At 35.8% G+C, this 121896-nt stretch overlaps 2 protein-coding genes across 2 annotated transcripts; both read right to left on the bottom strand.

The window, feature by feature from the left end:
* Positions 1-3578: 3578 nt before the first annotated feature.
* LOC102804305 (ubiquitin carboxyl-terminal hydrolase 48-like) lies at positions 3579-67508 on the bottom strand. The gene is made up of 27 exons (XM_085490742.1): positions 67166-67508; positions 51860-51980; positions 47881-47940; positions 47634-47700; positions 46911-47129; positions 42499-42637; positions 42286-42343; positions 36361-36488; positions 34185-34430; positions 33918-34000; positions 33153-33335; positions 31485-31586; positions 25879-25997; positions 24819-24894; positions 22357-22514; positions 19649-19809; positions 18262-18434; positions 11722-11832; positions 10608-10732; positions 9933-10049; positions 8951-9123; positions 7347-7471; positions 6940-7142; positions 6537-6671; positions 4798-4975; positions 4626-4652; positions 3579-4119 (listed from the first exon to the last, which is right to left on the bottom strand). Exons 1-27 carry the CDS (start codon positions 67309-67311, stop codon positions 4097-4099), a joined length of 3456 nt encoding a protein of 1151 aa, XP_085346868.1. The 5' UTR covers positions 67312-67508; the 3' UTR covers positions 3579-4096.
* Positions 67509-86419: 18911 nt separating this feature from the next.
* On the bottom strand, positions 86420-104352 carry LOC100369162 (putative methyltransferase DDB_G0268948). The gene is made up of 6 exons (XM_002731024.4): positions 104159-104352; positions 99532-99692; positions 98795-99011; positions 96572-96678; positions 88522-88656; positions 86420-87922 (listed from the first exon to the last, which is right to left on the bottom strand). Exons 1-6 carry the CDS (start codon positions 104291-104293, stop codon positions 87811-87813), a joined length of 867 nt encoding a protein of 288 aa, XP_002731070.2. The 5' UTR covers positions 104294-104352; the 3' UTR covers positions 86420-87810.
* Between the last annotated feature and the right edge of the window lie 17544 nt (positions 104353-121896).

Here is a 121896-nt window from a genome sequence, read left to right as displayed (position 1 = left end):
GTGAGCCCTTCCTTCACATGTTCATAACGAGACTGTTCAGATAGTGATACTTTTGGTGGAGCTTTTTGCCATTTACCTGATCTAATTGCAGACATAACAGCTGGTAGTGCCGGGTCATTGGAAGTCGTGTGAATACCTTCAGCAAAGCATTTTCTTTCACATACGAGATATACCCTTGTGATGTATCCGTACAATCAGAATCAACTGGATGTCTAGAAGCATAGTCTGCTGGGTTTGACGTGCCTGGTTGATATTCAACTATAAAGTTGTACTGTTGCAAGTCCATTAGCCATCGTTCTATTCACGCAGTAGGTTTGGAAGTTGGGTTTATGATCTGTGACGATTTTTAACTCTTTTCCATAGAGGCATAAATGGAATTGTTTAATAGATCAATATATCGATAAGGCTTCTCGATCAATTTGCGCATATCTGCTTGTTCCAGATACTTGTCATGATCTGCTTGATCTATGCCACCAATGTAGATGTCATCACTTATATTTCTAGTGCAAGGTATACCACAGATTACATCACCGGATATCTTTTGAAATATTTCTGCAGCACACGATAGCCCAAGGTTGAGGTGATTATATCACCATCACTGAGGTTTGTAGATCGAATCTCATTGATGGTGCTGAACGTTGTGTTTGTATTCAAAGCCCACATATAAGCAACACTACCACATACATATACAAGCTAAGACCACAGTGATTTTAATTTGATGATTTGATGAATGACATCCTCTGGAGACCCCAAAACTAATGCGAGAGGGCAAAAAAAAAAAAACAAGTCATTGTCAATGACACGTCCCCGTTCCGTTCATATTTGAGTGACATATACATTCAAAGCAGATCATGACCGAAATGCACCTGCATATGTACAACACATTGTGCTAAATCTGAACAAAATCCATCCATGCATGACTGAGATCCGGTTCTGGAATTGTGAAAATACGTGATTTTGATGCATTTTCGGCCTTAAAATGGCCATCATTTCGCTATTGTTAAGCAGATAATGAAACAAAGGCACATATCTATTTGTGACATGATGTACCATGTGTGTGTGAAGTTTGAACTTGATCAATCCAGACATGTCTTGGATACGGATCCAGAACTGAATTCTTTAACAAAATGGCCGCCAGTCGGCCATTTCAAACTTGATCCGAAAAAAAAAAGACGTGCATCAAGGTCCTATTATGTTTAATGTATGTACCAAATTTGAACAAAATCCATCCATGCATAATCAGATACGGGTCCGGAATGGTGAAAATGTGCGATTTCAATGCATTTTCGGCCTTAAAGCGGCCTCCATTTGGCTATCGTTAATGAGATCATGAAACAAATGCACATACATATTTGTGACATGATGTACCTTGTGTGTGTGAAGTTTGAACTCGATCAATCCAAGCATGTCTCGGATACGGATCCAGAACTGAATTCTTTAAAACAAAATGGCCGCCAGTCGGCTATTTCGAACTTGATCCGGAAAAAAAAATGACGTGCATCAAGGTCCTATTATGTTTAATGTATGTACCAAATTTGAATGAAATCCATCCATGCATAACTGAGATCCGTGTCCGGAATGGTGAAAATGTGCGATTTCAATGCATTTTCGGCCTTAAAGTGGCCGCCATTTGGCTATCGTTAATGAGATCATGAAACAAATGCACATACATATTTGTGACATGATGTACCATGTGTGTGTGAAGTTTGAACTTGATCAATCCAGACATGTCTCGGATACGGATCCAGAACTGAATTCTTTAAAACAAAATGGCCGCCAGTCGGCCATTTCGAACTTGATCCGAAAAAAAAAAATGACGTGCATCAAGGTCCTATTATGTTTAATGTATGTACCAAATTTGAATGAAATCCGTCCATGCATAACTGAGATCCGGGTCCGGAATGGTGAAAATGTGCGATTTCAATGCATTTTCGACCTTAAAGCGGCCGCCATTTGGCTATCGTTAATGAGATCATGAAACAAATGCACATACATATTTGTGACATGATGTACCTTGTGTGTGTGAAGTTTGAACTCGATCAATCCAAGCATGTCTCAGATACAGATCCAGAACTGAATTCTTTAAAACAAAATGGCCGCCAGTCGGCTATTTCGAACCCGATCCAAAAAAAAAAAAGACGTGCATCAAGGTCCTATTATGTTTAATGTATGTACCAAATTTAAACAAAATCTGTCCATGCATAACTGAGATCCGGGTCCGGAATGGTGAAAATGTGCGATTTTGATGCATTTTCGGCCTTAAAATGGCCGCTATTCGGCTATCGTTAATCGGATCATGAAAAAAATGCATGTGCATATGTCCCATATAATGTGTGATGTATGAGTGAAGTTTGAACTTAATCGGTCCATGCATGTTCGAGATACAGGTGATCACGGACGCACGGACGCACGGACGCACGGACGGACGGACGCACACAGGGCAAACCATAAGTCCCCGTTTTCGGACTACGTCCGAACGGGGACTAAAAAATCCTGCCAAATCCACAGGACTCTCCCTGGCCGACGTCAATTGCGTACCAGTCTACAACAATTCCGTCGTTATTCCTCTGAACTTTTATGCTCACATATTTTGGTGGCGTGGTCGCCATGTTGGAATTCCCGGCAACGCAATACGCATGTACAAAAGATCATTTACGACAAAATTGGCGCGTTTGGAGGTAGTCCAAAACGAGTTTTACGACAAGCCGGCGGTTTGCGACAATATGAAAACAGGCGAAAACTAATGCATGCGCGGATGTCATCCATAAAATTGAGCCGGTGTGACTTAACTAGCCACACCCACCCAGTGACTCCTCAGATAGCAAAAGATTTGTACACACTCCTATCATGTCATACTCTGTAATGCGCAATTACAATTTCGGTTCCCCAATATCTCTTGGTCATAGTACACCAGTGAGTATGTATATGAGAACATCCCGTCTTTTTAAATTCATTACATGAATCAAGCTCACAAAGTCAAACATATGAATGTGTGGCAGTTCAATTTCTCGGCTGGTCCAGATTTCATACTAATGCATAAAATATACCTGTTTGTAGTAATCACATGCATACACTTCCCCATATAGTTGAACTCACAAGGAACCAGCAATTGGTAACAGACATTTTTCCAACTACGCCTTGCCCTGAACTTTTGTTTAAGGACAAGGCAATAATGTCAAGTTGGAAACTGATTTCCTCCTTGATTAGTGGTGTAATGACAATAGAATCTGAATATCTGTGGTATTTTGCTAGTTTGTAGTGATTTTGATATGGATGTCATCAATCTTCTTGGTGAAGAACGATTTGACGGTTTATGATGCACGGTTTGGCAGTTGAAATTGTTCAATTGTCCACACTAGTAAGTGTTGATCAGTAGTTGATCTCTATGTTCAGTACTTGTCACATAAGCTCCATGCATCCTCTATGTCAAAATTGAAAATCAATGTTTATCTAGACAAATGTCGCACATGCACGGTGTGACGACCACTGTCCTGTAAAATTATGTACACCTCAAATATAAAAGCAATCAGACTGGTAGTGTTCAAGAAAAAGTTGTTGATGAATGATGACAGCAGAGCTAAAGTATGGCAACAAGAACCCCAAACTTGACATGCATTTGAGCAGGGGCACATTTTATTTGTATTGAATTCTAACCTACAGCAATTGACGGCATAGACAATATTGTGTTACTGCTCAATAATAATTATAATATATACTTTTCTAGTACACAATGCTAAAAATCAGATATGCAAATTAGCTATATAATATGCAAAGATGGCTAAATGCTGCTTCTATATAACTGTATAACTAAATTTACAATTCTGTAAACAATATTTGTAAACAAACAGATACAAACACCATAAAAAGTATTGAGTAGGATTTGGACAATAATAGTTATAATACAAATAAACATACCCTGTATGGATTTATAAATTTTATCAATTTGTCGTTTATACAAGTTAAATTGATTGAACTCAAGTAAATTGGCAGTGTATTCATAGGATTGAATGCTTTTCTTGAACTATGCAACAATTTTGAAAATTGATCATAATGTAGAGATCCTGTAATTGTTTCTTCGGAAACAAAGATGAAGTCATCAGTTTCTTAATAATGATGTACCTGTGAAACAAAATAAATATGTACATTCAGTATTGTTTATCAACATTAATTAGGAAAGCATGAACAGATCAGAGATCCTTGCTGTGTGGCACTATAATACTATTAAGATGTGCCATAAGTGAAGGTCATTTAAAAACCCTATCCCTGGGGAAGGGGTGCCAGGTGGCCAAATTGAATAGTGCTAAATCAAATAGCCAGATAATTGTGTTGTATGCGAGTCATCATGCAATGTACCTGTGGAATATATTTACGTAATTTACTTATAAAATGTATTTGCGGAATGTTCTTACAGCAATTTAATTATGGAATGTACTTATTGTGGGGTGGACATACCATGAAATGTGGAGTCATGGAAGATTGCACCACTACATATATGGAATAACACATGTTGTAATTGTAATCAAGACAGTAGCAGTTTTCCAAATCATGCACTGCACTATAAAATGTTGTCAATTTCAAGGCTTGTATGTTGGTATGATTAAATGTGATCATGTATAACTTAGTACCTTTAAAACCTTCCTCTGGAGCACATGCTGAAAACAAAACAAAAGAGAAGTTAAACACAGATAGACACCTTTATTCTAAAGATTAAATGCACTGTGAACTGTCAAACGTGTGACAGTGTTAATACTGGGAGTATTATACAATTTATAAAAAAGATGAGCAAGTTGCCCTCACCTTTCATGATATCATCCATGAGAAGGGGGTCATCACACGGCAGATCTACTTTCAAATAAAGTACATCGCCAGGCTGGATACCAAGGTCACCAAGAGTTGATACATCTCCCGTTATATTCTTACCGCTCTCAAACATTAAATGCTGATCAAACGGCGCAACTGAAAACAATCCCATTACCTGTAAATATAAGATTTAGATGTTGACTCCTATGGCTTATATTTGTTCACATAGAAAATCTGATAATTTAGTATAGTTAAGGTTTCGTATGTGCTAAGATTTAAGCTAATCTCATATGTTTGCATATTGGCAAGACTGCAATGACACATGAGAGAAAAGAGCAGTTAGCATGGGCTAAGAAATGCCCAAACTTGTTAAAATAAACAAGAAATAAACAAATCTTCAGTCTTTTAACTATGATTACTCAGTAACATGTAATATGTACATGCTATACATTTATAAAAACGTTATTCTTTTTCTTTCAGAATGTCTTTGGATGTGATCACATTGATTGTAATGTTGGAAATTGCATACTTAAATAAATAGTTATGAATTTAGAAGTAAATCTTCCAAATGAACATTGAATACAATGATGTTTTGGGTGCTTAGCCTTAGCTAAGCATTTGCGCACACTTTGTTAAGCCCATGCTATGGGTCGAGACGGGGTCTAAAAAATGGGCCACATTTATACTCATATTTAAGCATAAGCATTCACACACCTTTTCTTATCACAGGCTAAGCATTCAAACATGTTTTTTATCACAGGCTAAGCATTCACACACTATTGCATATCACGGGCTAAGCATTCACACACCTTTTCTCATCACAGGCTGAGCATTCACACTTATCACAGGCTAAGCATCCACTAACCCTTTCCTATCATGGGCTAAGCATTCACACACTTTTTCTTATCACGGGCTAAGCATTCACACACCTTTTCTTATCACGGGCTAAGCATTCACACCCCTTTTTTATCACAGCTAAGCATTCACTAACCTTTTCTTATCACAGGCTAAGCATTCACACTTTTCTTATCACAGGCTAAGCATTTACTAACCCTTTCCTATCATGGGCTAAGCATTCACACACTTTTTTTATCACGGGCTAAGCATTCACACACCTTTTCTTATCACCGGCTAAGCATTCACACCCCTTTTTTATCACAGCTAAGCATTCACTAACCTTTTCTTATCACAGGCTAAGCATTCACACTTTTCTTATCACAGGCTAAGCATTTACTAACCCTTTCCTATCATGGGTTAAGCATTCACACACTTTTTCTTATCACGGGCTAAGCATTCACTAACCCTTTCCTATCACGGGCTAAGCATTCACACACCTTTTCTTATCACAGGCTAAGCATTCACTAACCCTTTCCTATCACAGGCTAAGCATTCACACACCTTTTCTTATCACAGGCTAAGCATTCACACACCTTTCCTGGTGGATGTGGATGAAGGAAACTTTCGAAACTAAAATGTCTTATTTTGTTTACAAAAATGAATTTCATTTTTCCATTTTCCAAAACTATAATAAGATGTTATTTCAAAATCAATATATCAATTTATGATTTTCCGTTGCATCATTTACACATCAGAGAATTAGTGTCAAGCAGCTAAGAGGGCACACTGTGCCTCATCAACAGAATCATGTTTATACTCAGTACAAAGCTTGCCACTCATTTCACACCCAACATGAAATCATGCTTTATGCAAGGTCCAATCAGTTATGTGAACATTACCTGAACTTTCAACTCTTTCAGTGTGTTTGAAGCAGATACAGTAATCTGTTTTTCTCCTCTCGTTCTTCGATGTCGAGAACTACGTCTTTTTACCTGCTTATCACTACTACTGATCTTCTCTTTCTTTTTATGGCTCTAAACGCAAATATAATAGATGGAATACATTTCTATATGTTTCTGTGCAATGACAAATACTGGTTTACTGTACTTTTAGACTATTAAAAGTAAATGCTTTACATAAATAGGTGATACATGCTTATATTGTTCCTTGTCTGTTACTTGACGAGTTCCTACATACCGGTAACCAAAAGGAGGGACTGATGAGTTTGTACATAGAGGGCAGAGCCTTACAAATAGAATGTATCTGAAAATATTTACCATCATATTATGTATTTGAACTAACCTGGTTCTGAGTGAAATCTGGATCACTATCCTCTTTCAAATTACTATCACTGACATCAGCTGGGTCCTCCATGCTTTCCAGCATTGACAAATTGGGTTTTTTAGAGTCTGTCAACTTTCTGACATAGATCACTTCATCTGTATAGTCTTTGCTTTCCATCTCCTCTTTACTAATTCTCATTGCAATGCACTCTTCACAGATTTCTGTAAATTGAATAATTCTCACTCAAATGATAGTACCCAACAGATGATGTGGGAAAACAATAAATCTGCTATTATTTAGGCAGCACAATTATGATGTTAGCGGATGATAATATTTAAAGTATGGATATGACTAAAACATCCAAAGGACTCTGAACTACAGATAGCAAGCTATGTTGTCTGTAGAATAAAACTGTATAATGTTACCTGGTTGTGATGTAAATGTTTTTGTTTTACCATCTTCTCCGTAATGCTGGGTTATTTTTATGATGTGATCTATTTTAAATGAGTCTACAATAAGTTCCCATTCATGCGGCCAAACATAGACAACCCTGTAAAACATAAAACATTATTTACACAATTGATTTATCTCGCTCATTAATCCAGGTTTCAACAAATTTTGGCAGAATAATTTGGCGTGATCCTGTAGTCAACTCTAGTATGATACATCTCACTGCCAAGAATATCAGCATTCTCAGATAGCATCAGTATGAGGTAACAGGGTACAGTGCTCTCCCAGAACATTGTAACGGATTACAGTGCTTTCCCAGAACATTGTAACGAGGTACAGTGCTCTCCCAGAACATTGTAACGCGGTACAGTGCTTTTCCAGAACATTGTAACGGGGTACAGTACTCTCCCAGAACATTGTAACGGGGTACAGTACTCTCCCAGAACATTATAACGGGATACAGTACTCTCCCAGAACATGGTAACTGGGTACAGTGCTTTCACAGAACATTGTAATGGGGTACATTGCTTTTCCAGAACATTGTAACGGGGTACAGTACTCTCCCAGAACATGGTAACTGGGTACAGTGCTTTCACAGAACATTGTAATGGGGTACATTGCTTTCCAAGAACATTGTAACGGGGTACAGTGCTTTCCCAGAACATTGTAACGGGGTACCCATGCTTTCTCAGAACATTGTAACGGGGTACAGTACTGTAAAATGACTAATTTTCACTGGGTTTAAATTTCACTGATTTACCAATTCAGGCATATTCAGTGGGTTTTAAATTCACGGTTTCGTCATTTAGATAATGTGTTCTATGCTAAATTTTACATATTCACTGTGTTTTAATTTAGCGCATTTTTCCAGTCAGCGAAATAAGCTAAATTAAAACCCAGTGAATAATTACCCCCTTTACAGTACTTTCCTAGAACATTGTAACGGGGTACACATGCTTTCCCAGAACATTGTAACAGGGTACCCATGCTTTCCCAGAACATTGTAACGGGATACAGTGGTTTCCCAGAACATTGTAACGGGGTACCCATGCTTTCCCAGAACATTGTAACGGGGTACAGTACTTTCCCAGAACATTGTAACGGGGTACCCATGCTTTCCCAGAACATTGTAACAGGGTACCCATGTTTTCCCAGAACATTATAATGGGGTACAGGTACAGGGCTTTCCCAGAACATTGTAATGGTTTACAGGTACAGTGCTTTCCCAGAACATAGTAACGGGTTACAGTGGTTTCCAAGAACATGGTAACTGGGTAGTGCTTCCCCAGAACATAGTAACTGGGTACAGTGCTTTCCAAGAACATGGTAACAAAGTACAGTTTTTGAGTACCAAATCATTAAAATGATTTTTTCTCACTTTTGAATAAACTAACTTTTGTAATTAATTAATAATGCTGCAGAAACTGAGAAGGAAGTGAAATTAGGAATACATAGCACAATTGTTCTTAATGAACGCCTGTATAGGGTTGATGCATTTGTTCTGTAAAACAAGTATCTTTATTTCACTCTTGTTAACTGTGAGAAGGAAACTGAATAGCATATTTGTGTTTATACTTACATATGTGAATTCCCATCATCAGGTACATGGGGCAGAAATGACAATCCACCATGAGAACATAAAAACTGTGAGTTATCCACTTTACTGACAGGGAAATATCGTAGCGGCTGTTTGATAAACTTTCTCCACTCTTCTACAAAATGCTGACTAACAACATACAGTGAACTGACATCCTAAAATAACACAAATATTATTAAGCCTCAAGTGCAAATAAAGTACTGGTATATGCTAAAAATAATTTAGTGACCATTTAAGCACACTTATTACCACCGCATGTCGCGAGCAAATTTGCTAGTCAGTGTCCAGTACTTTGACTGCAATGCTGGCGATATTGTGTATAAACACAATAAATTTAGTGCGTTGATAACTATGTACAAGACTTTGTGATGAACTATATAAGATAGCTATTTCATACATGTAGAATAAACAGCTCCTAAGGACAGTCTAAAACTGGTAAATTATTGTGTGTCTGTCCTCTTGATGAATGCATTACCCCAGTGTTACCCAGCTTACCTATGAAACTTATCAAGTATGGAAATGAGTTTACAATATTTCATTGGACAAATGTGCACTCTGTGTATGAGATTTAAATTGAAACAGGGAACATGCTTCAGACATGTCAAATGTTTTTTTATGGTTACATATAACTAAAATATATACTAATATGACATACTGTTTTTTATGTTTCCAACTCTGCTGATGGGATAAACTTTTCCATTGCTACTATATAGGGATGCCACGAGTGACCCAATATATGAATTCATGTCTTTAATTGGATACCTGCTTGACTGTTTCAGATGCATAATTTTTAATTTCTGATGTGTGTAAATTAGTCTAACAAATGTGCATTATATATTTTATGGGGAACACAATAGTACCCATTGGAAAGCCATATAACTGGATACATACTTGGCTGTGATATAGAGATGCATAGATGCAAAACAAGACATTATCTGAACAGTAGATCTTATGTTTAACTTACTCTTTTATTCCATGCTGGTCTATTTCTGTCATGATACAACTGTGGTAAGGCATTCTTTTGTTCTGTAGCTGTTATTTTACGAAACTCACTATTTTGTTCATCTTCTTGATCAGTCCTCTAGAAACAAAGTCACAGAAAAGAAACAGAAAAGTCAATAAAAAATGAAACATGTTAACTGAAACAAGCTGATGCGAAATGTAAACCATCAGCAGTGTAAAATATTAAAATGTCTGACAGATAATGCAGATTAACTAACCCTTTTGAAAAGTCAAATTTTGGAGCAATATTTTGCCAATTTTCATGTATTCTATAGTTTCTATAGTATATTTGTATGTGGGTGAAAACAAGATTTTATATGGGTAATTGCAACTTCCCTTGGCAACTCCCTTTTAATGTTGCAGTATCCCTATAATTTCCCCCAGATGGTTGAGGTGACCAGATAAATTTTGTATGGATAATATACAACTCCCTTTGTATGGTCACAGCAATGTTGCAATACAAAAGCAGAAAACAGCTTGGCCATAGTACAAGTATGTACCTAGGCAATATTAAATAGTCCTAGAAGAAAGCGAAATTGTCACAAATTGTTCTCATTACATAAAATCATTTGATACTGCCAATTAGAAAGTCTCTCATTATATTACAATACTAAATATCAATGAGTGCTACAGGTACCTGACAAACCAAACACGATGGAGTACTTGCAGAGAATTGTGGTGCATCAGGAAAATAATGTCTCAGCCTCTTCCAAACTTCATTAGACACGAGACGTCTACAGCTCTCATCAGTACTCAGGTTGTCTACAAAAAAAGAAATATAGTGATAGTAGAAACAATGTATTACAGTAAAGTCTGGATGTTAAATTCCATGCTGGCTATGAGCTGGCTTGGACTTTTCATAAACAAAATTTTATGAGTATCATTGTCATTAATAATTTCAACTTATTCTTTGCAGTATTTATCTATGTTGGTAATACAGAACATACTTAGGCAGATTATGCTGTACATTTTAGATAGTGGCTGGTTTGAAAGTAAGCTAAGCTAGGTTGAAGCCATCTATAAGTTGAGTTAAGCTCAGGCCGTACTGTAGTATCACTTAATTGAATTTAGTGTGTACATACATTGTCGCATACGACTTATTTACCACTTCCGTGTCACTGAGAATGTTCTAGAACCGTACTGTGTCTGGGTGGAATATTCTAGATTTTTTTTTAGAAACTGGTTGAATAGGTAATAGAACACTGTAGGAGGCAATAGAAGGTAATGGAACATTCTAGAAATTTGTAGTAATTTCCAGACTCATTATGTATGCTGATGTAATGGTCTATTTATAGACAGTGGTAGTATATATAGGGGAGTTGTTCAGCACTGAGGTCAGATCGGAGATCTCGTTGAATTGTATTGGAGTTTAAGTATCTAGTCATTGGAGTAGTGGAGTTTTACCACGTTATTGTACTTGATGTTTGCAGAGTATAATAATACCAGTACCAGTTGAAACCTCATCTGTTGGCTCCGTGTCCGTATTTTATCATCGCCGCCAGGGAAGTCTTTCTGTTACTGTTGCCATTTTGGTATTTGAACCATCACACCTGTACTATACCAATTACGGTAATATTACGTTGCGTGTGACATACATACAGTATTGCAAAACACAAAGCCCTGTTTAGACAGGGCAATGTTATATGCAGTTATAAACAGGCAACAGATGTTACAAATAAGATGGGGATATAGTGGTTAGACGGATGTGTGTGTTTGTGTGGAGAGGAGGGAGAGTGGTATTGGATACTTACCATGTTCACAAATAATATCTTCATTAAAATCAAAATCTTCATCATCACAATCATCTTCTGGAATATTCACAGCACTCTCTTGGGACATTTTACTTTCCTGTGTGGATTGATCTTCAAATAAAATAATAATTAAAAAAATAATTTTTTTAAGACATATACCATTCAAGTTTTATGGCTAATTGACCCTGCAGCAACTGGTACCTAGCATTCAGCATGGCTAATTGACCCTGCAGCAACTGGTACCTAGCCTTCAGCATGGCTAATTGACCCTGCAGCAACTGGTACCTAGCATTCAGCATGGCTAATTGACCCTGCAGCAACTGGTACCTAGCATTCAGCATGGCTAATTGACCCTGCAGCAACTGGTACCTAGCATTCAGCATGGCTAATTGACCCTGCAGCAACTGGTACCTAGCATTCAGCATGGCTAATTGACCCTGCAGCAACTGGTACCTAGCATTCAGCATGGCTAATTGACCCTGCAGCAACTGGTACCTAGCATTCAGCATGGCTAATTGACCCTGCAGCAACTGGTACCTAGCATTCAGCATGGCTAATTGACCCTGCAGCAACTGGTACCTAGCATTCAGCATGGCTAATTGACCCTGCAGCAACTGGTACCTAGCATTCAGCATGGCTAATTGACCCTGCAGCAACTGGTACCTAGCCTTCAGCATGGCTAATTGACCCTGCAGCAACTGGTACCTAGCATTCAGCATGGCTAATTGACCCTGCAGCAACTGGTACCTAGCATTCAGCATGGTTAATTGACCCTGCAGCAACTGGTACCTAGCCTTCAGCATGGCTAATTGACCCTGCAGCAAATGGTACCTAGCATTCAGCATGGCTAATTGACCCTGCAGCAACTGGTACCTAGCCTTTAGCATGGCTAATTGATCCTGCAGCAACTGGTACCTAGCATTCAGCATGGCTAATTGACCCTGCAGCAACTGGTACCTAGCATTCAGCATGGCTAATTGACCCTGCAGCAACTGGTACCTAGCATTCAGCATGGCTAATTGACCCTGCAGCAACTGGTACCTAGCATTCAGCATGGCTAATTGACCCTGCAGCAACTGGTACCTAGCATTCAGCATGGCTAATTGACCCTGCAGCAACTGGTACCTAGCATTCAGCATGGCTAATTGACCCTGCAGCAACGGGTACCTAGCATTCAGCATGGCTAATTGATCCTGCAGCAACTGGTACCTAGCATTCAGCATGGCTAATTGACCCTGCAGCAACTGGTAGCTAGCATTCAGCATGGCTAATTGACCCTGCAGCAACTGGTACCTAGCATTCAGCATGGCTAATTGACCCTGCAGCAACTGGTACCTAGCATTCAGCATGGCTAATTGACCCTGCAGCAACTGGTACCTAGCATTCAGCATGGCTAATTGACCCTGCAGCAACTGGTACCTAGCATTCAGCATGGCTAATTGACCCTGCAGCAACTGGTACCTAGCATTCAGCATGGCTAATTGACCCTGCAGCAACTGGTACCTAGCATTCAGCATGGCTAATTGACCCTGCAGCAACTGGTACCTAGCATTCAGCATGGCTAATTGACCCTGCAGCAACTGGTACCTAGTATTCAGCATGGCTAATTGACCCTGCAGCAACTGGTACCTAGTATTCAGCATGGCTAATTGACCCTGCAGCAACTGGTACCTAGCATTCAGCATGGCTAATTGACCCTGCAGCAACTGGTACCTAGTATTCAGCATGACTAATTGACCCTGCAGCAACTGGTACCTAGCATTCAGCATGGCTAATTGACCCTGCAGCAACTGGTATCCAGTATTTAGCATGGCTAATTGACCCTGCAGCAACTGGTACCTAGCATTCAGCATGGCTAATTGACCCTGCAGCAACTGGTGCCTAGCATTCAGCATGGCTAATTGACCCTGCAGCAACTGGTACCTAGCATTCAGCATGGCTAATTGACCCTGCAGCAACTGGTACCTAGCATTCAGCATGGCTAATTGACCCTGCAGCAACTGGTACCTAGCATTCAGCATGGCTAATTGACCCTGCAGCAACTGGTACCTAGCATTCAGCATGGCTAATTGACCCTGCAGCAACTGGTACCTAGCCTTTAGCATGGCTAATTGATCCTGCAGCAACTGGTACCTAGCATTCAGCATGGCTAATTGACCCTGCAGCAACTGGTACCTAGCATTCAGCATGGCTAATTGACCCTGCAGCAACTGGTACCTAGCATTCAGCATGGCTAATTGACCCTGCAGCAACTGGTACCTAGCATTCAGCATGGCTAATTGACCCTGCAGCAACTGGTACCTAGCATTCAGCAGGGCTAATTGACCCTGCAGCAACTGGTACCTAGCATTCAGCAGGGCTAATTGACCCTGCAGCAACTGGTACCTAGCATTCAGCATGGCTAATTGACCCTGCAGCAACTGGTACCTAGCATTCAGCATGGCTAATTGACCCTGCAGCAACTGGTACCTAGCATTCAGCATGGCTAATTGACCCTGCAGCAACTGGTACCTAGCCTTTAGCATGGCTAATTGATCCTGCAGCAACTGGTACCAAGCATTCAGCATGGCTAATTGACCCTGCAGCAACTGGTACCTAGCATTCAGCATGGCTAATTGACCCTGCAGCAACTGGTACCTAGCATTCAGCATGGCTAATTGACCCTGCAGCAACTGGTACCTAGCCTTTAGCATGGCTAATTGATCCTGCAGCAACTGGTACCTAGCATTCAGCTTGGCTAATTGACCCTGCAGCAACTGGTACGTAGCCTTTAGCATGGCTAATTGATCCTGCAGCAACTGGTACCTAGCATTCAGCTTGGCTAATTGACCCTGCAGCAACTGGTACGTAGCCTTCAGCATAGCTAATTGACCCTGCAGCAACTGGTACCTAGCATTCAGCATGGCTAATTGACCCTACAGCAACTGGTACCTAGCATTCAGCAGGGCCAATTGACCCTGCAGCAACTGGTACCTAGCATTCAGCAGGGCTAATTGACCCTGCAGCAACTGGTACCTAGCATTCAGCAGGGCTAATTGACCCTGCAGCAACTGGTACCTAGCATTCAGCATGGCTAATTGACCCTGCAGCAACTGGTACCTAGCATTCAGCATGGCTAATTGACCCTGCAGCAACTGGTACCTAGCATTCAGCATGGCTAATTGACCCTGCAGCAACTGGTACCTAGCCTTTAGCATGGCTAATTGATCCTGCAGCAACTGGTACCAAGCATTCAGCATGGCTAATTGACCCTGCAGCAACTGGTACCTAGTATTCAGCATGGCTAATTGACCCTGCAGGAACTGGTACCTAGCATTCAGCATGGCTAATTGACCCTGCAGCAACTGGTACCTAGCCTTTAGCATGGCTAATTGATCCTGCAGCAACTGGTACCTAGCATTCAGCTTGGCTAATTGACCCTGCAGCAACTGGTACGTAGCCTTTAGCATGGCTAATTGATCCTGCAGCAACTGGTACCTAGCATTCAGCTTGGCTAATTGACCCTGCAGCAACTGGTACGTAGCCTTCAGCATAGCTAATTGACCCTGCAGCAACTGGTACCTAGCATTCAGCATGGCTAATTGACCCTGCAGCAACTGGTACCTAGCCTTTAGCATGGCTAATTGATCCTGCAGCAACTGGTACCTAGCATTCAGCATGGCTAATTGACCCTGCAGCAACTGGTACCTAGCCTTTAGCATGGCTAATTGATCCTGCAGCAACTGGTACCTAGCATTCAGCTTGGCTAATTGACCCTGCAGCAACTGGTACGTAGCCTTCAGCATAGCTAATTGACCCTGCAGCAACTGGTACCTAACATTCAGCATGGCTAATTGACCCTGCAGCAACTGGTACCTAGCATTCAGCATGGCTAATTGACCCTGCAGCAACTGGTACCTAGCCTTCAGCATGGCTAATTGACCCTGCAGCAACTGGTACCTAACATTCAGCATGGCTAATTGACCCTGCAGCAACTGGTACCTAGCATTCAGCATGGCTAATTGACCCTGCAGCAACTGGTATCTAGCATTCAGCATGGCTAATTGACCCTGCAGCAACTGGTACCTAGCATTCAGCATGGCTAATTGACCCTGCAGCAACTGGTATCTAGCCTTCAGCATGGCTAATTGACCCTGCAGCAACTGGTACCTAGCATTCAGCATGGCTAATTGACCCTGCAGCAACTGGTATCTAGCCTTCAGCATGGCTAATTGACTCTGCGGCAACTGGTACCTAGTATTCAGCATGGCTAATTGACCCTGCAGCAACTGGTACCTAGTATTCAGCATGGCTAATTGACCCTGCAGCAACTGGTACCTAGCATTCAGCATGGCTAATTGACCCTGCAGCAACTGGTACCTAGTATTCAGCATGGCTAATTGACCCTGCAGCAACTGGTACCTAGCATTCAGCATGGCTAATTGACCCTGCAGCAACTAGTATCTAGTATTTAGCATGGCTAATTGACCCTGCAGCAACTGGTACCTAGCATTCAGCATGGCTAATTGACCCTGCAGCAACTGGTAACTAGTATTCAGCATGGCTAATTGACCCTGCAGCAACTGGTACCTAGCCTTCAGCATAGCTAATTGACCCTGCAGCAACTGGAACCTAGCATTCAGCATGGCTAATTGACCCTGCAGCAACTGGTACCTAGCATTCAGCATGGCTAATTGACCCTGCAGCAACTGGTACCTAGCCTTCAGCATAGCTAATTGACCCTGCAGCAACTGGTACCTAGCCTTCAACATGGCTAATTGACCCTGCAGCAACTGGTACCTAGCATTCAGCATGGCTAATTGACCCTGCAGCAACTGGTATCTAGCCTTCAGCATGGCTAATTGACCCTGCAGCAACTGGTACCTAGCATTCAGCATGGCTAATTGACCCTGCAGCAACTGGTACCTAGTATTCAGCATGGCTAATTGACCCTGCAGCAACTGGTACCTAGCCTTCAGCATGGCTAATTGACCCTGCAGCAACTGGTACCTAGCCTTCAGCATGGCTAATTGACCCTGCAGCAACTGGTACCTAGCCTTCAGCATGGCTAATTGACCCTGCAGCAACTGGTATCTAGCCTTCAGCATGGCTAATTGACCCTGCAGCAACTGGTACCTAGCATTCAGCATGGCTAATTGACCCTGCAGCAACTGGTACCTAGCCTTCAGCATGGCTAATTGACCCTGCAGCAACTGGTAACTAGTATTCAGCATGGCTAATTGACCCTGCAGCAACTGGTATCTAGCCTTCAGCATGGCTAATTGACCCTGCAGCAACTGGTACCTAGCCTTCAGCATGGCTAATTGACCCTGCAGCAACTGGTAACTAGTATTCAGCATGGCTAATTGACCCTGCAGCAACTGGTACCTAGCATTCAGCATGGCTAATTGACCCTGCAGCAACTGGTAACTAGTATTCAGCATGGCTAATTGACCCTGCAGCAACTGGTAACTAGTATTCAGCATGGCTAATTGACCCTGCAGCAACTGGTATCTAGCCTTCAGCATGGCTAATTGACCCTGCAGCAACTGGTACATAGCCTTCAGCATGGCTAATTGACCTTGCAGCAACTGGTACCTAGCATTCAGCATGGCTAATTGACCCTGCAGCAACTGGTACCTAGCATTCAGCATGGCTAATTGACCCTGCAGCAACTGGTACCTAGCATTCAGCTTGGCTAATTGACCCTGCAGCAACTGGTATCTAGCCTTCAGCATGGCTAATTGACCCTGCAGCAACTGGTACCTAGCATTCAGCTTGGCTGATTGACCCTGCAGCAAATGGTACCTAGCATTCAGCTTGGCTAATTGACCCTGCAGCAACTGGTACCTAGCATTCAGCATGGCTAATTGACCCTGCAGCAACTGGTACCTAGCATTCAGCATGGCTAATTGACCCTGCAGCAACTGGTACCTAGCATTCAGCATGGCTAATTGACCCTGCAGCAACTGGTATCTAGCCTTCAGCATGGCTAATTGACCCTGCAGCAACTGGTACCTAGCCTTCAGCATGGCTAATTGACCCTGCAGCAACTGGTACCTAGCCTTCAGCATGGCTAATTGACCCTGCAGCAACTGGTACCTAGCATTCAGCATGGCTAATTGACCCTGCAGCAACTGGTACCTAGCATTCAGCATGGTTAATTGACCCTGCAGCAACTGGTACCTAGCCTTCAGCATGGCTAATTGACCCTGCAGCAACTGGTACCTAGCATTCAGCATGGCTAATTGACCCTGCAGCAACTGGTATCTAGCCTTCAGCATGGCTAATTGACCCTGCAGCAACTGGTACCTAGCATTCAGCATGGTTAATTGACCCTGCAGCAACTGGTACCTAGTATTCAGCATGGCTAATTGACCCTGCAGCAACTGGTACCTAGCCTTCAGCATGGCTAATTGACCCTGCAGCAACTGGTACCTAGCATTCAGCATGGCTAATTGACCCTGCAGCAACTGGTACTTAGTATTCAGCATGGCTAATTGACCCTGCAGCAACTGGTACATTACAAATAACTAATAAATGGAAGGTGATAAGTCTAACCTGTGGTCTTACTCTGCTGAGAGCTGGACAATTCTTTTGACGTATCATTGGTTGATTGTGTACACTGACTATCATCTTCATCTTCTTTCCTTCTGTTGGTAGTATTACCTTCCAGTTTGTTTAAGACCATGCCTCTCCATCCACGAAGAGAAGCTTTACCAATCCAGAAACCACTGAAAGTAATTACACAATTCACTATCTTTAAAATATTTACAGTGAAATGCATGTACCAGGGTCAAGCCACATTTAACTTCCTCTCAGTTTTCATACTAATTTCCTTTTTTGTACCCAGGAAGCCACACCCCTACTGCTCACTAATAGGGCATTGTTGACGCAAGGGCAGTAGTATATATTCTCACACAATACATACATTCATTCTGTTGTTTAGTAAGACTGAATTAAATCACACATTGACACACATTATCTGGGTTCATCAGTTTTGAGAATGTAACCATACAAGTTAATAAGATTTCCTTTCTCAATTGATAGGTCCTTGAATTTCTCAACCCTCAAAGTTCACTCCACCATTTGGTAAATTTTAATTAAAATGCAATACAGATATAAAGTAAAAGACAAACAAATAAAATCAGAACAAAAAGACATTAAATAAATGGAAATATAAAAAAAAAATTATATTCTTTGTGTTGGTCAAATATTTGGTTTACTAATACAGTCAAAACCTGTCTATAAAGGACAGTCAGTGGACTGAGCCAAACTGTCCTTTATAGACAGGTGGTCTTTATATGGAGGTGGCCTAATTTATTCATTCTTTCCAGTCTCCAGACGTTACATTCAGATGATATTCAACTTTTTTTTTTACTTTTTCGCAACTTCACAAACCAAGTTGCAATGGTCACCCTGTCTATTAGCCCTAAAGATTGCGTACTCGGTAATCTGAACGTAACATATGGCCACTTTCCTGTTAGCGATTCGCAAGTAGCTATTGTCTTTTTGCTGAGACTGTCTGATGGAAATGTTGGTGGTCGTTATACAAAGGTTAAAGTGTAAATAGGTCTACAATAGGGTGGTCGCTATATCCAGTGTCTTTAACGTGTAAACTGCGAAGGGACTGTACTAAGGTGATCGCTATGAGCAGGTGGCCGCTCTGCACAGGTGGTCGTTAACACAGGTTTGACTGTACATGTACATAACCTTTTTTGAGATAGCTGACTTTATTGTTTTCAAACAGTTTTGAAACAGTTATGTATGTATTTTGCTATTTGTATAATTGTTTTCACATCTTTATTATTTAAAATGATATTTTAGTTTTTCTTTATTTTTGGCTAAATGTAGAGATGATAACTGCTGTTATAACTGTTGTTCTTCTATGTAAGTTAACATATAGCGTTCTTATATGTGTGAGTTACAACCTTTGGATGCAAATTACCTTTCAACCTTGTGTTTAGTAAGATTACTGAGTATTTTATGATCTTCTGTGATTCGTAATCTAATCCTCAATAATTTACATCTATCTACAATACACTGTTTACAAAACTGCCTTTGGAGTATTCTTGGGGCACCATGGTACTTTGTGAAAATAAGATCAGCCTGCAATGAATAAATGAGAACATTAACAGTTATCCATCAAACAATGTTGTGTCATCTTTCAAAAAGTAAATCCACACCATGATTTTATTAGATCGATGGATAGACATGAATCAAACTAGTATCCCCTTGTTTTTGTGATTACTTCTATACATAAAACAAGGTATAAAACTTGGTTGCCATGAAATCAATATATGGTCTAGATAAACTACCAAAACTGACATGAAATCAATATATGGTCTAGATAAACTACCAAAACTGACATGAAATAAATATATGGTCTAGATAAACTACCAAAACTGACATGAAATCAATATATGGTCTAGATAAACTACTAAAACTGACATGAAATCAATATATGGTCTAGATAAACTACCAAAACTGACATGAAATCAATATATGGTCTAGATAAACTACCAAAACTGACATGAAATCAATATATGGTCTAGATAAACTACCAAAACTGACATTAAATCAATATATGGTATAGATAAACTACTAAAACTGACATGAAATCAATATAAGGTCTAGATAAACTACCAAAACTGACATGAAATCAATATATGGTCTAGATAAACTACCAAAACTGACATGAAATCAATATAAAGTCTAGATAAACTACCAAAACTGACATGAAATCAATATATGGTCTAGATAAACTACCAAAACTGACATGAAATCAATATATGGTCTAGATAAACTACCAAAACTGACATGAAATCAATATATGGTCTAGATAAACTACCAAAACTGACATGAAATCAATATATGGTCTAGATAAACTACCAAAACTGACATGAAATCAATATATGGTCTAGATAAACTACCAAAACTGACATGAAATCAATATATGGTCTAGATAAACTACCAAAACTGACATGAAATCAATATATGGTCTAGATAAACTACTAAAACTGACATGAAATCAATATATGGTCTAGATAAACTACTAAAACTGACATGAAATCAATATATGGTCTAGATAAACTACCAAAACTGACATGAAATCAATATATGGGGTAGATAAACTACCAAAACTGACATGAAACCTTTTTGCTTTTGTGTTTACTTCTATACATAAAACAAGGTATGAAACTTGGTTGCCATGAAATCAATATATGGTCTAGATAAACTACTAAAACTGACATGAAATCAATATATGGTCTAGATAAACTACCAAAACTGACATGAAATCAATATAAGGTCTAGATAAACTACCAAAACTGACATGAAATCAATATATGGTCTAGATAAACTACCAAAACTGACATGAAATCAATATATGGTCTAGATAAACTACCAAAACTGACATGAAATCAATATATGGTCTAGATAAACTACTAAAACTGACATGAAATCAATATATGGTCTAGATAAACTACCAAAACTGACATGAAATCAATATATGGTCTAGATAAACTACCAAAACTGACATGAAATCAATATATGGTCTAGATAAACTACCAAAACTGACATGAAATCAATATATGGTCTAGATAAACTACCAAAACTGACATGAAATCAATATATGGTCTAGATAAACTACTAAAACTGACATGAAATCAATATAAGGTCTAGATAAACTACCAAAACTGACATGAAATCAATATATGGTCTAGATAAACTACCAAAACTGACATGAAATCAATATAAAGTCTAGATAAACTACCAAAACTGACATGAAATCAATATATGGTCTAGATAAACTACCAAAACTGAAATGAAATCAATATATGGTCTAGATAAACTACCAAAACTGACATGAAATCAATATATGGTCTAGATAAACTACCAAAACTGACATGAAATCAATATAAAGTCTAGATAAACTACTAAAACTGACATGAAATCAATAAATGGTCTAGATAAACTACCAAAACTGACATGAAATCAATATAAGGTCTAGATAAACTACCAAAACTGACATGAAATCAATAAATGGTCTAGATAAACTACCAAAACTGACATGAAATCAATATAAGGTCTAGATAAACTACCAAAACTGACATGAAATCAATATATGGTCTAGATAAACTACCAAAACTGACATGAAATCAATATAAGGTCTAGATAAACTACCAAAACTGACATGAAATCAATATATGGTCTAGATAAACTACCAAAACTGACATGAAATCAATATAAGGTCTAGATAAACTACCAAAACTGACATGAAATCAATATATGGTCTAGATAAACTACCAAAACTGACATGAAATCAATATAAGGTCTAGATAAACTACCAAAACTGACATGAAATCAATATATGGTCTAGATAAACTACCAAAACTGACATGAAATCAATATAAGGTCTAGATAAACTACCAAAACTGACATGAAACCTTTTTGTTTTTGTGATTAAAAAAACTAAGCAATTGGGAAGAATAGTTATTAATGTTTTTCCACACACAGCACACATTTTGAGGGCGAAAACAGTTTTATAACTTGTGTTGTTTGGCAAAGATAATTAGAGAACAAAATTTTAAATAAATAGTAAAGATTGAATTTGGATTTTCAATTTTCAATTGACTGAGGTTTGGTCATACTTACTGCTTGTTTACTGATATGTTTAGCATCATTGACTTTGTCAGGGTCCATATTACCATGTTTACATAGAAGTTTCTGGTTGTCAACAGGAGGGCAGGATGTATTTTCATCTGATAGCCATTTCCTTAACCAATCAACAGTGATCCATTCCCAAGGCTCACCTGTATGCAATATAACAGGATAGTCAGCATCTTGGTGATATCAAAGTCGTTATTTTAGATATTTTTCTATCAGGATTCTCTCCCATGCCTTTCAAGTTATGACAATACTAAATATTTTACTCTACTATTACCGGATTCGGCTGATACCCCGCCCATCCTAAACCCTGCCAAGCCTTCCTGATTCGAGCCTCTCAGTTGATTTAACAACGGTAAGTATCATTAATGTTTAATCTTTGTCTGTATCGCATTCCAGACAAAAAGTTCAAGATCGGTAAACAAGAAATGGGCGAACTAAAATGTCTCCTGCGTTTCACATGCGACATGATTATTAAAAAACACAAAGCGGTCATGTACGTTCTATAAATCTGAACTTGCACACATAATCTTGTATTGACATGTTTTTTGTCCAAAAAAAAACGTTCCTTTTCAGTTAACCCCCAGTTAACTCTTCGCGTTCATGATATTTGTGAGAGTTGAAAGATTTTTTGAACAAATGACAAGTAACTACTAGTATATTGATTTGTATCAAACTGGGAGGCCCGAATTTAAACAGCAGTGCGTGAACTCTGGAGGTCATAGCCCAATGCCGCACAAACTTGTGGTTATTAGAGTTCAGTCGAAATGTATGTGAATAATGCGATCGAATTGCACTGCCAGAGTTTATTATATTATAGTAAAATTTAACTTGACGCATGGTATGGTTTATATTACATGTTCACTTCATTTCGAATAAAATAATTCACCATTGGAACATCGATGAATCACAAGTATTTAAAATATTTTCTTGACTTTCCGTAGATACCTGACTACTATCCTTTTTAATGATTTAAATGCGCCCATGTTTATGTTTGCGGAATTATTACGAATGCAACGCATTATCAAGTCGGTAATATTGAAATGTTCACAGACCCAATACCTTGGGTCAGCATCCTAACAATAGTAAAAAAATAACTTGAGTTTGCGTAATTATCATGAAAGCAATACGTTACAAAGTTGAAATATTCAGAGCCGGTACAATATTGTAAACAAATTTGTGTAATTAGAAAAGCAGTACACTAAGAAAACAACGTTGATATATTCAAAGCCAGTACAGAGTTGCATACAAGTTGCGTAATTACAGTACCGTCGGATATAATAAATATTTTACTAGATCGACACATGGAGCACAAAAGAAAAAGGTAACGCGCCAGTTTAGTGCGTGACTTGGGGTCAAACTTCGGTCTCTCAGCATCGCCGCGCAGCTAGTTTCGCACAGAAGTACTTGAAGTTCAATTGCGTCCCAAAAGGATGTCGCTGATCACTCATCGCAGCGTGTGTTGTGTCATGTCCATGATGCACCCTGTTTCAACTTCTGCCTGCTTTTCCTTTTCAGTGCATGTTCTTGTTCACGTAAAATGCGACCTATCACCAATGTATTAAGGCACTTTGAATTTATACTTTGCATGAATATATTTGGTCAACGCAAAACATTATTTTCACTAAACATTTTCTGAGCCCATTTTTATCAACGCAGGGTTATTTTTCCTGACAAGATGGGCTTCGTAATATCTGCCATAACATCGCTCGGGCGATCTTTTGGTCCACATTTTTCTAAAAAAAATTCGAATCCTCCATAAGATCGCCCAGGGCGGGGGGTATCAGCCGAATCCCGTAGAAGCACTTCTCAATAGAAGAGCACTAAAAATCAAATACTGTACTAGGTGTATGCTGGTTTATTACAATACATTTATTTTGACCATAGACTGTCATTTATGAAAGCATATTCACTACTAATTAAGCAAATAATAATACAGTACTGCATTTAGCCACAGAAATTATATTCCATGTTCAAGACTACATGACCAGTGACAGCTATGTGATGATAGCACACTTATCCACAGCACTGTAGTTGTGGTCTCCCAATTGACCCTGCGGTATCACTTATCTGGAGTATAGTGGCTTTGGTCTCCCTACTGTGGCACACTCACCCAGGGTACAGTGGCTTTGGCCTCCCCCATTGAGTCTGTGGCACACTCACCCAGGGTATAGTGGCTTTGGTCTCCCTACTGTGGCACACTCACCCAGAGTATAGTGGCTTTGGTCTCCCTACTGTGGCATACTCACCCAGGATACAGTAGCTTTGGACTTCTCATTGAGTCTGTAGCACACCACTCATCCAGAGTACAGTGACATTGGCCTCTCAATCAAGTCTGTGGTGCAGCGATTTTGGTGTTAAACCCCAGGTAAGATTTGAGTCACAATCACTACACAGTATATAAGGTATGTTGGAGTGAGACATGTGACAATGGATTACTTAAAACTCACCTTCTTTTGGTGTCAGCATTGTATACAGATGTCTGATTTCATCATGTTTAGCTTTACCCCACAAAACATTCTGTTCCTGCAATTATAAATAAACAATTATAAACAAACATTTTTTCTTTTATTGCTCATTATTTTAAGATCTGGGAATTCACTGACTATACACATTTCTATGCATTACGTACTGCCATTAATTATTCAAGAAGTTGCTTTATTTGGTAAAAGAAGAAGACATAGTTTAACAATTGATAGCTTTCCCTTTTTGACTGATAAAAAAAAATTTCAAGGGTGAAGGTGTTAATCCAGATTATTTGAAAAGGAAACAATGTGTAATCCAGCATCAATTGTGCCTTTTATTACATCCAACCAATCAGTATCGACTAGACTTCCTCTAGCACTGTGCGTACAGATATGGTGGATGTTGACACTCGGCGTACTGATATGAACAATGTGCTGCCCGTGTGTGTACTGATATGAACGAAGTGCTGCCCCTGTGTACTGATATGAACGATGTGCTTCCCCTGTGTGTACTGATATGAAGGATGTGCTGCCCCTGTGTGTACTGATATGAACAATGTGCTGCCCCTGTGTGTACTGATATGAAGGATGTGCTGCCTGTGTGTGTACTGATATGAACAATGTGCTGCCCCTGTGTGTACTGATATAAACAATGTGCTGCCCCTGTGTGTACTGATATGAATGATGTGCTGCCCCTGTGTGTACTGATATGAATGATGTGCTGCCCCTCTGTGTACTGATATGAACGATGTGCTGCCCCTGTGTGTACTGATATGAACACTGTGCTGCCCCTGTGTGTACTGATATGAACAATGTGCTGCCCCTGTGTGTACTGATATGAGCAATGTGCTGCCCCTGTGTGTACTGATATGAACAATGTTCTGCTCTTGTGTGTACTGATATGAACAATGTGCTGCCCCTGTGTGTACTGATATGAACAATGTGCTGCCCCTGTGTGTACTGATATGACTGATGTGCTCCCCCTGTGCATACTTTGTGATACTCTCATGATAAGCTCATATCATTTAATTTATTTGATCTTTACCCTCATTGATAACATCTCTTCAATCCAATCTTCAAATCTCTCATTATCCTTGATAACCAACTCTTGTAAATTTTCCGGTATTGGCAGTGCTTCTGGTGTAACAGGTCCCCCATTTGGCACTGTGAGTAGACAAATATAATGTATTTATTATTCATCAAAATAGAAGTATTTGATGTCAGCACTTTAACTTTATGGAGAACATTGCCTGAACATCCCACCTCTTTGAATTGAAATTCAAAACAAGCCATGCATGGCACAGTTCCGTTAGTTATCAAATTTAAGATACATGTATATAGTTTTGTTTATAGTAATATAGCTGGAATATAACCATGTCAGGAATATGATTATATGAAACAAGTACTTGTCCATATTGAGAGATATTGCTCTGGAACAGCATTCAAAATCAGCCATTTTGAATACATGTATATATATAACATGATGTATAACGAATATATAAAATTTGAACATAATCAGGTAAAGCATGTCAGAGATGGCTCAAGAAGCCCAATCATAAAAACAAAATGGCCGCCAGTCAGCCATTTTAAATCCAATCTGAAAAATAAAATGACGTGCATCAGGAACCCGTAATGTCTAATGTATGTACCAAGTTTAACTGAAATCCATCCATAAATGCCAGAAATGCTTGATATTTGATGATTTTTTAGCACAAAAATGACCACCATTCAGCCATTTTGAATAGGATCGTCAAACCAATATATCTGTCTATCTATGACATGATATATAATGAATATTTAAAATTTGAACATAATCAGTGAAATCAAGTCAGAGAAATATTTCTTTGGTGTTTGTGAGCTCTTATGTGATTGGTCAATGCATGGACAGCTCTTCCACTTCCGTGTTTTCCTCCCTATCAATTTGGGCCCTGTTTAACCATAGACAGTATAGTAGTATAGTAACACCAAAGTCAAACGCCGTATGCCCAATGCAAGCTGGGCTGGAATATTATAATGAGCAAGTAAACAATGGCGTCATATTTACTTCGATGCGATGTCACTACTATCGTATGGAACTACAAGTATCTTTCCCCAAACGATTCGTTTTCTTTATGCAATACGCATCTTTCGAACACACAAAAGTTATCAGATGTTCTCGTGAATGTGGTTCACTAGTAAATATTACTTTTAATATATGTTCCTGTTTAGTTGAATAAAATTAAAAGTTAGTTTCAGACGGCAGTAATGCTTCGACAAAATATTTGAATATTTTTTTTTCATGATGCATGAATCTTATTATGTTATTGTTCACCGACTATGCTTGTTTTTTATTGTTCTCTGCCACGCATTTTTTTTTCAAACAGATTTTGAATTCGTATGTTTTCCCGTCTGTCACCATCTTGACTATAGCTCACACACTTTCAAGCGGAATTCATGTCTAAGGTTGTACCCTGTTTTCGACAAAATACACGAATATTATTGTTTTCATGATGCATGAATCTTCAAATTTTGTTATTTTCACCGACTACACTTGTTTATTGTTGTTCTCTGTCTTGCATTTTTTTTAATAGACTTTCATTCCGCCTTTCGTTTTCACGTCTGTGGCCATCTTGACTACACGTCCAGTCTTTTAGCCTGAATGCACGTCTACCTACGTTATACCCTGTTTTAATGTATAAATGAGGCATGATTTTCTTTATTATTTATTTTCACTATTTTCGTGTTTTTTTTGTTAGCGTTTCAAAGGGTTTCTTTTACGTGACGATCAAGAAAACGCAAATCTTCGCTATTTTCATTGTTGATGCCCGGGCTCTGAATCACACACAATCCGAAAAAAAAAATATCGAGAAAATCATCTACACACGGGAACTCGTGATCAGCAACGGTCATTTAGAATACCGTAGCCAACTCTCGTCAACAAAATTACGCATTTTGCGAGAGTGCACGACTCTCGCCGCCTAAACACACGCATTTAACGAGAAATCGAAATAAACATTTAGTTTATGTAAACGGTTAGTTTAAATCAGCTTAACTTTTTTCCAGCCTACCCTGCTACAATAGAATTGCTGGAGTTGCTTGTCCTTCCTACTATATTGTCTTGACTGGAGATATGTGTTGAAAAATAAACCTATGTTGTTGCGCTTTACGCAAGACGATGAACTACTTATGTTTTTAACATCACTTCACCTATTAACAATTCACCCCTAGACGTGATAATTTCATTTCAATAGTAAAAAAACATTCTCATTTTCTATTCTTACCCACAGCCACATCAAAACGAGTGGTCTGGGGTATACTAGTACTCTGATCCATGCTGAGGACTTCCTGTTTGTAATGCTATATGATAAATCAGATCAACTATCACGTGAAACCAAATGAAAATAATTCTAAAATAACGTACTTATACCTAATTGATTCTGGATTCATTGACCAGTGAGAAAGAAATGACATTTGCAATAATAATTGACGAGCAGGTCCGGGTAGTAATGTTCGGTTGACGAAATAGACGATACAACAGTACTGATTGGACCTACATGAATGCTAATCCATTTCACATAACCAAATGTTGTTGTTTTTTTGCTGTCGTACAATATCTTTGGTAATAACTCCGAAAGTGAAGTCTTATATCTTCAGCAGAACGTAGCCGATCATCGCTTAAGCTTAAAAAATATGAACGGTGTCAATATTTTAAACTGCATTTTGTCTGTTTCTGGCGTGCTTCAGAATGATATAGATCTTGGCTGATTGTATTTTTACAAAGGACCTGATTGTACAGCACTCGCTTTTGCATGTTGAATAATTTCCTCTTAATTTTTGAGTGTGCAAACCCAGAAATATCACCCGTCTGCACGATCGCATTTTAAATACATGGCCGTGGCATCAATATGTTCCTGGAGTCTCTGCTCTCTGCCCTAAGGAGTTAGCATTGCCTGTATCACGTAAATGTCTCTATAATCATATTGTTGAAACGAGGTAGCATTCAAACGGAACACAGTCTCGCTCTATCAGCTTGTTGTCGAACGTTCATAGTTCAAGTTGCGTTCACGAATGATACAAAGTATGATGGTTTGGAAGTGTCGTTCAAAATTAAATAATGGTTAATACTCATTGAATCCTCAAACTTTAGCACTAAAACAACCATTTCGACAACTCATGTGCCAATGTTTGAACAAGCGGTCAGTGTTTTTAATAAGCGAGTGAGAAAAAAAAAAGGATAAAAACATGGTAATTTTTCCGGTCGGAAATTAAGCGATATGCTGTTGATTAAAATGTTATAAAAGAGAAATATTGGGCGAAATGAGTTTTGATGCCCATTTATAGCTTGACATGCGTCACCAAATGGGGACATGGTTAGAGTTGGTAGTACCATGAAAGGTACTACCGTTAGTACCTTCCATGGTAGTACCAGTACTAGTATACGCGGAGAGGAAACAGCCAGCATCCCTTTCACAGGAAAACGTGAAATCTCGACGAATTTGTTTCGTTCTCACATGTAATATTAGGTTTTGCAGGCTTCTGAGTTCAAAAAAGATGACTATATCAACCAAAAAGCATGCGTTTAGAGACATACCTATGCAGAAGATGGTTTGCCAGTACTTAATCCATTTTTAACACCTAGGCTACTCTCTTGACATTGGTTGTTTATTTCATGGATTTGGCACTTGAGGTGGCTGATAAGCCGTGTCTCAGACTAGTAATACAACAGACTCGCAACGCCTATTGTTTAAGGTGTTAATCGGCTTAATTGTATATGCTATGTGTGCCACGCTGTGTAGCATTGACATAGACACCGTCGAAGTTTACCGAACACTGGATATTCTGCACCCTTCGCGCTTCTTCGATAATTGCGTATTTCTTCGTAAATCGGATCCGGACATTTTTAATAAAACGAGAAATGCGTTCTGGACATTTTGACCTTTGCAGCTGTGTAAGAATTTTAAGAATCGACCAACAATCAGGGGAGTTACAAGTAACTGAATGTCTTAGTGTTTACCTGAAATAGTTTTTGAATATATAATGAGCAACTTTGAAACGATATTTCTCGCTGTTGCGGATTTTGCGGAAGGTTTCCAATATTTTTTCGGAGAGAGCATATCGCTGCGTTTTGAACGATCATACCTCTTTGTGTGTTACCCGTTTTGTTTTCGTGTTCTCGGATGCCGAAACATGGAATAACTAGTGTCATGTACATGATATCTCTCAGCGTATCAGCGTGATCTGGTAACGGTAAAAACTGGAGGTGTGTTATTTTTGTCGCGTTCGACTTCATAGTACGCGACCTACGCGTTGTTCAGTGACTGTTTCAATTTTCTATTGTATGTCAGTATTGTTGCTATTTCAAGTTTGACTGATTTTGTTTGACTTCCGTCATAGTTTTGTATAAAAATAGCCCAGTATATTTCTGTTTATTCTTAATTTCAGGAAATAAAAAACATGAGATCGCTCAGGGGTTACCAAGTTCTTCAGAGAAATTGTCATTATCTTCGTCAAAATGTTCTCCTAAAATAGCTTCCCACTCGTAATTATCGTCTTCAGATTTGCCAAATTTTGCTAAGTTCACTGACAACTCCTGTCGTCTATGTCACTTCCTGTCTTTATGTCTCGCGATGCATCGCGATAGTTGATTGTAATATGAATAGATCTCGCGTTATTTTGTGAGATCTAATGAAAATCTTGTTGCTCAGCAACGTTTACTGGGTACGATAAGAACTGATAACTTACTTCAAAAGAAAACGCCGTGTTGCGAGTCTGTTGTATTACTAGTCTGAGGCCGTGTCGAAAACGTGCACAAAACAACCATTCTGTGCACGTTTTCGACACTGATTAAAAACCAGTTGTAAGCACAAATTTTCATATGTATGCATCAAGGTCCCATCTGTGAACAGCCAAGAAATGCTTGATTTTTAGGATTTTTTAGCACAACAATGGCCGCCATTCAGCCATCTTGAATCAGATCGTAAAACAAAATGATGTGCATCAAGGTCCTATAATGTCCAACGTGTATACCAAGTTTGAACAAAATCCATCTGTAAACTGCTGGGAAATGTATGTGTGAATTTTGATTGTGATTGGTCCAGGCATTTCTAAGATACAGATGCACGCACGGACACACAGAGGTCAAAACATAAGTCCCCGTTTTCGGACTGCGTAATAATGAAAATTATAATTATCATTCTGTTTATAAAACAATTTTTAATTTATACTCAAATAAATGTGTTTTTATTGTAATAGTATCATCTCATTATTTTCTGGACAATATGTCAAATGTACGCTTAGCAATTTATAAAAAAAAATCTAATCTCCATATGAAGACCAATTTAATAAAGTCCCTAGGATTTGACTATATACTCAAATAAAAATAATACAAGTTTCATTATTATATATCTGGCACCGTAATTATTATAATTCACTCGTCTGTAAAATGTAGTAGTAAAATTTATGGATGTCGCATGAATTTGAAAGTCAGGCTTATTTGGAAAATGTGCATCATGTTGTTAAGGTTATCACAGAAACATCACAGTACAGGAAGACATTGACCTCCAATACGCGTTGGTGGATATGATTGTCGTACTATCTTTGTGCACTCTTTGCGGTATTCTCACAATGACCTCATACATGTATGCTTTATATCTAAATGAAGTATTTACTCACTATTCTCTGATTCACGTATTTTGTACACTAACATGTAGGCATTCCTTGATGCATGGAAACCTTTCATGAACTTGGGTTTCTTTGGAGGTTTGGGTCCACCATCTGAAATCAATGTAAAGAAAGATAACTAACTGATGAATTCTGACAAGCTTAGCTGAAAGGGTAAGTAAATAGTGATGTACATTGTACAGATAAAACCTCAACTACTTGGTGTAAAAGAAGATGGCTAATTTAAACTGTTTTTATTTCTATTTCTTTGTAAGACACATTTTTTTGCCATATATGATAATATACTAGATATATACAAGTCATATCATTACATGACTAAGGCTCAATAATTTCAATAAGAAACAAAACAGAATTGAGTCAGCCATCTTGAATCAGAACATGAAACAAATTACTTGGTGCATGATCTAATGTAGTTGTAAGGTCTGTTTGCAATCAGTCAATGTATGTCAGAGAACAGCATTTACATTTGGCTCTTTTGAAAAAACAATTCAATTAGGACATATGCTTTCCACTTATAACCAAGTTCTGGATCGGAAATGACAGAAATACCTGATATTTGATGCATACCAACCATTGCCCATCTTGAATTTGATCATTCACCAAATTAATGTGGACATACATGTATGTGACATGATGCATCTATAAGTTTCTACATGAATAGTCAAGGCATGTCAGGGATATAGCTCTGAAACAGCGTTCATTCAAACAAAATGGCTGCCAGTTGGCCATTTATATCTGATATGAAAAACAATATTACATGCATCAGGGTCCCATATTTTCTAATGTTTGTACCAAGTTTAAACAAAATCCATCCATACATGATCATATTAAACTCACAAATACTGCAGAGTGCTGTGGAAAAGCGACAATAAAATTCCCAATTGGTGGGATAAAAAGCACCCAAAAATATTAGCTCAAAACAAATGGGTGACCACAGTAATATCACAGAGAAACCATGTAGTTATATGGAAACAAAGAGAACATGATGCAAATAAGTAGGTGGTTGAGAGCAGGCAATCACTCAGTAAGATACATTGTATAGAGGAAAAGATTTCTAGTTGTTTTCTTGATTGATTTGTTCCATTATTGAATGTAATAGGCAAAACCAAAATCTGGTTTCGGAATAACAGAAATTAATCAAATCATCAAACAAATACACATACTTACAAATGTATGTCTGATATGATGTATGTGTAGGTGTAAAGTATGAATTTGATCAGTCAAGTCAGAGATATTGCCATGGAACTGCATTTGTTAAAAGTGAATTTTGAATCAATCTTTTAGAGATGAATTTATTGTATGCTATGTCATTAAAATGAGACTTACAATGTAGTGTGACCATAGACATGCAGGGATTTTTTTAAACAAGGGAACAGGAAATTCTGATTGACCAGAGATCACATGTGGCCACAGTCTTCAACTGTGACCTGTCTGTCCCAAGGAAGCCAAGAATTATCAAAAACTCCACACCCTGGTAGGGAGAACCCTATCTCCCCCACTTGGTGGCGCTATTCAATTGCAGTGCATTTTTCTAGAAAAACCCTGACATGTGTTACTAATGAAGCACCTTCTAAACACAAATAGTCAGTCTTTATTACTAAGCATATATTTACAAACAGTAAGAATAATAAACATTTTCTAGGAAGAAGCAAACTATACCTTGTATATCATCTTCACTTCCCAATTTCAAATTCTTTCCCTCCATTTTTTTAATTTCTTCATCATTAAATTTATACCAGCTGCCTGTGTTCTTGTCCTTAATGTGTGCTATGTAGTGCCCAGAGTAGGCACTTGGTCCTCTGTGTATCAGGACAGCTGATAAATCATAGATGACTTGTCTCTCTGAAAAATGAACAAACTGGTTAGAAATCAGAATATTATGGCTATAGTCTGTACAATTATTTGACTGTGACTCAAATGATGGTGTTTGTTTCACTTTGTGGCCATATAGGTCAACACTATACCCATGTGTACGGTTGGGGCATATTGGGTTGATATACATATTATTTGCAAAGATATCCATAATACATTCAAACATGTCCACTTTTACGTATGGCTAAATTTTTGTTTTCAACATGTCTATACAGAGTTCTTATGTATATGTGTGGCTTAATCTACTGAGCAGATCATCAGGACATGGTAAAACTAGAGTTAACATTTGTGCAGAATTATATTCGGTATATTGTTTGTGACGTCAGATATTGAAATTGCACATTTATTGCTCTCTATCACTTTTCTTTGAGACAAAGATTTGTAAAATAATAGGGAAAGCATCTGCTTACAGTGGTGAGGCACATTTGCAGAGTTTGAATCTTTCATGTTTGTATATATGTGCCTTCAGTTTCAATTTCAAAATACACATATTTATGTAAAATTAAATCTAATGTTTTTCACTGCCAGATGAATAATAAGCATGCCACTTACCTTGAGTAACTAAATACGGTGTCATATCTAAAACTTCTGGAAACTGGATATAGGAATTAAGTTTCTTTTTATGTCCAGTATTTCTGAAAAAATGAAATAAAAAGTCAAGCTAGATGAACCAGACAATGCAAGACAACTAATGCATGCATAGATAGCTAGATACAACTAAACTAGAATAAAATTTACGATTGACTCAACTATCATGCAAGTTTTAATTACATGCAATAACAAAATATTTGTTATCAAAATTTGAGACACTGAACTTACCTATCAAAAATAAACCTTAAAAGCTGAAGATTTAAGACGGGTGGCAGTGTATGAAGTTGTATTCGTCTAGAAGCATTCTGTTTTGTAAAATGACATCTCTCACATAGATACTGATTGGATCCCTCTAATTTCTCAACTTGTAAAAATTCTTGCAAACATTCACTGAGTTCTTTATGTCCTTGTATATTTAAGTCTAACTCATAGAACCTGGATGGCCGCTGAGATATCCCACCACATGTATTGCACCTGTTAGATATTACAATAGTATTCAAATATTATTCACTGAGTTTTTATGTCCTTGGATATTCAAGTCTAACTCGTAGAACCTGGATGGCCGCTGAGATATCCCACCACATGTATTGCACCTGTCAAATATTACAATAGTATTCAAATATTATTCACTGAGTTTTTATGTCCTTTCAGATTCAGGTCTGGATGTCTGCTGAGAACTGTCCCATGTATTGATATGCAGTGCTGTAATTACAACACTCAGGTTGGATTCCCACTTTGTATTACATGCAGAACACCTGCCACCATGACAACACTTCTAAGCCTTGCCTGTATAGTAAATACAGATATGTAAGGAGAGTTTTGTTTTAAAACTGGAAATTAACAACAAATGTTTGTCAAGTTTGGCCAACAAAACAAAAATAAAATGATGTGCATCAATGTTTCAAAATGCTCAATGTATGCCAGGTTGAATGGTTAACATCAATACACAACTGAGATCAAGTTCCAGTAAAAGGCAGAAATTCTTGATTACTATAAACTTTGAACACAAAAAAAATGGCCACCATTTTGCCATCTTGAATCATATTGTTAAACAAATGCATGTGCATATGCCTAAGATGTATTATATATAAATTTGAATATGATTGACCTAGGCAAGGACACACAGACACATACATGAAGGTCTAACACATGCATGAACAGGAACTAACAATAAAATTGCCATGGTTGGGCCAGTTCAGTGAGCCCATCATCACATGGCATAGGAAAGAAGCAGTGAAGTTCAAACACCTTTAACAGCGTCCGGATTACTTTCGGAAATTCCGTCGCGTTTCGGAAAGTTTTAACTTTCAAAACTTTTGAATATTTATTTGTGCTTTTAGGTTAGTGAGGAGGTTATAATAATTTTTCATTTCACTTTAACTCTGTTTTTACACCCTTCAGACCCCTTTAAAAAGTCACTTCTGGCCATTATAATGGCCACTATTATCTTAATGGCCAGAATATTGACCAGAATTTTTTAAGTGGCCAAAATATTTACCAGTGTTTTTAAAATGGTGGTTTTAATTACCCATGTTTTTTATACTGGTCAGAATAATTACAATTGCTTTTTAAATGATGGAGTTTATGACATTTTTTTGATGGGCAGTATAATGGTTATTTTATTTTTCATTACATACATAACATGACCAGTATTTTTGTTCATGTCACTAATATAATGGCCCAGAAAAAAACCTTCTACCTCGTGTGAGTTTGTATTGCTCAATATTCTTCTGGGATCACTCTTTCAATTATGATGACCAAGTTTATACATAGAGGTCCTTGGGGGTATATATGGTTGAGTGGAGTTCAATGAACAGCCAGGAAATAATTTGTTTTCAGTGTTGTAAACAGTCAGTGCAATATTAAGATGAAGTCTGATTTACTTTACCTTGTAACATATGCATATTAAGATGAAGTCTGATTTACTATACCTTGTAACATATGCATATTAAGATGAAGTCTGATTTACTATACCTTGTAACATATGCATATTAAGATGAAGTCTGATTTACTATACCTTGTAACATATGCATATTAAGATGAAGTCTGATTTACTATACCTTGTAACATATGCATATTAAGATGAAGTCTGATTTACTATACCTTGTAACATATGCATATTAAGATGAAGTCTGATTTACTATACCTTGTAACATATGCATATTAAGATGAAGTCTGATTTACTATACCTTGTAACATATGCATATTAAGATGAAGTCTGATTTACTATACCTTGTAACATATGCATATTAAGATGAAGTCTGATTTACTATACCTTGTAACATATGCATATTAAGATGAAGTCTGATTTACTATACCTTGTAACATATGCATATTAAGATGAAGTCTGATTTACTATACCTTGTAACATATGCATATTAAGATGAAGTCTGATTTACTATACCTTGTAACATATGCATATTCACCACAGAATTGTTGTTGTATGACATTTCTAACACTTTCAATCTGCTGCTGTTGTTGTAACATATCTTCTAATAATGACATCAGCAATTTACTAAACTCCTGGGCATCCTGAAATAAATTGTGCACACACCTCAATAAATGATATTTCTGTTAACCAATCCAAAGCAATCTTTATTAACAGTAGAGAAATGGTTACAAATAAAAACAAATGACCTGACGGTCAAAATAGCTTCGCTGTCCTACACATACCCACAAAAAAGTAGTCTGGTTTTGCTAGTTTTTTTTGTGATGTCATGGCCAGTATTTATTTATTTCTATAAAATGCATTTATTTTGTCTATTGTGACATATTGATGCTCATGCGTAAAAAATTCACATATATATTGGATTATAACTACTATGGAACCAAGCACATATTTAAACTACGGTTTTAAGTGCTTCATAAAATCATTCATTTTGATAGTAAGAATGTAATAAGTATTTTACTTTTTTTTTTCTATACAATGATGTATGTGTATGGAATACAATTGTGTGATTGTGTTAGGTTTAGATTTAAGCATAATTCTCATTTGATGGGAGGGAATGTTTTACACAGCCAAAAGAGCCTTCAAAATAATTGTGAATTTATTCAGATCATTGTTAATCCAAGCTGTTTGTTTCAATGTAAACAATAGATTTCAATGTAATGGTTTTGCTTGTTGAGAAGATGTCAACATAACTTAATCAAACAAATTGTTGACAAAAATAATTGGCAGTGTACAAGAAGAAATCAAAAATTTTACCAAAAATTACAAAAATATTTGCCAAGAATAAAGAATAAATGATATGTACCCAAAATGAACTAACCCGATAGAGATCAACCCAAGGTACTTAAATATAACATATCAAAGTAATCGGGCTGGTAGTTCTCAAGAAGAAGTTGAAAATAGCATTTTTTACTCAAAACTACAAAAATACTTGCCAAAAATAGAGAATAAATGATATAGTTGTGAAATGAACAAATCTGACAGAGCTCCCCATACCTACATTAAATATACCAAAGCAATTATGCTGGTAATTTTCGGGAAGAAGTCGAAAACATTTTTTTATACTAAAAATGACAAAAAGTATTCGCTGAAAATACAAATCTGACAAATGGACCCAGGAATGAACTGAATATTTATATGTGTGTACATGGTTTTATTTCTGATTGTTTTAAGTACAGTACTTATTCCGCCCAACCTCTCGCTTTTATCGCTTTTTTTCTCGACCGATTCAAAATACAACGCGTATTGCTTGGAAAGGAGGACAAAGACACCTTAAAATCACTTGACACATTGTAATGTTTGCTACGCAAGTCAAACTGTGACCTGAAATAAATAAAACGTGTTGAGACACAGTCTTTCACTCACGCAATATAATTATGCTATATGATTATCCCAAAGCACTTATATTTAATACATTGACGAAAAACATCACATAAAAATATAAATCAGGCTTGTAATTACTAGTAACTCAACTCGAACGCAATGTTGATCACTATAAAAGTGGATAAATTTGAACCGTCATCAAATTCAAAATGATCTCATTGAATGTCAATCAAAAATAAACTCGATGTTTAGAAAGACAAAAACAACAACATATTAGAGTGCAAAAAAAATTAGCAGCAAAGAACGAGAAATGCATGTGGGAAAGCGATGAGTGAACTTGAGGAAAATTAATAATGTGCGAAATTTGAATCCTTTATTTTATAACGAGACATTGGGCGCAAAAATAAAAACCATAATTGTAATTCAACAAGTTTATGTAACGTGTTAGTCCGCTTGCCAGCCGCCTAGTTAAAAAGTGCGATCTCCATTGATGTTGGCTTCGATAACTTCGGACAAGTAAGATGGGTGCTGGCTGACATTACATTTGCAAGTATTGTACAGTACGGTCATTCTATAACAATCAATTGTTCGTTTTTTTCACAGTTTTAATATTCCAGCAGATATTCTTCAATTGTTATAGGTGCCACGAATTTACATAACTACAACTTGACCCGTGTTAAACCCAAACCATGCGTGCATGACAACCGTCACCCTACACACGGTTACTCAACGAATACCGTACTCTACAGTAGACATTTTTCGCTCTCCATCAAAAATAGATGGTTTTATTTCATATCAGTTGTGTCTGTGTCAGTGCCGTATTTGATTTCACATGTTTGGTTTGATCTTGTTTATGGGGACATTATTACTACGCGTATGTATTATTACCAATTTTATATGGCAGTGTGATCCACCGTATTTTTTCAACAGTCGTTCTATAAATTTCTGATTGTATTTATTCTTCTTTTAACATCATAAAAACAAAAATGATACACTTGTACATGAAACAGTAGGTAATGAACTGTAAATACGGGCGGTTGCGCTGTCAGGCGAGCGAGCGGATACTTGCGGAAATTGTCTGGTCGAATTAAACAAAGCGAGCAAAAACAAGCAGCCTGTCGGCTGAGATAGCTCCGCTGTTAGCAATGCACATTTCAATTAAAGAACTGAAGATATCATTAGAAAATGAACAATATGTATAGTATCAAAGCAAAGGACCTTGCTGTTGTCAACAAGAATTCAAAAATATCACTTTTCACCAAAAATGACAAAAATAATCATCAAAATTAAGTAATTGAAGATATCACCACGAAATTAACACGGTCCACATGTAATACCTATATATGTAATATAAAAGCAATCAGACTTGCGGTTTTTAACAAGAAGTCGAAAATCTCACTTTTTACCAAAAATGACAAAAATATTCACCAAAATTAAAGATATCATTACAAAATTAACAAATCAGAGAGCGGTCCACATGTAGTACCTATGTATGTAATATAAAAGCAATCGAACTTGCGGTTTTCAACAAGAAGTTGAAAATATCACTTTTTACCAAAAATGACAAAAATATTCACGAAAATTAGAGAATTAAAGATATCATTACAAAATGAACAAATCTGAGACAGGTTCACTTGTGGTACCTATGTATGTAATATCAAAGCAATTGGACTTGCGGTTTTTAACAAGAAGTTGAAAATATCACTTTTTACCAAAAAATGACAAAAATATTTACCAAAATTAGAGAATTGAAGATATCATTACAAAATGAACAAATCTGAGAGAGGTCCACATGTAGTACCTATATATGTAATATCAAAGCAATTGAACTTGCGGTTTTTAACAAGAAGTCGAAAATATCACTTTTTACTAAAAATGACAAAAATATACACCAAAATTAGAGAATTAAAGATATCATTACAAAATGAACAAATCTGAGAGAGGTCCACATGTAGTACACCTATATATGTAATATCAAAGCAATTGGACTTGCGGTTTTTAACAAGAAGTCGAAAATATCACTTTTTACTAAAAATGACAAAAATATTCACAAAAATTAGAGAATTAAAGATATCATTACAAAATGAACAAATCTGAGAGAGGTCTACCCAAGGTACATATACACCAAGTATCAAAGCTTTCAGGCTTGTAGTTTTCAAGAAGTAAAACAAACAAGCAGCCTATCGGCTGAGATAGCTCCGCTGTTAGCAAGGCACATTTCAATTAAAGAACTGAAGACATCATTAGAAAATGAACAATATGAATAGTATCAAAGCAATCGGACTGACAGTTTTTAACAAGAAGTCGAAAATATCACTTTTTACCAAAAATTACAAAAATATTCACCAAAATAAATTAATTAGAGAATTGAAGATATCATCACAAAACGAACAAATCTGAGAGAGGTCCACATGTAGTACCTATATATGTAATATCAAAGCAATCGGACTTACAGTTTTCAACAAGAAGTCGAAAATATCACTTTTACCAAAAATGACAAAAATATTCACCAAAATTAGAGAATTGAAGATATCATCACGAAATGAACAAATCAGAGAGAGGTCCACATGTAGTACCTATATATGTAATATCAAAGCAATCGGACTTACAGTTTTCAACAAGAAGTCGAAAATATCACTTTTACCAAAAATGACAAAAATATTCACCAAAATTAGAGAATTGAAGATATCATCACAAAATGAACAAATCAGAGAGAGGTCCACATGTAGTACCTATATACATGTATGTAATATCAAAGCAATCGGACTTGCGGTTTTTAACAAGAAGTCGAAAATATCAGTTTTTACCAAAAATGACAAAAATATTCACCAAAATTAGAGAATTGAAGATATCATCACGAAATAAACAAATCTGAGAGAGGTCCACATGTAGTACCTATATATGTAGTATCAAAGCAATTGGACTTGCGGTTTTTAACAAGAAGTCGAAAATAGCACTTTTCACCAAAAAATGACAAAAATATTCACCAAAATTAGAGAATTAAAGATATCATTACAAAATGAACAAATCTGAGAGAGGTCCACATGTAGTACCTATATATGTAATATCAAAGCATTTGCACTTGCGGTTTTTAACAAGAAGTCGAAAATATCAGTTTTTACCGAAAATGACAAAAATATTCACCAAAATTAGAGAATTAAAGATATCATTACAAAATGAACAAATCTGAGAGAGGTCCACATGTAGTACCTATATATGTAATATCAAAGCATTTGCACTTGCGGTTTTTTAACAAGAAGTCGAAAATATCAGTTTTTACCAAAAATGACAAAAATATTCACCAAAATTAGAGAATTGAAGATATCATTACAAAATGAACAAATCTGAGAGAGGTCCACATGTAGTACCTATATATGTAGTATCAAAGCAATTGGACTTGCGGTTTTTAACAAGAAGTCGAAAATATCAGTTTTTACCAAAAATGACAAAAATATTCACCAAAATTAGAGAATTAAAGATATCATTACAAAATGAACAAATCTGAGAGAGGTCCACATGTAGTACCTATATATGTAATATCAAAGCATTTGCACTTGCGGTTTTTAACAAGAAGTCGAAAATATCAGTTTTTACCGAAAATGACAAAAATATTCACCAAAATTAGAGAATTAAAGATATCATTACAAAATGAACAAATCTGAGAGAGGTCCACATGTAGTACCTATATATGTAATATCAAAGCATTTGCACTTGCGGTTTTTAACAAGAAGTCGAAAATATCAGTTTTTACCAAAAATGACAAAAATATTCACCAAAATTAGAGAATTGAAGATATCATCACGAAATGAACAAATCTAAGAGAGGTCCACATGTAGTACCTATATATGTAGTATCAAAGCAATTGGACTTGCGGTTTTTAACAGGAAGTCGAAAATATCAGTTTTTACCAAAAATGACAAAAATATTCACCAAAATTAAAGAATTAAAGATATCATTACAAAATTAACAAATCTGAGAGAGGTCCACATGTAGTACCTATAGATGTAATATCAAAGCAATTGCACTTGCGGTTTTTAACAAGAAGTCGAAAATATCAGTTTTTACCAAAAATGACAAAAATATTCACCAAAATTAGAGAATTAAAGATATCAGCATGAAATGAACAAACCTAAGAGAGGTCTACCCAAGGTACATATACACCAAGTATCAAAGCATTTAGGCTTGTAGTTTTCAAGAAGAAGTCGAAAAAGTAAAACATTGACACGGACGACGGACAATCACTCATATGCTAAGCTCCACTCGACAAAGTCGACAGCGGAGCTAAAAAAGCGGTCGAAATCCGGAAGCGGACGGGAGGTTGGGCAAAATGAGTACTGTATACAGTATAAGTCGACAGCGGAGCTAAAAAGTAAAACATTGACACGGACAACGCCGGACAATCACTCATATGATAAGCTCCGCTCGACAAAGTCGACAGCGGAGCTAAAAAAGCGGTCGAAATCCGGAAGCGGACGGGAGGTTGGGCAAAATGAGTACTGTATACAGTATAGAGGCTGTGGCGCCTTCGAATGGCAGAAGTGATATAAATATATGTACCTGTTGTAAAGCAGCATCCAGTCCCAGACAATCAATGAAAGCTGATGGATCAATGTACCTACAAATACAGGGAAAGTATGAACCAACTATCAAATACAATTCCAAATTACACTCAACATGTCTATTGCTATGACAAATGGAGATTAAATGATCCATAGTAAGGTAGGGAATTATTGTCTATGATGTCTCATCAGACTGACCCCATCTCCTTACCTTCTTTTACTGTGTTCTAATAAAGCAAAAATCAGCTGTAGATGGCCACACACTGTTGTCGGTGGTTCATCAGCTGTTGTTAGCTGTGGCAATTCTTTCTTTGGAGATGGTCGGGGTTTCATGTTTGATGTACTGCTGTCTATTGTACAAGAAGAGTTTTATGATATAGTTAATCTTACAAAGTTTCTTAATGACGAGGTCTACATACATTGACATTTATTTTCGAAACTTTATTTCTAATATATACAGATATAAATATATTTTTATAATTATATTGAAGATTGGAACTCGACATAATTTTGTACTACCGGTATAATGTTTGAAGTACCGGGATAACTTAAAATTATATTTGGTTTTCGAATAAAACCAAGTTGTGCATTTACAGACTTTATCACTTAAAATGCTGAAGTTTCACTTTGAAGAATATAAAAATGGAAATCCACTTTTGAGTAATAAATTTAGGAAATTATAATATGACTAGTGTGAATCTAGCCACCTGATTGGCTGAAGCCAGGGTTTATATCTGGCAATATACGACTTGGGCCCTGTTTGATGAATAATTAATACAACAAAACTTGGAATAAACTGGATTGAAATATGATAAATATTGTTGTCTGCAAGTCACATAGTAATTATGTCAGACGACGAGCCTCAGATCAATTTTGATCTCAATTTCACAAATGGGACCAGCTGGATGAAATTGACGCTACTGATGAAGAACTTCTTCAAGCTACAATTAAATGAGAGCAACAGCCAGATCAACAGATGCCGGTGTCTGCCGAAAGGCAAAGATTCCCAGAATTTTCTGAAGAAATGGTCGACAACTTGGCAGCAAAGAAAAATGAGTGAATACTAATGTCTCCACAAAATGGGGTGTGAAATCACTCAAATGTGAGTGAGATAAAAGTCAAAATAAAAAAAAAATTACATATCGTAACTATAGTTTGTACCGCCGAACGCCGACATTTTCATTGTTTGTAAACAATGCGTTGAACGTTTGACCCCATGATGACCCAATTTCCGTACTGAAAGAAAAATCAACCCAGCATTCGAAATGGTGGAAGTGCAAAGGCTGGCAAAAATATTGAAGCATTTTTATGCCGAGGTCAGGGCTAGAGACGAGAAAGAATACAGCATGAGAAGCTACGCTGGAATTCAAGCAGCAATCCATCGCCACATAACCAATGTTCCTGCATTCAATCGCCCCATTAACATTATCACAGATCGGGAATTCCAAACTGCCAATAATGTATTTTTAGGGAAAGTAAAAAGTTTGAAGCAGGAGGTGAAAGATAAAATCCAACACAAAACGGTTATCAGTGCGGGAGACATGAGTAAGATGACACTGTCCGACCGTGACCCGGTGTCCCTTTTACACTTGGTGTGGTTTTATGTAGAGTTTTTCTTTTGCCGAAGGGGAAGGGAGGGTCTTTGGGATTTACACAAAGAGAGTTTTGTTTTAATGAAAGATGACAGGGGACGGGATCACTTTGGCCTATTTGGAAGCAACCAAAAACCACCCCGGGGATTTGAAGGATGACTTTGAATCAGAGAAACGGATGTATAAAACAGACTTCCCACTTTGTCCTGTTACGGCCATTCTAAATTATACAAGCAGCCTATCGGCTGAGATAGCTCCGCTGTTAGCAATGCACATATCAATTAAAGAACTGAAGACATCATTAGAAAATGAACAATATGAATAGTATCAAAGCAATCGGACTTACAGTTTTTAACAAGAAGTCGAAAATATCACTTTTTACCAAAAATTACAAAAATATTCACCAAAATAAATTAATTAGAGAATTGAAGATATCATCACAAAACGAACAAATCTGAGAGAGGTCCACATGTAGTACCTATATATGTAATATCAAAGCAATCGGACTTACAGTTTTCAACAAGAAGTCGAAAATATCACTTTTTACCAAAAATGACAAAAATATTCACCAAAATTAGAGAATTGAAGATATCATCACAAAATGAACAAATCTGAGAGAGGTCCACATGTAGTACCTATATATGTAATATCAAAGCAATCGGACTTGCGGTTTTTAACAAGAAGTCAAAAATATCACTTTTTACCAAAAATGACAAAAATATTCACCAAAATTAGAGAATTGAAGATATCATCACGAAATAAACAAATCTGAGAGAGGTCCACATGTAGTACCTATATATGTAGTATCAAAGCAATTGGACTTGCGGTTTTTAACAAGAAGTCGAAAATATCACTTTTCACCAAAAAATGACAAAAATATTCACCAAAATTAGAGAATTAAAGATATCATTACAAAATGAACAAATCTGAGAGAGGTCCACATGTAGTACCTATATATGTAATATCAAAGCAATTGCACTTGCGGTTTTTAACAAGAAGTCGAAAATATCAGTTTTTACCAAAAATGACAAAAATATTCACCAAAATTAGAGAATTAAAGATATCAACATGAAATGAACAAACCTAAGAGAGGTCTACCCAAAGTACATACTACATATACACCAAGTATCAAAGCATTTAGGCTTGTAGTTTTCAAGAAGAAGTCGAAAAAGTAAAACATTGACACGGACGACGACGACGGACGACGACGACGGACAATCACTCATATGATAAGCTCCGCTCGACAAAGTCGACAGCGGAGCTAACAAGTAAGCTTCACCCAAGCAATAATGCTTTTTTTCCAGCAGCATATTAGTAACTTTACAGGAAGGGAAACAACTTGGTATACAAACGCTCCTTTGGGTCACAATACTTTGGGGGAAATGATGAAAAAAATATCAGCGGCCGCAGAGTTGAGCATGCTGTGCACTAACCACTGTGTGAGAGCAACCACTATAAAATCATTGAACGACGCTGGAATACCAACACGGATAATCATGAATTTAAGTGGCCATCGGAATGAAGGGAGTATCAGGAATTACTGTCGCGACAGTTCTAGTGAACAAAAACGTCAGTGTAGTGACATTTTAATGTAAAAAGTCGGTGTTCCTACCGTCGATGAGCGTGGTAACAATTACCTTCCGATGGCCCCCAGTTCCAGCGTTGTTCGGCCGTCAACATCGGGCATGGCTCAAGTACAGAGTAAGAGAAATATCTCCACAAGTGAAACGGTATGCTCAAGCTCAGTCGCCACAGAAAACCTGTCAAAAACTGCAATTTCGGAGGCTCTGTATATGTGTATACTAACAATTATATTTCTCCAAAACCAAACTAAAATCCCCGAAAACGACAACTTGAAAAATTTCAAACCGCCATGTTAAAATTTACCACTCAAATTAATGTATTAATCCACGATGTTTATAATGTTGATTCATGTGTATATATTGCCTGTTTTATATTTGTATAAACCTTTTCTATTTATTGACGATGTATTTTAAGTAATAAACTTGAAGATTTGCAATTTTATAATAATCTGTTTTATCGTTTTCTCTTGGAATTACATGCCTGTGCGAACGTGTCTTGGAGAGATTTCTATTGAAAGAGTGTATGACGAGGCCCCAGAACGTGGTTATTCATCCCTCCCCACACTTTGTTTCAGAAAGATGCCGTATGGCCATTAAATATTCAACGTTGTCGTATTATAATGAGGTTATAAACAGTACGCTCGGGTATTCACCGCGCTCGGTGATATTTCCCGCCAAATATGGTAATTTCCCCTGAGAGGTCTTATATGCGCTACCAAATACCCCGGCGTGCTGTTTATAACCTCTAAATAAAAGTGTCTCAGAATGTTTGTCTTCTTTTTTTACAGAAATAACCTTTAAAAGTATCTATTTCAGAATTTTTGAATAAATAGAATATGATTTTTGTCACTAAAATCATGATTTCTTTCATTCTAGAAATCCAATATATTACATACTATACTAGCTAATATTTAAAGAACAAGTCATTGTCAATGACATAGTTCTCCTCCAGTTTTTAGTTACTGTGTCAATTAAAAACAAGCCATGCATGACACAGTCCCTGTTAGTTATCAAATTTATAATATATAGTTTTGTTTATAGTAATATAGTTGGAACATAAACAGCTTGATTTTCCTGACTTTACATGGTTAGGTCCTGGGTTTGTGATCGGAAAAATATGATATAATTAAATGTTGCAGGAGTATTCAACATGTTGAAGAACAAGTCATTGAGAACAGAACTTTCTTGAACAAATTTAAGTATGAAAATAAAACAGCATTTTGAATTAAATTACAATACAGACTTGCATGAAAACCATTGTCTGTAATATTCAAACCAAGTTTGAATAAAAGCCACAATACCAGAGAAGCTGAAGCGATGCTGTAGTGAAATTAAGACCAAAGCCTATGTGACAGCTATACTGTAATCGTTTCATTTTAACTGGTATTGGTATGTTACTTCCATTTTTGTCAACTACTGTAATAACAAAATTATAATATACAACTGACCTGTTACATCTCCTGAACCAATCTCTATCGTCTCAATTTCATCTTTTTTAATCTGAGAGTTCACTTTGCAAGATACATCTGTATAATTACTTGAAGATTTGACTTTCTTGGTTTCTGTTGGTTTTACAACAGAGTTGTTATTTTGGCTAGAAGTACTGGCTATGTTATCTGTCTCAGTAGTAGTATTAGATAGCAATCCAACTGTGGAACTCTTTTTAGCTGGAATGTTAAAGTGAAATAGTAAATAAGTAAAAATAGTCTACATACTCAAACCACTTCCTAATCTTAATTTCTTAATACAAAACACAAAAAAATCATACATAAATACATTGTCAACAAAGCAAGACAAAAATAAATTAGGTAAGCATTATGGATTTCAAATATCAATATTTGACACTACTCAACATTGGCTAGTTCTGAATCATTATTCCCAATCATCCCCACATAAAATACATGTTTAATAAAATACATGTGTAATCCATGTCAGTGTATTCCATGAGTGTATTCCACAATAATAATGTGTGCACATTCTGAGGTATGCGCACTGTGCTCTCTGCTGCAGATCTTGGCACTCTATCTGTCATGCATGTCAATTTTGTCATGATCATTTTCATTTTTTTTTCTGATTGATTTGCACTCATAATGATGAGGTCATTTGCTGCTGATACCAGATATTTTTTTGTGGTATTGCAAAAAGCAGTAATATTATTTTCTATAATTTACCTGTCTTTGTTTTATCTGGAATCCACTGGTATAAAGCTCTACGCAATGTACTGTTATGAAACCATACCTATAAGAACAAAAAGACAAATCAGTAAAAACACACATTCCAATAACACATAACTTGATCATGTGTGTTTCATACTCACAATCTACACTGCTACACAAGATTCACATCATATATCCATAATACCAAGAAATACACAAATAAAAAAAGGTCAAGACTATTTTATTCTATATGAACACTTACCTGAAGTAAGGTGTTCACATAACATGTGGCACCTAAGTTTTTCAGTCCCACAAAAGAACCCTGAAATAAAGTAAACAGGTTGATAAAGAACAAACTATATAAACAATGTACATTCAATATTTACAGTTCTTTATTGTTTTTTGATTATTATTTTTTAATGTTTTGTGCCAGGCGACAGTTTTGAACAATGAATATCAATGTTGTCTTTCCTGACTTTTTTCATGTACAAATTGCAGGTGATAGTGCTGAAATATGTATTTTTGCCTCAGAAGCCATATTCATGTTGCGGACTACATGACAGGGCTATGAGGCCATCTCTCTATCAAACGCTATCCTGGCGTCAACCAGGCCCGGCCGAATACCTGCAAACCTTAACCGAGGTTCCCCGAAAGTCGCATTCATTTGCGAATGAATCTCGGCCAGTGCAAATGGCCTTCCCATTGAGTCTGTGGCACACTCACTCAGGGTAGGGGGTGACCCTTTTTGGTGTTCTGCCTTGGGTCTACCAACCATGAGTCTGATGCAACAACCACTATGATACCAGTGACCGGTTCTCACAAGTCTCCAGTAAAAACTGTTTTTTGAAGTGGTTCATATTTACATGCAAGCTAGTAACCAAGCAAGCTGTGTCATTCATGCCAATTATATGATATGTGTGAAAAAACAGTCAGCATTATGCTGTAAATTTGCATTTTTGATGACAGTATTTATTTAAAGTACCTATGAAATGCCTCCTGTTTCCTGTCTTATATTACACTTGATATATTAATATAAGTTCTAATCATTCTATAGTTGGAAAAAAAAAACAAAAAAAAAACCATAACCCAAATAAAACTGCTGCAGAATAAGACAGTGATTTTTTTTTTTAAATGCTGCAGACAATCTATTGTTCTCCCTGACCAAATGTGTGTGGATGTTGATTTTATTTCTTTTCATATGTAATTTTATCTATGTAAAAATTATGCTGAAATCTACCAGCTAGGTGCACTTGTAATAACTGTGTTGCTATGTCTTCAGCGATAGAGTGCGTTTGTTTGCTTATCACAAGTTACATTCAAGATAGAGAAGTCTCAGCATGTAGAGCATCCAGAATTTGTATCTGTGTATCTGGAAGTGTGGGTGTTACAAACTACCTGCTATCATTATATGCAACAATATAAGGATGAGATTAAGATATATGAGTAAGCAAACACAAGAGGATACTATAAACCAATTTATTTTTCACTGCCAGAAATTACAGTACAAGCTTACTGTCCATCTATGTTGTCAGATTCGTGAAAATTTTTAAAATTACAGTGGTTTACAATATATATATATATATATATATATATATATATATATATATATACCTGAATATTTGGTGTTCAAAAAACAAATTTGTCAAGGCATTTATGAATTGTTTGACTTAAAATTGTTGTCTGTGAGAACAGACAATGTAACTCAGTGTCATGCCAATATTGATAATAACATGATCAAAATCTTGTGTCATTGACATTGTATTTTTGAATAACCATAAGAAAAAAAAAGTTCCCATTCTTGGATATCTCATTACTATGTATTCTTCATGAGAAAATACAGGTATATTGCATCCAGGCAAGTGGTGAGATGGTGTTGTGACTATTTTTAAAAAGATATAAGAGATATCACCAGCCTACTCTGTTCAAATTATAATAAGAATACATTTTTTTCCATCAGAAATTGACAGAAGATTAAATTTGTCACAACTCTGTTCATAGAGATGTATTATGAAAGAAACTCGGCTTATATGAAAACAAATTTATTTTCTAAATACTATCAACACAAAACAGACATTTCATTCATTTTTATACATATTTATCAATCTCAAAGACAAGCGAATCCAACCAGCAAGCGATGTGTGCAATGACATCATTTGAAAGTGTTTCAATATTATTCCATCTGCAATTCAAAACCACTCATTTTAGTTTGAATTGTGCAAATGTATAAATATTTATAAATCTTGTATATTAAGAGTTTAAACCAAACTAAATTTTCCATAAACATTCAACTGTGAACAGTAATCTTGATCAACAGATGGTTACCTGACTCAAAGTAACCATGTATGATTGGTTTATGTTCAATTTGTCTAAAGTCTTACTAATCAAACACCATGATGAACCATAAGATACACATGAGTCTTGTGTGTCTCCCCTTTTTCAATTTATTAATATTTACATTATGGAGTAGACAGGATGCATCATGCTGACAATTCACCAGTCACTATTATTATTATTATTATACCAGTATGAAAATGAGAAAGCATGAGGTGTCATATGGTAGGTATGCTTATAATCAAAACAATTACCGTACTTATCTGGGTAAGAGCCCATGCCTGGGCAAACGCCCACCCCCCACTTTTGACACAATAAAGGAGTTGAGGTCATATCCGAGCACATGCCCAGGGAGTCTTTTTCTACAAAAAAAAAAACTATTTTCTATTCGTTGACTGTGGTTGTATTAACAGTTGACTTTCTTGAAGACTGTTGTGATACTTATAAAAAACGTTAATTGCGTAAAACAAGGGGTGAACGCAAAATAGCTGTGACAGCTTTCTGCCTTCAGGGCAGCGCGTTCTGAATCATAACAGTCAGCAAGTCTATAAAAATATATATTAAAGCAGAATCGGTAGTTCTCTTTTTAAAATATGTCGTGGCCCTAAAAATGGCCGGCCGGCAAATCGTAAAAGGAGAGCCGCAAGTGTCGTACTCGATCGGCTTTAGCGCCGTCGACAATGAAACCAATGTTGCAATATTGTAGCAACCCGTACCTGGAGAGTGGTTGAAATCATGTTATTTTGGCTTTATACAAATATTTTGTAGCACCTTGTGAATCCATGACTGGGGTCAGCAATTTTGCAATGTCACGCCGAAGACTGCCAATTTTTTTACCATCTTTCATCACCGTCATGAAAACATTCTTCTGTCGTTGGATAAAAAAAAACTTCCTATTTCAAGTCCACCACGATACCCATATAGTGAGACATTCCAACCGCCGGAACTTGCTGAATGATAACTTTCACCGTGATTAATAAGCGTTGAGTCTGATAAAAAAGCAATGTCACGATTTGACCTTTATGAAGAAATACTAGTAGTGATGTCATTCTTAGCCAATCAGTAAAGCATATGCATAAAGGTCAAAGATGATTGCCAGACTGTAAACAAAAGCATTGTGTGCCATCGCAGCAGAGCGACTCCAATTTTCTTGTCTCTTTATTATGATTAGACATGAATGAAAAGTGCCAAGCTGACAGACTGCGAAATCCGTGGATTAAAAGTGCTAAGTCCAAATTGTGTGGGACGATATCGACGAATTTCAGGAATAAGTTGTAGGGATTTTGTTCGACGGCTACAGTGACGCCGACTTGGACATTTGAGGGTTTTAAGTTTGACGAAGATGACAATGAACGTACAAATAAAAATCTGAGAAGTTTTTTTCAAACAGCAATGAATTTTTATAATTTTTACTGTGTAAATTTGTAAATTATTATTGATCTTGTATGACGGTTGATGCGTAATTTGTCGAGACCGGAAATCATTTTACGCAGTTTAACCCCTGACATTTTAATTCATTTTGAGTTCATGCGTGTTTGTCGGCGAGAAAATCCTAATTCAAATGATTCCTCACTGTCGATTTTTATTATTTCTGGTTTTTTGTCACATTATAAGCAATACATTATTTTTGTTCTACTTCTAGTGTTGCATATTGTTCATTTATTTCTGTTGCATGTTTTCATTTGTCGTTCTATTCCCTGCCGCAGTTCGATCGAACTGCGTGTTGCCGATTTTCGTGAATTTTCGTTTTTTTTGCCGGGGATCTCCTGGCAAACGCCCACCCATTCTCTTTTTGGCAATTTTCCATGTTCAAGACCCTGGGCTTATACCCGGATAAATACGGTATATGTTGTAAAATGTCATAAATTTAGAGGGGAGATTTATAAGTACATCTATAAAGGACGACTTACTTCTTGTCTTCTTTCATTGTTGGGGTCTTCTATTTCATGCCAGCTATCATCATCTATCTCTCCTAACCACAGGTTTTCACCAAGCCCATTCAAACAATTTGGATTTCCTTTACAATTACGTCTGAAAATATATACAGTTAAAACAACCTATTGGTTAGTGTAGGTCTAAAGCTGGAGAAAACACTTTTGAAAATGATTACATCCACACATACAACATTTGTTTTATTTATTTTATTGAACCATTTACATTGTAACATACATTGAAATTGATACTGGGTACAAGGTACAAAAACACAGACAAGAAAAACAAAGGGATGTTAAAACTGGAAAACAAAACACAAAGAAAATCAAAGAAAGCTTAGAAAGAACTCCCATGTGCTGAGAGTATTGGAGACACATTAAATATAATTCGAAATTACTTAGCTGAAAACTACCGTTAAAGTCCTAATATAAACCGCATACGTAATAGTAACCGCACCCCCAATTCCCGGCTTCGGGGTTAAAGAGTTCTTAACAAAAATTGAAAACTTGAAAAGTACCTATTACTAACCGCACCCCCAATTCATCAAGACCGTGACTGTCTTTATTGTTTAAACCAGCTGTTCCAAAACGGCATTGTTCCTAATCCTATTCTTTGTTTGGACAACAGGCCTAAAAATATTCACACCTATTTATTGTTCAGCGGTGATAAGATGTCAGACAGGCAATGAAACTGCTTTTGTTCTGGCGGCGACCTCTGTCAATACTCTTTCTGAATACGTCTGTGTTTCGTAAGTTTTAGACAATGAGCTTTTATCACCGTAAAAGTGTTAAACTGAGCATTGAAGAATAATTTATCTTTCGAAAACATATAATTTCTTGATTTAAAAAAAAAATCATGCCGTTTTCCCATGGAAATCAAAGGCAAAAGATCGCACTACATTATCGGTAAATCTCTTCCGTGTTGCGTTCACCATCAGGTCGCTGAACTGTCATTAACATATTTAAATGAGCTATGTAATTTAGACACGTGGGCACCATCCAGCATTTTGATTGGTTAATTAGCGACTTGACCTATCCGGTCAATAATACGTCACGTGAGCATTCAAAAGCATGGCGGATATCGTATCGGCTGTTTACATGTGACTGAAATCATTCGCTTACGGGGAAACTAAGTTGAATTTTACTTGCATTTTATAACAATTCAACGAATTTATTTTTCGTGCGTTATTGTAATCACCAATATCAACACTTCGAAAACAAGTAAGTTATTCACTTGAGACCAGCAGCATGGCCGGATCGAGCTACCGTTATGTGATCATTTGCTACTAAGCAGTGCATTCGTGTTTTTATTTGAAACTTCTGTTAGAATATACTTTTCGTTACCAAGAAAATTAAAAAAAAAAAAATGCATATTACATTAAAAATACTGAGTATTTTTTGTATCATGTAGAATTTTTTTTTGATCGTAATTTTTCAACATTTCGTAACGCCTATTTTAGAACCAAAATAAGGCCTTTCACTCTTCCCCTACGCCTATTCAAGAGATTGTACGGTGTATTGTTTGTTTTGTGCATGTGTTGTGGACAAAAAATGACCACGCCCATTTAGTGATTGCAATATGTACGTAATAGAAACCGCACCCCGAACTTGAGCTTTTGATCCCAATTTTTAAATTGATACATTGTAATATAAACCGCGGTTTATAATAGGACTTTAACGGTAATTATGCAAATCAGAAAATTAATATGACCAGATTTGAGTGTAAAACTAATGAGGTCTGCGCAATGTAACAGAAAATCTATGTCTCCAAGTTTAATTGAAATGTGATTAGAACCAAAAAATTATGAATTATTATGCTTATTAGGGAATTAATATGAACAGATTTTTACCCCAAACTAATTAGGTTTGTACATTGTCCTAGAGCATCTTTGTACTAAGTTTCATTGAAATGGAATAATTAGTACCGTGAAAACTCCAAAATTTCGACCCCTCTAAAAATTCGTCCGCCTATTTATTTGCCGGGGTTCGGTGTTTTATTTACCTCCAAATTTTCGACTCCACTAAGAATTGCCGACTCATTCTTATTCGAAAATTGCGACCAGTTTTAGTTTTCCCCCAAACGAAAAAAAACAACGATGTGAGCGTTCAAACGGGACCTTCCTCGAAGGCATGAATCCGGGTTTCTGATTGACTGAGAGATTTTTATTTTATTGGTAACGAAAATATATTCTAAATAAACGAAGTTTCAAATAAAAACGAACACAAAAATCTCAGCATGCTGTGTTTCTGAATTGTTGATTATTACTGTACTCAGTAGTGATTATAATAATGTACACAAAATAAATTTGTTGAATGGTTATGAAATACAAATAAAAGTCAACTTAGTTTCATCGTAAGCGAATGATTCCGGTCTCGTATAAACGTTTGATGCTGTAGGATATCCGCCATGTTCTCTTAGGTCAAATAGGTCAAATCGCTAATTAACCAATCAAAAAGCTGGATGATGCCAACGTGTTCAAATTACCATAGCTTATTTAAATATGTTAATGTTATTGAACGCAATGCGGAAGAGATTGGTGTTGTAGTACGATATTTTGGCTTGGATTTTGATGCGAAAACGGCATGATTTTTTTTAAATAAAAAAATTAGTTGTTTTTAAAAAATAAACTGGTCATCTGAAGAATAATTTAACATTGTTCACAGTGATAACAGCTCATTCTCGAAAGGAAGCTTACCCGCTCACGCTAGTCACGATAAAAATCATACACTTGTACTCTTGAATAGACAGACGTCAATGACTACGGTAAAACTTACTCTATTTTAGCCGGCAGGATTGATTGAAATGTCCAAAAAATGACGCCAAAATACACCTTAAAAGTCCCATTTTATTTTCTTAAATCCCATTTTATTTTTTAATCCAAGGGCGAATTTACGGCAGAATTTGGTCCCTCAAATAAGGGACACGTGAGCTTTGATTCTAACCGGATACATTGCACTGGGTCGGGGAGATAGTTTGCTAAACTTCCATGTATCTTTTGTCCAATGGGTACCTGTACTTCGAACATTCGCAAGTTTTCCTAGGTAGTGCGAGACAGCTTTGTCTTTTGACCTATTAGTTTTGTGCTGACCTCTTCTCCGCGTCTTGATGTTTTGTTTTGCTTGTCATAATACTCACTGATTGATGACTTTGTTTAGATTTTGAGTTACAACTCGGCCACGACCTTTGCTTTTACCGTGAAACATGAGGAAGTTTACGTCAATTGACGGACATTGCATTTTTTAAAAACTAATGAAGCACACTGTCTATCATCCCCATTTTTTCATTTGCTGATTTCTATTCTGAAAAATTCGACCGTCCGAAAATGCACCTTAATTTTGACTCTAAAAACACGTCACATTTCTAACACCAATTATTTAAAACCGGTCGAAATTTTGGAGTTTTTACGGTGCTTTAGATATCAGTGTGAAAGCTTAAAATTGGTTAATTATGCAAATTAGGTAATTAATATGTACAGATTTTAACCCACAATTATTCAGGTTTGTCTATTGTCCTACAGCATCCATGTACATTCATTGATATGTGATGTATAGTACCTGAGATATCAGTGTGAAAGTTGGTTAATTATGCAAATTAGGTGATTAATATGCACAAATATTTACCGGAAACTAATTGGGTCTGCATAATTCTAGATTCATTGAAATGTGATGATTAGTACTTTAGATATCAGTAGAAAAGCTGAAAATTAATTATGCAAATTAGGTAATTAATATGCACAATTATTTACCCTAAAACTAATCAGGTCTCTGCATAGTCCTAAAGGATCTATGTACCAAGTTTCATTGAAATGCGATGATTAGTACTTGAGATACCCGTGGAAAAGCTGAAAATTAACTAATTATGCAAATTAGGTGATTAATATGCACAAATATTTATCAAAAACAATCAATCTCTGCATAGTCCTTGAGTATGTAAGTACCAAGTTTCATTGAAATGTAATGCTAACTACTTATATCAAATGCTGAAAATTAATTAATTATGCAAATTAGGTAATTAATATGTACTGATATTACCATAAAAACTATCAGGTCTGTGCAGTGTCGTATGACATCTATGTACCAAGTTTCATTGAAATGTGATGATTAGTACTTGAGATATCAGTGGAAAAACCGAAAATTGACTAATCATTATGCAAATTAGGTAATTAGTATCCACGGATTATTACCAAAAACTAATCAAAACCTAGCATTAGTTCAGAGCATCTATGTACATCAAAATCCAATGAGTGGTTGTTTAGATATCAGTGGAACAGTCATGGAACCACTAAAAAATAGCTAATTATCATGCAAATTAGGTAATTAATATGCACGGATTTTTACCAAAAATTAATCAAATCTGCGCATATGTTCAGAGCATCTATGTACCAAGTTTCATCAAAATCCAATGAGTGGTTCTTTAGATATCAGTGGAACAGTCATAGAACAGCTAAAAAATAGCCAATTATCATGCAAATTAGGTAACTAACGAGCATGGATTTTTACCAAAACCTAATCAAATCTGCGCATTGGCCCAGAGCATCTATGCACCAAGTTTCATCAAAAACCGATGTATGGTTCTTGAGATAGCAGTGGAACAGTCGGACACACATACACACACACATACACACATACACACATACAGACACACTAACTGCAAAGACTCCCATTTTGTGCTTCGCACATGGGAGTCAATTACAACAAAAATGAATCAAATGTGATGCGAGAATTGAGTCTTATTGAGAATAAATATTAAAATTAATTCAAAATTCAAGAAGCTTGGATACAAATATTAGTGTGCTATATTGAGATGCACAATGTGAAAACAATGCGATCCAAAGAATTGAAGTTTATACTACCCACAGACAATTCTTATTAAAACAAAATGTATACTTTGATTGTATATCCCTGGTTTACATCTGCTTTATTCCAGAAAACCTAGCTACATGTATGCAACAAGTTAATTCAAATCTGATTTTTTGAGATATCAGGAATTTTTCATCAACTAATCACTCCTAATAAATTACAACAGGGCATCTATATTTCTTTGAAATATGACTAATGATACTTTTGTTGAACAAAATTGGCTGATTTATTTAAATTTAATAGGTAATTGATATTCACGGTTCATCTAAAACTAATCAGTTCTATGGATTAATCCAAGAGCACATACATATCAAGACTTTTTGTTGATATATTGATGGAAAAGCTAAAAATAGGCTAATTTATGCAAATTAGACAATTATCATATACAGAATTCAATCAAAAACAGGCCTGTGAAGTATAATTAGTACTCAAGATATTGGTGGAAAGGCCAAAAATTTACTAATCATTATGCAAACAACATAATTAATAATTTGCATAGATTTCAACCTAAAACTAATCAGGAATTTGCATTGTCCCATAACATCTATGTACCAAGTCTCAATAAAATGTTATGATTAGCACTTGACATATCAATGAAAAGACCAAAGATTTACTAATTATATATACCGCAGATAATTAACAAACACTAATCAGGTCTGAGCATTGTCCCAGAGCATGTACCAAGTTTCACACAGACACAAAACAGGGTAACTGTAAAAAATTGCTTGCTTCGCGCAAGGGAGTGATTAAAATGGTTTAACACTAATTTAGGTTCCAATTAAGGAAAACAAAAACTGTTGATAAAATGACAGTAAGTGGTGATGAACACTGGAAAAATCACATACACAAATATAACTACTTTTCTGAGGTTCTAACAGCATTACTTATTATTCAGTCATGGTTTGATACAAAAAATGGAATTCTTTGGTTTGCTATGAAATGAACATAAAACAGAAGGTTGTGTAGTATTCAGGACCTAGTATACAACTACAGTCAAACCTGTGTTAACGACCACCTGTGCAGAGCGGCCACCTGCTCATAGCGACCACCTTAGTACAGTCCCTTCGCAGTTTACACGTTAAAGACACTGGATATAGCGACCACCTGTCCAACGCGACCAGCGACCACCCTATTGTAGACCTATTCACAATTTAACCTTTGTATAACGACCACCAACATTTCCATCAAACGGTCTCAGCAAAAAGACAATAGCTACTTGCGAATCGCTAACAGGAAAGTGGCCACATGTTACGTTCAGATTACCGAGTACGCAATCTTTAGGGCTAATAGACAGGGGTGACCATCGCAACTTGGTTTGTGAAGTTGCGAAAAAGTAAAAAAAAAAGTTGAATATCATGAATAACGTCTGGAGACTGGAAAGATTTTAACAACAAATTAAACAGTTTCATTCAAAGTTTGAAATGAAAAACTAGCTTGTTTCCGATCGGTACTATACTATCGATCCCCAGCCGGCCAGCGGCACTTCTGTGGACTGTCTCGCACATGAAGAGCAAATTCCCCCCGTCTCGAAACAAAGAAAAATGAACCAGTTTTATTAAATGAGAGATGTTTTATTTACCTTGTCGATATGAAATATCCAAACAAAATAATAAAACATTCGTTTATTTCGTTTTCATCGCGGGATTGCAAAATCCGACCTATTTTGGGCGCCATGTTGTCTGTTGTTGATTGTTATAAATTATGCTAATGAAGCTAGCGCATGGGCAAAATGTATTGTTACTTATGAGGGGTCATCTCAGGGTTATTCTCAACAGAAGATGTTTTCTATTTTGATCCTTTTTTTTTATAAAAGGTAATATCAATAATTCGCAATCGAGAAAATTCGTTTCGTTTGGGCAGTTTTGACACGTCGATGCTTGCAACAAACACAGTCCCGTGATAGAGGGACTGTGCAACAAATAACTGTAAAATTGCGTGTACAATCATCGTGTTTCATTTCCGGTTCGTTTGACTTTCTAATTCAACACCGAGAGTTGGAGCAATCGTTACGAGTTTGGTAAATTTTGTTTATTACCAATGCTTCTTCATTTTTAATGCTTGTTTGTTTGTTTTTTTCAAACACGGCAACTTTGCCTGTGCATTTTGTCACAGTGTACAACCGACAGTACTAACGATTGGACTGATTACCGACTGTGATGGAATATGTGTAAGAGACTGGGGGATAAGAGTGTGAAAGACCGAGCTGAAACGCCAATGCGGCCGATCGTTGACAATCGTTCTTATGCATTGAATACACCAATGAATCCATGGGCATAATCACTTGGTTTCAGTGAATTTACATGATATAATTTGTAGTAAAAAAGTAAAGCTGTGTAATTATCCAGATGAAAATGAGTGACTTTTATTAAAAAAGACCTATTCATTGTACAATGTGTAGGTTTGTTTTTATGTTTTCCCGCCCTAATTAATATTCATGATTGAATGAATAAATTAGGCCACCTCCGTATAAAGACCACCTGTCTATAAAGGACAGTTTGGCTCAGTCCACTGACTGTCCTTTATAGACAGGTTTGACTGTATCAAGTTTATTGTCTTTTTGAACTATACTAATTTGATGAGATGCTGAATTGTCTGTTTAAATGTTAATTAAAGTTGAGTTACTAAATGTGGATGTTCAACAACAAAAAATGAAATGTAAATTGCCCAGATTGTTAATTGAACATCAAATTACAATTTAAGCGTGGTTTTGCAAAAGTGGGCATGGTCATTCAGGGCTCGAAATTAACTTTTTTTTCTGGTAGTCCATCTGGGCTACTACTTTTTAAATCTGGTAGCCCAAGATCAATCCCTGGTAGCCCAATATTTTTAAAGCAGTATTTATGCCGTAAAAATAAAAAAGAATATTTTTTTTACAGTCAAACCTGTCTATAGCGGCCACCCAAGGGACTTTGAAATTTTGGCCTTTATAGACAGGTGGCCTTTCTGTACAGGTTCACTAATTTATTCATGAATATTAATTAGGCACTGAATCAATGTATTAAAACAGATCTTGCAACCCCATTTGACACGCACTATTACACTACTGTACACAGTATCCAAACACTTTATTACAAATAAAAAATGTTGGTTTTAAATTGTATTATGTAAACTAAAATCATTTCACAAAAATCGATCATTGCACAATAATGAGTAGTAAGAAAATTAAATGTTTGAAGATTTGTACAGTAAAGTTCATGTTCAGCAGCAGTTTGAGACTCATTTCCTACTAAAGAAATCACTTAGCTTGCTTTGCTTAGCTATTCTGAATTTCTTTGTTTCTTTTAATATCTATTGTGTCTGGTAACTGTTCTAATAAATCGGAGTGTTTCTGGGCTATAGCAAGTTCTTTCAAGGAGAAGGTTGAGGGACAGTTAGCAGTGCTTTATTGATCCCTACAACGTTACATATAGGAAAAGAACACTTATCTATTGTAGTGATGGATCTGAGATGATCTCCTTCCAGTTACGTGACAACTTGAAAGTTTCCTCCCCAATCACAATTCCCTTAACATTTTGTTCATTTTTTTTTTCAAAAATCTTCTCGACCTACCTCACTTACGAAATGGTTGATCCCTAATCAAAACATTACTTTGCGCAATCAAAATCTGTGCGACTTCCATGTTATTGTACTAATGCAACAATAGAAACATGTGAAATATGTCTGGCGACTTTGGCCAGTGAACTGAGGTCAATTTAACACCATTGTTAAAAGCATCTATTGTTAAATCACAGTCCCTCTCTCCCTGGTCTAGAAACGGTCATTGTATTAGGTGTGAATTGGTCTCCTTCCCTGGCAAAGGTGCATTGCGGGTGTGGGCAAAGCATTGTCACGTGATCAGTACATGATTTGACATCGTCAATGTTATGTATTTTTTTACAACTTTGTTGTTTATTCCAGAATTCGTACTTTTTCACATAGTTTTTTAATCAGGATATCTGTATAAGGTCATATTTTAGCCGGCGAGTAGTTTTTTAATTTATCTATTTCACCAGCAGCAACACATTTTAGCAACAAATTTTCATACCTTTACCAAGATATTTGTCGTTTTTGATTTTGGGGTGATTGAAATGAACTCTATTTTATTTACCATACTTCTCGGTGCGAAACCAATATTTGTCTTCGATTTTGACATTTTATGATCGAAACATATCATTAAAAATTGGTGGGCTGATTTGTTATTTGTCACACCGCATTTTATTAATGTTAAATCGAGCGACTTTTATGGATGCTTTTTAGATCGTAAATGCAAATGGCGACGTTTTGAAATGACAATGTACTCAATTCTGTGCTAAAAAAATCATTTATATACAAACATTGAAGCATTGTTATATACTTTTGCATAGAATAAAGTCATTAGTTGTATGGTTATGAACTGTTATGAACCCCCCAAGAATCAGAAATATCACAGGTTTTTTGATCGACTACGTTAACATGAACGACGCCATTTTGACAAGATTTGTTTAGCGATGTCAGCATGTTGGCACGCGAAGTTTTTTCCCTATTAAAACGAGAAAATGAACATAATTCCCGATATTAATCTATGCATTGCAGGAACTGGATGTTTATGAGTTGGTAGGCTGGTTGTGATGCGTATCAGGGCTCAAAAAAACCAAATTTCATAGTGATAATTTTGTTTACAAGTTTGTTTACGTTGTGGTTGCCCGAATTTGAAGTCAAAGTGAAGTCATACAATGAGGTATCGCTTTGCATGATGGTAACTTTTGAAGGTATTTTAATCTGTCTGACTTCCTGACTCCCTCGGCCCGCGTGTGAACGGTTTGTTTACCCAAAATAGTTGAATGAATTTAGTTGGACGAGAGATCGATAGGCAGTAACGGAAGCGACTCTACTTTTTGACCCGAGTTATCATAACCCCGGAAGAACAAGAAAGCACATGCGCAAGGCTAATTAGCATAATTTATTTGGATGGATAAACAACAGGCATGGACGTTGTGTTGATTTTTTTCGTTTTTGCTATCAGTTCCAGTTTATTTTACATGCGTATTTATCGATATTTATAGGAGTTCAAAGTGAATAAATATCGATACTAAATAACAAGTGAGTTGTTATGTTTTTTTGTTGATAATCAATTTGATTGGTGATTTACCGTCGGTATTCCGATTCACCCCAGCCACATGCATAGGGACTGTGACTGTGTCCGGGCGACTCACAAAACTTTTGCGGGTCGTCATCGTTGTGGTTGCTCGATTCATTCATTGAACAAAATTGTAAGTTATTCCCATGGTAAACATATTTCAACAAAACATTAATGACAGCATGTTTTTTTATCAAGACACTTTCAAATTCCTAATTATGTTTTGGGGTAGCCATCGGTACGGTGTGCTTGCCGTGGTAAACTGAATTATAAACAAGAATAAAACATAATTGCCGAAGCCATCGGTTGAATGAAAGGTGTGAAAACGTGCTAAGTTTGTCCTTTGTGAGCTTGTTAGTTGGCTGAGATGGAAGGCAGTAGTCTGCAAGACATCCGGGAACTATGTCCGTTATATGCAGTTCAACTGATCACTGTGACCGCTGAAGCATGGCCGTTGGCCGCGTTAGGCAGGTGGCCGCTATAAACAGGGTACTTTACATGTAAAATGCGTAGGGACTGTTCGGTTGTGGCCGCTATATGCAGATGGCCGTTAACACAGGTTTGACTGTATAAACAAATGTCACGTTCAGTACATTATTTTGACAGGTAGATAATGTTTCATATATTTGAATGTACCGGTACTAATTTCCTATAGACAGGAGAACCTAACTGAAATAAAGAGTTCATGTTTTATAGTTTCACTGCTTTCACTCATTGTGCATTGTGAAATACTGCAAATTCTAAGTTTAAAGTTTTAATGTTACAGTATTCAATTTTATTGTCACAAAACTTAAATTGCCACAAAAAAAATTATCTTGATTGTACCGTATAATACCTCATATAGGCGCCACTTTGATACATTTTCATTTCTGTTTGGCGCTATTTTGAGGTCACATTTTGACAACTTTATTGCAAATGGCGCTTAATTGAACTAACACTCAGAACTAACACCACGGTAACGTAGTCCTGTCTATACAATGTACTTGATTCTGTTTGGTTTTTAAATAAAAGAAATCACGTTTTTTCATTAAATATTTTGGCGTACTAGTAATTGGACATTTAAATTATTCCGGATGCCTAATATAGTCTAATCATAGACCTTTTAAGGTCTATGGTCTAATTTAAGTTTTACCGTAGTCATTGATGCCTATTCAAGAGTATGATTTTTATGGTGACTAGCGTGAATGGGTAAGCTTTGTTTCAACAATGAGCTGGTATCACTATAAACAATGTTAAATTATTCTTCAAATGCTCATTTTATCGTTAGAAAACAACTAATTTTTTTGTTTTAAAAAAAAAAATCATCCCATTTTCCCATCTAAATCCAAGCCAAAAGATCGTACTACAATATCGGCAAATCTCTTCCATGATGCGTTCAATAACATTAACTTATTTAAATGAGCTATGAGCAAGTTGGCATCATCCACCATTTTGATTGGTTAATTTGCGATTATCAGGTCAAAGAACTCTGTCCCAGGTCAAAGCATTGCCGATATTCTCCAGCATCAAGTGTTTAATATGCGTTTGGAATCATTCGCTTACGATGAAACTAAGTTGCATTTCATAACAAATCAACGAATTTATTTTTTTATAAGTTAGAATATAATCACTACTGACTAATAATCAAAAATTGGACGAGCAAAATAATTAATTAAATCATGCAACAAGCGAGAAGGACAATGCATTGTTGCCTCTGCAAGTTGCTTAACACGTCACCCTGACATACCCGAAGAAGGTAATGTTTTTTAAATATAAGGACGCACAATTTTAAACGAAATATATGGGAGGGTGATTGTTATTTGTATCATCAAGCTAGTTAGCATGTTATAGTCCAATACACACACAGGCCATCATAAAAAGAATTCAATGGGCAGTGAGGAAAAGGGCGATTTTTGCCCTCGGAGAATTTTTTAAGGGCAGGTGTAGTAGGCGAGAAATCGCGCGTCCTAGAGTAAATACTGTCTCATCCCGGATTTTTGGTAAGCCCACTGGAGCTACCGAATTTGAAAAGTGGTAGCCAATTTTCGAGCCCTGTCATTTTTGTAAGTGGGTATGGTCATGTTTTCGTAACTTGAACAATTCAGTATCTCTAATTCATATATCCTGTATTTGTATACTTACTAACATTAATATGTTACAATAACAGTGTAGGAAATTTGTCCAGATTACATACCAGACATCAGGGCTGGTAACTTTCAAAAGTTACAAGCCCTGCTAAAATGTTACCAGTCCCGCACATTTTTTTCAATTATTTTCGCACACACACACACAAATAAACACAAGTTGTATACAATATACTATGCACGGTTTATTTTAACAACAAAGTAGCTGTAAAGAACATGCATATTCAGAACATGATATATCAGATGTCTGTGTCACTGTTGCTCTCGGCTAGATCAGAAAAATCTGAACCATAGTCAGAATTTAATCCAGCTACCAAATGAGCATTACCATCTGTTACAGCCTCGGAATAGCTTGTCTAACCTGTCAACACTTTTACCATTCAACATTTCGATGATTCTATCAGCAGGAAGTTGCTTTGGTGGTGGGGCATTCTTTGCTTCGAATATCGATTTGGCTTGTTTATGACCAATTGACATTTCATGGCATGTAAGGGCATCATGTTTTAAGTTGGTACATCCCTTTCCGTACTTACGGAGTTTGTCTGGTATTTTGCGGTTTGATAACGGCCCGTAAATAGCCCGGCAGATACGGCAATACACCGTATGATTACTGGTGTCATCGGTGACCAGCCATTCTTTGAACACCGTCTTCCAGCTTGGAACTATTTTGCGAGTACGTTTTGACTGGTCATACTCCTTATTTGCCGCAATTCTATCGATGCTCGACTTCTGTTTCTTTGTTGGAGGGTCTATCCCCCAAAAACGATACATGTTGTACGCGAAATGAAAACTTTGTAAACAAACTACGCAACGATAGAACTGGTCAGGAGTCACCGGAAGTCTCACTGCACCATGGGAGATAGGACCTGACCCGAGGTCACGTACCTATTATTATGTTAATAAGTCAATGGATTCCGTGTTGTGGGTTGAGAATGCGTGTCGGCAAGTCGCGATGTGAGATGGCAATGCAATATTTTCATAGTTTTGGCTGATCACGTTTCTGTTTAAAATGTTTAGAGCACACATAAAGAATGGTAGCTTGTTTTTATTTTAATTTCGGCGGAAGAATGTGGTAACATGTTACCCGACCATCGGACAGGGAAGTTTGAAATTCAACCAGTCCGATACGAAAGTTACCCGTCTCGGGCGTGCGGACGGGCAGGAATTTCCTACACTGACAATAACCTCAATACTTAACATTCATTAACTAGCAGTATGTCACAACATGTAAACTTTTATACTATCATTAACAAATGTTTCACATCATTCCAGGGTTCTCCACGAGGGGTTTTTACAGGGCGCCGCGCCCTGTTATCTGAAATTGGCGCCCTGTTTAAATTGTCAGCGCCCTGTTATATTTCCTGTGCGCCCTGCATGATCCCAGACAAAGAATTGTTTACAAAACAGGCCAACACTCATTGTCTTCCGAAGATGATTCATCGTGCTCAGGGTAACTGGTTCATTGTTTTAAGGTGCAACTGTGAAAATTCCGGTTTGTTATCGTAGCAGATCACCGTGATGTGATAACACCACCAAACAAAAAATTACAAGTTTTTTCAACATGATTAAAAATGAACATGTGGCCTAGAAAAGTGCATTATCGTACCAATATTTTTACTGCCAGGGTAACGTCAAATATATAAAATCGTTATCGGTAAAACTATTCGTTAAACATAAGGTCTATGGTTAAAACCAAGTTCACGCCGTGACTAGGTAGCGGCAACATCGTCACCGCCGAGTGGAACAAAGGCAGCAACTGGGCAGCTATGCACTTGCATGATCGGTAAACGACCAGCGCAGCCGACGTACCATCACAGACATTGCTGATCACCAAAAAGTCCACACGAATGCTTGCTTGAACATGTAAATGTTTATATTTAAATGTCACTATTTAAAGTTGAATTTTCTTTAAATCACGATTTAAAAACCCCGGTAAAACGGCCATGCTTTCAACTCGCATCATAAGTGGAGGAAATAAATTTACTTGTGTTCTTTTGGAACAAATATTCTGATTGGTTGTTTTTTGCGCTTTGGCCAATCAAAAGCATCGTTACATAGTATCAGGGTGCACACAGTAAAATGAACTGTTTCCGGGTCATAGCTGTTTTCAACGAAGCAGACATCAACAAACTTTCGATTCGAATGAAAATTATTCTTTTAAGTATGTATTTTGTTTTTTTATACCTAATTCTATTATTTTTGATAGTAACTGTTAAATGCATATCGAAAATCTTCTATTGTGTACATTTTATTTCGTTTGATCACTTTGGTTTTTGGTGCCATTCATGCAAGTTTTTTAATGAACCAATTACGAACGTTTGTGCGACATACATTTTATTTTGCTTCGTGCAAATAAATATAAATCATAAATATAAATTTTTGCTAAAAATTAAATAAAGCATGTATGTATCTATTTGGGAAAATAAATTAACAAACTTGTTACGTCTTTTTCTGGACTCGATCATTACTTGTAAACAACTTATGTCGCCGCTTGAGGAATCGTGCAGCTAAAATCAGCTGATTGTACGTGCTGACGTTTACTTAATAATAGCTCTTCAAAATTCCTATTCATTTTGTAATAATAAATATATATTATGCATATGTAATAATATGTAGATTAATAGATTTTTTGGTTTCCATTTTTCAACATCCTTGCCAATGATGCACGTTACAAATGTGCCACGCCCACTTCACATTGGCGCGCCCTGTTTAATTTTCAAACCGTGGAGAACCCTGCATTCAATGGTGTGTTTATTGTATCTTTGTTTGTGAACAAAATATAAATACTGAGATAGCAGATATAAATGACAAGAGTCAAGTAAAAGTTGTTGTTTTAGAGAATTAATGAGACAAGGGAAGATACTCACGAATTTGCATAGTGAAATTAAAATTACCCATGAGCACTCGGTGCAATACCTGGGATTGAGTGGTTCCCTTTTAAGTGTTTTTAGCAATATTTAGTTTTTGGAAATGATGTTATACAATAAACTGTTCACTATGCAGAAACATATGCCATGATTCTAAGGTGTCCGTGTACAAGTATACTAGTATTTACACACTTGACTCAAGCACAGTCCCTCTATGATAGAGCATGGAGCTAAATGCTCCATGGATAGAGGGACTGTGACTCAAGTAAATGAATTGAGGGACTGTCATTGTTTATACTACGACACGATTGTCGGTAATGTTTGCAATCAGCCTACTCACCGACATGTTCCGAGTTTACAGGGCTTCAGTTTCACTCTATACGCTGTTTCGATGTGATCTTGAGTGACTTTAGTTGGATCAGTTGTTTCTGCCCATTTCCAAGCCGCTTTATCAAGTTGTTGTTTTGGTGCCATCTTTCGCATCATCCAAAATGCTACGCATACAATTAAAAAAATGAGATGTTGCAGGTTTCCCAGGTCATAGAAATTAGAATACACTATTTTTCGACGTCTGTCCGCTATTTCCAAAGAAAAGAGATCTGTATTATCAATAACGGAGAAAATATTTATGCGACGCAATATTACAACTGAACGTCCGCCATTTTGTCCATTCGCGCCATTTTGCCACTGCTAGATTTTCAGACCGAATGTTCGAAAATCCTTTAGTTTTATTGTATGGTGAAGTGTCCGATCAACGTAAACTTTGATTATACATATTATATTTATAAACATGTATATTCTCGACATAATTCCCAAAATAATTCAAAGAACTGGACGAATAACGTGATTCCGTGTTATTTGAAGAATACTTTTCAAGCCAAATAGGAACAGCTCATTTAAAACTTACGGGGGGGGGGCTTGGTGATTGTGTCGCTTTTCGCAGTAGTTCTGTGTGTATAGTGGCCATTTGTTTATCAGTTGTATAATACGTGAAAGAACTTGAGATTTGAGCAAAGTGTCAAATTCCAAATGTTGAAAACGATGCACAGGTTTTCTAAAACACCAATATTTTGCTGTTGTATGTATTACAGCAAAACAAGCATTTACACTTGTGAAATCAATGCCCCTGAGGTGCACCTGGTAGACGTTCGTATATTTGATTACCATCACAATAATATAGGGATTTGATTTTCCAAAGGATTGTGAGATAGAAAATTGAACCATAGAGGGCGTTTTGGAGTGCAAATCATTTTTAATACAGCCCTGCGCTAACATCAACTCGTTACTGTAAACCACTCCCTTTGTCAAGCAACGATTTTTTTTTTTAAATTGTATGGTTATATTATTGAACTTTCCCTTAATTTCCGTTAAGTTCTTTTCATAAAGTTAGGTAAGTGTAGCCGATTTATACTCATTCATTTATTCTATGTTTTATTATTTCCCACATCATAGTGGGAAAAAACATTCATCTTTCTCCACTGTTACTTTGATGAACACTGTTGTTGTCACGTATCAAAATATTGCTTATATTTGGTCCTCTGTTACTTCAGTTATCAATGCTACTGCCGTCTTCTCTGTTGTTAAGCTTGTGTCCATCGTCTATCTCTTGACATCTTGGTCTTCTTTGGATTCTAGATGAGATCTGAACATTTCTTGGCTGATGATTAGTATGGCTATTTCTGGGATTATTTCTTTGGTATGAGCAACATAGTATTTTTCTGTAATTCTGTTGACCTTGAAGATGAAGTTGAACATTCTGAATTGATATTTCTTCAAATTGATCTTTGGTAGTTTCAACATCACTGGAAAAACCGGTATTGCACTTTTGGTTTACCTTAACATTTCCTGTAACTTTAAGTTGAAACTTAGGTGCATCACGTGACCATTCGTTTATTTGATTTCCATCGCAGCAATAGACTTATAAGAAGTGGCTGACAATACGGTGAATTATGATACATTCTATTATGATTTCAGGAACTGCAAATTGGTCAAATGCAAACACGCCGGCAAAACTCTACTTTGGGCTAGTTGTTTATACTCTCCTGAACAGTAAAATAAGATTACCCCAACATATGCAACATTTATAAATTTCGTTGTTTTTCGGTGTTATCCCGACGTACTACGTCAATGTCCCGACTTTAGCTGTCTCCGTCGGCTCTTGGACTGGCGCTCCACTGTAAGAAATATATGGAACAGTTGTGCTCGTCTTTGCAACGTATAACGTTCATTGTATCTATCGGCGCCTTAAGTTGTGGTATGGACGAACTTTTCATAACAAACCTGCTGCGACCAAAACTCAATATTATTCGTTGGAACCATAACTATGTGTCACACGCAACGTAATATTACCGTAATTGGTATAGTACAGGTGTGATGGTTCAAATACCAAAATGGCAACAGTAACAGAAAGACTTCCCTGGCGGCGATGATAAAATACGAACATGGAGCCAACAGATGAGGTTTCAACTGGTACTGGTATTATTATACTCTGCAAACATCAAGTACAATAACGCGGTAAAACTCCACTACTCCAATAACTAGATACTTAAACTCCAATACAATTCAACGAGATCTCCAATCTCAACTCAGTGCTGAACAACTCCCCTATATATATACCCACACTATCAATAAATAGACCATTACATCAGCATGCATAATGAGTCTGAAATTTACTATAAATTTCTAGAATGTTCCATTACCTTCTATTGCCTCCTACAGTGTTCTATTACCTATTCAATCAGTTCTAAACAAAATCTAGAATATTCCACCCAGACACAGTACGGTTCTAGAACATTCTCAGTGACACGGAAGTGGTAAATAAGTCGTATGCGACACTATACTATAACTGGACTATAACTATTCTCAAACAGAAATAACTTTTTGCGTCAAGCTGATGTCATTGAACTTGGTGTCGTGTGAAAAATATGAAACATTAAATAAATGGTGCAGTATGAAAACGAAGAACGCAAAAGTAGTTGTCAAAATTCGGTAGTTATTTTAAGCATTTGGTTTGTAGATATGATTATTTCTACCAATACATAAAAAAATATGTTCAAAAATGTACTAACGTTTCCGAAGGTTCTATTATATTATCCATAGTTACTATACGCTGAATGCATTGTAAGTTGGGGTGTAAGAAACGTTCGAGTTGGTGAAAGTTATTAATTACTGTCACCACGTTCAGCTACCCTCCTTAAAACCAAATTTCTTTCAGCATACAGGTCCGATTTCCAGTTCATGTGTGTTATGCTGCCCTCAACGTTTATACTTAATATAGCCTGTAAAATATCGACTGGTAAACAGACAGAAACCTACATAACTAAAGAAACTAAACAAGAAATACACACAAACAAATACATTTAAAAAATGAAGGGGAAACTATTGCAGGATCTGATTGACTTGGAAAAACACAATTCCACAAACCTCTATTCACCACAGTTAAAACAAGGATTCAACATTTGGTGCACTTTGGGCTCATGAAAGGGCAGCAAAACTTGTATCCAGTCCATAAAGGTTTTATCATAAACCTTATAGATGTAATTAAAATTTTACCACAGTGTGACCTCAAACATACGACGTAAATTCGAATGACGCGTTTGTTTTGATTGGTGAAAGACGCAGGGCCAGGCGTGATACGGGAAATTATTGCCCTGGTGTGAGGGCGCACTTCTTATAGCGTTACGAGGCCAGGCAATACGAGGTGTATGATACATGATATGTACCACCTACTCAACCACTCTATTCACCGAGCAGTTATGTGTCAACGACGCAATCGTAACAGTGAATGCTATGGAAAGCCGTACGGGACCATGCTGGGTCGATATAAATTGCATGGTAAAACATATAGCTTCAAAATTTAGCTGCTTCTTCAACAAAAGTGCGATTTCCGATGTCTACGTTTACAAATTGGAGTAGTAGCAATCAGCGCCAAACTTATTCACAGTCGTCGCCAATTAATTAGTAGTTGTCGCAAAGCGAGTTGTAGTAGTCGCGATTTAACGGGTGATGATTTGTAGAAGTCACTAACCCACTACAGCGTATTTGTCGCTGACGCGGTTCCTTAATTTATAGACGACGACACTTCATTTTCCAAGTTGTCGAAGCAAACAAGTACCCCTACTAGACAACGCTACTTGCTATTTTCAAGTTGTCGACGCAAAACGAGTCCCCCTAGGTGACTTTCCTTTTTTCATTTCAAGTTGACGCAGACGCATTTTTGCTAGTAGTCGACGACGCACATTTACGGTGGCCCATATATACAATTAGTCCGCTACATGAAAATCCGTCAGCTATTTGAAAATCGTTCAGCTACTTGAAAAAAGTCGGTCGGCTACTTGAAAATTGCTCCGTTACATGAAAATCGGTCGGCTACATGAAAATCGGTCGGCTACATGAAAATCGGCCGGCTATATGAAAATCGGTCGGTTACATGAAAATCGGTCGGTTACGTGAAAATCGGTCGGCTACATGAAAATCAGTCGGCTATATGAAAATCGGTCGGCTACATGAAAATCGGTCGGCTATATGAAAATCGGTCGGCTATATGAAAATCGGTCGGTTACATGAAAATCGGTCGGTTACGTGAAAATCGGTCGGTTACATGAAAATCGGTCGGTTACGTGAAAATCGGTCGGCTATATGAAAATCGGTCGGCTACATGAAAATCGGTCGGCTACATGAAAATCGGTCGGCTAATCGGTCGGCTACATGAAAATCGGTCGACTACATGAAAATCGGTCGGTTACTTGAAAATCACGGTAACACAAATTATTAATTTTTTAAAGAAAACAAGCGGGAAACTATATGCACCCCAATGAGCTAAAGATGATGCATTTGTGTCTCGTATTGTTTAATTATTTTTAAATCTATATAACGGCATAGTGTAAAACTCGTATGTATATTTACTAAAATCTTGCTACACGTGACGTGCAATGAAGAGTTTAAATTTAAATCGAAAGCAATGAATTGACATAAACACGTAGCTCTTTAAACGAACTTTGCGAAGAAATACTACGCGTGATAATTTACGCATGTTTTGCAATAAATTGCATACTAGTATATATTGTTCGCTGTTATTGTAATTAACATTATTGTTGTTTAGGAGTTAAAATGGTTTAGAAATCTATTTATGTATTATTATCACCACCGGAGGAGGGATACACGTGTTCACGTGGTTTTGAATCGTCACCTGGTTTGTTTCTACTATTATAATACTACGTCGTACAACTTCATCTATCTAGTACTCAAATACCAATTTGATCTACGCATATATCCGTTTTGGCAATTGAGATTCTGTCATCGTTTTTAATATCCAAAGTACATGATTAGTTTTCGTCCGTTCTTGAGTATTACAAATCATTATTATAGTTCATATAGAAATATTTTGTTTATACCACATAGCGTTTATTGGAAAATATTGCGTCATGTAACTACGACTCGTCTCAATTGGCCATGTTGTACCGGAGCACCGAGTTGCTGACGTTATATGACATATTTTTATAGCTCCATTGGTAAGGCTGTTTTAAACAAATCTATACCTCGTCATAGATCATTTGAAGGTGATCAAATTATGATTGAGTATACCTCATTATAGACCAAACATCAGCCATGATATGTGCATGGGCTTTATGAGCGAGATTTTTTCTTGTCGTTTTTCGCTTTCTTTTAAATTTTAGAGATCATGTGTGCACAATATATTCACAACATGATGGTAGACCAAATTGTTGAAAATGTCCTCATAGCGTGTAGTTAAGCTTTGTGTGTCGCGCCAAAATTGCACACATTTCAATTATTACAGATAACATAATGTTTGTTTGTGCAATTAGTTTAGTTGACCGTTCTATCACCCTGGCTTTGACAATCACACCGACTTTTTAAATAAGTCATAAACATTAGTGTGCCCGATTTACAACCCGTAGTTGCGAATCATGTGATATGACGGTCGGGTCGGCAAGGGGTATTTTCGTAAGCTGTAATCAATTGTTTTTATTTTTCGTAATAATGTAATTTAACAAATAAAAAAAAGTAATTTCGTAGACATGAGCAAGGTGTAAAACGTAATCAGCTATTCTATTCTTCCGTAATTCGTACACAAATCTTATTTTTTGTAAGTGTATAAACCATTTTCCACATTAAATGTTGTAATTCGTACGAAATTACAAACTTGTAATTCCTCATTTGAAGCCCGGTGTCATGCGAAGAATTTTTCCGTGCGCTAAAACTTCCGGGTGAGGTCGTTGCACAAGCGCAATGCAGTTCTTGAATTTTCTTCGCGGTGTAGTGGATTCTCGTAAATAATGTGCATTGTTCAATGAAAATAAACGTTCTGCTGTTGACGCATCGACGGCAGATGGCTAAGTTGTAACGTATATCTCGAATGTAGGTAGTTTCGGCCACACATGTGTTTTATATCTTGTTGATTGAATCTCAGACTAGTATTACTAGTCTGAGATTTAATCTATGCAGTTTTGTATATTTAGTAATCCAAAATCTAAATAAATGCATATAACAGCAAAGACTGTGTTTGAAACTATTTCCGTAAAACTATCAGTAAATACAAATAGTACATTTATAAACAAAATACAACAACCTAGCGAGCACCTCTGCTTGTGTAAACACCAGATGTGTTATTTACTTAAGGATTATAAATGATTAATATTATTTTGCCTGGCGTTGTACATAATACGTGTCGCATTGTTTTTGTAATTCAACTATTCTATTGTTTTACTAAAATAAAATGTGAAAAAGTTTTCTCTTCTAGTTTCCTTTTATTGATGATTCCACTTACATGTCAAGCATGCTCACGTATAATTTTATTTTTCAAAACATGGAAAAATAATTGCTAAGAATTGAGAATAGTTGATATCGTCACAAAAAGAACAAATCTAATAGAGATTAACACAGGATACCTACATAACATTTATCAAATGAATTGAGCTGGTAGTTTTCAAGAAGTCGTCGGAAATAGCAGTTTTGACATAAATGACCCAAAATATTAAAAAAAATACAATATTGACACAAAATCTGAGAGAGACCCATTCAAGGTAGTAGTATATTATTATTAGTATTCAGTAAAAATTATTAGTATTCAAGTCGCAAATACAAAACTTGTTATAATTTATAGTTATTTCGTCAATAACATAATGAAATTAAACAATTGTTAAGTTTAAAAGCTAATCCTTACAACAGACAATGATGATCATTGTTTCGCCTCGTATATTATATTTCTGATATTTTGTCTGGCATTAGATCTTTATTTGTCACTATACTATTATTTTAATAACTTGTCAAAAGATCCATTTCTTATCTCTATATCTGAACAGATTATATCATGATTATTATTTTATACGACTATAGAATTTGAACAACTCACTGTAGTTTGTTTAGTGAATTATTATTATTATTATTATTATTATTATTATTATTATTATTATTATTGTTGTTGTTGTTGTTGTTGTTGTTATTGTTATTATATGCATATTTAATTTGTATGCTCATTTGCTAAAACAATGAGCGAGTTAGCGTGACGTTCGAAGTTAACACGATGTTCTAAATATTCTGACTTTTACAATGACATGTACGCAATGTTATCTACACTTTATTTAATGCGGTGTGCAAGTGTCCTCGTCAAGCATTGTTCTTAGTAGAACACCGGAAAATATATCAAACCGGAACTAATATCGCACGTTAACGTTCGACATTAATTCCTGGCCTGATTCGCGCATATGCGTCACACAAACCCATGAGATTTGTCACAGCAGAACGCGTTCACCGGAGGTTATTCTATGTGTGATATTCTTTGCCTCTTAAATGTCAAATTTATGAAAATAACTGTAAAATGTAATTATGAATTTGTTTTATCTTCGTAAAGTGTAAAAACCAATTTTCACTATACATGAAATTTTCATTTTATTTTTTGTAAAAACGTAAAATGCCTTTTTAATTTTCTGTAACCTGTATCAGCTACCCCCCTCGCCCACCCTCTGATATATGTTGACAGCATGAAGACGCTCGTTTTATAGGTGAATGAGAGCTAAACTTAGTAGTGGTAAAGCCACGAAACTGATTTGTAGTGGTGTAAACGTGATACACGGTACAGTAGATTTTGGTTACGAGTCGTAACAATTTATGGTTGTATAGGGTTAGAATGGCGCACTGACTTGTAACCTGTTTACATTCAAAGCCTAGAGTCATCATGCCAATACAATCAACACATGCAAATATGATGTTTCAAGTATACAGATTGGTTGACTTCATTTTATTTAACAAACAGATGAATACGTTGTTTACCAGACTTCGTAAGCATACACAAGCAATGGTATACATTGCATGTTGTACTTCCGGGTCATATCTGCAGGTCGAAGGTTATCTCGCAACATACACGCGATTTTCTAGATAGAGGAGCAATTTTCATATAGCGGCGCGATTTTCAAGTAGCCGACCGAATTTTTCAAGTAGCGGAGCGATTTTCATGTAGCGGAGCAGTTTTCAAGTAGCCGAGCAATTTTCAAGTACTAGTAGCCGACCGATTTTTTTCAAGTAGCGGAGCGATTTTCATGGAAGGGCGCGATTTTCATGTAGCGGAGCAGTTTTCAAATAGCCGACAGACTTTCATGTAGCGGACCAATTGTATATATGGGCCACCGTACATTAGCATTTTCAAGTTGACGCAGTGGCATTTCCAAGTAGACGACGACGCACATTGCTTTTTTAAGTTGACGCAGACGCGTTTTCCTGGTAAACAGTGTATTTTCAAATTGATATCAACGCAACATTTAAGTTAAAAACTTAGGGTGCGGATGATAATCTTCACAGAGAAAATTTTAAGAAAAACCAAGTCAGAAATAATATTTATATAAAATAAAACCTGTGTATAGTAGCAACCGCCCAATGAAACAGTCTTGATATGGAAGACTATTGGAGGTTGATATTTGTATATGGATCTCCAACTCGTATATTTGTCATAAATCAAAGAAATGTGACTTGAGGAAATTTAAAGGTTGTTTTGTCAGTGGCATGCTATTATTATTTAGGTCACTGAGCAAATAAGAATCTGCAAAAATATTCGTGAGTAACCACGTAAGATAGGTGTTTTATAAGTTGATCATACCACCACCTCCATGGTCACACGTTATGTCTTGAAACTGCCTAAAGGTTTCGCTATAACTAGTTAGGCTTTATATAATATAGAAAAGTTCACTAACACAGTTTTAAACTATATAAAAATCTGCATTAAAACAGAAATTTAGCACACAAATGAGTGAAAATATAATTTACTATTTCCCCTTCTCAAATTTCTATCACAATTATCTTCTCAATTATAATGAAAAGTTACCAATAATAAATGGCATCAATATAAAAATAATTATTTTTATGAATATAGCTGCACTACAATTTGAGATCACTTACGTATATACATTGACGGATCCAGAAATTCGGTAAAGGGCGCTACTATTGACGTGGGCTGGGTTTGTCAATTTTTTGTTTGCGGGCTAAAGGGGGTTGGGCGCCTGGAACATATGTGTTTATTTACATGTTCGCCATATAAAAAGACATAAAGTCATTATTGGTTTAATTTGTTCAGGTCCTAGTAGTTTGACGTCGTACTAGCGGTCAGGGACTGCCGATAGGGTAGTTAATATACATAGTTAAGAGACCATTGTGCATTTTTTCATGTGGATTCACCATAATAAAATAGCCCGCTAGATTCTCAATAATATCATTTGATAGACATTAAAACAATGAATAAATAGAATAGTCAGACCCAGGTGAGCTGAAAACTATAGCAAGTAATTATGAAACACCAGTTTTCAGCTCAGGTGTATATTAAATAGCAAAACATAGGGGATTGAGCATTTAAAATATAGGGAGATGGAAGTGTGTGACCAATGCAATACTCTTTTCATATTGTTTTATATGTACATTTTTATTTATCTTGAATTTCCTTCTTTCATGCATTTTTTCCCCTGTGTCTAACTTGCAAATGATTTGTTTCAAGAAATTGTTCAGCAACCACCTATGATTTAAAATTACCAACCCTTTAAGTTATAAGAAAAAGGCAACACAAATAACCAGTAGCGATAAACATTGTCCCATTTTGCGTGGTCTACACGAAAACACATAAGGCAAAAAAAAATTGTTTTGTTGCCCTCAGCGACCGAACGAAAAATATGAAATAATAAAATATCGGGTAGCGTTTTTTTTTTTTTTTTTTTTTTTTTTAATAGGCCCAAAAGTGAGTAAGTAAAAACTCACCATTTTAAGTAGTAAAAGTGTTTCCTCTAAAAATTAACGATCCCGGATGTTATGTTTAGTAATTGACAAAAACACTGTCTCTAGCTACTACTTCTAAGAACTGATTTAGTCAACCCCAAATAACTATAAGTAAACAAGGTCACATAATATGCATAATGAGGACTTCCTGTGTGTACAGGGTCAATTGCCATGTGTTCATAATTAACATGCTTTGTCGATTACATATCATGACACCGGGCCGTTGTTTGATCCCCAGGGTTCCCAGGGGGATAAGTGGCGACTTTGAACCTCGGGTTGATCAATAAAAACAGAAATAAATCAAATTAAGTTAGCAACGGGGGTAAGACATGTTAAAAATGGTCTTTGATTCAGATATTCTCTAAAAGTTACTAAAAATGCTACTATAACAACCTAAATCTTTTATAGACAAATACGCTAGTGCATAAGACGGTCAATTTCGCCATAGTGCCTTTCTTTATTATTCCGACTATTGAACATCGTTTTTTTTTAACCTATAAATTTGTTTAATCACACGAATGACCCATGAAGTACATAGGGCATTCATGACGTTCTAAACCAGATGTCGTTTTTCTTTTCTCTGTCTTAGTTTTCTAACTACGACCAAATAACTACAGACATCATGTTACCGACAATTATATTTTTTGGTTTTAAATTTCACCTAGCTCCATTTTTGTACACTTATCGCCGGGGTTCAGTGCCTTATCAAAGGACACATTCACCAACGACAACAAAAGGAGCTGAAGAAGTTGGGGTGGGAGTCGTATGTTAATTAGCCAACTCTACCATAAAAAAGGGTCCCTTAGATTATTTTGATTTTTTCCGTTTGCTTTTGTAAAACAAAATCACAAGACGTTTTTAAGCCGAATGTTAACCGCAAAACACTACTGGCCGCTTGTGGTCCATTTTCATTTATTACTTTTTGACATGGATATATTAAGTCACAGTAACCCCCCCCCCCCACATGCAGGAAGGACTGTGATTAAGTATGGAAGTGAGCGGTTATTCACAAACGATTCACGCGGTACATTTGAACGTCCCTTGTAAACTACACAAACGATTCACGCGGTACATTTGAACGTCCCTCGTAAACTACACAAACTATTCACGCGGTACATTTGAACGTCCCTTGTAAACTACACAAACGATTCACGCGGTACATTTGAACGTCCCTTGTAAACTACACAAACGATTCACGCGGTACATTTGAACGTCCCTTGTAAACTACACAAACGATTCACGCGGTACATTTGAACGTCTCTTGTAAACTACACAAACGATTCACGCTGTACATTTGAACGTTCCTTGTAAACTACACAAACGATTCACGCGGTACATTTGAACGTCCCTTGTAAACTACACAAACGATTCACGCGGTACGTTTGAACGTTCCTTGTAAACTACACAAACGATTCACGCGGTACATTTGAACGTCCCTTGTAAACTACACAAACGATTCACGCGGTACGTTTGAACGTTCCTTGTAAACTACACAAACGATTCACGCGGTACATTTGAACGTCCCTTGTAAACTACACAAATCGGGAGAATGAATTATAAGTATAAGCTGGTCATATTTCCAGTTCGAGTGTTTTTGTATTGGCTGGTTATTGTCAGCAATAGGTGATTTAGAAGATTAAAAAGCGAAACGCTTCAGTGGCACTTTTTACTCTCTACAGAGATGAACAATGAAATGAATAGATCGTGGTTGTAACATGTACAAACAATTATTGTTGGTGCTTGAAGAACGATTGAAGGTCTCTTTGAATATTGGTTGGTGCGTTTGTTGACCCAAATAGCAGACCCCCATTGAAGACTAAAAACAGCCGTTGGTATGCCCTTCCGATTGCAGTGCCCCATGTGTGGATCTGGTTAGATAGTATAGTGAACAATAATTCACTCAGAGTGTAAGAGTTATCTGTCATTACATTATATTGTCCGTATTATCTATGTATGGAACACAGATTTTAATTAATATAGTCATGATATATACCACTTATTAACTTGCTACAATCTCTTTTAAGGTAGCGAGACTATTATTTGTGTTGAAAATTACGATTTTCACATTTATTTATTAATTGATGAAATGCACCATAAACTTTCATATGATAAAGTCACTATAACATAGAATGTCATGTAAGTTGGTTAAAATATAGATTTTCTGAAGGGAAGCAAGGCAGCCTCAGTAGTGTTTTCCAAAATCAACAACACAGGTTTAATCTGTGTGCCTATAAGTTTCAAAGATAAACTCAAGACAAAGCAATGTTAGGATGTGTTATCAGTAGCTATCTGACACACAATGAGTGTTTCCAAACATTTGAGTGGTTTGTCTCCGCCCCTGTTTGTTTCACAGATTAGTCATTTGCATATGAATGTGTCAGACACAAGGTCACACAGCCACTGAAAAAAAATCATTGATTTTGGTGTTTTCATATGCCGAATTTATCCAATTATAGCTATCCCATTCCTTTATTTTTTTGGTTTCCAATAGCCTTACACATTTGGATGTCCCTACACATGGTAAAACAGACTTTGATGGGAAAACAAATTGATTGTGCCGATAAACAAGCTTGAAAATCTTTGCTGTGACTTCATGGACATTTTCTAGGAGTTTATGTTTTTCAAAATACAAGGTCTTTAACAAAAAATAACGTATACTTATTGTCGTCGGATTAACACCAAATTTTCACAGCTTTAAGGTGACAATGAGAGGAACTTGAATGTGTCCAGACAAACTATTTCATCGATTATTTACCAACGAGTTGTGGTTTGAGTTGGGGGCAATGCGACTAAAACAGTAATTGAAATTCAGGACACTATTTTTTAAAACGCGTTGCTTGAATAAAACTAACCAGACACATTCAATTTACCAGACTATTGAACAACTAGGAAAAGTGAAAAAAATACTTCTTATCGCCAGCATAAATGCGTAATTATTTTTTTTACAGAAAAAGTAATTTTTCACCTTTGATTGAGTAACGCGTCGTAGATTGCAGATACGGGCATGCAAAATACACTTGTGAAAAGCTTGAAGTCTGGCGATTCTAAAAATATATATTTTCCCGGGTCTATTTGTAGTCATTTAGTCACAATTAGAAGATGAAAACAAGTATGCAAATAATAGTCCCGCTACCTTAAATACGTGTGTAAAACAGAATTAAAGATATTCTGGTTTTACACTTTAGAGACGCCACAAGAATACATATTAGTTCATTGCAGATAGTCCTGTTTTATTAACCCAAACTGGTAACGCTGCGCTTCACTTAAAAAATCTTACAAACACTCCAATATAACTCCCAGGCGTTGCAAAGTAAACATGCGACCAGCGTACGAGTTTTGACCTGGGTGCAATAATCACCGCGAGTGACTTGTTTATGTCTCCAAATTACCCGGTGAAAGCCGAGAAACGAGTCAGTGTGTACTCGTTGGTCTGTGCAACAGCGCAGCGGTTTTAGTGACCGTGGCAACAGTCAGACTCGCCATCTTTGTTCATATGGGACCCAGATCTCGCACATGCGTGGCGCGGCGACCACCGCCCTTTAAGCATCATCTATTTTTGTGACTCAAATAAATTGGCCATAAATTTTGAAAGTATATAAAGAATGCATATAGACAGTTGGGGGGGGGTATTATCTGGTTATTACATGCACCTTTATAATTCCTTGAGATCTATTGCAGATATGCATTTACTAATAACTGGATATTGATATTAGGAGCGCGTACTTTTCTATTACAAACTCATTATAATCACACATTTTATGTCATGGCAATATTTCTTAAAACTCAGTTCCATAAACAAAAGCTGTGATGTTGCACTATTAATTATGTTGCAGTATTCTTATTTGTACTTTCTTCGAGGGGGCAACAATAACTTGCAAAATTTACGAAAGGTTTTGCTATATTTGTTGACAGCCTCGAGAATAATACTGTTATTACAACTGAGTCATTCCTGTGCTGTATTTACCCCAGAAAAGAAACCATCAAAATTCTGTTGAGAGAACACTGTAATGTAATTCAAAAACCTATCGTCTATGAATCTCTGACTCTGCAATTTTGTTGGCCTGATATATGACGTCACAATTTATGCTCTACCCAAGGCTATTGGAGAAACGATGAATGCAACATAAACTTTAATTGCCAAATACTTCTACTGTGGCTTTGGAGCTTGTTAAATGGTTGATGTGCCGTGTGATTTTAGGAGTAAAAAAATACACCAGAAACACATACAAAATATAGTAATGCAATTAACAAATCACTCAGTGGAATCAGTGAGAGGATGTCAGGTATATTTCCAGCATAGTGACGATTTCATTCATTCACAAGTATTTTGACAATATTTATTATTTATTTAGGTACTTGGTTGTCTTGTTCATGACATATGACCTATGATATATGTCGTACAGACTTTATACCGGAATAACGTGTATCATTACTGCAGTATCCTTGGGGTTGGTATCGTCTATCACAAATATGTGTGTTTTATTACCATTTGTCGCATACCTTAAATTTCTGAAGTGCATATTGTGTAATTTATCGAAAACCATTGTGCCTCTACAACTCTCAATTGTTAAAAATGAAATTAGGAAAGCCATTAACTTACTTAAAAATAATAAATCCACTCCCGAGGATGAAATTTGTAACGAAGTATAAAGTTAAATGTAAAGAAGGACTAACAGAACCATTTAACTCCAATATTGGTGTCAAACAAGGCTGTAATCTCAGTCCAACTCTATTTAACCTTTTTCTGAATGACCTTCCCAACAGTTTCAATTCTGATTGTGATCCTCCAATTCTTGAAAATTCGCCTGTCAACTGTCTACTTTATGCAGATGACCTGGTCTTTCTCTCTAGAACAAAGCATGGACTACAATCATGCCTGGATAACTTGTCAGAATATGTTAATAAGTGGCAATTAACTGTAAACCCAGAAAAAACAAAAGTATTAGTTTTCAACAAATCAAACAGATGTCTAAACAGTGACACTTTCTTTCTAGGGAGCAGTGAAATTGTGACAGTCAAAACATTTAATTATCTTGGCTTAATAATCAGTGCAAATGGAAAATTTAAGGAAGCTCTAAAGCACCTTAAGAGAAAGGCTCAAAAAGCACTGTTTTCTCTCAAAACTAAATTAGACGCAATACACAATTTGTCCATCACCTTGTCACTATCGCTTTTTGACAAATTAATACGACCGATACTTGCTATGGTAGTGATGTATGGGGTGACAAGTTCTCATCCAAATCACCAGGTGAGGACATTAATGTTCAATACTGTCGATATCTCCTTCAAGTTTCACAAAGAACCCCAATTATGGTAATTTACAGCGAGTTAGGGAGATACCCTTTGGATATATTTATTAAAAATCAATTATTAAAATATTACAACCGTAAAGAAGCTTTTTCAGTTAATAAAAGCCTAAAAACTAAGTGGTATTTAGAAATTACAGACTTGCTGAAGAATATTAAACAGGAATGTTTAATTAATAAAAGTGATAAATTAACTTCAACAGACTAAATATCATCAAGTCCAACCTCAAACATAAAATTTACATTCCATTGGAAAGAAGAAATTCATAGTGATATTCGTGAAAAGTTCGAGGGAAAAAACAAACTCAGAACTTACAGAACATTTAAATTCAATATCAGTATGGAATCCTATCTGATCAATATCAAAAACATTGATTTGAGAACGAGTCTGGCTAATTTCCGTCTGAGTGACCATGCCCTCAAGATTGAGACTGGCAGACACAATTGTACTCCACTTAGTAACAGGGTTTGTGACACGTGTAACCAAGATACCATTGAAAATGAATTTAATTTTATGGTGGAGTGTCCCAAATACAGTAATAGACGCAGTGTTCTGTTTGATACAGCGGCTGATGTGATTGACTCCTTTCACAACCTGCCTCCTGAAGAACAGTTCACTGCACTGTCAAATAATGATAGTATTGTCATCCAGGTAGCACAGTATATCAACAAGTGCTTTGAAATTAGACAAATTTTGGATTAATTGAAGGAGTTGTTGTATTATTTATTTTCTCCATTAAAATTCTTTTTTTGTAGATTAGTTTATTTTTTTTATTTTTTTTATTACTTCCTTATTAATACTGTATACTTTTACCAATATCTGTAACCATTGCCACTCTCTCCGGGGAGTGAGTAAGTTTTAATAAATAAAATAAAATTGATCATTCAGTCAAACAAATCTATGTATAACGATAAATTACGAACAACACCGTACAACATGAAAAGTTACAAACAACTTAATCAAAATCGAACGATGAATCGTCTTGGTGATGACAGTTTGAATAACGATGAGTCTTAGTGTCATTTGATCTATATCAAAATATCGCCATAGTGATAACATATTACACACAAAGGAAATAAAATAATTACAGCGAATTAGTTCTTTATTGAAAAAAATATTTTAGCGAAAAATAAAATAAGTGACTATTGCCACTGCAATGGTTACATGGTCTTATATGTTGACAGCAGAGACGTACATAACAAAACTCACAAATCAAAAAGAGGCGGCAATGACATCGAACTTATTTTATAATGGCGATCTACCCAAAGGATTGTATCTTCTAAGTACAATGTATTAATATTAGTAATTTACATTTTTTGTTCCAACTCGCGATATTTCAGCACTCGCAAAGATGACCTTTTGATTACGCACAACTGTTACATTTTGCAACATGTGACTAGCAAACTACCACTCATAACCGGTATATTCATATTTAATATATTTAATGAGGTAGCAATTTTGCTGAGTAGTTCTTTCCCTTGAGTGGAATGGTATATTCCACTGAGCGAAAACATCAGCAAGTCTGGGGTACGAACGGAAGTGTAAACAACTGTTGTCATTTCTTATGTTCATGCATTATTCAGTTTTGTCAAGTAATACTCTGTAGTATTACTTAATTAAATAAATGCGATCAATTTACCGATATATATATATATATACATACGTGGACAGAGAAATTAAGACACGACTACATGAGTAAAGTTCACTCTACAGTACTGTTTCGTAAGGTACATGGAGTACCTCACTTAAGACTTTATTAAATAAACCACCGAAACAGACTACGTTATGAGCGCTACAGATTTGCATAACAATGGAGTGTGTTTACGATATTAAAACTAGTTGTTGCATAGCAACGATTTGGCTCTGTGTCTACAGGAAGAAAAAAGCTCATTTCTTTTATTTAAACTACAGTAATGTGGTTGGAAAATTAATTAATTAAATTATTATCGCGTGCTGCACCATACAATACTTCAAGCAAACGTTGCAACTTATGTATTAGAGAGAAATATATTATAATTTTAAAATGATATATATATAGAAGCTGTATACTATTTTTATAGTGTTAATACTGTCTAGAATGTTTACAAACCCAGATACAATACTGTAGTCAATCCTATTCCCAGCAAAAAAAGCGCCTTAGCAAGGCTGTACATTACTAAAATAGAAATTGATTACTTAGTTTCTTATTTTGGTGGCATTATTAATGTTATTGGAAATGCTTCATGTTACTCATCTTTGTAATCAGTTTTTAACACGATCCAATCAGGTGCCACCTCTTATTAAACCTGGCCATAGGATAACTTGCATTAATGGATAAATCTCATTGGATAATTTTAGTGTTGCACACACCATTCACAGATACCGTTAGTTCAGTTGGCATCCAAAACAGCCAGGCCAGCGTGTTGGCGAGACGGATGGTAACTAAAGCACACGTTCATAATGGACTACATCTGTGGTTGGGGGGGGGGGGTCCTATTAGGTTTCATTGATAGTACACCATTGGATCATGCCCTCTGTGCGAGTTCATGACACTAATCTTTCACTCAAGTCTTGGTCTCCTAGTTGCAGAATTGTTTGTGAAATAAGGAGGGAACAGATTTGATCATCTCTACAAGCAATCAGGATGTTGAATGTATAGATTACACAATTATTTAAACAAAAATACAATTGTAGCTTTACAACAATGACTTTACTCATATTTATACAAATAATTTATTTTTGGTCTTTTGCAGTTGAAGTATGTCGTGAATATTTAATATTTTCTCTGATAGACGAAATTTTGGCTAAATAAATTCATGACACCATTTTCACTCCGGAATTAGCCAAATTACTTGCCCAGCTTATAATGGATACCTAAGCTGTATACAACACTGTATAAATCCAGAATTTGATTTATAGCAGGTTCATCTAAGTACTGAACCAAAGAACTTTTCAAGATCTTAACATCTGTTCTGTCTACCATCACAGATTTACTTCCAAAATACTGCAATTTTATATTTTCCTAGTAGTGTTATTACCCAAATGTGCATATTGCAGAATCCTAAACAAGATTGAGTACATACATGATACCATACAAGACAAATTAAAATTATCATCCAAGCTTTTTTCAAAACAAAAAAGTTTACCACGAGAAAAGTACATTCAGCAATCGTACAAAAAACACCTGTTACTGATATAACTGGTGCTAAATACTTATTTATACATTAAAATTCAACCCATGGTGTCCGAGGACCCAGAGCACCTATGAACCAACAATCATTGGTGGTTTGAGAGTTAGAACAATGATTAAAAAAAAATAAAAATAAGATAATTTGTATGCAAATTTGATATTTAGTATCCACAAATTTCAACCAGAAATAAATCAGTTCTACAAGTTAATCCTTTAGTATCTAGTATACAAACTTCTTTGAAATCAATCAAGTGATTTTTAAGATATTCAGAGAAAATATCTAATATTAGCTAATTTATGCAAATTGGTCAATTAATAATCAGGTTCAATTCTAACCTAATTAGGTCTCGAGTATCACAGAAGACTTGTGCACATAACTGAGATAAAGAAAACTTGTGGTTTAAATAGTGTTTTCCCTCAAAACCATGTTCATAACGTTTTCTAGTAGAGCTATCAACTATTAGTGATCCCACAATGTTCTTGCCATATCACAGCCATGGTTGTTGCCATAGCAATTACAACCTTCAACTTGTTACAAATCTTGGGGGTCACCAATGATAACTGCATACCAAAGCAACTAGGCAGGTAGTGAGTAAAAATGCTTGGAATTTAAAATATTTAATTTTCATGGATTTCAACCAAGAACTCAAACTGGAATAATTCCAGAGCATCTACAATGTATGTACTAACTATTGACATCTGTTAAGTGGTTCTTGAGTAACAAGTTGGAAAGCAGAGATGCAGAAATTAAAAAAAAAACTAAGCAGGGATTTTCATGTACTAAGTTCATTAAAATCAACACATAGAACTCACACAAGAGAAAAACAGACAGTGCAACCATAAAACTCCTATTGAAATTATTTATTTAATGAGCTTGAATAAAGGCTTCAAGACAGCTGCACAAACATTCTCAGAATGCAATTCTTGTTAATTCATTAAAATACAATATTAGTGTTATATATGTATAAAGATATCTACAAGATACATAAATATATTGAAACAGATGAATCAATTATTGTAATAAATGGCAGGAATCTACATCAATACTTTATATGTCTTGATAATTTTGAAATTGTGTGAGGTCACCTAGATCAAGTTTAAAAGCAAAGGTATGAGATGGCACTGTTTATACAGAGAAATACAAATGTAGGTCAGAACAAATTTAAGAAACGTATAAAGTTTGAATATGAATGTGGATCCAGAACAGTATTCATGAAAACAAAATGGCCGCCAGTCAGCCACTTGATGAAATTATGTGTTTCAAGGTAACAACATTTTGAATGTTTGTACTAGATTTGAATGGAATCATTCCATACACAACTGAGATGCATTTCTGGAATGACAGAAATCAATGATTTTGATGAATATTTGGTACAAAAATGACGACCATTCTGCCAACTTGGATTTGGAAGAAATAGATATGTACATGTCCCAAGATGTATGACGTGTGTGTAAAGTTTGAATGTGATTGGTTCAATTATATCTAAGATACAAGGACAAACGGACTGAAGTATGAACGGACAGATGCATCCAGAGAGTTTAAAAACATCCAGACAGACTAAAAATGGCCACGAATCAGCCATTTGGAATTTGATATGACTAACAAGATGTTCAACAAGTTGCCATTGTGTATGAAGTTTGAATGTGATAGACACATGCATGTCCATGATACGAGTGCATGGACAAATGGACAATCCACAAGTTTCTGTTTGATTAGCAGTCAGCCATATTGCATTCCCTTAGCAGATGCAAATCAAACAAAATTATGGCAATGCATGAAGCATTAATGTTCAAAAACAAAATGGTCACCAGTCGGCCATTTTGATCCTTATTAAACAAATGGATGTTATATACCGGTACATGTCTCAATGTCTCACAGACAATACATGTAGAAACTACAAAACAAACTGACTATATGGAATGTTATAGAATCAGACAACTCACGCTAATTAAATGCAACAGTTGCATAGAACGGAACAAAATACCAGACAAATGAACAGAAATACAACATGAAGTCGCTATGTCAGACAAGAATACTTCAGCCAAAATACAATATTTCACTGAATCACATTCAAGTATATAATAACCGTTTCCAGTAAATCATAAATTTCAATTTGCAGAAAAGAGATAACTGTGTTCAAAGTAAATTCTAACATTCATTACACAAAGCAAGATAATAAGCAAAGTATTGTTGATTCAGCCCATGGTTCAACACATAATAATGCGGCTGTGTCAGATTACTCATCATTACAATATTCCGGTTTCCGGGACATCACCAGAAAAACAGGTATTACCAATGTCATCAAAGCATTTTCAGCGGCACCTGAATTTCCAATGATTCCCATAATACTGTAAAAGAAGAAAAGAAATAATGTTCCTTGTTCAAATAATCACATTGCTGTCATCCACTCGACCTGAAATATTGAAATAAATTATACACAGGATTGTAAAGTTGCTTGATTCAGATGGAATGAGATGCTTTTCTTCCATACCATCACAACAGTGCCAATAAAGACTTTGAAATACAAATTAAATATTTACCACTAAACAACATGCCAAAGTTAACTGCCATTTTTAGTTTCAGATTATATTTCTATCAGTATATTTGAATATTTCATGCATGTCATGTCACCGATAAAATAAATAACAACTAATGCCACGGTAAACAGTAAACACTAAACATTAGTGGTTTTTCTGATGGTTCTCAAAATGCTACTACTTTCTTCAACAATTCAGACACTTTTCGCCCTAATGACATTGAAAAAAAATTACAAGCAAGATCAAGCGTTCCCATGGATAATCAAATCCAACAAGGCCACATGATATTGAACAAATTTCTGGCGAATTTGTAGACAAGAACAAATGTAAATACATACATTAATATGCAGTCAAAATCTCTTCATGATGATGATGATGATGATTAATCTTGTATTGAAAATTGGAATTACCTGGATTCGAGTTCATCAAATATCTTGGCACCACCAGAGTGAGTTCTCATGTATTGTTTACTTTCAGAGTAAGACTTCAGCAAACCAACAATATTCTGTACTGTGCTTTCTTTCTTAATTGGCACAATGACACCTCTTAACAAAAAAACAAATACAATACATTAAGTAGCTGTTATTTCATCAGGATATACTGTAAAACATGTTCAAAAAACGACATGCAATTTTAGCGAATTGTGGTAAAATGACGTAATAGCGAAATGTTGATTTAGCGAATCTCTCTTGTCATTGTTGATCCCTTTGTTTGGCGGCCATTTTGAATTGATAATAAAGTCATTAGCGACATCTTGAATAAGCGAATCAGTTCTCTCGCTTAATGCACGAAAAAGACATGCTCGCGAAAAGGACATGTTTTACAGTACTGTAAACTACCCGGTACTTTAATATCACAAGAGATTTTTGTAAACGAGTAGTGAAAATTACAAAATTGTGAACATTTCTCTGGCTTCACTTGGCTGACGCGAAATGTTTTCACTAATGCAATGAAATTGCAAGATTTATAGCAGTGCTATGCTTTACGGGATACTGTACGTCATTGCTACAAGGGGATAAACCTAAAACAATGACAGTTGCCAGACTGATGAAAGAGGGGCTGTGTTTTGATCAATTTTGATAATCGCTATATTCAAAGCATATACCCAAGTATAAGCCCCTCCCCGAGTATAAGCCCACCCCTCTGTTTTTAGCCATTTAACGAGTGAGGGCATCCCCTAGTATAGGCCCAGTGTGTTTTTACCCGGCATCGACGACATTTATTAAACAAGCAGCCAGTCAGCTGAGATAGCTCCGCTGTTAGCAATACACATTTCAATTAAAGAACAGAAGATATCATTAGGAAATGAACAATATGTATAGTATCAAAGCAATGGGACTTGCTGTTTTCAACAAGAATTTAAAAATATCACTTTTCACCAAAAATGCCAAAAATAATCATCAAAATTAGATAATTAAAGATATCACCACAAAATTAACAAGTCTGAAAGAGGTGCACATGTAGTACCTATATATGTAATATATAAACAATCGGACTTGCGATTTTCAACAAGAAGTCGAAAATATCATTTTTTACCAAAAATGACAAAAATATTCACCAAAATTAGAGAATTTGAGATCTGAGAGAGGTCCACATGTAGTACCCATTTATGTAATATCAAAGCAATTGGACTTGCCGTTTTTAACGAGAAGTTGAAAATATCAAAATAAGAGAATTTGAGATTTTGACATGAAATGAACAAATCTGAGAAAGAACCATCCAATTTGAAAAAAATTCTGACTTGCGGTTTCCAAGCAGAAGTTGAAATTGTAAAGTTGACGACGACGGACGCCGACAGACGACGAACAATCAGTAATATGAACAGCTCCGCTGTGTCGACTTTGTCGACAGCGGAGCTAAATATGCGTAATAAGTGTATTTCATTGCATAAATATCATGATTGATATGGTAGTTTGGTTGCAGCTTTTACAAGAAAATTCACATTAATTTCAGAGTGCATGGCGGGCAAACATACATAGTTCGCACATTTTCTATTCTGTTATTTACTCAAAATGAACCCCAATGTTGCAATATTGCGATAATCCATATTTCTTTTGAGTAGTAGTTTTCCAAATGGCAAAAATGTGATTGTCAAGTTGTGAAACCTGGTCTTGAACATAGTTTTACTTTTCCGAAAAATCGTGTCATTGAGTCTATCGTGACTGGGGTCAAGGTGTGAGTGAATGAGCATACCAATCTTTGACATGACTTGTTGGCGGCCATGAAAGTTTTAAATACATCCCCACCCTCAGTTTACCTTTCGAAAATTGCAAATCAACAGCTTTTAGGAAAAAAAATCATCGTTTTTTCATCAAAATCAGTGTTAACAGTTCGCATTTTACATCGCGGTAATTCACTTCTGCATTGCGTTGAAAAAAATTACTTCGTCAATAATCGGAGAACTTCGTCTGTACGACACAGCATTTTCATTGGTTAACGAAAAACATGACCTGTAAGGTCAAAGGAAGCTGTTCAGGTCAAATCGTGATAAAGAACACCCTGACTGAATTAGCTTTGCATCAAGTTTGCGTACGATCGAAAACATTTCACAATGAAGATAATGATAAAGATCTTGCCTTTGACCATTTTCCCACAGATCTATTATCCATTTTTGCACCGTAAATTCAGACGGTATGTAAACCATATTGAAATAAAATGTGTGTATTTTTATGATCATGTTTGTTTCATCATTGTAAAAAGTGTCGTTGAATTCAATGACTACTCGTTTCATATTTTTTCCCTCAAAATGACGTAATATTCCTCTGAGACCGGCGCTGTTAACGGAAAAATGTAATTTGGATAATTTTTCAAAATTGATACAATTTTAAACCCACCCAAAAATTATCTTTTCTGAGGTGGTCCTCGAGTATAAGCCCTCCCCCTAATTTTCTCGATTTTACATGTTCAGGCCCCTGGGCTTATACTCCGGGAAGTACGGTAATCCACACTTTGACAATAAACAGGGAGCTCTGGAAAAAATAGTCTAGGACACTAACCAATTCTTCCTATTTAGTATTTCTAAATGTATGTTGCCATGACATTTTGTGATCACTTGCTAATTTTTCAATTTCACAACATCTAATTATTGACAAGTTATGTTCCCTAGGAACAAGGAATGAACAACATACTAAAATCAAAGAAAGCTTAGAAAGAACTCCCATGTGCTGAGAGTATTGAAGACACATTAAATATAATTCAAAATTACTTGTACTTGATTGAGATAGTGATGGAAAAGCTGAAAACTAATAATGCAAATCAGAAAATTAATATGAACAGATTTGAGTGTAAAACTAATGAGGTCTGCACAATGTAACAGACCATCTATATACCAAGTTTTATTGAAATGTGATTGGAACCAAAAAAAATTATGAATTATTATGCTAATTAGGGAATTAAAATAAATGAATTTTAACCCCAAACTAATCCGGTTTGTACATTGTCCTAGAGCATCTTTGCACCAAGTTTCATTGAAATGAAATAATTAGTACTTTAGATATCAGTGTGATAGCTTAAAAGTGGTTAATTATGCAAATTAGTAATTAATATGTACAGATTTTAACCCAAACTAATCAGGTTTGTACATTGTCCTACAGCATCCATGTACAAAGTTTTGTTGAAATGTGTTGATTAGTACTTGAGAAATCAGTGTGAAAGCTGAAAATTAATTAATTATGCAAATTAGGTAATTAATATGCCCAATTATTTACCCTAAAACTAATCAGGTCTTTGGATAGTCCTAAAAGATCTATGTACCAAGTTTCATTAAAACGTAATGATTAGTACTTGAGATATCTGTGAAAAAGCTGAAAATTAACTAATTATGCAGATTAATATGTACAAATATTTATCCCAAAAAAATTAATCTCTACATAGTCCTTGAGTATCTATGTACCAAGTTTCATTGAAATGTAACGCTTACTATTTGAAACATCAAAAGCTTGAAATTAATTAATTATGCAAATTAGGTAATTAATATGCACCGATATTACCCTAAAAACTATCAGGTCTGTGCAGTGTCCTATGACATCTATGTACAAAGTTTCATTGAAATGTGATGATTAGAACTTGATCAGTGGAAAAACCGAAAATTCATTAATCATTAGTAATTAGGTAATTTTTACCAAAAACTAATCAAAACCTAGCATTAGTTCAGAGCATCTATGTACCAAGTTTCATCAAAATCCAATGAGTGGTTATTTAGATATCAGTGGAACAGTTAGGGAACAGCTAAAAATTAGCTAATTATCATGCAAATTAAGTAATTAATATGCATGGATTTTTACGAAAAACTAATCAAATCTGCGCACAAGTTCAGAGCATCTATATAGCAAGTTTCATCAAAATCCAATGAGTGGTTCTTCAGATATCAATGGAACAGTAATGGAACAGCTAAAAATTAGCTTATTATCATGCAAATTAGGTAATTAATATGCATGGAATTTCACCAAAACCTAATCAAATCTGCACATTGGCCCAGAGCATCTATGCACCAAGTTTCATCAAAAACTGATGTATGGTTCTTAAGATATCGGTGGAACAGACGGACACACATACACACACACACACACACACACACACACACACACACACACACAAGCCGGTAGGCTGGTTGGCGATCCGCTCCACTCAAAAACAAGCAATATGTTTTTGACTGTTTCCATGGTGACATAAACGTGAAGATAATGTCGGTTTATAACTAATACGAAGTTCGCAAACACCATTCAGTCTTTAGAAGTCACTTAGTTTTTTACTAGGACCACAGTCACTCTACTAGTAGAATGACTGTGCTAGGACGTATTCTGCTGTTACATTTATTATTTCCATAGTAATTTTCTAGAATGAATGAAGCGTTTCCTGTAAATGCTGGAAAGCGAAATAACGAAATGGTAAATATTTACCTCAAGTACAGTGTGTTGACCTTCATAATAATATACTTCAAAACACTAGTTATGGTGAGTTATTTAAACATACGACTCATAATCGGAAAAGATGACCACAGTCCAGAATTTCAGATGGATATTAAGCAACCTAAGAGCATATCAGAAGAATTTACTCTAAAATATAAATCAAAGAAAGCTTAGAAAGAACTCCCATGTGCTGAGAGTATTGGAGACACATTAAATATAATTCGAAATTACTTAGCTGAAAACTAATTATGCAAATCAGAAAATTAATATGACCAGATTTGAGTGTAAAACTAATGAGGTCTGCGCAATGTAACAGAAAATCTATGTCTCCAAGTTTAATTGAAATGTGATTAGAACCAAAAAATTATGAATTATTATGCTTATTAGGGAATTAATATGAACAGATTTTTACCCCAAACTAATTAGGTTTGTACATTGTCCTAGAGCATCTTTGTACTAAGTTTCATTGAAATGGAATAATTAGCACCGTGAAAACTCCAAAATTTCGACCCCTCTAAAAATTTGACCGCCTATTTATTTGCCGGGTTTCGGTGTTTTATTTACCTCCAAATTTTCGACTCCACTAAAAATTGCCGACTCATTCTTATTCGAAAATTGCGACCAGTTTTAGTTTTCCCCCAAACGAAAAAAAAACCGATGTGAGCGTTCAAACGGGACCTTCCTCAAAGGCATGAATCCGGGTTTCTGATTGACTGAGAGATTTTTATTTTATTGGTAACGAAAATATATTCTAAATAAACGAAGTTTCAAATAAAAATGAACACAAAAATCTCGGCATGCTGCGTTTCTGAATTGTTGATTATTACTGTACTCAGTAGTGATTATAATAATGTACACAAAATAAATTTGTTGAATGGTTATGAAATACAAATAAAAGTCAACTTAGTTTCATCGTAAGCGAATGATTCCGGTCTCGTATAAACGTTTGATGCTGTAGGATATCCGCCATGTTCTCTTAGGTCAAATAGGTCAAATCACTAATTAACCAATCAAAAAGCTGGATGATGCGAAAACGGCATGATTTTTTTTAAATAAAAAAATTAGTTGTTTTTAAAAAATAAACTGGTCATCTGAAGAATAATTTAACATTGTTCACAGTGATAACAGCTCATTCTCGAAAGGAAGCTTACCCGCTCACGCTAGTCACGATAAAAATCATACACGTGTACTCTTGAATAGACAGACGTCAATGACTACGGTAAAACTTAGACTATTTTAGCCGGCAGGATTGATTGAAATGTCCGAAAAATGACGCCAAAATACACCTTAAAAGTCCCATTTTATTTTCTTAAATCCCATTATATTTTTTAATCCAAGGGCGAATTTACGGCAGAATTTGGTCCCTCAAATCACCGGTACGGTGCTCAAATAAGGGACACGTGAGCTTTGATTCTAACCGGATACATTGCACTGGGTCGGGGAGATCGTTTGCTAAACTTCCATGTATCTTTTGTCCAATGGGTACCTGTACTTCGAACATTCGCAAGTTTTCCTAGGTAGTGCGAGACAGCTTTGTCTTTTGACCTATTAGTTTTGTGCTGACCTCTTCTCCGCGTCTTGATGTTTTGTTTTGCTTGTCATAATACTCACTGATTGATGACTTTGTTTAGATTTTGAGTTACAACTCGGCCACGACCTTTGCTTTTACCGTGAAACATGAGGAAGTTTACGTCAATTGACGGACATTGCATTTTTTAAAAACTAATGAAGCACACTGTCTATCATCCCCATTTTTTTTTGCTGATTTCTATTCTGAAAAATTCGACCGTCCGAAAATGCACCTTAATTTTGACTCTAAAAACACGTCACATTTCTAACACCAATTATTTAAAACCAGTCGAAATTTTGGAGTTTTTACGGTACTTTAGATATCAGTGTGAAAGATTAAAATTGGTTAATTATGCAAATTAGGTAATTAATATGTACAGATTTTAACCCACAATTATTCAGGTCTGTCTATTGTCCTACAGCATCCATGTACATTCATTGATATGTGATGTATAGTACCTGAGATATCAGTGTGAAAGTTGGTTAATTATGCAAATTAGGTGATTAATATGCACAAATATTTACCGGAAACTAATTGGGTCTGCATAATTCTAGATTCATTGAAATATGATGATTAGTACTTTAGATATCAGTAGAAAAGCTGAAAATTAATTATGCAAATTAGGTAATTAATATGCACAATTATTTACCCTAAAACTAATCAGGTCTCTGCATAGTCCTAAAGGATCTATGTACCAAGTTTCATTGAAATGCGATGATTAGTACTTGAGATACCCGTGGAAAAGCTGAAAATTAACTAATTATGCAAATTAGGTGATTAATATGCACAAATATTTATCAAAAACAATCAATCTCTGCATAGTCCTTGAGTATGTAAGTACCAAGTTTCATTGAAATGTAATGCTAACTACTTATATCAAATGCTGAAAATTAATTAATTATGCAAATTAGGTAATTAATATGTACTGATATTACCATAAAAACTATCAGGTCTGTGCAGTGTCGTATGACATCTATGTACCAAGTTTCATTGAAATGTGATGATTAGTACTTGAGATATCAGTGGAAAAACCGAAAATTGACTAATCATTATGCAAATTAGGTAATTAGTATCCACGGATTATTACCAAAAACTAATCAAAACCTAGCATTAGTTCAGAGCATCTATGTACCAAGTTTCATCAAAATCCAATGAGTGGTTGTTTAGATATCAGTGGAACAGTCATGGAACCACTAAAAAATAGCTAATTATCATGCAAATTAGGTAATTAATATGCACGGATTTTTACCAAAAATTAATCAAATCTGCGCATATGTTCAGAGCATCTATGTACCAAGTTTCATCAAAATCCAATGAGTGGTTCTTTAGATATCAGTGGAACAGTCATAGAACAACTAAAAATTAGCTAATTATCATGCAAATTAGGTAATTAACGAGCATGGATTTTTACCAAAACCTAATCAAATCTGCGCATTGGCCCAGAGCATCTATGCACCAAGTTTCATCAAAAACCGATGTATGGTTCTTGAGATAGCAGTGGAACAGTCGGACACACATACACACATACACACACACATACACACATACACACATACACACATACACACATACACACATACACACATACACACATACAGACACACTAACTGCAAAGACTCCCATTTTGTGCTTCGCACATGGGAGTCAAAAAGTACATTTTTATTACCCAGGTGATATTTTTACAACAAATTTGCAAGTGAGATACAATGAACCAAATACAGTATAAACAAGCACCACATTTAACAGATCACAAATAATTAAAATATTGGTTATTTTTGTTTTAATTTGTCAAATTGTGCAAGACAGTTCTAAAGTGACCCTGAATGACCAGTATAAACTGATGAAAAATTTTGAATAATACATTTCATTTTATGCGACTTACAAGATGTCACTGTACTTTACAGACAAGATTCACTCACTGCACACACATCAAATGTATACCCAGTGTTAGATGTTCCATTGCAAAATAACATTTATAACTACCTCTTGCACTCTTGGAATGGAAGTTCCAAATCTTGAAATTTTCCTGTTTGCACACTTCTGGAAATGGACCAGTGGTCTAGTCTATTGTCAAATACAGTTTCTTCAACCTTTAGCATTTTCCAAAACAATGAAAAAAATACATGAGAATTTCAGATACAATTAGGCCAGACTTTTATTATACCTTGTTTCGCAAACCCGCCGAATGAACAAGAACCGAAAATGAAATAAAAATAAAATTTTATTTCAGCATAATTTCTCGTGCCGTAAGTGCAAAAAATTGCTAAAAAAATATTATTTTTATCTTCATTTTTTACCGCTCGCCGCATAACAAATCCAAGTCGCATTTTCATGGGAGTATCATGATCAAAGTACCGAAGTCTCGCGCAGATGAGAAACAAGGTTATACATGGAATAAAATTTTATTTCATTTCTTCTCTCCGATAAATTATCTCACTTACAATTCTTTGAGAATCACACAAATCTAATGAGAAAAAAAAAAGAGTTTTATTTTTTTTCCACCCCCCTCAAAAAAATTGCCTTATAAAAACTTGAGAAACAAGGAATAAAAAAAGCCTGGCTTTAGCGGTATACATGATATGCATGCGTGTTATAGTACACCAATAACGTGCAAGATTGCTAAAAGTAACAATTCCATTTAAGATTGAAGACCAATTATTTATAGCATTCTGAACTACTGTAGAATACTTTATTTTCACTTGGAATTTATTTTCGCTATTTTCGCTGAAGCGATGATTCCGTGAAAATAAAATCCAGTGAATATACTTTTTTTCCTATATTTCACATTAAACTCATTAAAAATCAGTGAAAATAAATTCCAAGCAAAACGCCCAAAAAGCCTTTTCAGCGAAAATTAATTCCAGCGAAAATAAAGTATTCCAAAGTATTCTACATTTATAATTGTGACAATTGCTTTCTCCCCTAACGGATGCACATTTCTATCTGTCTTTTGTTGTCATTTTCTTATGCAGCAAAATGTGACAAAACATCACTAGAATGCATAATCAATTTTCTAAATTCTGGATAATAATGACTAGCCACGTAAACCTAAAACTGATAAGCTCACATTAATAGAAACACACAATCACAATGACGTCTCAAATTAATCAGTTCTTACTTGACTTGCCCAGGATCTGCATTTCCTCAGGCAGTATTATGTACAGAGGGTAATTGTGGCAGCTCATACCAACCCCTGTATAAAAAAGTTTAAACAACGAACATGTAGGAAACGCGCGGTTGATGTATACAATCAAAATATATATTTGTACGAATAAAACAAATAAAACTGAAGTTGAACTAAATAAATTCTATTTCAATATTTTTCAGAATTAATATAAAGTCATCTATTAGCATATGTCTTCAAAACATTAATTGCATGCACGCCAGATTTAGATTTAAACATAATACATATATAGTTGGTTCCCACACACACAATAGAGTTTTTTTTTTTTTTATTCCATCAATGAATACTGCAATGTAGACGGCCAAAAGTATAAAAAATATGCTATTGCTCAGCTCATATTGTTTAGATATGCTAAAAAAATATTCAAAATTGACTATATTGCCACAGTAACTTTAAATCCAATTATCACCATAGTTGTGAAAGCACACTTGTTTTTGGTCATTATTGGTCAATTATAATAAAAACAAAAACAATTTAAAAACAAATTAATTTATGCATGAATAATTATTAATCATGTAGTTGCGGTTTTACAGTATTATGAATGTTACACTGATACGCCATGGCTAAAGGCTTGCAAGTAGAATAGATAACACAAACTGAAAATACTTGTGTGAAATAATTAATAAAAAACAAAACAGTCATTCACAAAGCACCACAAAAATGAACGGTATTTTTAAAAATGCTGTTATAATTTTTTGCAGCTGAAATAACTAGGATCAATGCTTCATGCTTTCCTTGGGTAGCCATGTGAATGTGAACACAATTAGAGAGATCATTCCTCTTTGATTATAAACATTCATGTACTTGTTGAACGAATACAAGTGTTTCTCGGTGAATACAAGACAAAATGTGTCATAAACAGAAACGATTCTTTCCAGGAAAATAACATTGCCTGTCAAATATTTCAAACAACTCTATTGTGTTCATTCATTTATGATAAATAAGTTCTATTGTTTATCCAAATTAAAGATTTCTAATATGATAATAGTTTCATTACCGAATAGAACAATTTTCAAAATTACCTTTTTGATAAGGTTATTAATCTTCATGGTCTGGTTAGCATCACCTGTTTCAACCTCAATCTCTTGAAATGAATAGATTGCCAAGCATCCACCAGGTCGTAAGAGTCTCGTAACTTCCGGATAAAAAGTCTTGAGATCAAACCAATGAATGGCCGTGCCAGCAGTGATGAGATCTACCTTACCAGTCTCCACTGGAATGTCACCACAGCTTGCAACTCTGTAATGTTGAAATTCACACTGGTATCATCAAAACATTACAATAAAATCCTATTTTTTTAATGTATTTACATTAATGCTGTGTTCATAATTGTTTACATATATATTTCAATCATTCATTCATCATATAAAAGTGAATCGATCATGAACCTTGTTGAACTTCCCAAGTCCAGTTGTTAATAGAACATGCATGAACACGTCAACAAAACTTTCCCCTCGTAAACTCTTCCATTCATTACAGGCAAGCTAAAAAAAGGTCACAAGTTGGGCATTATCGCAGAACTATACTCAGTAAATGACTAGCATCAGTAACCCACCATGAGTGATATTAATTCATACTAAATTTGAAAAGAAATCAGCATAAATGTATAAATAGTATAAATTTACGAATTGGGGAAGGCAATTTAAAAACTACTAACGTAAAGATGAATGACTTGTGTTTTAATTCTTATATGAGCTATACTTATTCTGTTTAAATGTATTTTCCCATGATGCAACAGAGTGATTGACCATGCACATACTTGAATGAGACATTAGATGGAATGTGTTCGGACTCCTCTGCCACTTTAATTTGATCCAAGCTGATGTCCACTCCAAGGACACTGTTGAAGTATGGTGCAAGCATGAAAGTACTCTGCCCAGAACCACACCCAACATCAACTGCATATTTAGTGGGACCAGGCTGGAAAAAAAACAACAGATTTTGAAGAGTATTTCTTGAACATTTAGTTATACATACTGTGGCAAAAAAAAAATCAGGTTTTAGAAAAATGTACACGTACTGTACCTACATCTTGGCTACTTTTGTGAAAACTTGCATGCATTACTTTGCAACAAATGCACTTGTTGCACTATTTTCCTTTCATCAAATATTCGATCTCCTGTCTCAAACTAGATATTAATGCATAATAACAGTACATGTTCTCATTTAGCACAAGTTCTCAGTATATTGTCATGTTATGTATACATGTGCACTGTAAATACATGAACTGTATTAGCATGGTACATGTACTGGTATCGACATTAACAATCAAAATTAATTGCAAAATTGTGAGTAATTGCAATATTACAAATTATGCCCACTGTGATTTTCTCTATTTTACTGAGTTATAACTGTTTGCTTTGTAGACATAGTTTTTGTGAGTGATCTTCCATACAAAGACATGTTACATGTATGTGCAGCCCCATTTACTTTTGACTTGACCAAATAAGGGCTGAGGAAATAAAAACTTGAAATGAATTAGATTTATTTAAAGAGTTTTTACATGTTGCTATGGTGTCATAGTGATTGAGTATTATAAGAGACATTTCATTTTGAACTGTACTTGCATAAGTACACACTTAAAAGCCATTTACAACATGCATATACCGATATGTACATGTACAAAGCATAGACATAAACCACCAAACAAATCTGATGGAAGTCTATACTATCATTGTACTGCCCAGGTGCATATTTAACACTGGCTGGCATGCTGCATATCTTCAACATACTGTAGAGAAAAAAAAAAAAAAATATCTGTTTCTCGCTTTCGCGCACATCATATTGAACTATGCGTCTCGGACGTTTTTTTTTCCATTCTAAAGCATTCCAAAATGCGCTTGTACTCGCACTTGTCTCAAATTTCTCCCATTTTAGCTCAGTATTCAAAAAAAATAATCGCCTTACTGCCCGCCTAATGTTAAAATTTCCATGAAACGAGAAACAGATTTTTTTTTGTTCTTGGCCACACTTTTCTCTATTGCATTGTCTCATTTAAAGTTCCAGAAATTCCATTCACCAGATCACAAGACAGTATCCACCATGCTGAAAAATACCAGTAATAATACTTTAAGGTCGTGTAAATTAATTGCTCAGGGCAACTAAGCGTAACAAAATACAAGGCTCACTTGTAGCAGGATCAAGTATTCACCCATCTCACTGATATACTCATGCAAACTGTCATTTTATTGGCCTTATTTTTGGTTTTCTGCGCTGTGGTGAGTTCATCGTTAGTTCCTCTAAAGCATTTGCTGGAGGCTTTCATTTTACCTTTGAAAAGGTCAGATTTCAGGATGAAACTATCAGATTTAAGTTATATATCTATGTCTGATCAATTCCATGCAGGAGTGGTTTGTCACACGCAACGTAATATTACCGTAATTGGTATAGTACAGGTGTGATGGTTCAAATACCAAAATGGCAACAGTAACATAAAGACTTCCCTGGCGGCGATGATAACATACGAACACGGAGCCAACAGATGAGGTTTCAACTGGTACTGGTATTATTATACTCTGCAAACATCAAGTACAAGGCAATAGAAGGTAATGGAACATTCTAGAAATTTGTAGTAAATTCCAGACTCATTATGTATGCTGATGTAATGGTCTATTTATAGACAGTGTGGGTATATATAGGGGAGTTGTTCAGCACTGAGATCAGATTGGAGATCTCGTTGAATTGTATTGGAGTTTAAGTATCTAGTTATTGGAGTAGTGGAGTTTTACCGCGTTATTGTACTTGATGTTTGCAGAGTATAATAATACCAGTACCAGTTGAAACCTCATCTGTTGGCTCCGTGTTCGTATGTTATCATCGCCGCCAGGGAAGTCTTTATGTTACTGTTGCCATTTTGGTATTTGAACCATCACACCTGTACTATACCAATTACGGTAATATTACGTTGCGTGTGACAGGTAGCGGCAAGCCAGTTTCGCCCAGACAACTTTAAGGACATATATTGTCCAGAGCTGTCCTGCGTTTCTCCTGCAACGATGAGAGAAATGGGAGAAGAGTGGAGGTGTATGGTGGCCTAAAAGTCGGTCAAGTCAGTTTGCTTGCTTTGTCCGCATTGAAGTTGACAAAACTGCAATGAAAGCAGCGGATGCTTCTTGGCCGAAGTCTCCTTTCGGGGTGAAGAAAAGTTTCTTATTATTTTTTTTTTCATTCTCTGATTCGGATAATTTGCTTGCACGTACAGTCAGTAATAATTTGATCATAAGACAAATTTTCTGCATCCAAATTTTTGTTGACTCTATAATTTGTTACATAGTTGAAGTAGTTCAAGAGCATTAGTGTCTACACTTAGTCCATCTGAAGTGTCACTTTAAGAGCTGTAATTTGAATGTCAAAGAAGTTAATTTCCAGGTTGCTGTCGACAAACTTATTGTTCATTTTTAATTATTTTTTTTTTCAATAACACAGTAAGTTTTTCTTTATTATTGAGTTGGTGTGTATGCCTTTGGCAAAGCTAACATCTGCCTTATCCTCTTGCCTTTTCAAAATCAAAGGTGATGATACCTGTGACAGTAATACAGTACGAGATGTGTACATCAACATGTGCCTCCTACAAATAAAGACTTGTTGTTGTTTTTTTGATACACTGTGGTTCAATTCGTAATAACAGCTCCGTAGTCCTGTGGTTTTAGCAAGATTTTTTTTTTGGGAAGGATTTTTTTTTTCTGCTCTCTCGCATTAGGTCTTCAGAGGATGTCATCCATAAAATTAAATCAGTGTGGCCTAATCAGATCTGCAGATTATCTAAAAGCACCTATGTACCTAGTTATATTAGTGGTACACAAGATATCTGTGGAACACCTATGAATTAGTTAATTTATGCAAATTAGGTACTTAGTAAGCTCAAAATTTAACCCTAAACTGAGCATGTATAATGGCTTATCCCTAAACATCTACAAGTCTATGTACCAAGTTACATTGAATCTGATGTGTGGTTGAGATATTGGTAGAAAGGTAAATATTGGCTAATTTATATGAAAAACAGGCAATTAATATGCATGGTTTCAACCAAAATTTTATCAGGTCTGAGTTTTATTCTACAGTGTATATGTACCTTGTTTCATTAAAATCTGTTGAATGGTACTTGAGAAACACAGGACAATGCTTAACATTGCCTAATTATTATGATAATTAATATGCATGGGATTTAAACCAAAACTAATCAGTACTGTGCATTATCCCAGAACATCTATGTACCAAGTTCTGTGCAATCTGTCTAATGGTATACGAGAAACAGTGAAAATGCTTAAAATTGCCTAATTAATTTGCTAATTGAATAATTAATATGCACAGGATTTAAATCAAAACTAATCAACACTGCGTATTATATACCAAGTTTCATTGAAATCTATTTAATACTAATAGCACATGTGAAACAAGTGAAAAAGTTTAAAATTGGCTAATTAATATGCTAATTAGGTGGTAATATGCATTGATTTCAACCTAAAACTAATCAGGTCTGCACATTATCTAAGATCATGCATGTATCAAGTTTCATTGAAAAAGAACAGCAGTAGTAATTGGTAACAACGTTCAGTTCTGTTATTGGGTCATTGACACCTTTTCAGATAGTGATGAGAACAATTATTAATATTTTGCTATTTTTTCACAATAACAGAATTGCAATTACTTTACCTTGCCACTTATGAGCAGGGTAAAAATAAATTCACGATAGTTTGGTAAAAAAAAAAAATTGTCAAAATGCGACGGTGAAGCGATTTCAATGAAATTGATCATTTGACTAAAACATCTAGAATAATTGTGTTACAGCGACATTAACAATTTATTATTAGTAACTGGAAGTCGCGAAATTGTTTTCACGGATTTCGAGTTTGAGTTCTGCCACAAATGCCATATCCAGTCGAAAGTGGGAGGGGTTGAGCCAAAAAAGTGTAATTCGATATTGGGCGTGGCATAATGCTAGAGATGTAATTTCCAACTCTAACATTCATCGGAACTCACGATTTTTAATCAAATTGATGCCTTACCTGTTTCAAGAAAATTGGTTGGCTCACCTTAACAGTTCACTTATAAGTCAGTGCTAAATGCTAATATAATAATAATCCATTACGTTTATGTACGACGCTACGATTAAATACACGGGGACGAGAAAGTACGTGTATTGCGAGATTTTATTAGTAAGAATAAGAGTTTTTTATACTATTTATACTGGCATGAAAGCACAGCCACCATGCGGGGAACATCTCCCTCATACTGCCTGCGGTATGTGCTTGCAGATTTGCAGAGGGTAACGCTCGGAGCTCTTGGCCTTATGAGTTTACCAATTACGGGGATATAATAAAAGAACATTCTAAAACATACGGGTCAGTGACGACTCCAAAGATCACTACAGGCATCTACAAACATACCTTTTTCTTTAAATAGTCAAACATTTCCTTAGCCAGTTCTGGTGAATATGATGTACGAACTTTCCTATAGGACTCAGTCATTGCATCTCCACGAAAAAAATCGTGAAATTCGTCGGGTTTCGTAGGCGTAACCATGATTACAATACGTTTGCTGTAGCGTCGACTGAACTGTACTGGATGACTTATGGCTGTGACTGCGACTGCGGAGTCACGTTGAAGCATTGGTTAATTTGCATATGAATTCCGGAAGTCTCAACACGCACATAGCAATGTCGGCCTTCTTGTTTTTCCCCCTTGACGGCCCATGGACTGCCAGTTCATTGTTTCATAGCGCAGTTTTAATCTGAATATATTTTCTTTTAATTTAGTGTTCGTATTTCTAGTAAATCCTGACAATGCTGAATAAATCGTTGGATTTTTGTTGGAAAAAAAAGATTACAGAAACCCCAATCGATGGAATTATCTTTGAACGAATATGTAATTTTATGCAAACTACAATCGCCGCAACGTAGGCAGTATGCTAATCCCCCTAGTCTTAAATGTTTTCCGAGACACGCATCCTAAAAAAAGAAGCGAGAGAGTTTCCTAACCGTTCTTCTAGTAACCGTGATCAAGTTTACTACCAGCCTTTCTTTTTTCATTGTTGGTGGTGTACTTTCCTCATAAAGATCCAATCGTGTGATAGTAATAGAAGTCATTCACAATTTGCAATCAATAATTAAAATTTGCAAAAATCTATAACGTAAACACCAAATAAACTGTTATTAACGAGCATTGGACTCGGTGACAATAGTGGCGGGTTCGGAGTTTAGACAGAAAAAAAACAAATATTTGATTTATATTTTCTATTAAAATTTAGAATGCTACTTGCAGAGAGAATTGACAGTCCATTGAATATTGTGTGAAACAATAAAGGTCTTAAAGTCCTTGGCACGTTCCTCGACAACAGTCTGGGGGAAAACAGGTTGAGACGAAACATGAGTGGTGGTCAATGTACGCGACGACCTTGTCATATAGATGGCATGATATTGTAATTAATTAATTGATTGCTTATAATAAACTATTATATAGACTTGTCACGTGATTAATTCCACCTAAGGAGTTTGCCAAATAAACACAAACTCCATGTGACACCAAAACTTTATTGAATTAATTTACAGAGATGACATAATTGATAACCTGCCGACTAAATTACCCTTTGTAAAAACTCAATACTCAATGGCGGGACATTGTACTGCCTCTATGACATACACCTAACTTTTCGTTTAGTTATACCATCGTCCCTCAAACACCGGTGTTGAGGGACGGTGGTTATTCTCCACAAAAAGACGGTGACTTGCAGTGGCATCTGCTTCACGGGCGTGTCCAACTGGAGGATATCTGAAATCCAAATCAAAGAATTAGTTGAGTGTTTATTTTGCCATGGAAGAGATGGCTTAATCCATATCTTTGTAGAATGTCAGCGACTCGATCTTTTCAATTTACAATCAATTTACAATTTTACAATGACATCATGGACCAAAATAACATAGCATTGTCACGGCACGTGCGTGGTCCACCAAAAATATATTTCTACAGGTTCAACCCATCGTCTTCGGGGTTTTATTCTAATTGTAAAAGGTTATATGTAATACACATGAATAAACTAAAAGACCTATCTATTACCGACGTTGTTAGGTGTTTAAAACGGTGCTAAACACGGAATTTCTAATGAGTACCACCTGTAAAACCTTTGTTTTTCTTTTTCTTTTTTCCCTCTAGTAAAAAATATAATAGTAATAATCGAGGATTTAAAATGATTATAAGTTTCATTTATATTGAAAGTTGCAACTTCTCTGATGTTGACACAATAATCAAATGATGTCTAAATCCTTGTTTCATTTTTCTTTATAGCATATTATGGAAGAGAATGTCAATTCGTTTTCACAGAGTAAATTACTGTTTATTTTTGTATTTATTTCCATAAGTTCTGTATTTTTTGTTTATGACTAATAAAAAATGTCAAAAAAAGAAAGAAAAAAACAAAACACGCACAATCAACATATTTACTTCACATTTTCCGTATCAATACCACTGTAATTGGATTATCACTGGAGTAGCCAAACTATTTGTTGTAAGACTGCCATTGCATCAATATATAACGAACAACTAACTACAAACATTGAATCTCATTACTGTTTGTTTTACCAATTTTGATAAATTTCTATAATTTTGCGTTTTAAATTTGAGTACTAAAAAAACACTGAGAAATGCATTAAGGTAGCGAGAAGGGAAATTTTCACTTTTTTCTTGATTTTTCAAAAATTGATAAAACGGTTACTTTAGACCTTGATACATCATCCCAGGTTAACAAAGATCGAAATTGCGAAATAATGTTGCTCAAATTATTGTTTTAAAACGCCAACAGAAAAGACTACAACTGCCGTTGCGTGGATATTTACATAATGTTTATCTTTGGAAGGGTTTAAATGATAACATCTTATCTGTATACTCTGTTGTTGACGATTCTGATATAACGGATGAATAGCTTCCTGTCGCAAACAATGCGTGTTTATCTAACGTCCATTGTCAGCATTATTGTCAGTCGAGACTTCGTCGGAGAAACATGGTCATACAGTACTCATACAACCACAGTCTGTGATACAACCTTCCACTTTTACATCGACCGCTTATCGCTTAATTTCCGAGTACGCGGTCTTTTCCGACCGGAAACCGACCGCATTTTAATCGCGTTTTTTTTTTTCGCTTGCTCGCTCATTGAAAACACCGACCGCTCGGCCAAACACTGACACTGGCACATGAGTGGTCGAAATGGTGGTTTTGATAGTAAAGTGTGAACATACAACTAGTATTAACTATTATTAAGTTCTGAACGACACATCAAATCTAATAGTTGTATGACACTTGTATCGTGAAAGCAACTGAACTGGGACCTCTTGTTACGTGTTGTACTTTATTTTAATGAGACAGTTACGTGAAAAAAAACATAGGTAACTCTTAATTCCAAAAATAACGATACTAAATCCACGTCGGTCCACAGGCGGTAAAATTTGACATACAATTTTCAAAATTAAGTCACGATCATTGAATGAGTTCAGTCTATACCGTATACGTACCGTAGAAGTGTTCCCACAAAAAAATATTTTCGACTAAAAACGACCACATGCCCTGAAAAAATCGAACAGAGATTGACATGTATGAATAATTTATTGGGCTTAAAAAAACGTGTCAAATTCAGTTATAGCCATAAATAGTTGGTGGCCAGTCGATGAACAATTCGAAACTCAGGATTCACACGGAAGTTCTTCAGGGCTGAAAATTATCGACCCTACTCTGGTTTACTTTATTTCACAACTTGCAGTGAAGATTCGCCTAGTATTTTCTTTTTGAACTGACGTCAAATTCCATCCGTTTGTCAAAATATACCGATGTTTTTCTGTGAATAATTTTGAAGCCTGTCACAGCGCAAAAAAAACTATGTGAATCGACGCCGGAGATTTGATGGTACGACGACCCTTCAATTAGCGTCAAATATGCTTTGTTGCAACATCATTGAATGGCTGAAAGTCACATGATCGGAGCACGACCTGGGTCACAGAACCATATTTGTCCGTATTATCAACATGATCTCGCAAAAGAGCCACACCCACATTTTCAATCTTTTTTAAGTTGCCAACAAATGTAAAAAAAAAACTAGTGAATTTCATGGATTCGAATAAAATAAAGCAAGCGATTGATAAGAATGATTATTAATATTTTCCCTGATGCTCTTCGATTTTTGTTCACGGTAAGAAATGGCTAGTTGAAGTTGCATCATCTTCAAGGCGGCTGTTACACCGCGAACAACTCTAGCTCTGTTGTAGTTTTGCGATGTAAAATAAAATATATATCATGGTAATAATACTTGTTTAATTATTTGGAGTTTCAGCCCACAAATTACGGACATGATCCCCGTGAATTACGGTCAATGTTTGTCCTGTCTCGGCTGATTGTGTTGATCGACGCCCTTCCTAAACTCGGTATTGAGAAACCAACGAGGATCGACATTCCAAACAAATTATTGGGACACGGTCGACAGACATTCCAAACGAGATTTTTCTAGATATTTACAAACATACTGTCATGACAAACATATGTAAAATTAACAAATACACAAAGCGGTGTAATATTAGGTTTTATTTTAGTCTTAGAAATATTTTCTTTCACTCAGCCCATGCATGGAACTGCCATTTAGCTTCATGGTCCTTCAGCTTGTCAAAACAACAATAATTATACAAAACACATTGCGAAGACTCAACAATCAGGAAAGAAAACCCATACAATCATGTCGTACTTGTGTTGAAACACATTTTGTATTTCACGTCAGAATATTGTTTAAAATAAAATATTCAGTCCAAGCCAAATCTAGGTCAAAGGGTCAGATTGCGTGCATATAATTATAGATAATTGAACGAAAAGTATTTCAAATTTTGTCAGCTGTTCAACATCTATAAAAACCAGAAAGACAATTATAAGACAATGTGAACCTCGGAAAATTTTCTGTTAGTCCGATTTTTAAATGCGCGCGAACGAGCGGTGATATTTCGGGGTTTCCGCGGTCGAAAATAAAGCGGAAATTGCCCCGTCGAATTAAACAAGCGGTCGCAAAAGCGAGAGAAAAAGGTGAGTGGAAAGCAGAAGCGGGCGTGAGGTTGTGCGAAATGAGTACTGGAACTTTGCGAAAATCGTTTTATTTTCCAAGTCAATATTCTATTTTACTAATACAATTTTTTCTAACGCAATGGCGTTGACAGACGATGCAAAGAAAAATCTGCCACTCAGTGTCGCGCTCTGACACAGCAATTTTTTTTTTCAAACATCGGCCATTTTGTTTCACCATGAAAACCGTTTTATTAGATCTCTTATCAGAGACACTTGAAGGATTAGCTTGTTTGTAAAATGTCAGCGTGTACAGTGGGACAGTAATGTTTGTCAGAGGATTATCCCTCGTTGTTCGTTTGCATAACAATGGCAACCCGAACGTTCCCGGAGTACGGACACAAATGCCAGCAGTTTTCTTCATTTTTCACGCTCGAGCTTGAAATTATTCATTATCTGACACTCTTTATGAGTTCTATGATATCAGTGGTTAATATGTTTGGCCATTTTTAGTGTATATTTATAATAATGCAGCAAATCTACTGTGTTTTATTAACCAAAACTGTTTTCCCGTTTTTCTCGAGTTAAAGTTTTGATTGAGTACGACTCATTTGGGGCCGACGCCAAATCAAGTGCGTTTGGACTATGACATTCAAACTCGCAGTTATCGTTCAAAAGATAATGATGGTGCGAAATATGTCTGGGTTTTTCAAGAAAGTGCTTTGTCACAGAATAAACGTCAAAAAACCCTTCTCGCTACCTTAACTCAACTATATCTCAAAATATTTGTGTGGACTCAAACAACTTTAAAGTATTGCCAAGATGTTATTCTTCCCACAATAAGATGGGGCGTCCATACACTAATAAAATATATCATGTGCTTTACGGCTTATCAGTGGAAATCAACGGTCACTGTTAGTGATATGATTCACGGGTTTTCCTACTGTTGTAGCTGGTTCTCGTAATGCTGGAGATAATTCTCTCGCTTGTCACTGCTTTTTTTTAAAGCGGGGGAGTCGTCACCTGCGCATGCGTCAGATGGCCATAGCGTGTCATTGTTTACAAACAATTGTCTACTACTAAGCCTTTGCGTTTTTAGCGTGTATTGTTATCGTCGCTTGGGACTCAATTCCCGCGCGTGCGCAGGTGACGACCCTTCCGCTTTAACTGACTTTCAACGTGTCTTTTCCATTGGTCATTCATTTGTGATGTCTCGGCTATTTGTCCTAAGTTGTATTTGAGTGTGTCTGTCTCCTAAATGACATTGGTGTTTACGTAGTAAGTAATTCGGTTCTCCACCATGTCAAGTGAACACTAGCGTTGTTGTGAGGGGACTCAATTTCGCTTGGCTGTGAGGGGACTGAGTTTCGCTTGGCTGTGAGGGGACTCAGTTTCGCTTGGCTGTGAGGGAACTCAGTTTCGCTTGGCTTATATCAATTGCACGTAGAGATACCGGATTAGACCAAATAGAATACACATTATTTAGTTCATTACAGATAGTCCAGCTTTATTCATCCAAACGCTCAGCTAAGTTAACACCTCGCCGTCCACTCGTTCTCCTCTTTCCAAGGGTAACAAAGTCTCTATCTTAAAAGTCTCTAAGGCGTAGAAGAGTAAACTGCTGCAGTAAATCGCTGCAGTCGTTGGCACGACCGTGTGATTACTTGGAATGTTTCTCGCGGATAAAGCCTTGTGAAGTTGCGACTATTATAAACAATTAGTAAATAATTTATTTATCAAACTGCTGTAATATATGTTTAAAATCTCAAGGGTAACCCTAAACATGCAAGTTGTTGATTCTAAACAATAGTGCAAAGTCGTTATTTATTACTTCTAAGCTTTTGTAATTTTTATCATTTGGAATAAAGAGTTCATGTATTGCGAGAAGATTATTTATTAAGTTTGGCATTTTCTTCTCCTGATTTGGAGGAATCTGAAAAACCTGTTTCTCAACTTGCCTCTTTATTTAGTTAGTTCAAGACGCATTCAAGATGACAGCCCCCATAGAGTAAATATCGGTAAATTGATCGGAATAATTTGATTATCACGTATACGCCAGTTGACTACCAGCGTGGTTCTAACCAGCAAATCTCAGTGCACACCTGTGTTTCCGTTGCTGTATACGCACTCGGCTCATCTAGGTCTAGGTGCATTGTTTTCTATTGCCACTGGGCCAGTAATATTACTGAAATATATTTATTAGAAAACAATCAATCGGAGATGTTCGATTTTTTTCTATTGAATGGAGTGTTTATTATTTATAGGAGCAGAAATCGAATACTTCTACCTATATTTACCGTTTCTACAGTTGGACAGCTTGCAGCCAAAATCAGTAAAACATCTTTAAAACAATCTTCCCAGTGAAATTAATGGAAACTAATACGTTTCTTGAAAACAGGAGAGGTTTATAATTGATGTTAGCACAGGGATGTGCATAGAAAGTATATAAGTCCCCTAACGCCCTCTATAGTTCAATTATCCTTCCCACAATTGAGTTAAACAATTTCTTTCCTATCCTCGGGGCGGAGCTACGTCACAGACGTTCCACGTTGCTAAGACGTGCACCACTGTACCATGTATTTCTATGACTTTGTGCGCGCTGCTGTGGAACGCCGGTCGAGCCGGTGAAAATTCGAGAAAACAACACAAACTCAACTTTGAAGTAATCCTGAACAACCAAATTCATATATGTTACACACGTAGGGCTAATCTTGTTACAATGTCAGAGGAGTCTCAACCACCATCCCAGTGTACCGTTTTCTGCGAGTTTTCACCGCGAGGGTTGCCAGGCGGTAGAAATGCCCGGATGTCCGCCCCGAGGATAGTTTGGCTTTCTCAAATAGTTTATTTAGTTTTTAATATATTTTCTGGTAAAACAACTGGTATACATATTGACGGTTACCTTTCTATTGTTTTCTTGTTCCATAGAAAAAAACGTGAAGTATAAGAAGTTGAGTTTGCTAGCGATACAGGTTCGAATACATTAGGTGCAAATAATTTTTAATTGTTGTTATATCTATTACGGCATAATGAAAAATGTAAGAAGAAACGCATGACAGAGACGTATCGAGTATAGATAAATTGGGAATATCATCATTGTGTAACGATGGTTACAGCCATTCACGTCTTTTCCTCAAATAATACATTGCACATAATAATGATTAGAACCAAGTATGACTAGTGCTCTGCCAAAGCAATAACAAAAATCAATTAAAAATAAGCCCCTAAAATACGTCATTTCCGGACTCACAAAACACAAGTTAAGAAGGGAATATCTTAATTTAAATATTAGCGACATACAACACATATTCTATTCCAAGGTAAATGACTATAACCTTACACATGTGATAATTTGCATAATCATTCACCCATTGTACGCTCTGACGTCTCATATAGCTATAACATCAACTTAAATAAATAAATCGATTAATGTTGTGTAAACATTTATTTATTGTATTAAAATTCAGTCATTGCTTTAAAAAATGAATGATACATTTTATCATTTATGTACAACATTGCAAAACATGTAAATTATGTCTATTTCCGACAGCGCCCTCGAACGGACAGAGTCGCGTATAGAATAAACAAAGGTGTATGAATTTGTCAAATACCGTTTTTATTTATTATGAGTGATATGAAATTCATGTATGATATTTTTATGCACATTATAAAACGCACGTATTCGGCTATCGCATGCAGCCTGCGTTGACATTTTTTTGTCCATACACGTAATTATTTCTGTGTTATTTTTTCTGTCACGTGGTTATTATTATAAGTGTTTACCGGAATATATGTTTGTGTAAAATCAAACAGTGGAATAATAATAATAATAGGTCCAGTCGAAATCGGAAATAAATTCGAACCCCAAATCGAGTTACTGGAATCCTAATCCTAATTTTAAACCATGCCAGTTTCAACATTGTACTAAGTATTCATTTATTATTGACGTGTTTGCATGTACGGAATGGTTATTGCCCTGTTCAACTGGTGATGGCAGTGTATTTGCATACACGTGTCTTAAAGCACGTGTGTCTTACTAGTTCCATCGCGCGAGGGCGCAGTATGTGTAATGGAGTAGTGGAGAATTGCATTGTTTCTAAAAAATACGACAAAATTACATGTTTAGAACAGTATTGGACACCCCTTACTGTCTCAGTACTGGTCACCCCTCATTGCAGCAGTACTGGACACCCCTGGTTGTCTCAGTACTGGGCACCCCTTGTTGTCTAAGTACTGGACACCCCTCGTTGTCTCAGTACTGGACACCCCTTGTTGTAGCAGTACTGGACCCCGGTACTGGACACCCCTTGTTGTCTAAGTACTGGACACCCCTCGTTGTCTCAGTACATGACACCCCTCGTTGTCTCAGTACTGGACACCCCTCGTTGTCTCAGTACTGGACACCCCTCGTTGTCTCAGTACTGGACACCCTTCGTTGTCTCAGTACTGCACACCCCTTGTTGTAGCAGTACTGGACACCCCGTGTTGCATAAGTACTGGACACTCCTCGTTGTCTCAGTACTGGACACCCCTCATTGTCTCAATACTGGACACCCTTCGTTCTCTCAGTACTGGACACCCCTCGTCTCAGTACTGGACACCCCTCGTTGTCTCAGTACTGGACATCCCTTGTTGTCTAAGTACTGGACACCCTTCATTCTCTCAGTAATGGACACCCCTCGTTGTCTCAGTACTAGACACCTCTCGTTGTCTCAGTACTGGACACCCCTATTTTTAGCAGTGCATCCCACTGTAAACGTTGCGTCACATGTTTTTTGACTGTTCAAATCTTTTTTTTTTTGACATTTTGTTTCTCCTGGCGGTACTTTAAAACTCCGATTCATTTAGTTACAGACGCCTATCTCGTATCCAATACCCACGTCAGGAACTATGACGTCATCGCGGTGCATTAAGAACACAAATAAGAAGGGGATGATTTCTTGTTATGTGAAAGACTTAATCGACTCTTGAAATTAATTCAGCATATTACTCGAACTTTTCTTTGTCAGTCTTGACCCTAATTTTCTCATTTGAATGGATTCATTGGCAATAAACAGTCATCGAATACAGAATGTGTTTCCATGACTACTGTTCTATTCTGCTTGTCTGTGCTCTCTTATTGAGATGTTAGGCGGCCATGTCATCATTGTGACCATATTACTATATTTCCTAACGGTCGTCACGGTTGGATCATTTAAGGCCAATGAGATTGCGTGTTTTCATCAGACAATATTCCGGAAACCAACACATGTGTTAATTTACTGCCACAAACATTTGAACAAACCAACATGAAATAAAAAACCTTGCTTTCACAATAACTAGCAGTAGTAACCTGTGTATATAAGTAAATTGCGATACAAAACAGGGAAATATCCAACGACAAACTTCTCATCATTAAACTAATAACGTATTACAATGCCACAGACTGTTCATTACTGACACGGAACGTCGTCATTGGTCAATGGATACCAGGTGATACTCTTTTAACTTGATAGTGTTTGAGGTCAATGTACCAACATTATTGTGAGGGAATCAACAACAATAAAGGTTACTATATTCGGAAGAAACGTACAATTAAATAGGGAAATTAATTAAAAAGGAAATTCAGAACATATTTTCATCTGAAACACATGCGTATAGTTTCGGATGAATACAATAATTTAGAAAGCTGTCTGAGCTGTCTGCGTTCTAAGTACTACTGTTTTTTTACAGTAGTATAACCACGCTCATACTAAGGATTTGCAGGTACAAAACTTTATTGCAATAATATAACCTTCAATCATAAAAGTGTCTAATGAAATAAGGGTATTACCCCATCCCTCACGACCATATCATCTTGCCGTCGCTTTGTCAATCTGTGGTTCAGAGGATGTCATCTCACATTTTTGCGAGTATGAAATCTACCAACAAATGTAACTGACGTTGCGAGGAGAAAGAGGTTTTGATTCCTTTCATCCAATCCCTCAATCCCATATCTTGAATTTTCTATTGACTTCCCTTCTTTATGTTCTCTGTGTCGGATTGTTCTAGTGGAAAGTTGTCTACTGTGTCGGATTCTGTTATGAATTACATGATTGTAAATGAAAATGTGTACTATGATGGTGATGGGTATGTCGTGTCAGACTCTGAACTCCACACACCCGCTGACGTTTTTACTCTTGTATGCCTTTCAGGGCAATTCATAGAACGGTGTTTTGACTACCAGCCAACGGTGGCAGTTCCTGCAAAGGAAAGAACAAAAGTTTCGTATTCGTGTGCTTACTCAACTTTATGAATTGTAACTTTTTATTCTGTGTCATACACAACATCACTGCAACATTTTTTCAGAGGCAGCATACAATGCTAATAGACCACCTATGTAATTTGTATATGCTCAAAGAAACAGACTTATCGTCGCCAGGTAAATAACTTTGGAAGGTTGTTCAGCGTGGTGTTTGACTTTGTCCACATAAAATCATACAAAAGTAGCTATTTTATATTCCCAAACTTCTATTTTAACATTATTTCACACGACGAGATTATTGTAGGCCATATAATAACAAACCCTTTATAATCCAGTGCACCTGATAATTATCTATAGGCTGATTGACAGCAATAAATACATATTTTGTCAACAAAATCAAAGCAATATCTCAACACAAAACATAGACCGGAATGGTGACAGAGAACCGAGTACTCAATGCTTTTGACAATGCAGGTTTGTGTTGGCCTCATCGTTGATCTTTGTGCATATAGCAAACAAGTCACTCTAGCATTAGAATCTTTCACACTTGGGGGGGGGGGTATTAGTAAGTACTGAATCAATTTCATCTCTGAGTAATCATTTTTAGTGGACATCATGATTGAAAATATGCACATAATCTCCTTAAATATTAGAGGTAAGTGCGCTACAATGAAGAGAGCGTGGGTTTTTCAGTGGCCCAAGAAATATCATTATACCATCATTATACTTCAACAAACTAATTCAATTCAATAACTTCTTAAAATAGAGATGTCTGCACTATAATTGATACCCCTGGTTGTGTTATTCATAAAGTCCTAACTGTTGGTAAAGGAAGAATTGTTATAATTTCAATAGATATTCCAAATAAGCCAATTTTGTTATATATATATATGCCCCAACCTCTGTGATCACTCACTGTGCATTCTTGGAGCAAGTTTCCAAGTTGTAGAAGACTTTGTCTAACTCTTATTCAAAGCCGACAATTTTTTAGTTAGTTACTTCCTTCAGACGTCGGCACTTGTGATATTATTACAAGTATATTCTTCGATCATTCGAGATAAAAAGGAGCAAGTTGGGGAGCTCTTATTCGAAATTTGATAATAGATTGTTCTCAATGCAAGAGTACATGCAGCGTATCAGGGATAGTTTTAGGGGATGAGGAACAGAGTATAGCAATGTAAATAATCACCAGGCTTATGGAAATACCTTAAATGTAAAATAAAATTAACTACATTGCAAATTCAGGAAGACAAATCAGATGAAAGATGACGCATCATTACATTATTGGAATGCAAACTTGAACGATTAGATACAATACTCTATGACCGATTCTAAAACAATTCAATGTGCAATTCGCAACTTTTATTCTGTTCATCACTTTTCAGGAAGGACATGTGGAGATTCAACTATCACAGAAAACTGTATTAACTACAATTGTGACATTCCCCACAAGATCACGACAACCGGAAAACTTGTGAGTGAGAAATTACCATTCAGGAAGTGTTAAATGCACTTACAGGCATGAATAAATAAAAGTAAGACTTCTAGAAAGGAATGGTCTGTTGAACTATATGTCTTTCTGGCCTAGGCACGGGTATGCATGATTAATTCTTTAAATCGGACAAACGATCATAGAAATATGTCAACAATTTCAAGGGGTAATCACAATAATAGAAAAGCAGGAAAAGATAAAACTTGTATACAAAACTTGAAATCTATCACCCTATTAAATAAGTTGACTACAAAATAGCGACTAAATGCATTGCAAAATATCTAGAATATTACAAATAAATAAATTGGAGGCTGTGTCTTTGTTATAGATGAAATGATAACATATACGAACGACTATTATAAAATGGTTCTTGCAATTGATTTTCAAAAGGCTTTTTAGAGTCTAGAGTAGTCTATTATGTTTGAAAGTCCGAGCATTTAACTTTGGTCTACTGGAGTGGGTAAATGCCTATAACACTCACCCATCTAGCTGTATTACGACTAGGGGTACTCTATAATTACAAGGGAAGTCAGGAAACCACTCATCAAAATAATAAGGGAATTATGGATGTAAAAATTATAGTGTTGAAATAATACAAAGCACGTACACCGATGACTTTAAATGTTTCTTATCAGATGTATGCTTAACATACATTAGAATCATGTAGTAATATTTATATGTTTGTTTGAATTAGATTTAATTATTCTCCCCACTGAATAGAAAGACAATCTGGCAGCACCACACACAGTGATTGTAAGATTCAATTTATTAGAACAATTATTTTCGTCAAATTCCTCTATATTATGAATATTATTAATATTCATCAACACGATAAATTCAAAGATATTGTTTTTTATATTGTTCTTTTTATATCACAATACAGTCATTTGTAACACTATGATGGGCACATAAGGCGAGGGTTAGAAATGTTAGATATATTTTATATTGGTAAAAAACTTTCAAAATCAACAATGTATCGTTTCTTATCAACAAACGTATTCTGTTATAACCCGATTTTTGGATGCAAATTTCCAATAAAAACAATTCATAAAAAGTTGCCGCCATTTTATCATGAAATGTTAAATGTATGGAGTGATGTAGACATGATATGTGATCTTGGAATAATAAACAAAAGCACATTAATGGTGATTTATATGATCTAGGAATTGTTTACGTAGTGGACACATTCAACTAAAATAGTCTATTACACAATGTAAAATGTTGAGATCAAGAAGTGTTAATAGACATAGACTTTACAATGTACTTGCTGAGGGCGCTATATTGTGGATAGCGAGTCATTGTATTAAAACTAAACCTTCCAATAAGAAATCCATAGGTGGACAAGTGTACAAAACATATATTGTTGAACCTATTGTACCTAATTGACATGCCCATAGTTATAACATAAGGATACGAAAACAAATTTGGTGTAGCCTTTGATATCTACAAGTAGGTACATACTATATGCAACACGATTAAACGGACATGTGTATATAGAATAGTTACGGCTGCATGTGGCATGTAATCTGATTTAACTTAACTCTGCATAAAGGTCACTCATTGGTAGATTGGGATGACACCTGGTGTTGGTGTATCGCTCATTACAGAGTGGGATGTGATACCAGGTGATGATGTGTCACTCAATGTTATTGTGCAGGTATTGGTGTCTATTTAAACCATTGCGTGATATTACACGTGATTTTCAATGTAGCATGTTTCTCTCACACTGTGTTGAACCAAATGTGTTCGCCATGGCGTTTGGCAATGAAGACACTGAGTCAGCAGTCAACCATTCAAATACGCCTATATGATTCACAATGGCGAATCATTGAACACCCAGTAATGTGACCATGCATACACAAACACAACCAAACATTCCTAGTTCAGGGTGAGGGTTTATTGTAACGAATTGTGTGATGAAACCCTATAATTTAAGATAACATTATTTTTATTTATTTATTTATTTATTTATTTATTTATTTATTTATTTATTTATTTATTTATTTATTTATTTATTTATTTATTTATTTATTTATTTATTTATTTATTTATTTATTTATTTATTTATTTATTTATTTATTTATTTATTTATTTATTTATTTATTTATTTATTTATTTATTTATTTATTTATTTATTTATTTTTTTATTTATCATTTTTGTTGTTTAATGTCTAGTTGTTTTCACGTATGCATCAATTGCATATCTTTGAGTATTTTGAACGTTTCCTATATATCTGTGTATAAACTGGTCTATGTATTAAGCTCTCGTAATAATCATTTGCACACTGTGAGTCCCCAATGAACTATTTGCAATATTTTTTGAGAATTTCAATTGAAACTCAATCATAACGCACTGCACACGAATGCAGTCAGAGCTCATTGTATATGAACATATATGATTACATCTGATCGTTGTACTTATTGTCAAAGAGTCAGTAAAATTAGTTCATCTACACTATTTTCTTATACAAAATCATATTATTCTGTAGCATGTGTTGTTATGTTATTATGTATATTTAAATGTAATAAAAACATTAAATACAAAATTGAGGAAATGATTTAATTTTAACTAAAGTATGACGAATTTGTTTGGAAAATAGGAGTTTTGCATTTTTACAAATGTCTTGCCTTCTCTGACTTGTCTCAAGTTAACAACCTGTCACTCTCATAGCTGAACATATGCCCTTGTAAGTACGTGGAATACAATACATAAATTTATAAAATAACATATTTGAGTTACTTCGAATTCGTTGACACCATGTTTCAACACTGCCCTTCAGTGACGAACTAAATGTACCGCGATATAAAATAGAAATGAATGCATTCTATGAATAATGATACAAATCTTCTTTGTTTACCTCAACACATCAACAATGGAAATGTTACATACTGTTCATGTTCACAATGTGTTTCTTTGTAGAGCTAATGATATTGAATCAAATTAATGCCCCTTTTAGGATATTTTCAGTCAAAACTTTAGAACATTTTACATATATTTGACATAACATGGGCCTCAAATAAAGCCCTGTGACAAATTGATTTAATAAGTACAGAAAATAAACATTTTAATTTGGTGTTGCTCTCCATATGTTGTATAGTGTGCCATGTTTTACTTATGTACAAGGTATTATGATTTGTTAGCGATATATATTTTAAACTGACATGTATTTTGTATATAGACTAGTAAGATATCTTGAATATTTCACTCAAGATTTGCTCATTTTGGATCGGAACTGGCAATTTTTGATTTCTTCTCAAAACACATAATATAAGCCGTAATGCTGATGGAGGCGATACTGCTCACTAGTAATTGTTTGAGTGCGCATACCACCTAATATTATAAAAAAAATGTTGTATAGCTAGTATTTCATTTCATTCCATTATATAATTAATATTCAATTACAATAAAATGAATTACACTCATACAATATTCTCGTCATTTTTTTTCACATTCATTTCACAGATCTAAATTACATTGATAGAAGACATACTCTGTGAATTCTGTCATACGATAAAGGTACATAATTGGATATGATATGATGTAATTTATTTATTTACAAAGTAAAACAAGATAATGTTTAATATTATTTATGATAACAACCGGGAAAGAACAGACAATTGAACCCTTATCTGATCAAGTCAATGTAACTGTACACAGGGTTGGCAGGATAAGGGTTATAGTAATATATCATTCACATCCAAACTACAAAGAGTTACATAACAAGAAGAAAATAATTGCAGTGTAGTTCGATTTGTTCTTGAAATGTTTAGATGAGGTTCATCCGACGTGTGTGCGTGTGTGCGTGTGTGCGACGAGTTCTAAATTTTAGCAAAGCCTATCTAATTTGTTTTCGTTTCATTTGCATGATATACTTCAGGTTCAGTTGATATAAATGACAAGATGACAATCTTTCAAATTAATCTACATTTTGAAAATCGATGTCTAAAAATGTTCACCAAATAAACCCACTAGGTCGTATTTGCTTCACATAGTGTGCGTTCAAAATTCTAACAATGGAAAACATAGCGATTTTGTAGCCAGTATTTTACCAAACAAAATAAACATATACCATGGCTAAGCTCATCCCTTACTGATGAATGGAGTAACGGTGTCGGGCTACATGGAAATCAGAACCAGTGCTAACAATATGTTAGAAAATACTATATTTATATTTACCTCTTTGCATAGATACAATAGCGTGTTTCCATAATCGTTGATTTCCATGTTACAATCACTACAAATAAAATATGTAAACATCGCTCATGGGTATGTGATTGCAATTATTCAACATTCAACAACCCAATCCGAGCATTGAAGTCCCTAACCAGTGAACAAATTGCACTACTGCGTTATATACTAACATAATCAGACTTTATCTCATTTCGGAAAATGAGATTCAAGTTGGTAGCACGTAAACCGCGCTAATAACAAATTATGTTTATTTGGAACTTTTAGCCAAAGAATGTAGCTTTTTAAACTCTTTGTCATATCATTTGAGCATTTGTTCTTTTACATCCAGGAAAGAATGCTCGTCTTCAAGGTATCCAGGTTCCTTACTGAAAACCTATCGTAGTGGCTATCTTCTTTAAGCGCCTTTCTGAAATTTTGTTTAAAGCTGAAATATTTTGAGTGATATTCGTCAATATATGGGTCCGACGTTATTAAATTCTCGTGTTTTTAGTTAGTACTCGTAGCGATGATTTGTATCTACACTAACGTTGGATGTGAGTCCTAGTTTGTCTTTAATCCAGTTGTACACGATGGTTAAATTGTTACGGCGTGACAGATTGTCCAGATTATGGCCAACACGGATTTCTTGCATTTCTGTCTTTAAAAGCTTATAATCCTTTTAGTATGCCAGAATTGATTGCAACGGAATTTTCCGGATTCAATTAATCTCAATTATGTCGTTTGTAGAGCTAATTCATTGAGCCCAATAATTATAACTCAGAAACAAAACCATTTTTCTTACGCCCATTAATAGTGAAATTCTCAGTGTCACTGCTGTTTTAGTCTTTTTGTTAATTGCAAGTGTATGTGTACAAACAAGTCTCCCGAACCTAATACCATGTGTTTGGATGACATTACTGATTAATAAAATAAAGAGTACTGACACCCATCCATTAATCAGAGCTCAATAGTAGTGTATGGATTTCAACAAAGTGCAATAATCAAAACAACAACATGGGACTTTTACACACAAACATAGGACAATGTATACAGTAGTACAGACATCATTGACGCACACAAGATTAATTAATGCGTAAATTAATAATATATGGACTTAAGGTTGACATCAGGTGTCTGTAAAGAAGTGAGCCCCTACTGGTATCAACCGACATATATCAATCTAAATAGTCAAATTCATGTACGGACCTACTGCA

The sequence above is a fragment of the Saccoglossus kowalevskii genome, chromosome 15 (genome assembly GCF_978046115.1).
Source record: "Saccoglossus kowalevskii chromosome 15, keSacKowa6.1, whole genome shotgun sequence".
Lineage (NCBI taxonomy): Eukaryota > Metazoa > Hemichordata > Enteropneusta > Harrimaniidae > Saccoglossus > Saccoglossus kowalevskii.
This window is presented reverse-complemented; position numbering and strand designations above follow the sequence as displayed.

Coding starts and splice junctions, on each gene's coding strand:
- LOC102804305 (XM_085490742.1), bottom strand. CDS start 67,311: ATGATGCGAAAGATGGCACCAAAACAACAACTTGATAAAGCGGCTTGG. Junction 47,941..51,859: donor ACAATGAAAGAAGACAAGAA/GTAAGTCGTCCT, acceptor ACTTTATTTCAG/GGTTCTTTTGTGGGACTGAA. Junction 25,998..31,484: donor AATACGTGAATCAGAGAATA/GTGAGTAAATAC, acceptor GTCTACTCACAG/TGCCAAATGGGGGACCTGTT.
- LOC100369162 (XM_002731024.4), bottom strand. CDS start 104,293: ATGGTTACGCCTACGAAACCCGACGAATTTCACGATTTTTTTCGTGGA. Junction 99,693..104,158: donor TTGACTATTTAAAGAAAAAG/GTATGTTTGTAG, acceptor TTTTTTTTCCAG/CCTGGTCCCACTAAATATGC. Junction 96,679..98,794: donor TTAATAACCTTATCAAAAAG/GTAATTTTGAAA, acceptor AAAATGCTAAAG/GTTGAAGAAACTGTATTTGA.